The following is a 144,179-nucleotide window of genomic DNA, read 5'->3' as shown; positions in this document are numbered from 1 at the left end:
AACTTTTATTTAAAGGCAGTTACAAGTAACGCCGACAGCCTCATCCCTATTGAAAAAAATATGTATGAGAATTTCACGAGAACTTCTGTACGCTATTATTGCTCCGTAGACTCGACGACGTCGCACATCACATGTGTACGAGTGGACATCGTCAATGAACGAGATCGTTCTCGTGTGGGTATATTAAACGAGATTATTCTCGCATAGCTGTGCTTGACGAGATAGTTCTCGCACGGCGATGCGAAACGATATCGTTCTCGTTTGTGTATGCTACATGAAAATGTTCTCATTCAGCTATGCAAAATGACACCATTATTGTTTAGCTGCATTCTACAAGTGTTCGCATTTGTGTTGAATGAGTTCTTTTGTTCATGCAATATTTTTGGTGAAGTTCCACACAGTAACACATTCTGCCAACATTGCAGCGATTAATTTCGATCACGTGAGTCGGCCGATGTGCCAGCTCAGAGACAAAGAGGACACTTTTTAGGGCCCACAATTAACACAAACCATCTTTATTTTGTATTCCGAAGCATCGTGACCAGGTGCTTGTTCAGGTCCTTCAGCCTCCTTGCCTCCGTATCCACAGTGTTCGGCGTTTTTGAAACAGTGCTCGTATGCATCTGCACAAAAATGTAAACAAAGCAGCCGGCCCTGTTAGATTACAACAAGCCATTGGAACTGACATGCACAATAGGTAGCTCCACTGCATAACTGATTTGGCTGGTTCTTGTATGATATTGTGTGTAAAGCGTGAACATCTCACAGAGAAACAGGAAAAAGAGAACACGGAGGCTCATGAGTTTTTTACCTACGTAAATTGATATTTCAAGATTAACCACAGCAGTTGAAAGCAAGTGCTCGTCCTCGCATTGTCTTGTTCTCGTCTCTGTTAAATGTTCGTGTTTCACAAAGAATAGAAATGGCTGCAGAATTGCAATACAAGACCACTGAAATAGTCTAATACTTTTCCACAAGTATTTTACATTAAATGAACAAGTATAACCAGCACAATGCGTTGGTGGGCTAGTTGGTGCGAATCCATGAATACTTTGTTTAGCGCGAAACGACACACACAAGAAAGACGACAGGACAAGGCGCTACTCTGAACTGACAGCATTTTATTGCGTCACTCCTTTATAGACCGCTCAAACCAAAGGAACATGCGCAGTGAGCACCATGCGGTGGAGCCACCAACAACATCCGATCCAAAGAGCGCACTCATGCGACAGAATCCAAAAAACCAAATTCAGCGCTGTACAAAGTTAAGGAAAGCACACTACTGCACTGCGACTCCAATGACTTAATGAAAAATGCTTCCGATAACTCTCGGGCGGTGGTGTCACGGCTCTTTTTCAAGATCGTGGTATCAGAAAACATGGGTTTGCATTTGGACGTTTTACAATGCTGAGCCAAATGGGAACCTTTGCCTGTTGCTATGGATCATGTATGGCTTATGTTCTCTAAGGCGCTCGTTAACACAGCGGCCTGACTGCCCTACATACATTTTGCCGACAAGGGAATCTTATACAAACGACACCGACGCTGCATTCTACAAACTTCACATAGTTCTTTTCACAATTAGGTTTTTTACTTATATTAGAAATACGGCAGCACAACATTGACAGTTTCTGAGGAGCGGAAAACACTACCGGAATTTGGTATTTAGTGGCGACATTCTTTAGATTGTGAGCCACTCTGTGGCAATACGGCACAACTTCAGGCCTCTTCTTTTGTGTGATGCACTTACTTTTGTGCCGCTTCCCTTTCAGTTTCTGAAGCAATACTTCCGAGACTGATGTTACCACCACACTTGGGTAACCAGCAGTCTGCAGCCTATTTAACTGTGCAATGAAACTCGTTTGCTGGTTACCACACTTGGGTAACCAAGTGTGGTAACCACACTGGTTACCACACTTGGGTAATGAAACTCGTGCTGCTGGTTACCACACTTGGGTAACCAGCAGTCTGCAGCCTATTTAACTGTGCAATGAAACTCATGTTCGCAGAGTGATGACAAGATTGCATTAAGGAAGATTCTAAACACATCAAAGCAATGGCGCGTTTCACAGTCTTTGAGTGCGCAGACGCATAAGGTAAAAGTTCCTTACGTGCGCGTGGCGAGTACATCCGAAAGGCGTGGCCTGTTTGTAAGGATAGCTGCAAATCTAAAAACTGGAGTTTACCGTCCCTAGATAGCTCATGTGTGAAAGTTAAACCTTTGCCATTGTCATTGAAAAGTGTTAAAATATCAGCTACCGTCACGAAGCATTCGTTGTTGGTCTGTTTTATCACAACAAGAAAATCGTCAACATATCTAAAAATTTGAACCGAGTCATTGTTTAAGGCACTCTTAAGAGTGCGGTCGACAAAAGATAAAAAAATATTACAAAGAACAGGCGCCACACATGAACCAATACACACACCATTTTTCTGGATAAAAAGGTTATTTTCGAACAGGATAAAAGTTGCACTTAAATAAAATTCAAGAAGGGACATGAAACCTTCTGAAGACAACCCGGTGGCATTGCAAAAATCTACCTCGCCACTTTCTTCGATGCACGTCATCACACTGCGAAATAGCTCATCATGCGGTATTGAATAGTAAAGATCTTCGACATCAACAGAAAAAATGTCGGCTACTGAATGGTTGTCTTCCAGAAAGGAAACAACATCGAAAGAATCCTTTATGCCATAAGGATCATGAATAGTTAAATGCTTCAACTGTTTTTGCAAAAAGCGGCTAACCAAAACCTGCCAATAGTTGTTTTCACTGACTATTGTACGGAAAGGCACATCCGGTTTGTGTGTTCTTGCAGTGAAAAAAAAACATCTAAAGCAAGTACCTTACATTGTTTACCATCTTTCACAATCTTGGTGAGGCCTATATTTTCCAACAAAGAAATGGCTTTGCGTTTTACCTTCTGAGCTTTCTCATTTGCCAGAATGAAGTGTTTGTTGACAGCCTCAATGGCTTTTTTGTTGAAGACAGCAGACGGAGCTATCACAAACCCGCCCTCTTTGTCACTCAATAACAGCCGCAGTTCATTGTCTCTAAAGAAAGATACTGTCCTTTTGATCACAGCTGTCCAAGGTGGCGAGCTTCCAGTGGCGGTCCTACGAAGGTTGTCCACCCTATCGAGGAGGCACCGCTCCTGGTCCTCTAGTTCTGCTTTCCTTGCGATGCGCCTGTTCAAAGCCATGGCTCATGTGCAGGAATTCTTGGTTCCGTGCTGTACTTCGGCCCATTCTTTAGCAATGCAGCAACTTCGTCAGGAAGCCTGACGTCACCGAGTACCTGGAAACCAGCGGTGACCGGTTGCGTTTTTTCCTTTCTGCACGGTAGTCTGGACCGGAGGAGTAGCAGCAGCTGTGTCCACCAGAATTCTGTAGTCCAAGTTGATAGAAGTCTGTAGAAACGAAACTTCTAGGCCACAATAGGTGCATCGCGCGAGTAGCACACAGCTCTCAACCAGTCGTACAGAAGGCGTACCTGCCCCAAATTTCAGAACGAAGAATCCGACACATTCGCCGCACGTGACCGACGGAAGGCCTGACGTTCCCGAAGAGACTCGCCACATCTTGAGGAACATGTCCATTCTTCATGCAGAACGTAAGCATCCTTGCACGGCACACAGCAAAAGCTATGTGACTGACCAGAACAGCAGGATCAGGAGACAAATATCAGTGGGCCCTGATATTTGTGTGTCTGTGTCATAGGCCTCACCAAGATTGTGAAAGATGTAAAACAATGTAAGCTACTTGCTTTAGAGGTTTTTTCACTGCAAAAACGCACAAACCGGATGTGCCTTTCCGTACAATAGTCACTGAAAACAACTGTTGGCAGGTTTTGGTTAGCCGCTTTTTGCAAAAACAGTTTAATCATTTAACTATTGACGATCCTTATGGCATAAAGGATTCTTTCGATGTTGTTTCCTTTCTGGAAGACAACCATTCATTAGCCAACATTTTTTCTGTTGACGTCGAAGATCTTTACGATTCTATACCGCATGATGAGCTATTTCGCAGTGTGATGATGTGCATCGAAGAAAGTGGCGAGGTAGATTTTTGCAATGCTACCGGGTTATCTTCGGAAAGTTTCATGTCCCTTCTTGAATTTTATTTAAGTGCAACTTTTATCCTGTTCGAAAATAACCTTTTTATCCAGAAAAATGGTGTGTGTATTGGTTCATGTGTGGCGCCTGCTCTTTGTAATATTTTTTTATCTTTTGTCGACCGCGCTCTTAAGAGTGCCTTAAACAATGACTCGGTTCAAATTGTTAGATATGTTGACGATTTTCTTGTTGTGATAAAACAGACTAACAACGAATGCTCCGTGACGGTAGCTGATATTTTAACACATTTCAATGACAATGGCAAAGGTCTAACTTTCACACATGAGCTATCTAGGGACGGTAAACTCCAGTTTTTAGATTTGCAGCTATCCTTACAAACAGGCCACGCCTGTCAGATGTACTCGCCACGCGCACGTAAGGAACTTTTACCTTACGCGTCTGCGCACTCAAAGACTGTGAAACGCGCCATTGCTTTGATGTGTTTAGAATCTTCCTTAATGCAATCTTGTCATCACTCTGCGAACATGAGTTTCATTGCACAGTTAAATAGGCTGCAGGCTGCTGGTTACCCAAGTGTGGTGGTGACGTCAGTCTCGGAGGTATTGCTTCAGAAACTGAAAGGGAAGCGGCACAAAAGTAACTGCATCACACAAAAGAAGAGGCCTGAAGTTGTGCCGTATTGCCACAGAGTGGCTCACAATCTAAAGAATGTCGCCACTAAATACCAAATTCCGGTAGTGTTTTCCGCTCCTCAGAAACTGTCAATGTCGTGCAGCCGTATTTCTAAAACAAGTAAAAAACCTGATTGTGAAAAGAACCACGTGAAGTTTGTAGAATGCAGCGTCAGTGTCGTTTATAAGATTCCCTTGTCATGTGGCAAAGTGTATGTAGGGCAGCCAGGCCGCTGTGTTAACGAGCGCCTTAGAGAACATGAGCGATCCATACCAACAGGCACAGGTTCCCATTTGGCTCAGCATTGTAAAACATGCAAATGCAAACCCATGTTTCGTGATACCACGATTTTGAAAAAGAGCCGTGACACCACCGCCCGAGAGTTATCGGAAGCATTTTTCATTAAGTCACTGGAGTCACAGTGCATTAGTGTGCCTTCCTTAACCTAGTAAAGCACTGAATTTGGTTTTTTGGATTCTGTCACATGAGTGCGCTCTTTGGATCGGATGTTGGTGGTGGCTTCACCGCATTGTGCTCACTGCGCATGTTCCTCTGGTTTGAGCGGTCTATAAAGGAGTGACGCAATAAAATGATGTCAGTTGAGAGTAGCGCCTTGTCCTGTCGTCTTGTGTGTGTCGTTTTGCGCTAAACAAAGTATTCATGAAGCATAACCAGCTCATGCAAGTGAATACACAGATTTCACAGCTTTTTGCTACCGCACTGCGGAATATGCAGATGGAAAACACTGCATAGATGCCAGTGCAGAATTGTTTATAGGAAAGATTTATGCACCTTTAATACCACTATAGAAACTAAATGACAGTTTTTGTTAGCATGTTAGAGCACTCAATATGACCAGCTTCTATTACATAACATTTCAGCTGCTGTCTGGCCCTGCTCCCGATACTGCACTGGTCAAACATAGGTGCAACCACACTCTTCAATGGCTTTTTGTATTATTGCGTCAGCTTTTTAAGGCTAATTTTAGCCCCCCCCCCCCCCCCCCGTTATCTGGGAGCCGTTGCATCACAGTGACGACAGCTGAGACAAGGATCTGTTTGTACGACAAGGTTAATCTTCCTCTTTTGCTTACTTAAACCTCCCCTCACTTTACTAATTATGTGGCACAGCAACACAATTGTTATATGCCGCCTCTTTGAAAATGCCTAATTTATTGTACAGGCAGAAATAACTTCGCTAACCGCAGCACTACTCAATTTTCATTAAAAAGAATATCTTACTCCTGAAGCAGTGCAACAACTACAGCTACCAAACTGGTTGTTTGCTGGTGCAAAATATTAATAAGCTTACCGGCTAATGTAAAAACTACAATATTTTTATCGTCATATCAGCATTCATAGTAGCCATGCCATGTGTCGCATTCGCAGTTGTGCAAGCAACATGCATTGCCGATTTATCTGTTAGCATTGCCCTTTCGCTTCTCGCTTGATATTGCTGGGCAAGCAGTCAAACTGGATAGTTAGACACTGCCTGTCACCTCCTTACCTTCCTTATGAATTGTGCATTAAATGAGGATTTTTTCTTGGTGAAACAGTTCTAGTTTGAGGCCTAAACAAGCTCCAAGGGAGTTTGCATTTAAGGAGTGTAACCATCCTCTGAAAACATGTACATGAGGAACACTGCAGAAAGGGCACTTCAAAAAAAGAACACGAGTGTATTTATCCCCAAGGCCAAACCTCTTGTCTTCTTAAATATTTATCAAGTCAAACTCAAAATTGGTACTGAGGTGCAAGGTGTCCACAACATATTACCTTGTGAAAGCACAGTGGTGCCTGGATGTTGTGGGACCAGCTCGGACGTGGAGATCAGCACTGATCAGCAACACTGCAGTCTCCTTACAGCTTTTCTGCAGGCCCAGCCACACCTGCAATAAAACAAGTGAGCTTGGTGCCACAAAGTACTGTATTTACTCGCATAATGATCGCATTTTCTTGTAAAAAAAAATGGTCACAAATTCAGGTGTGTGATCATTATGCCGGTTAAATTTCCCGCAAAAAGAATTTTTTTCATCCCGCGTTTGCTGCGGGATGGCAATAGGTCAAGAAATAAGTGGCTGCCACTGTATGTAGTGCAGGACACCGAAACAAAAGTGGCGACCAGCATAGCAAGCTGAAAACACCAAATGCGCCGAACGCGATTTTTTTTTCTCTCGAGTACATTACTTGCATTGAAAGTTTCTTCCATATCAGTAATGAATAATATCGTTAATATCGGTAAGTTTGTGGCAATAACGTCGCCATGTCCACTATGAGGGTATGAGGGGGCAGAAACAGATGGGCACGCTTAGCTGCCAGTGACATAGAAAGACACGGCGGGCATGCTGCAGAAACTGCGGCATTTGTCTTCACTACTATCCTAATACAGCACGTTTGTGCTAAGGGTGGGCAAATATCTTAGCTGTGTTACAAGTGTCGGCGTATGGATAGGGTACACTTCTAACGTATCAGTGTAAACGTGGCTGCTATTGTTGCCGCTCGTGATTTGTTGCGTGCCCACGAGTGCAGATGAGAAGAATCGAAAGGCATCTTTTTTGTTGCTGTTGACCACAACCATTACAAAGCCTACACATAATAAAGGCAATTTTGGTTGTAGCTTTTTTGTCATGGAAGTGCGGAAAGTAATGAAAGGAATGAAAACGAGCATCTGCTTAAAAATGTTTGGTGCGTGCAGACCACTTGGTTTATCTTGAAGAGTTGTTCGCGTAGCATTCGACAGATGGTAAGCGCGATCATTAATAGCTAGACTTGGCACATGACATATCGCTGCAGCAAGTTAGGGGTGCAATCATTACACAGGAAATAAAAAAAATCGAATTTGGACGACAAAATTCAGGGCTGCGATCATTACGTGAGTGCGATCATTATGAGAGTAAATACGGTAAATATAGAAAGTGACACTGTGAACAAAGCAATACTTATTAGGTATGAAATGCTGATATTCGCCCATAGAAAGCTTTAAGTAACACAGCCTGCAAGATAAGAAAAATGCAATGTATGGGCCATCTGTACAAGAACATTAATCAAAGGTCCCTTCATTTTTTAGTCCCTTCTCCTCCTCATGCATAGATGGCAGTCAGGTTAAGTAAACTGGACCAGATTGCCACATAGTGTAAGCAAAGGTGGTCACTTTGTGGGCCAATTATGATACAATAGCACAACATGCATCCCTACAGTTGTTTTAATGTGTTCCGTAATGCTAGCCACCTTGTAGGCCCTACAGTGTCAAAGCATCCATAACTTTAACAGCGTTACCCAGTAGGGATAACCAATAAGTGTCCACAGCAGCACAACTCAGCATATCTATCAGGAGGCTTTCGTTACACTTTTACAATTCTCCTCTTATGGCTTCATCCCAATTTTTGTCAATACAAGCTTGAAGCCTCTGCACAATCTGAATGCACCAGGGCACTATAAAAAATACCACATCTTCCTACCCAATTCCATGTTTAATATAAGACTGGAAAGTTCACTATCATGTGCAGAACAAGCCAAATTGTTCTGGAATCAAGTAATCTTCCACTACCTGTGAAAAAAAAGCATGCAAGAAAGAGTACGTCGAGCACAGGGGTGTTGATGGATATTAAATACCACTGTCGTGCAGTAGACACCACGTCAACAAAACAGGCCAATGTATAAATGACTGGATCTGCAACCATGTCAACTGAATGCTCAGGTCATTTAGTGGTGCAAAGCTCACTTGCATTATTTTGTTTGAAAACTATGCAACTGTGGCAATGTGTTACGAGCATAGGGCTGGCAAGATTTGTGAGCCTTTCCTTACATGTGTTACAGAGAATCTGCGAGTTGGCTCGCCCTCCAGTGGATTATCAGATAGCAAGACTGCTTATTTATCATTGTAAAACAAGTGTCATAGTAGCCATGCTTCTTTTCGCAGTTGTGTGAGCAACATACATTGTCGATTTATCTGTTCTTGCCCTTTCACCTCTCACTTTATATTGCTCTGCAAGCAGTAAAATTGGATGGTTGTTAGACTGTTATGTCCTGTCACCTCCTCACCTTTCTTATGAATTGTGCATTAAATAAGGCTTTTTTCTTGGTGAAAGAGTGCTACTTTAAGGCATAAACAAGTTCCATGGCAGTTTGCATTTAAGCATCCCCTGAAAACATGTACATGAGGAACACTGCAAGAAGAACGCTTAAAAAAAAGAACACGAGTGTATTTATCACCAAGGCCAACCCTTGTGTCTTAGCATATTTCTCAAAACTGATACTGAGGTGCAAGGTGTCTATATCATATTACCTTGTCAATGAAGCAAAGCACAGTGGTGCCTGGATGTTGTGGGACCAGCTCGGACGTGGAGATCAGCACTGATCAGCAACACAGTAGTCTGCTTACTCTTTCTGCAGGCCCAGCCACACTTGCATTAAAACAAGTGAGCTTAGTCTCACAAAAGTATAATATAAAAAGTGACACTGTGAACTAAGTAATTCTTATTAGGTATAAATAGGAATGAAATGATATTCGCCCATAGAAAGCTTTGAGTTAACAAAGCATGCGAGATAAGAAAAGTGCAATGTATGAGCCATCTGTGCAAAAACATAAATCGAAGGTCCCTTTTTTCGCTTCTCTCCTCGTTTTCGTGCATAGATGGCAGACAGGTTAAGTAAACTGGACCAGACTGCCACGTAGCGTAAGCAAAGGTGGTCACTTCTTCGGGGAGCAGCCTGTAGGCTGCTTCTTGAAAGAGTATTAGAAAATGCTAATAATGCATATATGCATTATTCACAAGAGGCCTTGTTTCTCTCAGAATGCCACAGCCAATCACATATGTCAAACTGACCATTTTAAAATGCATGAAAAGTACAGCATAGCTTTGAGGGTACCCCAAACTACTGAAATTCACATCAGCCAAGTTCAGCAGACAACACCATAATCAAGCCTCTAGAAGTTGTGCATATTATTGCAAGTTGACAGAATAATGAGGAAGAGAAGGTGAGGGAGATGGTGCCACTATAGCATAGTTCAAACTCTATCCCACATCATGTGCAGAAGGGCAAAGAATGCGCAGCTTTCAGTTATACTCTCACCTGTGACAACTGCACCAGGTTTACTGACATGCGTAACAAGCAGTATGTGATACCACGTTATTGCATCCTGCAACTGATGTGACATCAGAGATCAGCTTCAAGCTTGACGCTAAGCTATACTAGGGACACATAATGAACTGGCTACATTAAAATCTAAAGCAAAAGTGTTGAACATTGTTTGCCAGCCTGTGCACTTCATATTTTACAAAAATTCTAGACAGAAATCCTGTGTTGGAAAGACAGCACGCACTTTCCTAAAGCTTTCTCTCAGCATCCACACTTTTCTATGCATACATTATTAACCATTATTTACCGTGACACACTGTACACAAGCAGCACACTTGGAAAAGCAGAAACTAACATGTTTTTAGATCAGTGAGTTTTTCTCAGTGCTTTTGTTGCTGCAAACTTAGCCTGCTTCTGGAACGTATCTTAATGAACTTACCTAAAGCAAGTGTCCCTTTGCTAATTTTATTAGGGATTTTTCATTGCTAGCAATTAAGAAAGCAAAGCGCCAGGACTATTTTTTACGTGCATTTTCGCAATCCTATGCCACCCCATTTCTCAGCAGCTTTAGAACATCTTCACTAATAAAACTTCGTTCTCATTACTTAATGGAACATTAGTAAAATTGTAGAATAGCAAGAATTTATAAATTGCATGAGAGACTCAGAAAAGTTGACAGGTGCCAAATACACGAACAGACCCTAGAACACATAAATGGCTGTGACCGTTTAGTACGTACCTTGTCAAAGCAGGCAGATGAGATGCTTTGTCGTGCTGTTCAAGCTGCATAGTGCCGCAGCCTATGTGGTGCAGAGATGCCTCCGTCTCAGGAAATTGTAACATCCCTAAACAATAAATGTTCAGTTTATTGTAATCACTGCTGAAACTGCAAACTTGTGATTTGACAACATCGCGTCAAATTGGGGAAAGCTCTCGTACAGCCAGCTACATGAAGCTGCATCCGCTTAGAGAAATTAAATATTTCATTCTTACATCACAGGCGGTTATTCAACGTGTCAAAGGCACGAAAACAAACAACACTAAACACAAGAAATACAGGTTGCCTTGGCGACAACCTATAAGCATCAAAGTTTGCATCCAAGCTAAAATCTTCTCACGAGTCAGATCATTTGGATGCCGTCGCGCGTTAACGTTAGCTGTGAAAACATTTGCGCAACACATCAACGTACTTCTAGAATTGTCTATACGATTTCTTGCTGAGAAATTACGTATAGAAGCAGTGACATTTCCTGCTTGAATTTTTTTGCCCGTTCAGACGAAGCGATGACCCGGCGCTAGCATACTTCATAACAAAAAGAAAATAAACAATAGATGAAGCACTTAGAACATTAACCTCGGGGTAATTTTCGTGAAACTTTTTGCTAAATGTGCACTCCGATATCGAACGAACATTAGGAAATCACTGTTATTGTTCTTGTAGCTGTACTAATCATCTTCTGCTGCGCATGACAAGGTACAGTGCTCACGGAATGAAACGCGACACGGAGCATTTAGTAAAGCCCTGCAAACGTGCAAAGTACGCGAGAGAACCATGTCATGTCGCAAGGAATTTGGTGACCAAAGGTGACGAGGACTCCGATGTACGTGTACGCACCAAAATTACGTCGATGTGACACGAACTACAGCCGGTGAAAACGAATATATGCGCATTACTAAGCCCTAAATTGACGCGTTTCATTCCGTGAGCACTGTACACTACATGAACCATAAGAATGCGCAAGGCGCCGGACTTACCGTCTGAGGCGAGCGCTCCTTCGTGTCCGTTCACGCCGCATAGACTGCAACAACAGTCCGTCCAGCGTAGTGTTGAATTGCGGTGAACTACAGCACGCGATAGCACAACTATCAACACATTCTTCCGTGCACTGTGACCCGATGCGGGAGCGGCGAGACAAAGAAGCGCGAATTGACCGCACTACGATAATCAACAACGGCGCACCGCAAGAAACATACAGCGAGCTAATAGCGTTGCACAGGCCCCAGGGCTTAGTGATCGTTAATTCACACAAAAAAAAGGAGCACATGTTCTCTAAGCACCGCGTAAATATGATCAAACGATCAGCACCACATCGGCCGCCCGCCGCAACAACGCCTATAGAGCGATGGCCTATAGTCCTCTTTAAGTATCCCAATTCCTCGGCTATGCGCACCATGCAGCCCGCTGCCGTTCCCGCCACCGCAGCACTGCCATCGACCTCCGCGCCAAGCATTCGAGCGTCGTCTGCTATAGACCAGAACACGCTAGTCTCGCACCCAGACTAACCGAACGCATACTCTCGCACCCGGGTTGCCCGCACGACCCGACTGGGCTGCCAAAGTGTGTTCGCCGGCGACCAGTAGACATGGCAAGCGCCAGCTCTAGGGCTCCAAAGTGCGGAAATGTGTCCGTTCACACGGATCCGAAGTACAAGAAGTCATCTGGGCATCATTGCGTCGTATTTGGATGCTAAAACAACCAGCGGAAAAGGAGCAGGTTGCTTAGCGCTGTTTGCCAACAGCACAACACACGTAGGGAATCGTGCCGGTGCGGTGTTTTCAGCCTGCACCGATTTCCATCCGCAACGAAGAATGCCAAGCTGCGCCACCGGTGGATAGCTGCAGTGAATAGGAATAACTACCAACCCAGTGAAAATGCACGAGTGAGTATTTGATCTGTGTATATTTTGGTGCCACGTTCAACTTTGCGCCCTACAAACGTAATACGTGTAACACGCAGGTTTGCTCCGAGCACTTTCTGGGCAACAAGCCTACAGAGCAGAATCCCGCGCCGGTGCTTCGCCTTGGCTATAACAAAAAGGCAAGCCTTTTCGTGTTTTCATTCAGGCAGAGCTCCCGACGGTTAAGCGGAACAGTTGAGTTTGCGGTTAGCGATAATTGCAGCTGGTGCACCTAATGACCATTAAGCGTGAACGACAAGTTGTAGGCCTTGCTGGTGAGCGTTATTGCTAATGGAAGTAAACCGAAGTCTGCTCGTCACGTAGCATGCGTCCACAAAAACGTAAACGACGACTACTCGTCGCCGAAGGTGTTCTTGCAGCGCACCTACCTTTACGAGCTGGTGTTGCAGGTGTCATTCGTAACGAATTCATTTGAGCCTCCTGAGCTGTAAACTGCGTGCGGGCTGTTATGCGGGGCAAAGCGCAAAATATTTCCGTTCATATGGCGAGGAAAATAAGGTGCTTAATTATTCTTGTATTTTGTAACAAAATTTTGATCGTTCTCACTAGTTTTTTTTTACCGTTTTTTTTTTCTAAGGGAGCGCCAACAATCCGATGGCCTCGCACTATCGAAACAGGTCTGGTACCAGGTAGCTGCAGTTGGTGGGGCTAATTTCTTGGAATGCAGGTGCGGTTGTTGTCTTGTACCAAAGGGGTCTTGATGATGCAGCTTTAAGTAGGGATTGTAATTTTACGTGCCCTATGGTTTGTGCAACTGTACAACACCTGCATCTGTCATGCTCGCCCTATTATACGGGCTTTGACTGGACATGTAGTTGAACATTATAACTACTGTAGTTCCTCATTTTCCAATGAGTGCAGGGTTAGCATCATATGCTGCTTGTTCGAGTGCTGTAGGCTTGTGTTCTGAATGTTGTGCTCTTAAGTGGTTGCACGATACAATTGGCCTAGTGTATTTTCTATTTCATTTTGAGAGGACTTTATATCTTCGCAACAGTGATGGCATGGGAAAGAACTACAGCCTTTATTACTATAACATCTATTTTGTTATCAATGTGCAGGTGGTGAAGGGCAGGCGTCTGCTAACCAGGCAGTCAAACGACCTCTCCAGTTGGTTGCCAAACGCGGCCAACCCAGTAGAGACCATGACAAACAAGACCAAACTGAAAGTGCAGATGACAGTGTTCTGCGTGCTTATGGCGCCAACACAGTGCTGTAAATTCCTTCACAGGTTACGTGCCAAAAAGCTCACACGTGTTCTAGCATATAGCGCGCGGTTTGTACAAACGTAATAGCGTACCTACACGATGTATTCGCTTCTGCAGTCTGCACAGCACTCAGTGTGGCTATTGCGGACTTGCATGAGGTCTTGAAGTTTGATTGAATCCAGACGGCGAAAATGACAGGTTAGAAAAAACGCGAAACACGCCTTCCGCCCAGCTAACAAGCCCAAGTTTCGCTTTCGCGCCGGGTCGCATCTCCCGGCGTGGCAGCCCAGGCCTGCTCCTTCGCGGCGCTTGGGATAGATGGCGCGACCGGCGCTCATCAATATGGCGGCGCCCTTTGAATTCACGGTGTTCTGGTGTATAGCCTGGCACAGTTATGGTTGTTAGTCGCGGCACTCGGCATTTACATGGTGCTCGCTGAATAAAGCAGCCGTTATTTCTTTCTGTTGTTGTTTAAGCTGAAGTATAATATTCTACAGACACCATACCTGAGAGTGCACGTCCGAAGAAAGTGAGATGGAAAAAAAGGTGGGCCTACAAACCAAAGTGCACACGCAATGTTAACGCTTGGTGACCCACACGTCGCCGGTACTGGCGTCTCCATGAGCGCAAAACTTGGACCGGACGCAAAAGACCTCGACCGCCAGCCACGTGCCCGAGGACAGTTACAAGGCACACGCAATGAGAAAATAAAATCGGCTACAGCACAAGAAGCGCAAACACCCGCAAGTAACGTGCACATGTCAGCAGAGCAGCGCCGCTCACTTGGTGCAGAGCTCGACCGCAGCGCCCTCACAGTCCCCGGAACAAGTCGCGCCCTGCTCGAAAGGAAGACTCGCGCAACTGAGAAACTACTTCGGGCCGAAATTAAGGGAAATGACGTCGTTTGTTTACTTCGCCGTCTGTGGTTCCGGTAACTGTGATCGCATGAGTAGCGTGGGTAGTAGAGGCGTATTATTTCCATGTTTTTGCGTGTTTTAGGCGGCCTTTTACAACTACTTTGCTGACATTGCTTTCAACAGTGAGGTCAGCCTGTGGAGCAGCCCTATCAACCGGACAGGGCCGTAAAATCTGTTTGAAGTTCGCAGCACATCGTCGTTTGGTTTGTGAATGTTAGAAGGTGTTCGTTTCTCAGCGGCGTCGAGTGGTGTGCGCTTTGTTCCGGCTTGTGCGCCGTTCTACGGATGTGTACTGTTAATGAGTGGTGCTGTTTGTGCATCGGGAAATGGTGCCACGCCGGTGGGATTTGCTTTTTTGTAAAAACATCCGTGCCGTCTTTGTCGAGTGCTTCCGGAAACTGCTCGCCTTTTGTGCGTGCGTGTGTGTGTGTGTGTATGTGTGTATGTGTGCGCGCGCGCGCGCGCTTCTGATATGCGTGGAACGCGTAGGAACGTCCGTACAGTCTTTCGCGAGTGCTTTCGGAAACTGCTCGCATTCTGTCTGTGTGCGCACGCGTGTGACATTCGTCGTTATTGCGATTTGCAAAGGTGTTTTTCATTTGGTGACTGCGTCTGCGAATGCCAGGATGTGATACACGTTCGTCATTTAGAGACGCTGCTTCAATGTAGGGTCACTTACATTTTGGTTGCTTGGAGGTCAGCTTTCAACGCATGGCAAGGCATTGCAGTGCGCTTAACCATCATTGGCACACGAACTGCTTTGTTATTTCTCCTTTAATTTCAAATTCAGTTTTGTGTAGTATGTAGGGAGATAATGGTCACCAAGATGCGACGCTCATCTCGTTTTTTGCCACTGCTGTGCACATATGAGGATTTTTTACTAGGTCAAGCCCTCTCAGCAAGTTGTGAAACACTTAGTGCAAATAATTTTTCACAGCAGTAACTGTGATCATTACCACAATTGATCACATGACATTTTTAGGGATTGTTATTTAATTACAATATTTTTAATTTATTTGTGACAAAGTGCGATGGATTTTGACTGCTATTTTGGCTATCTGTTCACCAACCTATTTATACTGTCTTGTGGTTCTGCTTTTTATTTTTATATGTGGGCATGCATGGCCAATCGCACGCTTGCCTTCTACAATTGGACATAAACAGGCACTAACATGCTCTTAGCAGATTTGTATTTGACAGTATTGTGATTGACGCACTTGGCTATTTGGAAAATATGCAGGTTCAAGTTCGCCCTTATACTACCTCTGACTGATATATCTGATGCAAGCAATATTATTAGGATGTGACAAAGTGCATACATAATTTATCACTGATCAAACTGCTTGCAATAAACTTTGCCAACTCGTCCTTGTTTGAAGCATCTCCTAAGTGCTATAATCACATTGCCAGATTATTTTATTGCGTGCACAAACAAACATGTAACATTTTATTATGAAACTTTTATGGTACCTGACTCCTATATTGCAATAAAATCTTAGGCAGATCTACTCTCTGTACTAGGGATTCAAACTCTGCTGATAGCTTTTGACAATATCATTGTGCTATCCAGTGCTTACTGGCTGGTCGAGGAATGCGTCATGCAAAGGCAGTAGTATCGCCATAAGTGTTCATCCGAGAATATGTCCCCAAGTGAAAATCATTGCATCAAAAGTACCGACACCAGCTTTGATGGGGATGAAATTCCAGAAGTTGAGCTCTGAACGTTTTATTTGCTCTGTAGTTTATGCTGGTATATATGTGTCATACAGCACATTGATCACACTCTTGCATTTACTACGAACAGCCAAATATATCTGACTGTCATTAATGAGCTTTTGTATGCACTACGACTTAAGTGCACACACTTTTTATACAATTCAGTCATCTTCAAAGATCAAGTTGCTCATACGACTACAGTGCGTACACATCACATGCCACCTCACACACGTCATACATAATCTCGTCAGGTCTACACAACTCATCGCACACATGTCACTCAAGCTCTATGCATTCATATCGCACATCGCATAAATCTCGTGCACTTCGTAAATGTCTGCGTAGCACATCACACAGATCTCGCCCGTTTTCTCTGCGAGTTCGTTCAATATGCATTTCATATCGTTCTTTTCTCGTCAAATCTGTGCGACATGCATCCATCTCGTTCTATTTCTCGTCAAATCTGTGCGACATGCATACATCTCGTTCTATTTCTCACACAAATTTTTCAATAGGTGCACTCATGACAAAACAACTTTCACTTGCTGTGTCCAGACACTTGGTTCCAGTTGCATGTAATGCTTCATCTCCAAGCTTTGCGTGGTTTCTTAAAGGCATTGTGAAATCTACATGGTGTTTTTATTTTACACCTCCTCATCTCACAGCACAAGATCTGAAATGCGTGATTAAGAAGAATCAGGCCAGCACATATTCACAGAAACGAACTCTTCACAGTGCAGTTGACAAGTGCAAAAATTACAGCAGAAACTGTCAGTCACATGATATGAGCAAAACATAACTGTTCTTTTTGCGGGAAAGCCTCAGTCCCATGCCGACATTAACCCATATGGTGGTCATCACTGGCAATGTTTGAAAGATTTTCATAAATTAGAGACTGAATGTCTGGAGTATTTATCATAAGGGAAGTAGAAACTCACACGTCTTCTAAACAGCACTTTGCAGTGCAAAATGTATGCTCGCTATTGATAGTAATAAATAGTATGACTGTTACAACTGTTAAACAAGACAAAAGCTCACAGGAATATGAAGGCTTGAAGTGATAAACAGTGTTTGGAGGGGGAATGTAGCTGTAATGAACCTTTTGACAAAGATTTGTCTTCGTCAGTGCTGCAATTAAGTTCTGCACAGCAATCTTTATGCACGCTTAGCTCACTTTCCCACACCATCAATGTAGGATGAAGAGGAGAATAAGATGGTGCGTAGAATGAAGTTGAAGTGTAGAAAAGAAATGGGGAGACAGTGAAAGAGAAGGTAGGAGCGTTGTTGTAGGTTATTCTTCCAAGGTTGCTCTTCCAAAAGAAAAAAAGAAAAATATTAAATGTGTAAGGAAGCATTGCCAATTATTATTCTGCCACCATAAGCACCATAAAGGATGCAATATAAAACTGATCTGATATGTAGAGTGGCCTAAAGCTTTCTGCATAGTCTTTACTATCATTATGACACTGTCTGCTGCAGCCAAATATGCAGAAGTTTTCATTGAGTGCTCATGACCAGAGCAACTTATCCAGACTGCACACAACACCACTGCATATACCCTCTATTTTGGTAATCTGAAAAATAAAAGTTTATTCAAATGGGCAATAAAGAACATCACATGGAACACAACATCTAGATAGAATTATGAGGCATGCCACAGTGCGGGACTCAGTATTATTTTGACCACCTTGGGTTCTGTGATGTGCACTTGAATTCAACTACATGCTTTTTTTTTTCACTTCACCACCACTGAAATGCAGCCACCTTTGCTGGGATTGAACCCGCAGGCTTGAGCTCAGCAGTGCAACATCATGACTACTGCACTACTGAGTGTTTACACAAATTTATAAGTAGCAAAACACATTGGAGGCTTTTGCACACTGAAACACTACAAACCGTCCAATGCGCTTCCTTACATCTATGTACAGACATACTTACCAGCGGCTCATATGACAAGCATGGAGGCGTGCTCGAACACACTACTATCCAACAGCTGCCACATACCAGAGATAACCACTGGGTCTGTACCTATTTTCACAGAACACTTAGCAGCAGCTCATACAACAAGCATGGAGGCATCTCTCGTGCTCTAACACACATACCATCCAGCTGTGACATATGGCTGCACACCACAGACAAAAACAGACGGGCTAATCATCAGAGACCACATGTCATGATTTGTTTATATGCGAGCCCTCAACCTGCTTCTATAAGGCATGACAGCACAGCACTACTGCACCACTTCTCTCTTCCTAACTGCACTGGAGGCTTGTTACCAGTAATCGTGCCCTGCTGACGTGGTTATCTCTTCAGTTTCTATGTTGCTGTCCCTAAGCTGTTATTTAAGGACTTCCTTTCGAGCTTCAGTGGGCCTTGAAAGGCTAGATGATGGCTGCGACAATCTAGGGGCTTTTGTAGAGTGAAATCTTAACAGGTGCACAACTTTTTTGTTGGCTGGTTCATTTGAATGGTCTGGCATCTTTCTTTTTGGGTCACTTTCACTTTCCACAAGCATGAAAACTGGCTCAAACAAATTGTTTGCCTTCTCAGCCACACCCTCAGAGACTTCACCATCTGATATTGCCTGTCTGACTGAGTCCATTTTTGCTCTTAAGAGTGTTGAGCTTGACACTGCTTTGGCTGCTTCCAGCTTTGTTATACTCTGTACAATGTGCAATGCCCGACTTGCCTCACATGCTTCTTTGGGTGAGCTCTCATGGGCCTTGTTGCTGCTAGTTGGATTAGTGATGACCACACAGTGACTGTGCTTGCACACACACTGCGCATTCCTTGCACCTCAAAGGACAGCAAGCACCATCTTTCACTTTTGACACTTTATATGAGAGCCCTTTAATAGACTGAAATGGCACAGTCCATATGCCATCTTCATTTATTTTGGCACAAGCTGCCATTTCACTGCCAGACCTGTGGTTCTTCTGAATTGTTCTCAGCTCCTTACCCTTTGCCCCTTTCATCATCTGGCTAGCCCTTTTCATTAAAAAATGATTTGTCAAGTCCATGAGGGCAGAAATTAGTTTGTCACCATGCTTATTCTGTTTTCTCTCCAGCATAGTATGCTTTAACGTTCTGTGCTTGCTCTCAAGGTGCATGTTAGTGTTGACAGCTGCTCTAGTCCTAAAGCGATAGGCCCACTCTTGCGGCCTAACTGCATAGTGGTCTTTGAAGTACTTGAGGAAGTCCCTCAGTTTTTCTTCCGGACTAGAAAGGAATTGCTTAAAATAATCTTCAAATGCCTTTTCCGCGAGGAACTCTAAGAGTAGCCACACACTATGGTAAACATGTGGCCTTAGCTGTTTCTCTACACACTCGAGTGTCTTCTTACGCCAGTTGTTATCCACATGCCAGGCACAGAGAAGTTTCTGTTTTGCGGCACCTATGACCCTGGACCATGCTTTGTAGAATTGCGAGGCATCATCAGATATCAATGTCTTAGCAGCCACTTTTTGGGCCATGGCCGACTCCAGAGATTTGAAGAATGCTGTCAAAGTTTGCTCGTTCATCTGGTTGCAGATGAAATAAGCTATAGCTACACCTGATCCTTTTTTATCTAGCACCAGAAGAGTGGTCAGCTCAAACTGGTGCTCTGTAGTTCCATGTGTGGAGTCAAGACACAGAGTCCCTGCAGGGCCCAATTTTTCTAGTAGCTCCTTCTGAGGCTCTGTCATCAGAACAAGAGCAAAGTCTGCTGAAGAAAATGTACCACTTGGGTCCACTGCACCTTGTGCCTTGTACAGGCGGACAAGTGCTTCACCTTTTTCTTTCATTACAAGCACCCACGTGTCTACACTGACAGCGTCATTAGTGTGACAACGTTCAGGAGCAGCAATGTTGAGCACTCTGCCAAGTGCACTGGCCTCAGCTTGGATGCCACAGATGTTCTTATTCGCTTTAGTATGGTTTTCATGGGCACACCCTTTTCTAGGTTATCTGCTACACTGGCCTTTTCCTTGTCACTCATTCTCAAGTGCTGAATTTCTGGTTTATGACCATAATGGTTTCTTTGATACCTGACTTTTATGGTGGTGCCTTCAGGTGTCGGACTCTGAGTGTTGTCCATCGTGACGGTAATAAATGAAAGACATATCTTACCAGACCTACAGCTCCCCTGACTTTTCTCCCGACGGTCACTATGACCTTCCTTTTTCCTTGCCTCGCCTGATCTATTACAGTAATAGTGGATCCTTGTCTCTCCACTGGCCAGCTTTTTGGAGTCCCTGGGCAAAATGAACCAGCAGTTTTTGCTACCCTCTTCTTCTGCTTTCCATTCATGAAATTCTGTTATAAAAGCACAAAATAGCATTAGATGGTGACAAGTACTTTGTGGAGAGAGATGCAAACAAAAATAATCACTTTGAAGGCTTTGTACACGGGTAATGTAGCATTTATTTTACTCCCTCACCTTCAACTCGACTGTGTCATGAGGTCACCCTTGATATTGCTCAAATTTCTGTTAAAATTGAATTTCAAATATGCAATGCGCCATGACTTCAAAAAATTTATCATATTAGTTTTGTTTTAATAAGAAACAAATATGAAACTTAAGCATGATCTATGCTCACTCCTTCCTCAATATTGAATCAGACTGTACATTCACAGCAATGCTGTTACGATAAGACAAAGACGAACTGAGAGCACGTGGTGCAAGCTACGCCCCAGAGCAGTGTGAATCCCTTCTCTCAGTTTCTTCTTGAAAAGCTCCTTCTTTTCAAGAAGAGCTTGATTTTTTTTACTGTAGATAGGGGCTTGGCGAGGGAGTGTTCCATCGTCACGCGGTTATGATCTGGCTTGGGCATGCGCCTGGTTCGAGGAGGCAGCATTATGTGTGATTTCAATAAACCAGTTGCTAGTCTGCGTTCGTCCCGTCTTCTTCGACATTGGTGTCTTTTGCCAAGCGCAGTTTAAGTTCACAAAAAGATGTCTTACCAAGTAGCCTCCTAACACACTCTTCTTAAAGAAAAAACGATTGCGCGTGCGTCAAATTTGGCTCTATTTTATGAAATCTACAACCAGAGTCCTTCAATTGAAGGACTGTGGTACTACTAAAGAATTTTCCCAAAGTACGCCGGGAGAGCAAGCCGCTGACAGCCGCAATTGCAAGTGTGGTCCTGGACATACGTCGTCTGCATTCGGACCTATTGCGGCCTGCACTGAGGCGAAGACTGCACCACACACGCAAGTAGCGCAGAGCAACGTACGTCAGAACGCAGAGCAAATCCCTCCTCTCGTTCAAGAAAAAAAAAAAAGAAGGGGGGGGGGGGTGCGCGAGCGTCACATTTCGCTCTATTCTATGAAATGTACTAATAAAGAGTTTGCCAACAATACGCTGGGAAACCATCCCGGCGACATCCGCAAATTCAAGTATGGTCCCGGTTCTGCGTCTCTGCCGCATTGCAAAGTGATTGAGGCGAAGACTAGGCCACGCACGCATGTGGCACAGAGCAACGTCAGAACGCAGAGCAGCTTACTCCTGTCGCTTAAAAAAAAGAAAAAAAGATGTACAAACGTCAAATTTCACTCCACTTGCTGTGCAGGAAAGCAGACCATGCCAAACGTACGTCATGTAGCGCATCGCTGGGAGCGCGCACACATGACCATACAAAACAAACAAATTATATTTAACGAGGATACAAAGTTCAACATACCCCAACGAAATAAATTGGGCACCTGCGCAAAAGCTGCTCTTCGCGAAACAGATGCAGAAAGAAAAAACAAAGGCCCGCAAGGTATAAACAACTAGCTGCTTTTGGAGGCACACTGCGCACAAGAAATTTAAAAAAGCCCGACATATAATATTGCGTTTAAACGTCATTTGCTCACGATGACTGAGAATAAACTTAATAAAACTGTTCCTCACCCTTATTGTTCCGGAACACAGGTGCACGTAGTCAGCCTCGAAGTTGTGCGCAGTGATCTGGTGCACCGAATACTTCTCCATTGTAAGCAGGGAAGTCCCACATACGTCGCATTTCATCAATTTCTTGACACCCACGGCCATTCTGTGAACGTTCCTGATGTGTTGCAGCATGTTCTTCCCCTGTATGAATAGTTTGCTGCAAAGTTCGCAGCGACGATCGTCATCGCCGATGGCAGCTCGATCACATACGTGCGCCATTCCGAAGCGGAGAGGCGGCATTTGGATGCACGTGGTTTTGCGTCATTGCACGCACTAGGGTTGTTGTATATTCCGGCAATAATACAGGGAAGAAACCTCCCCAATCACGTGACACACTAGGTATTCAGTGGCCCCATAGGGACAATTGGAAACCAACTTAGGGAACCAACATCCGGGAACGCAGGGTCACGTGGATGCTGCCTTCTATTGTTCACCGGCCTCAGCCGGCCTGCGGGGAAACGCATGTGTCAACACAAGCGCCGGGTAAGCGCCGGCGCTGCTGCGTTGTCGATGGCGACCGCTGCTGAGGCCCGTTTAGAAGTTTAACCAAATAACTAACTAAAAACACATAACCTACCTTTATTAAACAGTTTCAGCGCATTATTAGCAGGTTTAATTGATATTCTTTTCACTCTAACTCGAATTGTGACCAATAGGTGGAGCAGCAGAGCAAGTGACTCTACTCCGCTCGAAAAGACGGGCGATCCGCCCGGCTAAAACTATTTTCTCGCGCGCCTCTCCGCTGGTGTATCCGCTCGCCCGCTCCGCCCCGCTGGCCGTAAAAACGCTCAAGCTAAAACTCTCTAAAAAGTTGCAAGTGTTTTTCAAATCACATTATTTTTGTAACAAATATGCCCACGTGACCAACCGTTCGGTTGATTTGTGGGAGCGGCTCCAGGAACAGAAAATTTCTGTTCTTTTCAGGAACGTGTTTCTGTTAAGGGCGTAAAATAGATATTTTCTGTATGAGAACAGAAAATTTCTGTAAATATACCTGTTATTTTACACACATTTCTTACAGTGTAACGTACAACTTCCAGGAGCACTTGGATTTAAATTAGACCGAAGTATCAACCAGTCAGCAATTGCAGTAAGCCAGAGACGATTAGACTATTGGTGTATAAAAAGCAGGGAAGGGACTGATACAACCGCACCCATTACAGACATGCATAGGCAGCAGTACGGGGTAGATAGAGAAGATTAAAGGGATGTATACTAATCTTCTAGAATGTTCGAAGAAAAAGCATTAACAGCTTGCCTGAGTAACTAAAGCAGGCTAGGGGATGGTTTTTCTCTGGCCCTGTTCAGAGGGAAATCAGTAAATTATCATCATCACTGTAACCATCACCACCCATATGTGTTGCTTGGCTTTCGCTATCTACTTCCTAATCGGCCGGTTTCCCCTGAAACGCCTTAGACTGTACTGCTCGTCTTTATTTAACCGTTGTTCATGAAAATATTTATGCATCAACATCTTTTTACCTAAAAAGGAAGTAGAGAAAACGCCGCCGGAGATGAAGAAAAACTCCGTGTGCTTTGAATGACGCTCCTACACTGTAAACAGGTTTGACCCTTTTAGGGAGTTTTGGCCTCGTTGCATAACTCAAGCCCTTAAGGGAGGACAAGATCCTCCCTTCGAACGGAGTTTTTTTTCACCTCCTTGTGTTTGGTGGTTTTATGGGGAATTATGGGAGTTTTTGAATTATCCTTTAAACACCAACCCCTGAGCGGTTGCAGGAGTCTTTATGGGGAACGTTGGGAGTTTTTCATTCCTCTTTTGGACACCAGCACTATGGAACTTTTTGAGGAGCTTTGGGAGCTTTTACAAGTTGACATGGGTATTTTATTTTGCTGTTTATGGGAATTTATAGGAGAAACGATGGGAGTCCTTACGTACATTTTCGGAAACGTTTGGCTTCTTAAGGGAGTGTTGAAGGAGACCTGTTGGAAATTATTTTGCCTCCTTGTAGGAGTGCTTAGGTGTAAACATGGGAGCAACTGTTCCCATATTTTGGGAGCTTTGCTTAAGGGAGCAATTATGGTTAATTTTGAGAGTTGAATTTTTGCTTTTTATGGGAATATATAAGAGAATGTTCGGGAGTTAATTTTTACAGCTTTAGGGAGCTGTTTTATTAAGGGAGCTTTAAACAGATGTTTTGGGAGTGCATTTTAGCTCTTTATTAGAGCTTTTACAGGTAGGTCGGGAGTTTATTATGCACCTTTTGGGAATTTTACGAGGTTGAAGGGAGTTTTTTGTGTGTTTAGTAGATTGTGTCTAACAAGGTGCAAAAATTATGACAAAGCAATAAAATGTCTGGAAATTTATTACAGTTCCAGAATCAAATGTGCCAGCATAATATTACAATCAATGACTATTAGCATAATGAAAGTGAAATAATTCAATAAATTGGATACAAACAAGCAAACCAGTTTGGCAGGAAATTCAAGCATATTGCAAGCTTCAGTGATGTTGAAAATCCACAAGTGCAGCCAAGACTGAAATTGAGTGGCTCAAAACATCATGAGCTATTGGGCAGTCCTTGCAGGCATTAGAACAGGCCACATTTGTTTTTGCACGTAAACAAGCATGCTACAAAAAATGATGCAAAGGAGGCCAGACAGCACCAATGACCTAGAACATAATGAAAGTACTTTTGAATACCTATGCTATTTCTAATAGACATCTACATACAACTTATTCTCTCATGTAACACGCAGCTGCAAAGAAAAGCCGAGGTAGTACCACCCACTCTGAATCAATTTCCTTAGCACTGTGCAGTACCTGAAATTCAAGCTTGCCAGCTAGAGAACATGACAAGTTCACAGCAAAATGGGGCATAATGTGATAACAGTAGTCAAACAGGTGATATCTCAGGCTGAAGTAAATTCAACAAGGGGACTAGTCGTCAGGGAAAGAAAATCCAAGCAAACAATTTCAGCTCACTTACATGCATACACAGATGCCACTACGTAGGTTCTTGTTGTGATGCCCCATGACCTAAGTCAGCATCAAAGAGGTCCATTAAAGAGTGGCACACATGCAGTGGCACACACCCAGTGTACATACACAAGTTTGTGTCAAAAAAGTTCGTTGAAGAGCTGCATCTACCCAGTGGCCCCAAGTGATAACCAATGGCCACAGTGACAAACCCATGGTAGCCCCAGGGGGCACGTACTGAATTTCCACAGCTATAAGGAGCTTTTTCAAAGTTTCTTGCCTCAGAAGACGCCTCGCATTATATAACCGACATTGACACAAACAACAAGATCACTCATAGAAATCGGTGTCAGCAACCTCCCAAACTCCCCTACTTCTACACACCTTGCTATCCTAACTAAATCCCCATGTTGAGCATTTAAACTTGCCTCACCCTCCCTATGCACTCAGTCATTTTGCTGGATATCCATGAAGTGGAGAAAAGTGAACTATATAAATAATGCCAAGGAAAACAGTTGTTACCCTAACGAAGAAGTCCCCTGCTCAAAAAAATTTCTCCACCTGATATAACGCTTGTTCGACCTCTGCTGACCACCTTCGGCTGAATATTGCATATCACACAAAGCAACAATTCAACTATAATTTTTAGTTTTATAATGAAACAAAAATTTCCAATACAGGAATCCTGAACAGGAAACTGTAAGTAATAACAATAATACAGGAACCCTTAACAGTATCCATAAGTGTGAAATTTTTACACAGGCAAAGAGGCCAACATTTAGCCACTAGGGCACACACAAGGCATTATTACAAACATTTTCTCTGCAAAAAGCCCTAACACCCCGACGCCAGGTGGTGTCTTGCGTGGAGCCATGCACGCATTTAAAAAAATAGGCATTTTGTATTTTCTTCTTCAGCAAGATCAAGGCAGGCAGGCTGTGATGCTGTGCAAGCAGTGGTGGCATTCAAAATGGAAGGAATCCACACAAAAAGCCATGGTACTGTTGAGATGGCAGTGCATGATAGGGAGCATCCTGAAAAACCAAACGTAAATAGATTATGTACTATTGTATTGCAAACTGACACCACATGAATATTTAAACACAGCATCACGAATTATTCAACAGTGCTGGGCCATTCAATGCTATCACGCCAAGTGTATCTTGGCCACCTCAGATTTTAGGAAAAATTACAGCCCATTGTACCTTAGGACAGAAAGCTGATCTAGTTGCTAAGGATTCATTATGCAAAAAAAAGGTGAGGTGTGCAGACACAAGAGCAGAGAAGTGGACAACACGAACGCATTGTACAGTTGCAGACTGGATGAAGTCGAGAGTATGACAAAAGCCCATCTGGTCGGGATGATGCATACTAAAAGGAAGAGGTCCAGACACCGACCAATATGGCTTAAAATAGTTATTTACGTTTTGGCTCCATCACGGGAGCCTTGTGAACAAGACTCCCAGGGGGAGCCAAAATGCAAATAACTATTTTAAACTATTTTGGCCAGTGTTCAGACCTCTTCCTTTTATGTTGCAGAACGCACACACAGAATACTTTGTGAAAATTTCACATCGTGTGAGCATCGTTATCTTGTAGACTAAGGCTGAAACATTACGGCACTGACAAAGCTACAAACAAGTGTTTCTATGAATGACTACAAGGCTTTCCAGAATGTTTCATTAATTGAGATGGACCATTAATGTTACGTATCTGCAAAGAGTATCTTCTTATCTGACTTGATTAAATATAATAGACCTTCGAGCAGTTTCTGAAAAGTATTTTCATCCAGCTAGGGTGGTTTGTAGGTACGAATAACCAATTTAGGAACCACTATTTTGTATTGAAGAAAGAGCTTATCATTAAAAGAACCTATAGCTGCACGATTAAGTTTCTGAAATTTTGAATCAACTCTATATCTGCAGAAGCTCTTTAATTAGGTATTAGGATGCCTAGCAGTACTAACAATGAAAGTAAATGACAACACATTAAAAAACTAATAAAATGAATGTGTTCTTGATAATACAATGTGTTGTCTTATTATACACAGATAATACAAAACACCAGCAGTATTGCGCATATCTTCAGAGTGCACACAGTTTACCAACGTAATAAATACAGGTCAACATCATAAAGCGACACAGGTACTGGGGTTTTTCTTTCACATTGGCCTGAAAAACCAATCACTTGAGCATTCAGCCATATTACAAACAGCACCTGCGTGCATGAATTCAAGAAACTTTCAGATGTGCAAAATTGTTTAGGAGCTTTTAAGCAATGGGCATTACACTACTATTATGGGTAATTGGTTGCCTGTAAAAGTGGTAAATTAGGTGAACTGGTAGTTGTCCTTCTGGTGAAGGATATTGCAGAAAATGTGAGGACAAAAACATAGGAGCAATTTGGAACCTATGAATGCTAAGAAAAGACAATATGCAATGTTACCATGCTGACAGACAGTCAGATAAAAGATGATACAAAGAAAGTTAAATACAGATTACACAGATGCAAGCATTCTGCTTCTTTATTGCTGCAAAACTCGGCAGTTACAGAAGTGCTTCATCCCTTGAAAAATATTTTAGCAATACGTTCACTATGGAGTTCCATTGAGGATGCATCAGATTTGCATGCTTCAAGTGGTTTGGGCTACTCAGAGACAGACATCTGGCTTCTAAACGCAGGAGCATGACGAAATACTGCAAGTGTTCCAGAAAAATGCTTACATGGTAAGGGAAATGACAAAAACAAGAACGTGGATGAAAAGACCAAACTGCCCCAAAGTCAAATTTTAGCAATGTAAGGTTTTATGAATCATAATTACAGTTCTAAGACAAAACAAAATACCAACATGATGTGCAGAGAATGGGTGTGGGAAATGAAATGACCTCACTAAACAATGACTACATAAATAAAAACGACACATTTGCAGGAAATTTCACAATACACGACATATAAACTGTGATTCATGATGCACCCATGTCATACATCATATTGTTCAAGTAACCAACTTCTTTATTCAAGACCCCTGTAGAAGGTTTGTTAATGCAGTTATTGGTTTCTTGGATGGAAAAGGCCTAGTATGCAAATCTGCACTTCCCTGCCTTATATTTGCAAAGTGCATGTGTACAGTCAAATTTTGGCACAGTTTGGCATCTTTTGCAATGTTTTGCGAGATATCCACATACTGTTACCATCTACATCTGTGCACGATGCTCCTGCAGCCTGCCATTAACACAAATACTGGTTTATCCTACGTAACACTGTCCGCTGAAGGCATTAAATGCACTCAAAGGTGCCCCAAAGACAGGTTGAGCATTCTGCGCAGGTTAGCAAGGTCTGAAAAACTTGCAGGACATTGTAAAAGATGTCAATACATGGCAAAATACAACAGCACAAAATACTCAGAAGATATAAGGCTAAAAGTGTACACTGATATATAAGGGCCTTTCCAGACAAACCGATAAATGCAACAGCACACCTTCTATTGAAATCTCGAATAGAAAAATTGATTACTTGAAAAAGATGTATGGTACACGCAAAATAGAATGAGTGATGTATCTTATATGTCGCATATAGTCAACTCTTGCTGCAAATGTGAGCCTTTCATGCATGCATATAATCGCACTCATATACTAAAACAAGTTCATGTGCAATGCTCATCTTGTGCATTTCATGTGCTTCATCTTATAGTCAAGTAACTGTTTCCTAATGCCAATAACCAACTCTCCCAGCTTTCAGCAATAGTATGCAAGATTATTTATTCTTAGAAGTATGATAGCATGAAAAAACAAGGAGAAAGACCCATCAACCGGACCAGCACCAACTACAAGCTGATTTTGCTCTTGGATGGAAACGAGTATTACTAACCATAACCATTATCAGTGTTTCAATAAGGGAGTTGGTGAACCCAGAACTTGCATGAAGAATAACTACAGTAGCCATCTGGCTGCACATATGAGCCATGGGTGTTTCCCTATCTTCCAGCCAGCACATAAGGTTAGTTGCAAAGAGCCCTGACAGAGCTGAGAAGGACGTGATTGAGGTTTTCCACATTAGCAAACAAAGATCGACATGTGTCAAAAAATAATCACCATCTCTTGTCAGATTCGAGTAAATACGGTAGTCACCTAACGCAATGTGTAATGAATCGAGGGTAAATGCTTTATAAAAAATTACATGTTTTTGACGAGAGAGAGAGAGTAAAACATCTTTATTAATAATATTTGAATGGCGAGAGCAGTCCTCCCACACTGCTCTTGCCATTCAAATATTATTAATAAAGATGTTTTACTCTCTCTCTCTCATCAAAAACATGTAATTTTTTGTAAAGCATTTACCCTAGATTCATTACACACATTGCGTTAGGTGACTACCATATTTACTCGAATCTAGGCCGACCCCAATTCTAGCCGACCCCCTAAAGTTCGAAGCCAACAAAAAAATATACTACCTCGAATGTAGGCTGAACAAAAAAAGCGAGGACAGCATTCACAAAATGCAAACAGCATTTATTGAATCTGAACGTGCAGAGCTCATTGAACGTTGTCGTCGCTGCTAGACTTTTCGCTGTGTCCCTTGTCCCTGTCACCTTCAAACAGTGCACTATCTTCGGTACCGTCAGTGCATTAGATATGCTGCACTTTTTAAAGGCGTGCACGATCAATGTGCCTGGGATGTCATTCCAGGCTGAGCTACCCAGCCCACCAGTTGCGATAGCGATGCACGTTTGATGCGGCCGTTTCCATTAGCATGTGGTCTTCGTCAGTCCACCAGTCCGTGTAATATTTCAGCAGACGATCCTTGAAACGTTTGTTGATGCAGACATCAAGTGGCTGCAACTGGCCCATCATGTTGCCCCGTATGACAGCGAGGTCCGTGTTCGCTTGTGCGACTGCAGCCTTCACATTGTCGGTCAAGTGCCCACGGTAGGAGTCGACAACAAGGAGCGAGTTCTTTGTCAAAAGGGCTCCTGGACGCCATCGCCACACAATCTTAACCCACTCTTCCACAATAGCACCCGTCATCCATTCTTATTTACCTGCACAATGACATTACTTGGGAAAGTTTCTTGAGCAGGCATGGTCTTCCTTTTAAATATCATATAAGGAGGGAGTTTATGTCCATCAGCTGTGCAGCACAGCATCACAGTTGTGCACTGCTTGACGTAGCCCGCAGAGCACACCTTCACCTCCTTGGCACTCTTTTCATTCACTGTGTATGCCACTGGCATATCAAAATACACAGCCGCCTGGTGGGCGTTGCCGATTTGCCGAAGGTTGTGGCCTGCCACTTCTCTCTTTCGCAGCACGTAGCACTGGAAAGCTATCAGCTTTTCTTCGAAATCGCTTGGCAGCTTCTGGGTGATTGAAGTGCGACGTCGGAGGCTGAAGCCAAAGCGCTTCATGAATTTCTGAAGCTAGCTCCGGCTAGCTTTGAAATCCTTTGGCATTAGGCCTCGCTCCCTCGAAAGCTCCCTAGCTTTTGCATGGAGCACTTCTGTTGTCACTGGAAGGGCAGCTGCCTCTGCGTCCAGACAAAGTTGGCCAAAACTGTCTCCACTTCGTGGTAATGGCCTTTCTTTGGTCCGCTAAAAGCCATCCTCGTACCGGCGCACACAAAGAGCTGATGTCGTCCCCTCCAATGACGGACGTTTTTCTCGTCGACGCCGAAGTCCCGCTCGGCTTGAAGGTTTGACGATGCCTCTGCAGCTATCACAACTTTTCGCTTGAAAGCGGCACTGTGGTGTCACCTGCTTGGTGCCATAGCAATAACACCACGCCGCACACTGATACGGCCGACACAACACAGGTCAAAATGGCAACCTCACTTGTGTACGGCTGGCTACTGGCATGGCTAGTAGCGGCTGCGATACTGACTTTTCTAGATGGCGCTAGCTGTGTACCATATTTAGCAGTTTCAATGAAAAACTGAAGTGTTTTTTTTTCTCTTTAAATCCTTGAATCTAACCCGACCCTAGAGTTAAGAATATGATTATTTGAAAAAAAATAACTATCGGCCTAGATTCGAATAAATACGGTAATTTGTTTCGCTACTTTTCTTAGTGCCCCATACAAGATTAACCTTTTCCATGCCAATTTTATTTTCAGAAAACCAGCGAAATTTCCAAACTATTTTTATGAGCTATTCTTTGTGAAGAGTTTCCTTACTGCAATATTCGCAGTTTGTTTACAACTTTCTGCTGTCTTTTATTAGCTGACTTTCATGTTTTTAGGTTGCAAACAGACAAGGATGCAGAAACAGTCTACATGAAGCACATATTTTGGAAGAAAGTCAAGCGTACTTTTTTTTATCCTCCATGAAACATGTTCTTCCAGGAAGATAGGGGGTTAACCGAGGGCCCCGATTTTTATTAGTCATATCATAAAAAGGCAACAAGCACTAACACCAAGGACAACATAGGAGAAATTACTTGAGCTTAATAAATGAAATAACAAAATGATTAATTAATGGAAATGAAAGTGGATAAAAAAACAACTTGCCGAACGTGAGGAACGATCCCACAACCTTTGCATTTCACGTGCGATTCTCTACCAATAGAGAAGAAATAAATGAGAAGAAAGGGGGTTAATTGCGGGGCCCAATTTTGTTTAGTCATATCATAAGCCAACAAACACTGACACCAAGGACAACATAGGGGAAATTACTTGAGCTTAATAAATGAAATAACGATGCGATAAATCAATCGAAATGAAAGTGGATGAAAAAACAACTTGCCGCAGGTAGGGAACGATCCCATAAGTTGCGGCAAGTTCTTTTTTCATCCACTTTCATTTCCATTAATTTAGCCTTTCGTTATTTCATTTATTAAGCTCAAGTAATTCCCCATATGTTGTCCTTGGTGTCAGTGTTTGTTGGCTTATTATGATATGACTAATAAAGATTGGGCCCCCAGTTACACCCCTTTCTCCTCATTTATTACATAACGAGGGTCTCAAATCCGGCAACATTGATGCCATCAAGTAGTATGTGTGGGTTTCTTGACCGGTTGCTTTCACCCAAAAAAGATCACGTTCTCGTGACGCCTGCGGCAGAAAGTGTGTATCACGTCCACCGCCATGGTCTGTGAGTCGTGGCGCTGGATAACACTCGCAGGGTTCTACAAGGAAACATAAATACCCAAGAAAGTGGACGGGAAACGGCGCCACAGTAGCTCTATTGGTAGAGAATCGCACGCGACATGCGAAGGTTGTGGAATCGTTCCTCACCTGCGGCAAGTTGTCTTTTCATCCACTTTCATTTCTATTAATTTATTGTTTCGTTATTTCATTTAACCTGAAGTAAGCTCCCCTATGTTGTTCTTGGTGCAAGTGTTTGTTGGCTTCTTATATGTTATTGCAGGTGCGGCACGATAAGTAAACCGCAGAGAAGTAAGCAAAAAAAGTGTTTTTTTCTAAACAGGTCGCTAGGGGCTCAAATATTGCTCCCAATCATTAGTATTAAGTTGAAGCTTCAAACATGAGTTTTTAGCTTTCCAGCTTCTATTCTTTACTTCAGATGAACAAATACATGACATTTTGATATGATATGGGATTCTTGCACTGGACAGGCAACCTTTGTCACTGCAGCCACCTCACTTTGCACGGTCATTTTTAAAACCCATGGAAACCAACTTCTGCCCAATTTCTGCTCACTGCACCCTCAGATATCATTTTGTTCAGAAATTGACATCACTCACACCAAGCTGATGAAAACATTGCCGCTTGTACATGGCACTGAGTAGGTAAAATGAAATCACTGGACCAGTCAGACTCATCACTATCCCAAAAAGAGTGAATGTGGCTATAATTGCACTCCCTCCAAGAATAAAATCGGGTGGTACTTGGTGCGAGCACTTTCAATGTGTTTCTTTGTGCCCATTTCTGCACGCTATATGTCTACTAGTATGTCTGACTTAGTAGCTTAAGCAGAAGCTCTGCCATAATATATGTTGTCCACTGTAATGTTATTAGCCCAAACGATGCTGGTAATACAATGTGAGCTATATAACAGGGACATAAAAGTTCTTTGTATCTTTTATATATTTTATCTTTGTCGCATATAGCACACTTCTGCTGGTTCAGGTGGGTTACTAGAAGCGAAGGAAATAGTTTAGCTGAAAAGATGTGTTCTTTGCTCCAAAACAGCAATACTATAACTGATGAATGCCCGTGTAACTTGGCTTTGACTGTTCTGAAGACCAAAGCAATGAATATTGCACAGTGCCATGCAGCAGTATTTACACCATGTCTTGATTTCCCTTCAAGAGCATCTCTTCCGATCACCTGAGGGATGTTTTTAGCACACAAAGTGTCTCCTTGTTGGCTTTTGACTTTTAGCAGTTAGCAGAATGCACATAGAGAACTGGCAAGTGACCAGTCATAACATACCCGCTGTGGGGGCATAGTGGCTATGGTGCGGCGCTACTAAGCCCAAGGGCTTGAATCCCAGCCACAGCGCCTCCACATTTTAATGGGGGCAAAATGCAAAAATACCTGTGTACCGTGCATTGGGTACATGTTAAGGAACCCCAGATGGTCAAAATTAATCTGAAGTCCCACACTACAGCATGTCTTAAGATCAAATTGTAGTTATGGCATACAAAACCCTTGAATTTAATTTTTATTTCTAAGCCATGACGTGAGTAGCTAGGGATTTGCATTTTTTGTTTTGTGAGGTTGACTCCGGGAGTTCTCAATCAGAGCTTCTACAAGATGATGACATCATTTTGAAAAGTTGGCTGCCAGTATAGAAACATACTGCCCTGTGGTATCATCATGCATTAAAAAGAAGTGCGTAGTGGAGCCAACCCTATGAACAGCAAAGCAGAACTTTATGGTTTTACTTCTGATAGACCCAGTGCAGCCTTAGTTGTACAGGCACAAATTTAAATGACAAGCCTTGCTCATCCTCAGTAGGGAAATGGTTAAGTGCATTTCGCTTCCTAGTTTCAAGTTCTGCAACTAAAATATACAATTATGTTCACTTTCCTTTTTTGGGGTGGGGGCAAAAACTGAGCACAATTAACTAATCACTTATCTATCATGCAAGCGATGTTTGCCTTTCTCAGTAGTCTATCTAAAGACAGAAAACTAGGCTCAAGTGTTTTTATCTCTAAAAGAAGACAAGCTTTTATATGGCAACCTATCAACTTGAAGCCCACAGTAGTAGTTCAGCTTCTATGCCATCTAGCTGTTGAGCACGAGTCAAATAAAAATTAATGCAAAAGTATTAGTGTTCCATGCTTTTAATGCACGGTAAAGGGACACTAAAGGAAAATAATGAGTTAAGTTAGATTGAAGGTTAGCCTTTCATAATAATAAATTGATCATTTGTAGCAAGAACAGAGCTTTTCTAAGCAAGAAAATTAGAGAAATGGAAAATCAAAGAGCACCAACTAATAAATTGAACCAAATTCTGTAGTTTTATGTGCCAAAACCACAATATGATTATGAGGCATGAAGTACGAGGGAATCTGGATTAATTTTGACCCCCTTGGTTACTCTACTGTGCATACAATGAATGCACAGCACACATGCATTTAACACCTATCAAAATGCAGCTGACACACCTACAATTTGATCATTCACCCTCAGGCTTAGCAGTGCAACATCAAACAGCACAACTCAGAGCCCATGCTTGCAGGCAACCTTCTGCAGTGAGTGCGTCACTTGGTGCTCATGAGGCAGTACTTCCAGCTGCTTCAGCTGCTTTTAAGTGTGTGCACTGCTGGCTTTTGCTGCTTTAAAGCCCTTAAAGCCCAACTACAACAAAAGTTAGGGCTGCGTAAAAAATGATTCAAACAGTGTAAATACAAAACAGCCTTCTAGCATTCTTGATAGCGAGACTGAAATGAATGCCACAATTACCAGTAACTGGCAGTGAAGCATGACTCGGATTGCAGGGCTCCTTAGTTCGGCCTACGAGATAAGGGACCACCTGCAGCTGTCTGCAGTGTGATAAAAAACCTGGAGGCGATGTGGACTCTCAAAAAAAAAATTATGGGGTTTTACGTGCCAAAACCACTTTCTGATTATGAGGCACGCCGTAGTGGAGGACTCCGGAAATTTCGACCACCAGGGGTTCTTTAACGTGCACCTAAATTAGGTACACGGGTGTTTTCGTATTTCGCCCCCATCGAAATGCGGCCGCCGTGGCCGGGATTCGATCCTGCGACCTTGTGCTCAGCAGCCTAACACCATAGCCACTGAGCAACCACGGCGGGTGATGTGGACTCTCGTCATAGCCACTAACCACCAGGTTCATGCGTCATCTGCTAATACACTATTAAAAGAATACCAAAACGAAAATTAGACAGTTACCAGCCCCGCAGCTTTGCCAAGATCACTACAGTAGTATTTACTACTCATTTATTACCAATTTAGCAAAAGTGAAATTTCTTTGCATTTGGAATTTAAGCTTTTGCAGTAGGGGTATTGAGGTGTGATGATCACAATGCTCCTGTGCTTTGTGACATTACATCACTACATATTTGACAAGGCCATGGTTCTAAGTGTTTTTAGATACATCGATATCTTAATTCTTTTACAGCCTAACTCCAATATGACACATGAGAATACAGTAGATTACATTTGAAATCTTTTTAACGAGCATGGAAAAGCACTAACCTTTACACATGAGACACGCATGGCGAAAGCATTGTTAGCAAAGCTCCCACGTGCTTTAGATATTTTTTCACCTTGGTCAGTGTCAGTTCTGTTTTTTCCCTCAACTCTTCCTAACCGGACAAGACTTCGTCAGACTCAACTTCATTAAACCATTGACAATGCACTGCATATCTTAGATAAACATTTGATGGTCACCCTAAAGCATGTTTCCCGAAGTTACCAACCAAGAGCAAAGAATGGTTAGCTACTGTATGAACCAGCCTACACCCATGTTAAACCAACTATTGCCCCAATGTGCCTTGAATACGCTCTAAAAATGTGTATTCACACAATGCGCAATAGCTTTTGTGCTCAGGTTGGCAGGTTCATAGCAGCTGGCCTCCCTCACTCATCATCGGAATCTCAGAATCCCTACTGCAAAAACTTCAGGAGTTGAAAGCAGCAAAAGACAAAAGCGCGCAGTTTGAAGCAGCCAGAGGCACTGCCTCAGAGCACAGCAGTTGCACTGACTGAAGAAGTTTGATGACAAATATGGGGCACCAGTTGTGTCGCTGGTTCCGAAGAAGCCATCTAAGCTTTGTTCCCATGCTTGAGTGTAAAAATACAGCTGTTTTTAACAAAAGGCATGCAACACCGTTCATGAATTGTGCCACTTGAATGGTTTATCAAATAACCTCTTACTTCTGGTAAGCTCTACACAAGCAAAATTGGACGCTGTACTGATGAAAGGGCAAGAGAACATTTGCAGAATATAAAAACAAAGGAAGACCAATGTAGGTGAGCATTGTAACACATGCACTTGTCATCCCTCACTTGAAATATATTTTTGGGAGTAGAAACACGAATGCACAACTGATATCATAAGCTCTTAATATCAAAGAGTGGGAGTGACTGTGTAATGATTCATTTTCTTATTTTTTTTCTATTTCTCACAAGTATGTGTATGAATGTTTTTTTTGCTTTCGGTTTACACAGGTTGCTTCACCTCAATTTGTTTGACCCTGTTCCCTTCTTTGCAATCCTTCATCCCTCCCCCTCTTTTATGAACTTCCAGAGATTATATGAATAGGTCCTGCTTTCTTAGAAAACATGGCACACTGGATTGGCAGTGCCTACCACTGCATGTAAATTCTTTTGTGTTTCTGGTTTTTATCTCAACTCCTGAAAGAACCCAACATGAGTAGCCCCTTTCCTCTCCCCTTCTACCACAACTCAAAACCTCGCCTTGTCAATCCCTTGCATTTACAGTCTGCCTTTTTTTTTCCTTATTTGACATCCACTACTCTACACAACAAACTGGCTTATACGGATTTTTGCTCATTTTATGTCGCATTGATTTTTATTTTAAAAGATTTCTGTTCTCATATCTATTGAAGGATGAAGTGGCACAAGCATATCTAGAAATTTTGGACAATGCACCTTCCGCTATTGTCGGAAGCTATGTGTCGTGATCAAGTGACGAGCATACAACACTTTTTTTTAAGTGACAACTGTATAATAGGTTACATATGCAACGCATGCAAGGCTACATGCTGGCTTTGCTCGCATGGTCTGGGCCGCTCTCCCAGAGGCATCGTTCCACATCTCACATGATGGTGTACGTAGCGCCATCTTGTTGCGGTGGCGCACACATCTCCCTTGCTTTAGAGTGGCCTCAGCCATAAGTTGAGCAGACTTGGAGCTCTTACTTCTCACGTGCTCTTCGAACTCTTAGTCCACTTCTTGTGTATGCTCCAGGTTGCGATGGCTGCAAATGCTTACTTGTGCATCGAGTGAAACCACTAGCTGTGCTCACCGCATATGAACGTTAAGTGTGAGCTGGCCCAACTACTGTCCCTGTTGCAGCACCGGACAGGATATGGACGGCAGTCTGTGGTTGAATAGGGTCTTTTTCCAAAGTCCTGTGTTGCCACTCGTGTTACTTGCGCTGCTTGACCGTATATGCTTCATTTCTTTTCTTGAATGTCCTAGTGTTCCCCAGTGGCTTCAGCATTCTTGGTGCCACTGGAACATCGGTTCTGAGGCATTTTCCTATGAGTTCAGCAAGTGTGAGCCCTTCTTTGCCTGGAGGTCATGATGAGCAAGCAGAGCCTTTTGAATGTTGGACGACTTCTTGAGCAACTGCTTAGCCATCTGTACAGTTCTTTCTGCAGCACCGTTGCTCTGGTGTAAGTAGGTGCTACTGGTTACATCGCATAATTCCCATTGCTTGACGAACATGCTGAATTGTGCCAAAGCGAACTAAGGACCGTTGTCCTGTCATATAATAGCTGGTGTCTCAAAGTGAGCGAAGATCTGGCTCAGTGCTTGAGTTATGTTCTGTGTGGTAGTATGCCTTAACTTCATGTGTTCAAAGAAGCGCGAGTAATAGTCCACCACTACGAGGTAATCTCTCCATTCTCAAAGAGATCAATTCCAATCACTTCCCATGGGTGTTCTGAAAGTGGAGTGTGTATCACAGGCTGTGCCTGGTTTACAGTGCTATTGACAGACAGGACGTTTTGACACATAACTCTGGATGTGTTGGTTAATATCTGGCCACCAGACTGACTGAGTGGCTCAAGCCTTACATCTTCCAAGAACCTGACGACCAGTATGCAAGCGCTAAAGCACATCACTTTGCATATTCAGTGGGATGATAACGTAACTGCCTTTGAGTAAAATTTCATCCACCAGTGTCAGTTCATGGATAAATTCTGTGTACCTCTGCACTTCTGGCGGCAGCAACTTGTTTGGGCCATGACGTACAGTAGCCCCTGACCCTTGCTAAAACGGGATCATTCATTTGCATGGCCTTTATCCTCTCTAGCAAGTCTTGGGAGGCAGACGGCAGTTCCATTGTAAGAATTTCGTGTTCTATGATGGCCTCGCTGATGGTCCCTGGGCTGCTACTGCCTGTTTCTTTCTGCAGTTTCCTTGAGAGCACGTCAGCAGGGCATATTTCCTTGCCAAATATGTGGGAAATGGGGTAATCCAGCAGTCTCATTCGGACCCGCTGCAGATGTGGACTCGGTTCACCCAGGCAGTTTGATGACAGCAGAAGCACTAGCGGCTTATGGTCTCTTTCTACATGAAACTGCAGACTTACCAGGTAGCAGCGGAAATGCTTGCAGACCCATGTAACTGCCAGTGCTTCTTTCTCTATACAAGCATATTATGTCTCTATGTCAGAGAGGGACCTTGAGGCACAGTCAACTACAAGCCTACGATCTTCTGTCTCTTGTAGGACTGCCCCAAGACTGTAGGATGATGCATATGCAGACACAGTGAGAAGACTAATGGTTGTACTGGGTGAGCACCGGTATCGTCGTCAATGGCTTTTGATGGATTAAGCATCCCTGTGAAGCAGATCATGTAATGGTTTTGTGAGCTGTGAGAGCCTTGGAAAAAACAGACCAGGTGGCGGGCCATCCCAAGAAGGAACACACTTCTACATCCTTCGTCTGTTGGTTCTGCTACCTGACAGCACATTGACCTTTTCAGGGTCAGCAGTGATACCGTTTGCCAATACAATGTGTACAAGGAATTCCACAGACTGCTGGAGAATGAGAAGAAAGGGGGTTAACCAAGGGGCCCGATGTTTAGTAATCATATCGTAAGAAGCCAACGAAGACACCAAGGACAACACAGGGGTAATCACTTATACTTACTCAATGAAATAAATTATAAATTAATGGAATTGAAAGTGGACGAAAAAACAGCTTGTCGCAGGTGGGGAACGATTCCACAACCTTCGCATTTTGCGTGCGGTGCTCTACCAATTGAGGTACAGCAGCGCCGTCTTCTCATCCACTTCCTGGGGTATTTATGTGTTACTACTACAACTAACCCTAGGAGTGTTAGCCAGCACCACTGCTCACAAACCTTGGCGATGGATGTGGAACATCCTTTCTGCTGCAGGCGTCACAATTACGTGATCTTTTTGGGTGAAGGCAAGTGGTCAGTAAAGCCCCACATGCCAACTGAAGGTTTCAATGTTGCCGGATTCGAGACCCTTGTTATGTTATGAACAAGAAGAAAGCAGGTTAACCAAGGGGCCCGATTTTTATTAATCATATCATAAGACACCTACAAACAAAGATACCAAGGACAACACAGAGGAAATTACTTGTATTTACTAATTGAAATAAAAAATTATAAATTAATGAAATTGAAAGTGGATGAAGAAACAACTTCCCGCAGTTCGGGAACGATTCCACATCTTCATATTACGCGTGTGATGTTCTACCGATTGAGCTACCATGGCACCGTCTTCCCATCCATTTTCTGGGATATTTATGTTACTACTAGAACTAACCCTGGGATTGTTAGCCAGTGCCACGACTCACAAACCTTGGCGGGGGATGTATAGCATCCTTTCTGCCGCAGGCATCACGAGTATGCGATCTTTTTGGGGGAAGGCAACTGGTCAATAAACCCACACATGCTACCTGAAGGCACCAATGTCGCCAGATTCGAGAACCGCATTATGTAATGAAGAAGGGGGTTAACGAAGGGGCCCGATTTTTTTACTGCTGGTGTAGTACACACTCTCCTGTGTTTAGGGTGATGCCAGCTTCTTCCAGGCGCTGAAGTACTTTGTGCAGTCATGCATCATGTTCTGCCTTCGTGCGGTCAAACACTATTATGTAGTCTTGCAGACAGGCTTGGCCGTGCAGGCCTTCTAGCGGTCTTAGCATTTCCCTGTAGAAAACTTCAGTTGCTGTGTAAATTCCGAAGGGCAATCGGAGGAACTTAAATGGCCAATTGGCGTCAGGAAAGTGTTGTACCTCTAGGACACAGGTAACCAGTAACCAATAACCGGCCCTAGCGTCAATTTTGCTAAACCAGGCAGCTCCGGCGAGTTTGGCCAGGCAATCATCGACGGTGGGCACTAAGACTCGTTCTCACAGAACGTTCTATTTCAACCTTCCAAAGTCACTGCAGATTTGAAGCTTGCCTCCTTTATTTTTCGCAACTACCATAGGTGCACGCCACTCTGTGGTCTCTTTGACCATTATGATGATACCCAGACTTTCCATTCTCTCCAACTCGCATTGGACACTCGGCAACATGGGCAGAGGTACTCGCCTCGAGTACATAATAGCACACTGCTTGGCATCAAGGAGTAGCGATATTTTGTAATCGGTCTGTAGCCAGGTAGAGGTAGCGGCATAAAATGTTGGCTGAGTCACTGACCTTGCCTGCTGACTCTGCTACTTTTAGGAGACTTAGAGGACATTGAAGGACTTGATTGCGGGACGTCAAAAAGTGCGTCATGCAGCTAGTCTATTACATAAATTTCTTCTTGACACAACCAGCCATTTCAGCACAGGGTCGCAGTGAAGTCTAACCGTTGCTATTTTGGTTCAGTTGGGTCCGAGCAGCTGTTCATTTGCTTGCTTCATGTTGCCCATGACTTGTTCGTCGTAGAGGCTTGTTGGCATTAGTTACATTTGCACCAGTGTTTACCTTGAACTTCACTGGCAAGCCATTGACCATCACATTGATTTTCCATGGCCCAGGATCCTGTTGGTCAGTTAATTGTCCAAGTAAACCTCTTCCAAAACAGCTTGGTATGTGCTTTTTGTTCTGCTTTTTGGAAGCAGAAAAGCATACGGCAGCAGTGTTCCTTTTTACTGCAGGCACTGCATGTTTTGCCATTCGCTGGGCACATAGTGTGTGATGGTTAACCATAGGTGTTCTGTTGAACCGTACCACTTGCATGTCTGTGCACTTTGGTCACACTGGTTTTTTCGATAATTATTTGACTTTCCTTTGCTCTTTGAGAAGCTGTGCATGGTGTCGACAGCTTCAAGTTACTGTAGCTGTGGCCGTAGGTCCTTTTGCTGCTGTTTGATTGTCACCATGTTGTGAGCAGCATTGACAGCGGCTTCCAGAGTAAGCTCGGGGTTATGTTGCAGCTTCTCACTTACCTGTGCGTCTGTAGGACCGACCACGAGTCTATCACAGATCAGTTCCTCTTTCAGGGCACTGTACTCAGAGGCTTCAGCTATTCTGATGAGTTCAGTGATGAACATATCGGCTGTCTCATGCGCGTCTTGCTTCCGGCTGTTGAACTTTGCACACTCGTATAACACGTTCATCCGTGGCAGTAAATTTTTTATGAACACTTGCATTACTGTGTTGTAGTCGAGTTTCTCAGCATCACAGCGCCTGAGCAAGGCTAGGACGTCTTCTGCTTCACGACCCATGGCATAATGAGTGTGTTCACTTGCGTCTCGCCGTATTGCTTCTTTAGTCTGGAGATGGCTCTATAGCACTCCCATCTCATGAACCACTGTTTCCACTCCTCGGGTCGCCAAAAATCAAGTTTTTCCGGCAGTTCGATGATGAACGAGTTGAGCGAAGCTGCGTGCTGGGCTGTGGAAACTGTAGGCAAAGCCATGGGTAGCAAAGTTTCGTATTCACTGCACTGCGCTGCATGTGTAGACTTCTACTTGCGTGGTGCACTTCTCACAGCGTTGTCGAGTATCCCACCGCTGCCTCCATGTCGTGGCCGGATGACGAGCATACATAATTGACAAAACATAAGTGCTAACTGGGGACTGTTTACTAGGTCGCATATGCAAAACACGTACGGCTACATGCCGGCTCTGCTTACACAGTCTGGTCCACTCTCCCCGAGGCATTGTTCTGCATCTTACATGACCGTGTACGAAGCACCATCTCATTGCAGTAGCTCACACGACACAGTGTACCAGGGTAACTCAATGAGCAGCAACTTCAAAAGAAGTATACTTCGGAAGGCTGCTCAAGTTTAAACAACTCTCAGTTAACAATGTCGAGATGATTTGCCCTCTCATTAACATGCACATTTATGCCACTAGACCGTAACCTCTTTGCTACATTATAGCACAGTCTTGGTCCGAATTAAAACACTGATATAACACAGCAGAAAAGTTACGAATAAGAGCCATAAATACACAGAATATTAGAAAGGCGTGCACTCTCATTCTTGCTCACTGATCATTTGTTGAAATTCTGGCAGTCTTCTGAATTATAATTTTTAAATGGGCTGCCCATTGAGTTACGATAATGCATTGCAGTGAACCTTGATAGATGGCCGCAGGGCGAATTCAACTATTCAGTTTCAACCACAGCTAGTTACCCCTATGCTTTTCTTGGCTTCAGTGCCTTTATTATTTATCCCGCACTGCCCGGGGGCGTGCAAGCAGGGGGGTTACAACTTCGAAAAAAACACATCTTCATTCGCACAGCACACTTGGTCACAAGATAATCGATTCCACTCTGTTGCAGTTTGGGCAAAAAATGACAGCATAAAGGTCCGTTCTAGTTTGGTATTTTCGAATTTTAAAGTCATGATCTGTTCTCTTAGATACATGGTGCGGTGGTTTAAAATAGGTGTCTCTATTATTTCCGGTTTTGTTATTATATATGCTAAATAGCAATTTTAGTCGCAGTTTCCATGGGCGAGACGAGAGCGCTTCCCATCCGAGCTCACTTTTCATTGCAGTGCAGCTCTCCTCCCGCTTGTATCACCCACGAACGAACCTTCCCGCTCTGTTTTGTATTCTCTCGATTTGGTCGATCAAGGTTTTCTGATGAGGGTCCCAAACACAACACGCGTACTCCAAGATCGGATGAACGAATGAAATATAAGCAGTATTCTTTAGGGCAAAAGTTGAAGATTTCAAATTTCGCTCAATAAAATTTAGCGCTCTGGCAGCATTTGCAACTACATTACTCACATGTGCGTTCCAAGAACAATCACTTGAAAACATCACACCCATATATTGCTGGTCAATAATATCAGTGTTAAAAAAATAACGCGTTTCTATAATTTTCTTTTTTTCGTGAAAAACAGATGAACACATTTTTTTTATTTAGTTGGATTTTCCACTTCTCACACCATAAGAGAATGTTAGTAAGATCAACCTGCACATCGATGAAGTCCTGTTTATTTTTTATTTTTTTATACACTATACAGTCGTCGGCAAACCAGCGTAAACGCCAAGATATCCCGGCAGGAATATTGTTAATAGAAACTAAGAACAAAAGCGGCCCTAAAAAAAGACCCCTGAGGAACTCTCGATGTGACCTCGACACAAGGAGAAGTAGCACCGTTCAGTATTATGCATTGCCGATGCTGCGACAAGTAATTGGCAATCCAGTTACACACTCCTTAACATTTGCCTCATGAAGTTTTTGAAGGAGCAATGAGTGACAAACCATGACAATCGCCTTTCGAAAATCTAAGACACAATGACTTTGCCCGTTCTCATCCACCTGAGCGACTGAGTCGTGATAGAATTCAATTAGCTGTGTTGTACAGGACAGTCCTGTACAACAATTCTAATATAATAATCTATGTTCTATGTTGTAATAAATGTAACATTATTTCTTTGTACAAAATATGCTCTAATATTTTACAGGAAATGGATGTTAAAGAGATAGGCCTATAATTGTTTACATATTTTTTTGGACCACCCTTATGAACCGTAACTACATGTGCCATTTTCCAATCATCCGGCAGCACTCCAGTAGAAAGAGATCTAGTGTACATTAGGTATAGGTAAGATGCGATTGGCCAGGTACAGCACTTCAATATGCGGGGAGAAATACCATCTGGGCTGGGGGCATTAGTTTCATCTATACTTTGTAACAATGATTCGATACCACCAACACTGAATTCGACAGGTTGCATCATGGCTCAGCTCTCACATGAAATTTTCCAAAGGTTGTTGTGGGCAAGCAATGCAGAATAAAAAAATCATTAAAGCAAGCTACCTTAGCTGTATCATCGGATAGGACCTTATGATGGTGAACAATTTCATTTACTCCCGTTGAGTCAGATCCGCATCCTCTTACGTATTTCCAAAAAAGCTTTGGATTTGTTTTCATATTATCATTAAGTCGATTGAATACGGACCCTTCCCAATGTGAACTTTAGTTTTATATCCATTAGTTACTTTGACCTGCTTCTTAAACTGATAACTGCTTTGTGTTCTTTTGAATGCGTTATATACTCTTCTTTTCCTTATTAACCTCAGGATACTAGGCTTCACCCATGGTTTCTTAGTTTTTCAGCCCAACTGAATGGACACTCGGTACATACTTTTCCGTCAGTTCTGTAACTTGTTTTAAAAAGAGACTACATTTGTACAACATCAGAATTCTCACAAAGATAATTAAAAACAGATAAATGAGCGAATAATTCCTGTGAAATGGCAGAATAATCACCTTTATCAAAGAAAAGCCTGTTTGCTTTATATGGACGTGATTTTAAAAAAATGAAACCCATTTTCCTTCTCATTCATTCTTGCGGGGGTCTGAAACCTCATAGCCTTGATGCCTCAAGGTAGCATGCATGGGTTTATTAACCACATGCCTGCTCACTTCAGTTCAGGTGTTACACGACACCATCATGCAAAAAAGGATGTTCTACATCTGCCCACCACGGCTCTAAATGGCGCTGGCTAACACTCCCAGGGCCACGTATACCACACATAAATACCCAAGTCAGCACAATTGGTAGCGTATCACGTGTGTACTGCAAAGGTTCTGGGTTCAGTCACCACCAGAGACAAGGTCTTTTTGTCTGCTTTCATTACTTTCTTTCAATATTTTCTACATTTCAATTTTAACCACAGCTAATTACACCAATGCTTTTCTTGGTTTAATTGCCTGCGACCTTTATATAACCAGCAAAAATAAGGTAACAAGAAAATGAAAAGAAATATGTGGAGGACAGGGTCATCAGTGTTCAAAGAAGCACCTTCCTTTTTGTATCTTTAACCAACACTTGCGCCCAATAGGCAACTCCTCTGCCTGCACATCAAATGACAGTGCAAGAGATGCAGCTGGAACCCACACTCAAATATATGTACAGCATACCAATGCATCTTCTCCGAAGGTAGTGAAGAGCACAGGTGCCTGTGGAGCTGTGTGCCACGGTTCCTCTTGCCAACCCATGGAAAGGAGCATAAGTGATACTGTAGAGCTTGCCGCTTCAAGCATCGTTCAGGTAGCCATTCATTATCCTGCACGTAGTATCCAATGTATTGTAGATATCGAGGCAGCTTCAGTCCTGCAGCAAATAAAGTGATCAGTTCTAACCAAAATGTTGAGATGCAGGCACTTTGGCAGACGGATGCTAACATGTTGAAGTTTCTGGGATGCCAGTCATAATTTCGTTAAACATTATATGGGCCACTCATGCAGGGATGGAAGCAGTCAAAGAAGTTTTGGAGCAGCTCTGAGAGCAGCAAATTTGACACACTGGAGCATGAATTGCCCGTTTTGGAGCAGTAAATACATGTTTACATGAGTAGCTTGGTAAAGGTCAATGAGTGAAATACAGGCATATGAAGAAAAGGTGTTGCTTAGTTTACTTTACAGAGCACTATTTGATTATGGCAGATCAGTTCTGCGGAAGCCTGCAAGGCAAGTAAAATTCATGACAGGAAAAATTTTCACCCACCCTACTTTAGCATGAAGCTAAGAAGGAAACCTGTACATGTTTCTCGAAAACCACCATTAAATTACATACTGGATGTGACAACTAACTGTGGCCAAGAAAAAAATAAATGAGTGCTTTCCATGAACATCGCCCCCTCTATTTTGATAGACTTATGTTAGTGCTACTGAAGTTTCTTTTTTTTTTTCGTGGTGAACAAGCAGTTAATATGTAATTGTAACGAATGTTTATTTTCTTACTTATCCAACACGGTGCCAATGCAAAGATTGTGGAATACGCCGAGAAATGACCGATAACAGTGTTACAACGACCTAGGTCAAGTGTCGTCTTTCTTTTTTCCGACAAAAAAAATACAAAACACGCAAATTTTTCTTTAGTAATTCACGTGACAATGCGCCCCGCATCAGTAATGTAAGTGGTCTCAGACGGAAACATTGCCATCAGCATACTGCATATATTACCAATGTGCAAACCTGGGGCACAGTCTTGTAAAGGTTCACAAAGTAAACGGTTACCATGATTGCGCTACTTCGTGTTTGGTAGGGACTGTACTTGCACGCCAAAAACTACTGACATGTCGAGAAAAAACTGCAGCTGCTCATTCCCAGTGCCCCTATTTGGCAAAGTTTGCGGAGAGCTTGATGCAATATTTGGTGCGCTGAAGCGTTGTCATGGTCAGGACAGTTTATTTTCACCTTTTAGTTATTTCACGGGCTTTTTCTCGTTAAAGGAAGTCTTCACAAATCCTAGGCTGTTTTAAATGCTGTTACCGGCCATTTGTAACCACCATACAAAACTTTTTCGCTTCTCATCGATTAGGTAAATTTAAAAATTTAGCTAATGAAACATGTTCGTGCACACTGAACGAGAAATATTTGCAGTGGCTGCCATGAACAACACTCATCAAGGTGTCTATCAACACCATTCGAGTAGTGTCCTCTGGTAATTTTTAATTCTTGGCAACCTGCAGTTGAGATAGCAGAGTATCGCAGAATAAATGTCAAGTGACGTACTGGTCATTGCATGTTTGCCGGTATTTTACGCAACTTTTGACACACTGGTTGGAAAAAAGACATGAACGGGCATGCTGATTGCACTTGAGCTGTGGTATACAAGTTTCCCTTGTCGTGCAAGGCATCTACATTAGACAGACGGGAAGGGGTATCAATGATTGCTTGGGCAAGCATAGTTACAACCTTCATAAAAGTTATTGAAGTAGGTCCCTTGCCATGCATTGCAAGACTTGTGGATGCAAACTAGTTTTTTTAAAGAATGTGTCATCATAGGATGCAGTCGCATTCAAGTGATGCGCGAGATTATTGAGGCTAATGCCATTGCCAAATACATTAGGATGTGCGTGAGTACACCCTCCTATCTTTATCAGACAAGGAACTTTACTTTCTAAGTTGGTCGGCACATTTTCAATGAACTGCAGCCATATGCTTCTAGTAAGGTTGTTGTTTCAATCTTTTTCTCATGTGTGCTATGAGTGGCGCATATAATGTGCAGTAGGGTCATGGAATAACACCAGTTGAAATTTAGCACTCATCCTCCTGTCACCTGTACATTTTCTTTCATGCTCAAACTGAGTTATGCTAAAGCAAGACAAGAATCCATTCAGTCAATTTGTGCCTTCGAACCGGTTCAGTGTCCACAGTGCATGATGATGCTATTATAGAGGGATATTGAAAATATCGTTTATTTTCTTTGAATAAATAAAGTTTAGTATTAAGTTTCACACTGCATTTTGCAAGTTTTAATTACCCTAGTATAAATTTGTATTCTAGAATGTGAAGGATGAAAAAAAGCATTTCCAACCTTAGACATCTCCAATAACATCTAATCACTACAACTTAGAGGAAAGGCGCTACGATCTCAAACAGTCGCAGCTTCTATCCGCGGTTGTTGTATATAAATGCATTACGTACCGAGAGAATATGATCAAATCTTAAAGCTAAAACTAAGGTAAAGGCTTGTACCAACACGCTTAAACAAGGGAGACCATATCAAGACACATAGTGCGGATGTAAATAAAAATAAATCATGGAGTTTTACCTTTTAAAACCACGATCTGATTATGAGGCCCGCCATAGTGGGGGGACTCCGAAATAATTTTGACCACCTCGGGTTCTTTAACGTGCACCTAAATCAAAGTACACGGGTGTTTCCGCATTCCGCCCCCATCAAAATGCGGCCGCCGTGGCCGGGATTCGATCTTACGACCTCGCGCTTAGCAGCCCAGCACCACAGCCACTATAAGCAACCACGGTGGGTATAGTGAAGAGCTGTGAAAATTTTTCCTATACCAGAAATAAGTTTTTGGCCAGGGACTCAATAACCGGGGGAATCGCGCCCTGTCTGGCGTAAGGTCTGGCGCTGCTCACAGTGCCCCCTCAGCAAACCGGGACATTTGCACGCGAGAACGAGAGCACCAAGTCCGGCCATGGCTGGTAAACCATATGACGATACATTAACAAAATATACAGTAACTAAAACAAAAGGACGAGTAAAAACGAGACGTGTCGTTTTTATTTAACTGAAATATCTTCGCGCCTCTTCCCCCCTGTGCGACATAGAGGTTACACAGTTCTGCTTATTCCATATCAGTAGTATCGTCTTACATCATGCATGCGCACTGAGCACATGAATACGTTCTGGATATCGCAGAAGGCGTTGTTCACGACGCGAGACTCACGATAGCGAAGTCAAATGCGATCCTTTTAGAAATAAAGAAAAAAATTGTTTGCCTACGACAAACTTTGCAAACAAGAAATAAAATATAAGCTTACCAAAATGCTTCGTCCAGGTTGGTGGTGGAGTTCGTTGGCGTTCACCGTTGCGCATTACGCTGTGTTGTTAATCACGCCGCCTTCGCTTGTAGGCGTGAGAAGAGCATCAAAGTATTATTATTTTCTGTCAAATACTGCTGCCTCGTAAGTACAAACAGAAAATTTTGAGCTGTCTAGCCTACCCCAGCATACCGGCACACAGCAGCTTCCCGCGCTCAAATCTCGCTGTGGATTCGAATTCGCGCCGGGTGCATTTCGATGAGCTGTTGTGGCGCCACCTAGAAGAGCTTAAATATGGACGGAACGAAACAAAGTTCTAACATATGTCCGTCTAGATTTCTTTATATTTATTTATTTCAGTCTAGATTTCTTTATATTTATTTATTTATTTAAGATATAAGGCACATGCTGTTTAGAAAATACTCACGGCAAACAATGTTTTAGTCTAGTTTCTTTGGCCCCTCCGATTTATGTCCATTGTCAGCTGGCCTGCGGCCTTTAAACGATATTCCTTACATATTGTGGCTCAATATTGAGGGCACTGAACCTGGTTGAATGGGGTTTAAATAGAGGGACAATATTTCGTGATGGAGCGAGTATTAGGCTGCTTCTCGTCGGCAAAAAGAGCCGGACGAGTCACGAAATGCAAGAAAACGAACGGCTTGCATGATTACTAGTACAGTCTCGCTTGGGTGACCAGTGAGAAACAGCATAATTAACAACCTAACAATTACAATGGACAGCCGCCAAATCGTTGGTCAATTAGACATGTCAATGATGAGTCAGATTGGTGATTCTTTCGTGTTTGTCCGTTTGTAAACGTGTTGTGAAAAGCTTCGTTTATTCGATGTTGTGCCCCATTTTCACCAGAAAAAGAAAAGCGGCGTGTTTCTGTTGACGCCGCACGCGCACGGATTTACGGGCAAGCCGCGCGTGTCACGTTCACACATATCGCTCAATAAAGCACTTCAGCGGTATCGACATAACGGCCGCACCACTGGTGGTAACGGACGTGGTACCGGTAGTAAGAGGAGCCGAAAGGACCCAGAACCACAGGGCACTACAAGAATATATTTCATGGTTTCACACCTGCTTACTGCAAAAGTGTACAAAATACATGCATGGTAGCGCACTGTACTCGTAATGCAAAAATAAACGAATTAAAATTAATTTGTAAACTAAGAAACGAAGGTGAACCTTCAATAATTCACGAACAGGTATACAGGTTCACACTCAACTGACTCATGAAACAGTATGCTAGCTGTGTCAAGAATCTTAATTAGTCGAGCAATTAAGGGTGGTGATGTGCAATGCCTTGGGGAAATGCATGCAGAAGTAGGACAATATAGCTGTTGCCCTGTTTTTGCTCATTCCCTATCAGCTGATTAATCACTTATTCATTTATTTATTTTTATTTTCACATACTGTAGCCCAATTGGGCCATCACAGGAGTGGGTTTGTACACTGCATATAACAAAATATTCTTCTGCACAAATCAACTTCAGCAACTTAAGAAACATGTGATACCTTCAAAATAAAAGATACAATCAATATAAAAAACACAGCATGATTCAAGTTAACTTAACAAAAATTTCTCTAAAGGCAGTGAACAAGTTTCACCTGGGAGTAATTAAGTTCCATTTTTCAATTGTATGAGGAAAGAAGCTATATTTAAATAGGTTAATATGCGGTTGAAATGGTGAAAGGCTAAGTTAGTGGCTATTCCTAGTAGGTTTCAATTTATCAGGACACAGATAGTTGTTCTTTAATGAGTAGCGTGGGGTGTTAATTAGATTATGCAACAATTTAAGGCATTCATGATCACGCTGCTCAGACAGAGGTTGTAAACCGAGTTGTTATTTATTTAAGTCATTATTCCAAAAATTGGAGAGTTGGAATTTCCCCTCACAAGGCACTACTGGAAATAAAATCACTTTTAGTGCTTGTCGAATGGTTGCCGCAGTGTTACAGTTGACCTGCAAAGGCGGGTCAACTGTAATGAGTAGCGTGTAATGAGTAGCGAATTGGGCTATCACAGGAGTGGGTTTGTACACTGCATATAACAAAATATTCTTCTGCACAAATCAACTTCAGCAACTTAAGAAACATGATACCTTCAAAATAAAAGATACAATCAATATAAAAAAACACAGCATGAATCAAGTTAACTTAACAAAAATTTCTCTAAAGGCACTGACCAAGTTTCACCTGGGAGTAATGAAGTTCCATTTTTCAATTGTATGAGGAAAGAAGCTATACTTAAATAGGTTAATATGCGGTTGAAATGGTGAAAGGCTAAGTTTGTGGCTATTCCTAGTAGGTTTCAATTTATCAGGACACAGATAGTTGTTCTTTAATGAGTAGCGTGGGGTGTTAATTAGATTATGCAACAATTTAAGGCATTCATGATCACGCTGCTCAGACAGAGGTTGTAAACCGAGTTGTTATTTATTTAAGTCATTATTCCAAAAATTGGAGAATTGGAATTTCCCCTCAGAAGGCACTACTGGAAATAAAATCACTTTTAGTGCTTGTCGAATGGTTGCCGCAGTGTTACAGTTGACCTGCAAAGGCGGGGCCGAGCCGTTGCTCAGAAAATGGAAGAGAGGACGGACTCTCTCCAGGCCCGGGTAACTTTGAGCACTGACTGTGTTGATCAGTATACTATGTATTGTACTACCGCACAGTACAACGACATATAATAATGGTTAATACAGTAATAATATGTATATATAATTATGATAATAATTCAGATCTGCATCTCCTTCCTTCATGCCACAGAGAATGTCTATGGAATTCTTGCTGTCAAATCAATAAATATACTTCAGAGCATTGTCGCGTTGTCGTGACAGTGTAGAATAACACACTGGCAACATCACTTCAAAGCATTAACTCTTTATTGGTCAAACCTGTGCCCAAAAAAACATGTGCCACTTAAAGCACAACCTAGCGGTGAGCATGGTTTGTCAAGCGCGTCACATGACTTGTCAAAGGTCGTAACATAATCACTGGTGCTATATATATATATACCTTCCGCAAAGTACAACACTATTGTCATCTCGCGTTGACTGATATCTTTCAGTTGTTAGTAGGTGAAATGCAATCCACAGAAAAAGGACAAACAATTGTATGCATATGTGTCAGTATAATCACGCAGTATCAGGCTGGGCATCAACTGAACTAATTCTTAATATCTGTAACTGTGATGAGGAAAGCATATGCCGTCTTGAAGAAGACAAGCCCACTTGTTGAAATGTTGGCTCCTGCTTTCACCATGTTCTCGTTTTGCTCATCCTCTTGAATTTCCATCTCCCGCCTTCCCAATGTTTTCCCTTGGTTTGTATACATGGTATTTTAACACACAGCCTAAAAGATTGCAGATTCTTCTTCTATACGCATAGTTGGTATATAATTGTGAATCAGCAACACACTAAAAAAACGTTTTCTTCTAGCATAACACTGAAGCATACAGAGCTGAAAATTTATTGTGCCTACCTAGGCGTCATTTCACATATTTAAGAGGTGAATCATTTTCCTTTGTGTACATGTGGATTGGGTCAGCTCCCACATCGAACTATATGTCATCAATCTGCACAGTTGGCACAGTAGGAATTCACAAGACAAATTTTAGCACGGTGCCTTGTTTACACGTTTCTACATTTCTGTATGCAAGATTTCCACTTAAGATACTGTGCTTGTTGTGCAGGCCATGTTTTAATGCTAATGGATGGCACCTGTAAAAAGACTTTTGTGAATATATTGGCACAGCAGCACCTTCTGTTATTTTGTAGGTATATATCTGACCAGCAACACAACCAAGCAGAGGTATTTTGTATTGTAGGCGAAACAGGTGGCCACTTAGGTTTGGCAGCTCTAGATGGGCACATCGCACCTAGTCGTTCCTCACCCCACTTTAACATCTACATTTCACCAATGGTCAAAGGACAATGTTGGATTCCGTAAAATATCCAATTTCAAATGCAGTATGGTTGACTGACTTTTGAAATAACAATGACGTGATGCCTGGAAACCCATGCACCAACTTTCTTCCCATACTAGTTACCAATGCCTTACAATGTGCCTTAAAATTATTTGTATGATGCGCCTGAATTTGGTACTAGAGTGGAGAGGAGTGCAGTAGTTAACTTTACCTGGGGTGGCAAAATGCCTCACAACACTGCTACATCAAAGTAGCAATGCTGCAGTGCTCAATGGTGCCCTTAAAGGCATTCAGTTGAGCGCATTACATAACAAGGGAGGGAGGAGTACAAACATAAATGAGATTACAAAGTAATAGTTACAATAAATAATAGGACAAAGTACAGAACAAAAGTATGCTAACATTGCTTAGCTATTAAGAAACAGAGTGTAAGAAATCATAAGGAATTGCAAAACGAAAGTTATGCACACAGCACAATCAAATGTTGAAAATATGCATGCCCACATGGACTACGGTATTAATACAGGTATTTATTAGTAACTCACAAAAATAACTAAACAAGAATGTAATAAAAAAGGCAACTAATTAACAGTGCATAGCACGTCGTAAAATTTTAGTGTCAGATTCTGTGGCAATATCAGAGGGAAAGCAGTTCCATTCAGTGATGATGCAGGGTGTAAAAGAGCATGCATATTGTAACGTGTGACATGATGTGCACTTGAATTTGAGGTGGTGATCCCGGCATGAAAAGACGACAGGTGGTGACCGAAAGAAATTATTGTGAAGGGAAGTATGATTATAAAGTTTGTCAAGCAGGCAAAGACGCACTGATTTGTGGCGAAGGGATAGTGCTTGTAAATCGGTACGTGCTTTTAATGATGACACTCAAGTGTAAGATGAATAGTTCGAAAATATGAAGGTGAGCAGCCCAGTTTCGAACAAATGCAATCTCGTCAACAATGTATACCTGCCAGAGTACTATATTAGTGATGAGTATTCGAGCTTTGTGTGGATTAGTGTAGTGTAAGCAAGTTTATGTATGTTGACAAGAGCATGCTTTAGGTTTCATTTGATGATGCCAAGAGAGTGACCAACTGCTGCAAAGATGGAGTAAATGTGGTGGTTTGATGTTAAGTCGTAATGTAAATGAAAACCTGTGCTGGTAGTTGAATGTTCAACTGGGATCTTCGAAATAGTCGATGACTTGTGAAATAATAATGTGTTCCATAAGTTTGCAAATTGTGCTGGTTGATCTTCATTGGTAGTTAAGGGGTGAGAAACACTCGCCGGATTTATAGAATGGGATGACTTTAGCCACTCACTAGTCTTAGGAATGGACCCAGGGGGGTATGTCGAGACACTGTGACACATTCTTGAGTAGCTTGTTATTAAATTTGCTGTGACCTGATGTAAATGAATTTTTTTAATCTGTTTAGTAAGGTAAAAATGCCCGACTCATTAATAACAATTTCAGACATGTCAGATTGCATGGGGAAGTCAGGGCATGCAGTGATCTCTTCGCAGGTGGACACTCAACAAAACATGTCATTTAATGACTGCACACACTATAACTCGGGAACTACGTCACCACCAGAATTAGGATTATGTCAGGCTGTGAATAGGGGTTTACTACGTGCCATAATCACTGTTATTCATAATAAATCATAGCTGTAAACTTGCTGACGTGTGGATTTTAGTAGCAGCTGGCATTCTTTGTCACATAATATGCATCTTTGCCATGCCATGCTTTCTTTTTTGTTAAAGATAAGTCAAGCAGACCTACTATAACTGCATGATCAGACAGCCTGTCCAGGTGAGTAATGCCGGAACAGATTAGAGGATCGCTCGTCGAGATGAGGAGGAGGAATAAACATTTATTTTTGAAACAGTATCCGGGTTAAATCCCAGTTCTACTCTCGGTGGGAGGTCTCCTCATTCCAGGAACCCTCTGGCCTTTGCTGACTCCTTGGCCCTGGCGACGAGGTGTCATTGTTGTTCCAGGCCCTCGGAGACGACCTTGGCCTCCCACGTTTCAATGAGGTCTTCGCTTTCTTGTCTGGCATTATATTCTTTCGGTGAAGGCGATGCATCTGTATTTAGATGCCATGGACACTCGAGAATCAGGTGCGCCAAGGAGTCTGGTAAGTCGCACATTGGGCAGTGGTATCCTTGTAGCATTGGGTATAGTCTGTGCATGAGTATTCCGTGGGTGTAAGTGTTACTCTGTAGTCTTCCGAGTGTGGTACTTTTTTCTTTGGTGAGGTTTGGGTGAGGTGGTGGCTACATCCTGCATTCCACCCTGTGATGTTGAAGGATCTCTGAGTAGGTGACGGGTACGGTCTCTGCTCCTGCTGACGCAGACCGGGCATCTTGAGAGTAGGAAGGGTTGGGCCGGCAGGTGTGGCCTCGGGCCGCGGCATGTGCTGGTTCGTTCCCCTCCAGCCCGTCATGCCCAGGAACCCAGGTCACGCAGGTGTAGGGGATCAGAGTGCTGTTGTGCTTCAATATCTTTAGTGCTTCTGTCGACACGTGACCCTTAGCGTAGTTCATGACAGCTGCTTCAGAATAAGAAAAAACGATAGCTGCGTCCTTGCACGTGGTAGTTGCTAGTGTGATTGCAGTCTCTTCTGCAGTCTCAGGGTTTTGTGCATGGACCCGGCAGACGCTAGCTCTCTACCCTGAGAATCTACGACGTTCAGGGTGTAAGCATTTCATTGCGGGTATTTGGCTGCGTCGATGTATCTGGCGTCCGGATCTTGCTTGTGTCTTCGCCGCAGGGCATCCACTCGGGTTTGTCTTCTTGTCTTGTTGTACGTGAGGTGCATGTTGCGTGTGATTGGTGCTTTGCACAGGGATTTGCGGATGTTTGGAGGAATTCTTCCTTTTCGGTCCATGGTGGCTTATAAAGGTTTCACCGCAGCTCGGCCGTTGCAGCACTGATCTCCCGGTGGGCGTGAGGTTAAGTCATTCTAACTGACTGGCTTTATGAGCTTGCTAATTCTTGCCAAGGGTTGTGTACGCCCATCTTGAGAAGTCTCGTAGTCGAAGCCATAGATGGTAGGCCCAGGGCGATTTTGATGGCTTTGCATATTTGAATGTTAATTTGTCTACCTCTGATGAGATCTAGAATATTGGCCAATGTACATGATGAACAGGTTGGGAGAGTAATGAGTTGAGGTAATGGGAAGTGTAGACAGGAATGAAGGAAAACGTGCTATTGAGCATGAGCAGCTGCGACAGATTCTGTTGTCCAGTTAATAACGGAGAAATTAAAATTGCCATAAATGATCAGAGTAGAATGCCAAAATAGCATATGCACTTCATTTAGAATGTTTTGAAACTCGCTTGAAAATGCTTAATTTACATCTGGAGGGCAGTAGTATGTGCTTATGATAACATTCTGCTTGAGCATTGAAGTGAAATGAAAATGTGCTCTACGAATGAACGAACGCCAGTGAACTACAAGAAATTATTTTTTTAAAGCTATGAGCATGCCACCTTCTATGCAGTTGCATCATTCACAACAAAAAGTATTGTATGCAGATGTGGAAAGAAAAATTTTATTGGAGATGGTATCGTTTAGCCAAGTCTTGATTAGTACAAGAGATGATGATATGTGGTTTTTAATGGCGCAAGGGCCAGTTGTGGCCAAAGAACGCCATGACAAATGGTAATTTAAAGGATTTATTCTGAATGGGGTGGACAGTGAATTTATTATGGTAGGTGTGACATGGCTGTATAAGGGCCTAAAAACTTTCGCTGTAGATGACGTAATTATATAGCTAGTAAAACAATGACACTGATTAATTATGGACGTGAACGATGGCAGTTGTGTTTTGATAAAAAACATACGAAAACGAGACAACAGTTACATTAAATCATCAAGACGGCCCTCGAATGCAAGGGCTGGTAATCACGTGTTAAAATTTCCTGGCCAAATGATTTTCAGGATGTCAGTTTCGTCTAAAAAAGTGCAAGAGATGTCGCGCATGAATCAATGAGTGATGAAAGTGACATATATTTTGACATCACACTTCAACCATTTGTTTATAAGAATGACAGGTTTGTAGAAGTTTTATGGGTGTGTGGTTGCATAAACTGTTAGTTTCCACACTTGCAGAAGATGAAGGTTTGGCTTGTCATTCCAAAGAATGCCGAGACAGATGCACTGCACAGTTTACTTCAGAGTCCCAAACATACGTGTCGTCGTTGACCAAGAGCTTGTTATAAAGCAAGCAAGCTAAGTGTGATCTGTCTCATAACGAATACAAATTTTAAAAATAATAAGAAAATTAGTATATCTGTCCTGATTGCTGATTTGCTGTTCCTAAGTGATGGAGTAGTGCAAAAGTGACATAAATATTTTGTTTGTACATTGTACTCAACCCACCACAACAGTAAAAGAAAAGGAAAGAAAGGAAGGAAAATGTAATTATGTGAAATTATACAGATGGAGCATATTTTTTTTTCATGCTGAAGTAAACAATCAACATATGCACATGTGAATACGATTTATGTGCATGCATTAGAATAACTTTCACCAGTCACATTATGTCAGCAAGACTGCAAGGCGGGCGAATTGCTTAGGATTTATCTTAGTTTTGGTAACAGCTAGCGCAAAGGTCCGATGAGAAGAAAATGTTATTAAATACACGAGCAGGGCTGTTAATGCTTTGTGAACACCTTTCTGTAACGCTATGTGTCATATCCGCGACCGCAGCGACTAGGCCGGTATGGATAAGCGTAGGTTATGATCGAGCTATGCCTTGTCATTTCACGCGCTGATAACCACGACTTATTACAATACGGCAGTTTCTCGCCGTTTGCTAATCCGGCAATTGGGCAAAGCTTCCGTCGTTGTGTGCCGCCTCACGTCCGCCGTGCGCGATGCCGGCCGGGCAATAATAGATTGACTTTTGGATGGTATGCTCGCTGCGTGAGGGAAGCCCGCAGGTGAAGGGCATGGGAAAATAGCCCGTTATTATGACGCGGGGTTCGATATATGACCTGTGATTAGCCCGAGGGTTCTTAGCTAATTGCGTAGCTGTTGCGAGGCCCAATGCTTCGCGCTGCCCGATTGTAGACGGTGGACATTGTAAATATGTAGTCGCAATGAACATATTTGAATTTTGCTTGCGTTCCGCTCGCGCAAGAACTTTCAGCGACTCGCTGACTTCCCGGCTGTCGCCAGTGAATGTTCCCCGGCTAGACGCTCCTAGGTCCAAGCCCGGCCCGGGCCCGAGTAATTGCTTGCCCGCCCCGAGCGTCTTCGGACCGAGTTTGGCATATGCGGCTGACAACGCTTCCTGTGTGGCCAGCGCTAGTCGTAAAATCATGTTTTGTCAACAATTAAGTTAGCGTGTTGACGCTACGTGAAACGTCGGCCGCTTCCGTATCGCAGCTCTGTTAATTGGCATTCGCTTTGTTTTCCTTATTGTGTTACACAGTAGGTGCGATTGCGATCACTTTATTCCGACGGTTATGCTTAAAGCCAATATATATATATATATATATATATATATATATTTTACTGCGACGTCGTCGGCGATAGAGCAGGCAGGCCGGATCGAGGTGCCGTCCTTACGGTGCTGCGCGTACGCTATCATAGGTCGTTTATATGGACGGTAGGTAATAATAACAATGGTAACCCCGAGAGAGGAATCCATGTGATATACTGGCCCTGAATATATATGTTCGTGTATGGCGAATCGCGCCGTATGTATGTATGACTCGGTCGAATTGGCACGTACAGTTGAGAGGCTCTCATGAGATATATATTGCTCGCCGACGACATGCCGATGAAATGATGTTTAGTATTTTTCTCGCACACAACTATAAACGAACTTCCTATTAGCGCGTAGACGAATGATGAGCGCGGCATATATGTGCAGTACCGTACATATTGCATATGTGCAAAACATATGTGCATAAGGGACAGGAGTTGGCTCTGTCTGAAACCCACTGATGTCTCCATTATAAACGTAAGCAGCAGTGCTTGTGTTATGCCCTGCTGCTTAATTTCAAAGAGACAAAGAGATAAATGAAAGGCATAGATAGAAACATTGAGATGAGCATTATTTATGTTCTTTTGCAATATCATGCTGCAAATTACCACGAATTATAAACACTGCATTAAACACTGCAATAGTTGTCTCTAGCTTGCTCATTTTAATAACAGTTCCATTCACAATCTCAAGTGAACAGCGTTACACAACATATTAACTTAATTATTTTACTAAAGTCTGAAAGTGCCTTGGTTAGGCATGCATTTACGTATACTGGATGAGTGAGAGGCATATCAACACACTCAGTGCTGCTCTCCAACTGAGATTATTCGATCCATTGAGCAACCTGACTTTAGGCCTTCGCAGGTGAATGTCCAAGTCAATTAATGCATATACATTTGCCCACATCTACTGTTTGTTCTATATTGATTTCTCTCTTACAAGTAACGCGGTGGATTATATGGGATATTACAGTTTTAAACATTGAAGGCCACAATAATGAAAATAATATAGCCTTTGAAAACAAGAAGCATAGACAGGCCATCAAAATGACAGCAAAAATAAAGAATAAATTAATTGTTTGTTAAAAAAAAGCCTAATAAACTCGTAACCCAGCATGGAGGAGATACTACCTGTGGTGTCCACAATTTAGCTAGTGGGGAGGCCTGAATGGTCGGCTCAACAAAGAACGCCACTGGTCAGGCATTTTGGAGGCTATACTACACAAAACTACCACCTTTTCACAACTGTACTGACGATGAAATGCTTGTACACCGTTTTAATGTGACAATTCCATCTGACTGAGAAAATGCATGATTTAATCACCCATGACATGCCTCTTGGCTCTTGAAAGTTGAGCTCCAAGACTGGTATGCTCTGTATATCACCGACCGTAAGCACCAGACTAGCAATAGCAGAGTAACAGGGAAATCACCCACTGCAATCGCCTCTGAAAATTTAGTCAATGGAGTTAGAGAGCTCTTCTGAATCACCTTTCTAACAGCAGAGTAACACTGTACCATGTTGGAACAATACATTTGTTTCTCTGACATGACCCAAATACCTCAAATGGATCCCGGCACATAAGGGAGAAGTAACCCTGAATAGCCCTCCCATTCTCACGAGAAGGCCCATCGAGCCGCGCGAGAACTAACTCACTGCAGCTCGGACAGTGACAGCCCAACACCCCGCAGCCCCCAGGGAAATAGGAAGGACTGCGGGGAGGAGACGACAACAAAGTAGCAATACGAGACAACAGGGACAGACTGGTCAGGTACCACGACATACTGACACACTATACGAAACAAAGAGAAACATACCCACAACACCGCAAACAACTCGACAGGTCTCAAGAAACAGATTGGAGAAGGTTGCAAATCAGAACGTTCCAAAACCCAGTACATTTAAACAGATTAAATTCAACACAATACTCAGACACGAGCTGCAAGCTCTGCAAGCACGAACACGCTGACATGGCACACATCTTATGGAAGTGCACACAGATCAGATCAGTATATGTAGAGGACAAGATAGAACCAGGCCTTCTCGAGGAGCGATGGCTAAGTGCTCTGACTAGCTCGGAACTACACAACCAACTATGGGCTATCCAGTGGGCCCGGGCAGCGGTGGAAAGGCTATGCCTCACTGCACATAATGCCCGGGTGGCCCGAGTCCATTCTGGCAACCTTGCAGATGCTTCTCTCACTAAAGTTTTTTCCGCATGTCCCTCCCTGGTCAAAAAAATTTACCTTCCTAAACGCCAAGTGCATCTTTAGAGGCATGACTTATAGAGATACACTAGCAATTTAATCTCTCCACCATGGATGCTAAAAAGTCTCAAAAGGCAAAATTCTACTTGGTGATAGATGCTCCATTTCAAAGAACATTTCCCCTTTTTACACACAATGCTTTGTTTAAGGTCACATTCAGAGCAAGTGAAAAGCACAATTAGGCCTATAATTCCCTGCCTGTAATGATCCTTTGTACAAACTTGCTGTGAAACAGCATTGCATGAAGCTACACTGACTTTCTACAACTGCAGAAGATTACTCTCTTCATTCAGGCAGCAGTGACATTTCTTTCCATTCATAATAAGTCAGTCAAAATGCCTGCTCTCACATTATTAAAATTACGTATTTCCTGATGATAAATTGCAGTTAAGAATACTGTGTCCTTGACAGTGCTGGCAAAATTGATGCAGCAAAGGCTGTCGAATTTGAGTGTAAAAGCATGTGTCACATCAGAGCAAACTTTCCGGGGTAGAAAGACGGTAAGTGAGCCTGGCACAAGAGGTGCAGGTAGATACATGTCGTTGATGTTGTCGTGTGCTTTGTTATCTGCCATGGCATTGAAAAGGCCAGAGATGTGTCCCTGTACCTAGTGTAAGCAAGCATTAAAAGTGTGTAGTTGTGAAGCTTGTGTATCCTCTGACAAAGCTATGTGGCTTTACTGTCTTGCTTCAGCTGTTAAATGACACTCAAGGAATTGGTGTGTGTCTGTATTTGGGCGATGTTTGATAAAAATGAGGCTGCCTCATTGGTGTCATGTGTGACTATCGCGTACCAGCCCTACTCTGCAGACTCTTATCATGTATGGTATGAAGCTCAAGTAGAGTTGCAGACATCCATTGTATATTCCTTATTTTTATAAAGACGGTAGTACTCATACTATGCTTCCATCTCCTGTAATAGCAGCGTCTGTACAAAATACATTGGTCCAAAGGAACATCAGTGTACAGCCGTGCCATAGCCTTAAGTCTGTTCTTGCACCCATGCAATCAGAAGTGACTGCAACATGCAACCTCTTTAATTCACATGCTCATTCCCATTGAATCAGCAACACTGCCATGGTGTTCACCTGGGCATGTTCTTGAGTGAACAGAGGGAGAGCAGCTATTGCCCTCATCCCATTCTGAATAATGATCTCAATCTGGTCCTTCTGCTTCGGTGAGAGCCAGTAAAACTGAGCCTGATAAATAATACGTGGCTGGAGTGCAGACCAAACAGCATTACTGGCTACTTCGGTACATGCCCCTCCATATTTTGAAGCAATCCTTCATATCAGCTGGAAGGTTGACATTGGTGTCTTCTTTATTTTGCCTAGCCAATTTTATCGTGTTCCAGATTGGCGAACATCGAGAGCAAGGATCTGTACTTCTATTTCTTGTAACAAGGACCAGTGCCATAGCCAGGAATATTTTTGTACATGTGTAGGGGGGGCGAGGAAGGCAGGGGGCAGGTGAGGATTGTCTGCACATCATCTTATGCCAGGTAAACTGAAATTTTGGGTTTGGGGGCAAGAAGTTACGTTCCCTGTGTCGAGCATGCTGCAAGGCAATGCCGGTCTAGTCTGGTGTGGTTGGAAATGCCTCTCTCAAACTAATTGCCAAGAATTGTTAGAAAGCTATACTGTGGCTCCTTTTCCTTGCAGCAAGGTGTGTATTGTCCAAAATGAGTGATGCACGAATGATGGATGTCGCTGCACCTATTGCTGCCTGCAAACGTGAGCCACCATTCAGGAGCACAGCAGTACTGGGTGGTAATGCTAGTAAATTGACATAAGTAGCAAGGCTTCATTATGCATGCACTGGAGTTAAATGTATTTTTGATTAAAATGGCTGTGACATATGAGTAGGCTTTGTTTTTTGTGGCTATTATCTGGCTTTCATGCACCCCCTGCATGGGCTGTATTATTCTTGCATCCCTCTGACAATAAACATTTGCTTGTGAGTACTTCTTGCTACCTTCATTATCGATTTTTTTTCTTGATACTCAGATCCCCGTCTTTGCAATGTGGCCTCTGGCTGTTTAAGTTCTTAGGAATGCAGACTTGTATGATGTTAACATACCTGAAAAGAAGCAGTATACACACTGAATACTAGAATTATAGAAAGCCACTGCTGTAAAATTAATGGTTAGTCTTGAAAAGGGTCAGCTGAATTTGCCACAATGAACAATTTACTGAAGCTATAAAAGCTGCTTGCCTGAATAAATTTTCCAAGACAAATACAGCAATATGTGTGTCATGTTTGAATAGAATTCACAATTACCTGAAACATATTTGCTTTGAGAATTTGTCCCAGGTGCCAGAAGCACACTTATTGCAGAAGCTTAAAAGCAATACAATGACAGCCACACACCTCTACCACGTGGAATAAAAAAAACCCAGACGGTAGCACACTACTCAGCGAGATAAAAAAACAAACTCATGTTGTCATTTATTGAAACTGCTCTTTATTTTTAAAAGTTCAATTCAGAACAAGTTGCTGCAGAGTGTATTAATGATTACGTCGGTTTCCATATTACATGCCCTTCTGTGGCAAAAAAATGTTGCACATAAACAATCAATCATGCATGCCCTCCAACAAAGAGTGCATTTTCTGGATGGAAACTGAGTGAATCAAGTGACATGTGGCTCATATGTAATTGCACGTAAACTTGATGGCTGATAGCACTAAGGGCAAGTAGTAGTAGTATAAACTTTATTTCTCTTAGTGGTTTGGGCGGTCGGTGCGTCCCTCAGTCCAGGGCTCCACCGGTCTCTGTGGTTTGCTGGGCTTGATCAAGAAGAGCTCTCTGCATCTTCACTAGCAAGCCAAACATTCCATTGTCTGTTACTTGGCACTTTCGTCGTAAGGGGCGAATTGGAATTTGGAGACTGTACTTTATACATTCATGTTACGTGGGCAAGAGTTGCCAGCTCCCCGCACCAAGAACACATACTTTCATAGAATGCAGAGTGTATCTTACTGAGTATTTGTAGGCGTAGATATGTGTTAGTCTCCAGAAGAGGGTTACAGCGCCGAAAAAACACAACACACAGCAGCGTCTCGCTTGCTGTGTGTTGTGTTTTTTCGGCACTGTAACCCTCTTCTGGAAACATGCACCAACTAGCCCCCCAACAAGTATGTGTTAGTCTGTACACAGCACTAATCCCTGGCCTGTTCTCCCATAAGGTTGGGGTGCGGACGCCTGTATTTTTGTCTCTCTTTTTCCTGGTTTTCGAAGGTGTCACGTGGGTCAATGGGGGGTTCCTTGAAAGGACCGACTAGTGCTTGGATGCTTATTGCCCGAGCAGTCGGTCTGCCCTCTCATTTCCCTCGAGTCCAGAATGCGCCGGGCACCAAATTACCACCTGGTTCAATTCTGTGAGTTTTGCGTGGGAGGGTACCCGTCATTAACGAACAGCATGCTGCCTTAGAGGTACACCATAGCCAATGCAGATTGTTTCTTTTGGGAGCTCTGTCATCCGGAGCTCAGAATATGCACGTCAAACTTAGGCTACCCACTATATGGCGTGCCCAGCTCCACTTATTTTACTTAATGACAATTAGAATATCGGCTGTCCTCGTTTTCTCTCTAATCCATACCGCTATCTTCCTGTCTCTTAACGTTCAGAATATGCACGTCAAACTTAGGCTGTCCAGAGAGCCCACGATGCGGCAGTTAGGCTCGGCCTAACAGTCCCCACGTGGGAGCAGCCCGCAGCTCTGCCCTAGGGCAAAGCTTCTCAGGACCTTGTCATTAAAGTTCTTTGTCTGTCTGTCTGTCTGTCTGTCTGTCTGCACCTCGAAAGGCCAGTGCTATGGCTGCTGCATCCATGGTACAGGTTGAAGGGTTACGAATGGAGGTTGTTATCACTGTGAACCGATTGAAGGCCACTATTGTGAATTTGTCTGCTGCCACTCTACATGCATTTGTGTAGTATATGTCTGGATTTCTTTCATACTTCTTTAGTAAAGCCTTTGATTGCGCTTTCCTGCTTTGGTGGTGTTCCGTGCTCATATTCTTTGGGATTGGTGAAACTATAATTTTCTCTCTTGTTTGTCTGGGTAGCGAAACTGTTTTTTCCCAGCCATACTGCGCTCTCAGGGGATATCCCACCTTTTTCAATAGGGCCTTTCCTTGTTTTGTCGAATTCAGACGTTCTGTCTGAGGCGTGACCACTGCTGTGGCATGTTCTTCATATGTGTTGTGAATACCAAGAGCCTCCAGATTTTTGGCACTTGTGTTTTTGGGAGCCCTAACTGCCCTGATGATGGAGCTCACTTTAGACATGTTCTGCAGACTTTAGTTCTGCTGAACTACTACGTCAAACACTTGTCTTTGCTTCGTGTGTTGTCGACAAATTCGACTTCGCCCTGCCATCTGCTAGCCGCCTGGTTAGCTCAGATGGTAGAGCGGCTGCCCCGGAAAGGTGGTGGTCCCCGGTTCGAGTCCCGGACCAGGACGAATTTTTCTTCAACTCTGAGGCTTTTCTTTCGAGGAACCCGTATGGGCTTCCTTTGTAGCAATTGCTATGAACGGGTGGATGTCTGATTTTCCCTTTATTAATTAAGAAAAAGAAATTGTATGCTGTAACTGCCTGAAATTTATTTCTAATGCACAGACTTCTGTGCATAGACAATTTGGTACAAGAAAGTGCTGGTACAGATTTTCCAGTGAAAATGCATGCATGCAGTTTTAGGCTTATTTCACAAAACTGATAAAATGAACATAATTGTGTGCATACACTGCACACTGCATGCCTCCATTTAACACAGAAACAGGCTGGCTGTTTGCATTGTTCATGCTGCATAACAGTAATTTGCCGCCTTAGAAATAATGTTGCTGTGACACAAATCGCTGTCACAACCTATATCGACACTTAGGGAATGGTTATCAAACACACCTCATGACGAAAATACAACACTCTTTGACCCGCCGTGGTTGCTATGTGTCCTTGGCGTTGTGCTTAGTATTAAGCACGAGGTCGCAGGATCATATCCTGGCCACGGCGGCCGCACTTCGATGCGGTGGCGTGCAAGAACGCCCGCGTGCCGTGGCTGAGCACGGTAAAGAACCCCAGGAGATCAATATTAATCCGAAGTCCCCAACTGCATGCGGCGTGCCTCGTAATCAGATCGTGGTTCCGGCACGTAAAACGGGAGAAATTGAAAGGAACAAAACAATGTCTCTTTTTCGTGCGGCACTAGCTCCTTGAGTTTTCTTCAGCGGACCGACGGGTCTCCACACCGCAGCATAAAAGGTGTGAGCATTATGTGCATTACGCAATGGGTCCGCGCCGTACTCGCCACTGCAGCTGAATATATAAGGCCGCGTGAAACATAAGGCAACTGGGCAAGCGGTAATCCGAAACGCGCCGTTTCCAAAGCTGTCCACACCGTACGCGCTCCGATTTTGTGAGGACTGTGGGCGAGGTTTCACTAGCCGCTTTCATATCGTGGCGCAGTAATGCCCGAGCACGGCCGCGCGAACCACAAAAGTGTATTGTAGTACACAGATCACAAGGCGATGGCTACGCGGTGGCCGATCACCGCCGTGCTGCGCAGGGGGCAGGTATTCTTGTGAGGTTCCACATATTACACGCAACACTCTCCGACGGTCGTAAGAACGCACATAGACACACGCGCAGAACTACGAAGAGCAAAACAGGTGCCGTCACCGGCGCCGACGACAGTGGCGCTTCGAGGGCTTTGCCTTCAGTTTCACTTTTAGTTGATGGGAAAACAAACAGAAGCGAGGACATTCTACGGCCGAAGCCGTCGAAGTTTTGCATGGTCGCGCTTCCGAAGTCAGGTCGTCAGGTGCCGACCGGTGGTTCTGGCAGCGCGACAGGACATTGTGATCAACGAGACGAACAAATCGTCTTTTATATCGCCCTAAATAAGCTGGCTTGCACTCTGGAAATGTATAAATTGGCAGAATTAAAAGAAAGAAAAGCAACCACTTGGACAATATATCTCTCCTTTCTCGTCTCCTTCTCACAGATGTGTATACTAAAATAAAATAACGCATAAAATAAGAAACAGAGAACTCCGTTTACGCGAAAGGGAGGCCTCTATCTTCGAAACTCCCTCTTAATAAGGATGTAGAATTGAGGTTCCTTCTCCTTCTTTCATCCCCATTTTGCGAGGGAGCGAAATGGAGGACGCTGAACATTTCTGCACCACAGTAAGGGAGCACGGTTTTCAGGCACGTAGTCTCAAGGGAGGTGACATCCCTTAATATGCCCTTTTCGGCTCATTTGCGTTTACAGTGTACAGTTTTCAGTCGAACCGCCTGACGTAGCCACTTCTCTTTTGTGCTTATGTGGGTGTTTTTATAACCTTCCGTGGTGGGCGCAGCAGGTCTAGAACCGCAGAGTCCTGCGCTCTACGCGGTTGTACGGAACTGGCAGCCACGCATCGTTACGTAACTTCCCCAAATAACAATACGAGTTGGTTTTGGCACATGGTAGAGCAGTAAACGAGGGATCCAAAAGAACAGTGATTGTTCCGCAAACATATATTTTTCTATATAATTCTTCCAGAGATAATTTAAAAAAAAAAACGCTACGTATATAGTCGGATACAACCTAAGTCTACATTGAAGCCTCGCCCATGCCCTCATACCCGCCAGCCGCTGTTCCTCCGCGAGGCTGCAAAGAATTCGTACTTAACACTTTTCTTGTTACCCAAATAAGGCGGTAACCACTAAAATGAAATTATTAGCGCGTAATTTTATGCGTTTTTGTTCGCCTCTTACAGTAAAATGGCGAAAGCCTAATTCTTTATTGAACTGAAATGAAATGGTCGCTTCGCTGCAACTATTTATTGTGAAGTTTCACTTCAGTTGGCAGTGAAGTGTCATGAGTAAAACGGGCTAAGCAGTTAAATTAATTGTACCGCAGACTTTTGAAGAAAGAAATGCTCCTGACTCGATACACTTTGTCCATTTCTGTTGTACACTTCATTGTTTACGCCGATGAAAAGACTCTTGAAGAACTGCGGACGCTCTGAAGCTATCATGTACTTCGGCATTTTGAAAAGGCCGCACGACGATGACTTTGTTTGCTTCTGTGATTGGCTGGTGGAGTGACGGGGTCCGTGTGCCTTGGTTGCTAACTGCTGTTTTCTTTTTTTTAAGTTGCATTCTATAGTCGGATACAACTTTAGAAAAAAGGGGGCGTTTACTCCTCCGAGGCAGATGCACACGAGCATCCACCAATGGGCGCGCACTCTGGATCGACGTCATGCGCCGCACGGCCGGTGACTTCGCCGCTTCGGTCATCTGGGCGGGGCCTCCCCTTTTTTCTAAAGTTGTATCCGACTATACTATAGAAATCTTTATTTTACACTTTCGCTTGTTTACTTGTTCCTGGCAGTGCTTTTCCTGCACTTCTTTCCTGCGCGAGTCCATTTGATGTGGTTCCTTGTTTGCCTAGTAAAGGAGAGGTGTATCTCGCAGGCTGTGAGCTACACCTTAATTCATTACTCTTTTGCGGGTTTACGCGTCTTTATGGTGAGTGGTGGACGTTATTCATATTTGTACTAGTAAAGGTACCCCCCGTCTCATTTGCATAGAGAACTTACCTTAGGTTGCCCTCCCCGAAAGAAAGTATCCTGGGTACGTGCCTGTACAGGAGATAAAAGGGATCCCATAAAGGAGCTATCATGCAGTCTATAAAACTATAGCTTCTGATATGACGTTCACAAAGGACCCAGAGAAGGTGTACACAAGTGATATCCTGATCGCTATTTTAGGTTCTCTGAAGCATGAAGAGGCATGATACCATGGGCCAGCTGGTCATGATAACCACGAGCCAGTTCTAGAGCTAATTAATTTGAAACCTCTAGAGTTTTACACACGGCTTCCTAGGAGAAATATTGAACCTGCCTTCGGGGCTTTCCCTTAAGCCTGTTTCCTATTTACGGCGAAATCAATCGCGTTCGAGTAATCGCGCCAATAGAAAGAGGGTCACACAACACAAATGGGGGCAAATCGGCGAGCCATTAAAGCCCACAGAGGCGCGTCATACAGCTTACGTGCCCCTATCACGGATCGAGTGCCCTCCGAACATTTGTGTTCTACAGGAGGAGGCGCAGAATCGTCGTTAAGAGGGCGCGCAACCTTTCCTTTTCTTTCTTCCTTTCTTTTTTTTTTTTTTTGCTCATGTCTTTGTACGGGTGTAGGCGTTTTTAAACGAACCCGGTAGAGTGGATGGAGAAGCGAGCTTGCGAGACTGCGGGACCAGCCCACGGGTCGGGTTCGAGCGGGCCGGGCAAGTGTGCACCTGGCCGGGTAGGCAGGGCGTGACACGCCACCGCGAGCGCTTCCTAGCGCGCCGCCGCCGACGTCAGTGGCGCGCGGTCGGGGAGGGCGGTGCCTCGGCCGAAGAAGGCGGTCCGCTGCCCGGGAACGGCCCCGGTTTCGCGCGTCTACCGCGGGCCGCCGCCGCAGAAGCGGCGTTGGCCAGACAGCGTGGTGGTGAGGTGCGAGCGAGAGCGTGAGCGAGGCCTCGCCAGTTCGGCAGTTCTGAGCCCAGCGTGAACCGGCGTCGTTGGCCATGCGAGGAATGGAGCCGTTGCCGCTGAGCCGCGCGCCCCCGCCGCCGCCCCCGAAGCACCACCGCGGGCTCGGCTTCTCGATCGAGGCGCTGATGAGCTCGCCCGCCGTGCCGGCGACGCCGGCGAGCCTGCTTTGCATGTGGCCCGCCGAGTGGATGATGCGCGCCGCCCTGCAACCGCCGCACGGATTCTTTCCCGCGGCCGCGCCCCGCTGCGAGCCCAGGAGCGAGCCGGCAACAGGTAAGGCGCGTTCGACTGTGCGTGGCGAACGAGTCGTGCGCTACATTAGAGCGTCGCCCGTAATGGACCGGCAAGCCGTGCGCGGAAAACGCGTGTTTTCGCGAGTGTCGTCCGCGATCGACCCTTGCCGGTGTGAACGCCTCTTTCTGACCGCTGTGTCGTTATCGTTAGTGGCGGGACGCCGGAGCTTACTGCCAATAAGGAAACGCTCTAACGCTTTCCGAGAAGCTTTTCGAATCCGGCTCCAGGTGCTTATGGTGAAGTACTTATTTGTACATACGTTCGATACCTGCTATGCTTGTTGATACCTGCTATGCTTGTTGGCAAGGAGATGTATTTCACGAGAAAAAAAGATGAAAACATGGATTTGCGCACCCTTCGATAGAGAAATCCAATCTCTTGTGCACTGTACGAAAGAGAGAGAGAGAGATAATGAAAACTAAAAAGCGCCATCATAAGAAAGGATTTCACATTTACCTCTTTATCCAGTATTCGCGAGGATCGGCTTGCATGCAACTCTTCATCTATTGCAGTTTCGAAATAACAAGACTTATGAGAAATTTTCAATGTAAGCTGTTCTCTGCAGACTTCAGGTTTCGCCTAATTTAGTGCTTCCTTGCTGTCACACATGCAACCGAAACCACCTGCGTAAAGGGCCACCCCTCTCATACGAACAATTCGGCGCAAGGCATATAAGAAATACAAACGCGCCAATGTGCGAAGCGCAACAATTACAGTATATTGTCTCTGACAGCTCGTCTCTCACCCTACAGCGGTAGTTCTTTGGTACATCCGGTTTCATGATCTGACGTTTGTTCGCTATGTTCAATAGGTTACATGGTTCGACAAGTAAGCGAGATGATATTCATGCAAGAACCATCAAAAGTGACATTAAAGCCGAATACCTTTGATGCCGGTGCTCATTATTCGTAGGATTATTATTATTATTATTATTATTATTATTATTATTAGTAGTAGTAGTAGTAGTAGTAGTAGTAGTAGTAGTAGTAGTAGTAGCAGAAGTAGGGAAACCGCTTTAGTCTGCTGTTTCTCTGTGCGTATGCGAGCGCATTTTTATCCGATGTATCTGGATGGATTTTATATTTTTGGCATTGTTTGTGACATGCCAAAACCTGCATTCATGAGTCAGTTTGCACGGAATCACAGGTTGCTTAGGAGAGTGAGGAGAAGCTGGTAAAGAAGAAAGGAAAGACAGGGAGGGTCAACCAAACGCACGTCCGGGTTGCTGTCTTGTATACAGACGGGAGGGGGAAATAAGGGATGGAACAAAATACAAAGGAGAAGGGGAGGGTGGAAGGTAGTAGCAATGCAAACACGTGCGGTTGTTCATCACGCCTACGATTTGTCGCTGAAGCCAGTCGATCTTATAAACGGTAGCCCGCGTCGCTTCGTATATAAGTGTGCGAAGCATGGGGCCACAGTCCCTATGAGAATCTTTGTGGCTGAAAGCGGCGTATTATCTAGTCTTTTTAACTTACGCAATCACATCGCGCTCCATGTCATCACAATCATAAAAACACAACACGTGTTCGATTGTCTCTTTACAGTTACATGAGCAGTTCGGTCTGGAGAGGACTTCAATAACCAACAGTTTGGTCAAATATGTCGCTGTCCATTCGTGAAGGCAGGGTACAGGCCCTCACATATAGTTCTTATGAGAAACAATGAGAAAGTGTAGGTATATCGCGCATGTGGAATTATATATTAACCTAAACTTCAGAGGCGCTTAAATTAAATGTCGTACAACTACAATATTGTCCATTTTAGTCCTGTACAACGTGTGATCTCATGCAATGTTTATGCAAAGCAGTTCGCATCAAAGGTTTAGCAAGTTTAGCCCCATACTTAACAGCGCGATAGTCTTGGCATGTACTTCAATCTACATACATCAGTTACGCAGGGATGAAAAAGGGACGTTTTGAATGGACTGATCGAGAGACCTCGTTTAGAGGAAATGTTAAGCCTCGTAACCCATGATATGCGTACCGTCGTCCTTTCATTTCTTGATAATTTTCACAGTGTTGAGGCCTCTCTTAAGCTTTTAAGTTAATCTCTCTGGTGGTCTCGCATGACATATACCGCCACCAAGTCGAATTCTCGGGCTCCAAGCTTTAAGCTGTCAGCTCCTATACATTTGAGGGTTGCTGCTCAGAGGCGTCTCAAGCGTGCGTGGTCGTGTGAGACGGTGGTGGGGGTTGGGATTGGTGATTTCCACTGGATGCCGCAGCTACCATGTCCGACCGCTCGGGGGTGGGCTACCGCCCGCTCCAGCCATATATCCGTAAATGTAATTCCTTCACCTGTGATGCGTGCTCATTCAGCGCCGCAGTTGCCACCCTTTAAAAAAAGCAATTCCTTCCTATTTCGACTGTGATCTGCTACACAAAAACACTTATTTCCTTTAAACGCACAAGGTTCTGCTACAGAGACACCTAACGCTGTAATGGGTTTGGTTGTATCGTTCGAACTCTATAGGAACAATACCCCGTTGCTCCACTTATGATCCAATGTAGCCGAATATAAAAACAAATTATCTATACCTCATGGTCATTTCGTCTCCGGTTACAAACCGCATCGTGAATGTCGAGCCGGCTTCACAATCACTTAACCTGTAATCCCATACTGGGTCGTACGCTGTCTTTCAATTCATCTGCAAGCGCTTCCTCGTGCTATCCGCCTACGGCGTAACCCTCCCGGCGAAATGGCTTCACTTCCCGATCTAGTGGCCTTTCGGCAAGTGCAGCGGCAGCATATATCTCCCAAATATGTATAATAATTGCCGCTGATTTGTACTTCTGTTGTATACGCGTCAGTTGTCCTGTCTTTTTTTTATCTATCTAATGTAATGATGGCTGCCTATTTCTTGTTCTTCAGTGTATTCATCGGTGATCCATGTTCTATAATTAGCAGTCGTATATTTTAATGTGTTTATAAGTTGCTGTATTGCTTTTCTGCTTTAAAACCGCTCTCTGTAACCCCCCCCCCCCTTACTAAGTACTCCCTCCGCGGCGCCTGTAAGGTATTGTGAACAAACAAACAAATACATTGCATGGTATTATAAGCGAACATACGGGCTCTCCTACAATATTCCAAATGAAGATAAGATTATCTCTGTGCAGTATGCAAGGTATATGGAACTCGCCGCGGTTCTTTAGTGGCTATGGTGCTGGGCTGCTAAGCACGAGATGCCAGGATCGAATCCCAGCCATGGCGACCGCATTTTCATGAGAGCGAAAACACCTGCGCACTTAGATTTAGCTGCACGTTAGAGAACCGCAGGTGGTCCAGATTTCCCCAGTCCCTCCCTACGGCGTGTCTCACAATCAGATCGTTGTTCTGGCACGTAAAACCCCTTAATTTATTTTAATTTAATTTTTAGGGTGTATGAATTATTTAGTAATAGGTAAGCTTAATTCTTTCGGGCTGTATATGAGGCTACATGCACACATATTGAATAAAATCTATATTGAGGTTAAACTGAATAGTAGATTTAGATTAGCAACAGCGCAAGCTAGCTCACCCGTTACTGGCGTGCCGCACGAAATTTCATTCAGTTTTGCGGCCAAAACCTTTCAAGCACAGCCACCGCCGACACATTGCCGAACTGGCCTGTCGACATTATCCCCGGTGCAAAACACTTCTCCTAAGCTTTACAACGAAACTGATAGGTTATTTAACCTGGCGCATTCACCGACGCGCTTAATTTATGGCTTTAATAACTACATATTTCAAAGAGATAAAAATTCAGTCGTTTTTTTTTTTCGTGCGTACAAACAAGCAAACAATCCTGTGTTCTTTAACGAAGTATAACTTGCAAGCACGTGCACAGATGTAGTAGATTTGACGAGATAAAAGGCGCAATATACACGTGAGTATTATTTCTTAGTTCTTCATAAGAGACGGAATAATTATCAAGAGGTTAAGTATAACTTGCAGATGTTATCTACGCTCCGTGGATGCGCTGACCAAGTGGTACACTTAAAGTACAACATGAAAGAAACAGTAGAAAACAGAAAGAACCCTGTGTAAACGGCCACTGAAAGAGAGGATCGCATCAAAGCGTGGCTGGTCTTCGTGCATAAGAGGTGTATAAGGACAAGAGATTGGCACGAAAGCATGCAAAAGTTATTCAATGTAACACACTACTTCAGAAATGCTACTGCCAGTTTTTAGGCGCACGCTATTACTCTGCAGGGGTATGAGAGTACTTTAATATATTAATACGAATCGAATGACCTTTGTTTCTTTAATAATAACGCGGTTCATTCGTTTTCTTTACTTTTTTTCTAAATTTCTGTATAATAAAGTGAAGCTTTCGTTGCGAACTGTCCTGGAATTACCTCACTGTGCAAGGCTGCTTGCTGGCTGGGTGCTGCTGTACTACAGAAAAGCTCATATCTTGGGTCACTATAAGTAATCCATGTCCGAAAGTTTAGACCGTCGGGCTGCTGTGCTGAAAGAATAGGGTTCAGAAGTAACAGTGGGAGCAACCTGCGTCACTCATCATCATCATCATCAACCTGGTTACGCCCACTGCAGGGCAAAGGCCTCTCCCATACTTCTCCAACAACCCTGGTCATGTACTAATTGTGGCCATGCCGTCCCTGCAAACTTCTTAATCTCATCCGCCCACCTAACTTTCTGCCGCCCCCTGCTGCGCTTCCCTTCCCTTGGGATCCAGTCCGTAACCCTTAATGACCATCGGTTATCCTCCCTCCTCATCACATGTCCTGCCCATGCCCATTTTTTTTTCTCGATTTCAACTAAGATGTCATTAACTCGCGTTTGTTCCCTCACCCAATCTGCTCTTTTCTTATCCCTTAACGTTACACCTACCATTCTTCTTTCCATAGCTCGTTGCGTCGTCCTCAATTTGAGTAGAACCCTTTTCGTAAGCCTCCATGTTTCTGCCCGGTAGGTGAGTACTGGTAAGACGCAGCTATTATACACTTTTTTATACATTTATACACCTGCGTCACTGGGTATAAGTAAAAGGAAGAAAATTAATTACGTGCCCGAGGCAAGGCTTGAATCTCTGTGCCCCGGCACACTAGTCCGATGCTCTAACTATAAGGCCGCAATCCACCCCCCCCCCCTCTTTTTTTCTCCCTCTTTATTACATAGAGGACCACAGATGAGAATAACAGAAGAATAAATTGAAAAACATTGCGTCGAACACAAAACATCTAAAAAATCACGTGAGCATACGTGTGCATTCAGCATCACCATCCAATTTTGCGGTTGCTCCTGAGCAGCATGGACATTACGTAGGGCTGCAGACACCCGGAAAAAAGGCTCCAGCAGATTTTGGGCTTTCAGCATGCAAATCCTACATCCTGCTTCGCCAGAGGCCACGCAAACCGATGGGGCGCAATCCTATCGTATGGGAGGCCGGCGAAATTTCTAAATGGCAAGCTGCAAATAGCGAATTGTATAACCAATCGCACGGATACACACGTCTGCCGTGCCCAACGCCAACTCGCTCTTTGAGACGATCGCAGCGCGTTGATGATTATGATGACTATAATTTCCATACTGTGGCACGTACCCCCAACGGAGGATTGGTCAAGAAGTGGGCGGTACGTGTCGTGACAACTGCCAACTTGCTCTTCGCGACGATCGCCACGTCTTCTTGATGATGGCGATTTCGAAACTATATGGCACGTGCGCGCAACGAATGATTGGCCAACAGGTGGGTGGTACATTTAAAATAAAGACGAAGGAATGAATAAATACGAGGCATTATAAGAGAGCTGACACATTGCGTAGCATGGCTGCGCGAGATTACGCCAAAGGCGCAGGAATGAAATGGACCATTTTATAGCATTTCATTAACCACTTCACATAAGCTTCGCTTCAAATAGATTCCAAAATGTGTGTTGGATCTGCATATTCTTTTTTTCTGTCTGTGACTTAACAGCATAGGTGGTAAGAATAATTTTAGTGCTTACGGCATGAAAACTTAAAAGAGAAAGAAACGAAAGACAGAAACAAAGAAATTGGAGAGCATCTTTTGTTTTTGTTTTCTGGGGCAGTAGCAATGACCAGGAGTTTCAGACATGATGGAAGAAATACCACTTTTGGCTTGAGGCTCTTGAAACGATATTTTGCAGTTCTTTACCACATATGGCTGATGTTGTTTTTTTTTCCTGAAGCTCTGTGTAGATTTTAACACCATGCTAATTAAGTAAAATATTCAGTACTGAACATCACTATGTGAGGGGATCTGCGTTATTAAAACAAAATCATCGCTACTCAATTCAATAGTCGAAGCCAAAATGTTCCAAACAACCCTAATCGGAGGGGTTCGAAAATTTCATTATTTGATCCTCCTAATGATTACGTATTGAATGGTTTTCTTATCGGGTAAAGTAAGCTTTGTTGTGTAAGTTTCAGATGCGCTTATTTCGTCAAGCTTTTCAAGCGCGTTAGAATGCCGCCGAAAAACTTGTCGACAGCGGAGTAATAAATCACAGCTATATGAAGCGTGTAAGTCAGTGCAGCTATCACCATTGTTAAACCGCCTTTTTTGATCAATGCACGAGAGGCACTTCACGGGAGATACAGAAAACGAATATGCAGAGGCCAGCGTTTGCTGGTGCTATAAACTCATTTACTGTGACAGCAGTTACTAATGCGACACATTAACAGCGCGAGTGCAGGACAAGAACCCCGAAAACGATAGGAACATCGCAGCTTGCATTTTTTTCTTTTTGCTTCTTGTTACCTTATACTCTTTTCCAGAGCCACCTGAAGTGTTGCATAAAGAAATATTAATTACAAGAATAAAAGTAATGAAACATAACGGAACCATAAAACAAGCGTGACATGTTGACTAGATCGTTCCCATGAAGGTGTAGCCCGTATAGTATATATAGTCTTGTTGCACAGGCTGCTGGGGAACTTTGCAACAGTTGAACAACATAAATGATAAACACTGTCGACCAAGGAATGTCGTTGAAACCAGCGTTTCCACCAAGGGAAGTTTCGTCGTCAAGGCAGCAACTGCCCTGACGGAGACATTTCCCTTTGTGGAAACGTCGGTTTCAGCGACATTTGCTTGTTTTACTAGGGTGAACCACTTCAAGCCTCCATCTCTATTTTTGATGAGTGAACATGAGGAGCCTCAACGTGGAAAAAAAGTGCGTGTGTGTGTGTGAAATGTGGAAATATGGCCGCGTGGCATATATGTATATATATATATATATATATATATATATATATATATATATATATATATATATATATATATATATATATATATATATATATATATATATATATATATATTGGCACGTGGACTTTCTTACCTTTTTTCGGGTGAGCGCTGTTCCCCGCCTGACAAGTGTTCTCGCTGAGCGCGGAACGCGCCCGCATGTATCGGAAGTTTCTCGAATGTTATCGATGTTTCCGTTTTCACCAAAGCTTGTGTAATTAGATTGCATGTGCGACGCGAATTCTGTAGAACTTTGTGGAAGACACGCGGGCAACACCGATTACTCTGGAACCTTCGGTGACTCGTGTATAAAAACCTACGCGCTTGACCGGCAGATCAGATCTTCGACGGTCGCCGACTTTGTTCGCCCCTGTCGTTGTTCCTTGAGTGTAGCCTATTTTTGAGGGCGCAGGTTCATCCAATAAAATACAGAAAGGACGGTTCCTTCGGAGACGTGCCGTAAGCGGTGGCGACCATATATGGTGACGGGTGATATGTGTTAATTAGTCGCTAATTTTAAAAAATTCCCCGATTACCTTTTAAGCTTCTAGTTTCCGCGGGCTCATCGTAATTAGGAAATTGAAGTGAGCTCGCCGTACAAGCCATATATCAACTTTTGAATATGTAGAAACTGCGATTACCCGCAGGACGGTGGCACCATGAAATTGAAATATATCAGAGCGCGGAAAACCAAAACTGGGGAGCTGCGACGAACGCAGTCACCGCGCGCTTCTTAAGGCAACGTTCAGCAGACACAACCGATCAGATGGACAGCCAGTGCGATGCGACAACGAAGGAGCACGGAGGGGCATCGCATCGATAGGCTCGCATCGTTTCGCTATAATAGCTCATTAAGTTTCGCGACCACAACACGGTGGTGCACAGATGTGCACAAGCTCGCGGGTTGTCATCGTTTCACGTTTTCATGTAAAAAAAATGAACAATAACTTTTTACACAAAATGAACAATTTGTACGGGAGCCATGGCGCACGTTGCTCTTATTCGAAAATGTAAGAAGAGACGGCCTGTATACTGATGCGCCTGACATTTATTAAAGCTAAGCTTTCTTTGCGAACTCTCCCGATGACGGTGACGGCTGGGTGCTTCTCTCTCATAGCTGATTTCACTTTAGCAAGGCTGATTTTATTGTTATAATAGACAACTCCAAGCCATGTTCGACCCCTAGTATCATTATTAATAAGTGAGCTGAATATTATTGCAGAACGTATTAAGCCGAATTTCTTTAAGCGTATACTAAAACGTGTGCCACACGTTTGAGTAACTCTATTTATCTTTGTGTAGTGGCGGTTTTGTTTTCTTTCATTTTTAACTTCTGCCACTTTTGGCTTGTTTTGCGTTCAACATGCTGTACTCGTGACATGACCAAAATAATGTGTAATTCTTTACTGATAACATTTGTTGAAATTTTCCTTAAGCGATTGTTTCGTTTCCGCGTCCATGTTTCTATCATAAGTGTCGAAAACTGCCTTCTAAATGAAATAAAGAAAAGGAATTTGTTGTCTTTGGGACCACATCCTAGCAGAGCTAACCTTGTAGAACTGCCCTGTGGCTTTGATCTCATTGATGTAATCAGTGAGGCACTTGTCATGCAAGGAAGCCACTTGCCATTCCCGCCTGTAGACCGAATATATGTGCCCAGCAACGTCGAAGACGGAAATGCAGCATACGACGTCATCCCTGTTGCTTTTTCATATTATGGTTTTGCGAGAACCAAAATTTCGTGTACAAAGCAGCCAAATGTCCCATCACGTACCTGTAAGAAGTGGAAACTCAACGACAGCCTGCTACACGATGAAGGCATTATTCTGCCAAAATTTAGGCTAAAATCTAAGATGTCGCAAAGAACGAAACAGTCCCGGCTGTGAAATGGGAAAACGGATAGAAAATGGAAGATTGAAGTTACTGCTTTGCGCCGTGGAAAAAAGGAAGTTTCCCTTTGTCATCTGTTCCTTTCTCTACAGTGCACTTTATATTACACGCTACTTTATGATATTTCCATACATGACTTTTAAGTGATATCATTTGATCCGTGTTAAATATAACTAAACCACGTATATAGCAAGACGATTCTTGTCCTTTCACAACAGGAGTGACCTAAGGATGTCATTGTAATGGAAGTGCTCTTTGTAAACAATAGAAGCTCCGCAAACATAATTGGCTAGGAAAAACCACTTACTACCTCTGCTATATATAGTCGTATATGAATGAACCAGTGCCTTTGGGTAGTAAACGCGATTACCTGTGCCGTTACTACCTACGGTTACTAGGATCTTAGCGAACTTTGTGACAAGCCGTCACTACACCTTTTAGCTAGTAAGTTGGAGGACCTTGTTTTCAAAAACCGTGTTCACTAAGATTATGAGGGAAACAGGAATTTGCAGTTTACTTTAAATCATTTATTGAGTGGTCGGCCGGTAATTTCGCCTGTCGCATTCGCTATCGCTGGTTTAAAGCCACCAGTGCATTGTTGTGCGCAGACTGTATTTTTCAATGTATAAGTGTGCGCCTCCTAGTCCTGTTTCGAGTAAGTCCCGAAGGAATTTACTGCTGCAGGGCACTAACAGAAACCCACCCGTCAGCCCGCCGATGTGAGTCTCTCCGCATTTAATTCAGCATTTAGTTGGCTTAAGTTCAAGAGCATTTAATTTCTTCTAAGCCCCGTTCCTAACTCCGCATTTGAAAAGTATTATTGTAGGGTAAAATATCCAGAGTGTTTCATTCACATTTTCTCAAAATTATGCAGGACACAATTAAGCCGGAAATACGAAGCGGCTTCCTATATTATTGACGAACATCATCGAGACCTCTCCCAGCGATTCCCATTTACCATTGCATTTTCCAATTACCCACATACCTGCAAGTTAACTAACTAATCAAGTTACCACCCAGATGTCCGGCGTCCACGACGTCCTGCTTTCACTGCCCTTGGCGCCCGTTCTGTTGCATACCTATATAGTACCCCACCGGTTGCCTCATCTATACAGAATCACCTGAATAACTATACGCTCCTTTTTATACTCAGCTTACATATATATATATATATATATATATATATATATATATATATATATATATATATATATATATATACGCACACACACACTAGGAATTTTGTGTCTTCGTTATCATCTCATACACCAGCGCTGGTAGCGTTCGCCAACTGTATCATTTTCTTTTCAAGGGTGAACGCAAGCTGCACCGTTCATGACGCTATAGAAACATCCCGTTCGCAATTCTGTATTAATATATCCCACGTCTAACACAGTGACCAAGGATTGAATTAGTGCAGAAGCGGCGCGCATACAGTCCCCGTAACGGCCTGTGTGGGGCGCACGCACTGTCCCACACCCTTCATTTCGTTTTCGCGCAGTTTGAGATAATTATACTGTCCTTGTGCTTTTAGTGTTAGCGGCAGTTCAACAGAATAGCGAAGTGCGCCTGTCTATGCTACCCTTTTCAACGGTCGATCGTCAAAGTCATCAGCCTCGAGAGCAGCTTGGAAAGTATTGTGATCATTGAGTGCTATCAGTACTTCGCGTACAACAGCCCGCTCAGTTGCGGAATACAACAGCTTGGGCGCTGCATCATGCCCAGCTGAAAGCGGGTCTCCCGCATGCAGACACAACAGGCCCGTGTAGCCCGATGTAAATAAGCACGTGTGCAAAAGCAACGACACATCAGTGCCGTATATCATTGGAACAGACAGGAAAACTAGCATCACGAGAATGCACGCCGTGCCGGATAAATATGCGCGTCCAAACCGCGCCGATGGACAACACAGAAGTTGAGCGCGCGCCCTTCTCTCCGGACTGGTTGTTTCCGCAGGGAGGACGGGGGGGGGGGGGGGGGGGAGGGGGGCTCTCGAAAAAGGCATCCCGGCGTTCACGTTTGAGCAGGATCGGGTTCTTGTCTTCGGTTCGGCCGTCCGATCGGGCCGAGGCAATAATTGCGGATAATTGACGCGAAACCGCGGCGGCGGTGGCGGCGCGCGTGGACAAGCTTCCGCTTCACGCGTGCGCGCGCGCGCTTGTGCATACACGTTTCGGTAAGTCGTGATTTCGCGGTCGTGCTCGCGGCCACGCCGCCTTTAATTGGGCGGAATAACTCTTTGCCCCGGGGCCGACAAAACGGCGCTCTTTACGCAGCCTTTGTCGCACGCTTGCTCACCGCACGCTTCCTGCAAGCACGGACGGTGTGAGTTGGAGAGAGAGAGAGAGAGATAAGCCTGCAATGAGAGTCGCCGATATCAGTCTTGTGAGGAACTTCGCTTGCTACTTCAAATATAGGAATGCCCAAGCACGGCGTTTATCGACGCACAAAGGGGGCTGACGCGATTTCGATCCTCTCGTTGGTAAGCAGCCTTGTAGGGTGTTTCGATGCTTGAGCGACAAAGCGCCGGGAGATTGTGGAAACGTAGAGGAACGTTTGATGTAGAACGAGGTTGAGTCGCGAGATTTGGCCGTTACCATCGCAGCGGGCAGCCGAGAATATGGAGCGAATACGGCGGCTGACGATCTTCCGGGGGACTGAATGAGCAATTCCAAAACGATAAGCAATATAGGTTGACCCGACTTCGCAACGGAGCAAAAGCGCATAATTCGTTCGCAGGTTCTGACCAGGAGACACAGATCACTGCAAAACGATGATGTGACTTCATTCCACCGGCAGCCACATCGTTACCAACCCTAATTGATTTGTTCTTCAAATGTTATTTTTGTTTTTAATCAAAATATGTTAATAACTGCAAATCACAGTTCTCGTTTCAAATATTTTTTTTTGCTTTTGCTTTCCTCTTGCACTCCTCCTTTATCTATTGGTAGTTTCCACTTTCCTTAGTTTCCCACTACTGTTATTAATATGCCAATTATTAACGATAGAAATCTTGTTCTGTGATGAATTCGTTTCGTATTTATTTCTTTCGAAAACGCCTTCCCTTCTGTTAATTGTTGCATTCGTATTATGGTACGTCATTTTGGTTATTTCTCGTCACCCCCCCCCCCCGCCCCTAATGCAATGCCTCTTAAATGGCCCTTAAAGGTAAAATGAATGAATGAAGAAGAAGAAGAAAAAGAAGAAGAAGAAGAAGAAGAAGAAGAAGATGATGATGATGGTGATGATGATGATGATGATGATGATGACGTTGTGCAATGGCAAAGAAGAGCACGAAATTGAAGCGTGTGTTATCTTCTCTCCTGTTAATCGATTCAACTTTAGAACAATTTAAAAAGTTGTTGACGGCACTATTACCCTTTCCGTGAATGTAAACAGTACAGGCTGTCCTTTTTTAAACCATACAGGCTAAAAAATATCGCTTGTGGCAGATGGCGTAATTTTAGTACTTGATCTGGATTACTCGGAAGGCGGAGGTTACTCAGGTAATAACAAAATTTCACTAAGTATCTTTCTTTTTTAATTACCTTGCGGCGCAAATCGCAATTTACGAATTGTAGCTGCTGAACTTACAAGGCATATCCACTTTTACGGATCGCACTGGTTTCGAAATAGGCGCCTGTGAAACACGCGGCGAAATTCATTGCCATTCCACTTACTTATTTGACAAACCGTCGTTTTATGCTTCGAAGCACAAAAGTGACCGGAACGCCCATAGACTAGGGGAATGGAAATAAATATCTTTGGAAATGAATATCCAGAAACTGGTGTCATCCTGAAAATGTGTTCCAAGTGGTTACTTGCGAACTCATCGGCTACAATTAGTGAGTTGCAATAGGTGCCCTAAAGTCATTCATCAAAGAGGTAAGTAGCGAGGTTTTTAGTTAGTCAGTTATGCATTACGCATTTGGATTCCTCGTGCGTTTCCACCTAATTGTGTAATCCAGCCCAATGACTAAAATTATGCTATCTGCCGCAGGCAATGTTTAAAAAATTCGATGTGTCCAAAAGAAATACACACCCGGTATAATAATTTCATTACGCAAATACTCTCGCGAAATTAGCAAAACGAAATCAAACGCGAGAACGCAGAAAAAAAACATAAATGCAAGCTCCAACTCGTCCACCATGCACGAGCTAACAAACGACTTCGCTCATTGCAGATAGGGAATGCATTGATCGCTCGCGAGGAGTGTCCCGCGCTTCACGGATAGTTTCTGCTTGTTCGAGGCAAACTTCATCGAGAGTACATGCGACCATATAGCTTCCTTGCCTAAACACCCAGCGTATCTTTATGGTTATCATTCTTTACCCATTATAACTCGCAAACTCGATACAAGCTTGCACAAATGCACTCAGTGCAGGCGCGTGAATTCAACGTGTCACGACACATTCGGCTCTTTATTCGAAAGCAACGGACCCGTACGTAACCTTATACTGGAGACAACGTAATGGCAACCTAGTTGCAGCATAACCTTATACTGGAGCAATATTTCATCTGCCGTATCTTTACCTTTGCTTAGAATTGGTGTGGATATATATTCACAGCAACAAAGCTGCATATGGTATGTTAGAAGACATTAAATCCTGCTATAAAAGGGGCTGACTGAAGTTTCAAAAATACGCGGTTGCGAACAGGGATGCATATAAGCTGCACGAAGACATTCACATGCATGCGCGGATTGAATTAAATTGAGTGCGCAGTCGTTAACTTCCATTTCCCAGGCGTGAGCACCTTCGATTGCGGCTTTTGTCCTTTAATTTAATTTGGTTGGGCATGGCATTGCGCTGTCTATGAGCGAGGCCTCCATCTCGGGGTTTTGGTCAAACAAATGCGTTTTTTTGGTTCAAATAATTCAGAACAGGATGTGTACGTTCTACAACCTTTACTGCGATTATACATGCTTGTTAGCGCACTGCGATATTAATGTCTACTGCCTTGGGAAACCCAATATAACACTTTTGTGTCGGCTGTCTTCCATTTCCAGCAGGATCTAACTTTTCAGTATGTATTTGTGCAAAAAGAAGAACTCTATAAATAAAAAGCTACACGCATTTGATATGGCACGACAATCAACACCCTGTTCATTTTCTTGTACAAAAAGATATAGTGCCGTTAATGTCGTATTTGGCACCAGTTTGTGTTATTGTGTCTGGTGCTTGGTTGCAAGTCATTTAAGATAAAATGTGGCCACACATCACACATCAACATTGTCTCATTACTGCGAAAATGTGACAATAGATCAGTGAATAAATAACAAATATTATAGCATGCGGAGGCTTCTCGTCTTTAGTTGAGTGTTCGCGAAACCTCCCTGCGAATATCCCGCGAAAGAGAAAGTGGACCGGTGGGGGTGCAAGGTAGTTGACGCCAAAAATAACGTACAGCGCGAAGGACAAGGACAGCGACAGACGACATACACAGCGCTGTGTATGTCGTCTATCGCTGTCCTTGTCCTTCGCGTTGTACGTTATTTTGGATCATGAATTACCAACTAGCCCAAGCAACCACCCTAGTAGTTGACACATTCATGCAAAAACCTGTGCACACCTATGGAGCCAGTACGTGTAAAGCCAAAATGTGACGATTATTTTAAAATTCATTTTCTTTTTCGCACATGGTCACCGGTTGTAACAACACATCTCGTGCGTTATTACCGGGATTAGCTGATCCAGCGCGATGGATGCAAAATCAATCGTTTAACACCTCTGCATTTTATCGCCTCAAAAGTTTGATCGAAGATATTAGATCATTCGATGTTCTTGTATGCGGAGGAAGTTGTGCGCAGAGTTGTCACTATTCTTCGACAGTTTGCATCGGTTTCTGACGCGGACAAAGTGCTTGCACTTGAGGTGAAAGCGAGAAACACTGTTGCATCGACTGTGCTCTTGATGGCAATGGTCTCCTCTCTCTTCCCTATACCGAGCGCGTAACATGCAAAATACTGTCTAATGTTCTGACTGAGGCTTGGTGCGATGATGTGGATGATGTCGGGGCATAGTCTGAAGCAGCCTGCAGGCCACTTAAGGGCCTCAATAACACTGCGTCTGCAGCACAATAGAAAGCTGAAGGCGTGGGGCAAAATGACTCGTAATAAGACCCGCTTCCCCGTGATGAAAGCTTTCCCTTCAGGCGCTGCGATGGCAGTGAGCTGACGAGCACAGCATGTGCCAATGACTCACTTTAAGCGCGCCTTACTTCACTCCAAGAACAAAAACAAGCTATCCAATAACCACAGACAAGTAACAGCTAGCGGGCCACTCCATGTGCCAGCCCAATCGTTTCACGCTCGATGGCCAAGTGCGGAACCGTCAAAAAAGCCTCCTGACACGAAATCGTCTGCGGCACGATATATATAAGTGAAGCCGTCACCGCTTGCATAAAGAAGCAAAAGTCTTCCGACAATGTTTCGAAGTTGACCGAAGTGTCGTAGGATATACCCGTCTGCGCGCGTGAGTTAGTTGTTCGTGTATAGGGTAAACGCATGCATTCGTACGAAATGATGACATTCGAACGCGGCGAATGCCAACCTCGCTTATCGGCGAGACGAGTGCGAAGATGGTGATGGACGCATGTAACGCAACGCGCTGCTTACTCACGCCTCTTTGCGTGACACGGCTCATTAGGCGCCGTCGCATCGAGTATACACGCCACTAATGGCGCTGTCTCGGAGAGCCGCTTTTACGCTGGGGCAAAATGTCCGCTCGCGTTTATGGCCCGGCTACTTAAAATCTGCGGAAATCCATATATGCTAAAGTGCAGGTGTGCCTTCGCCCGAATGTGGAGCTTTTGTCTCCGTGCTTACTTAATTAGGCTGTACAGGCTAAACACATTAGTTATTATAGTGGTGCACATTTTCACGTTCTATTATGTAACCGGCCGGTCTGCATGCATATTCTATACTCAGCGAGGACCATTGGTAGCTCGATTCGCGCCCTGGATATTGGCGCAGTCGCCGCTATACTGGCTGGCTGGCTAACACTGCCTGTATAGCAGCCGCCACAACCACCACCACCAATTAACTCAACCACCATCAAGGTGCTTTGCGCTGACGACGACAATGTTGTGTGTCGGTGTGACGTCGTGCGCACTTGAATATCTACCGCCGTCACATAGATGGGCTATAGTCCCGCCTCCAAAATATAATTTCAGGATATTCTATCACCTTGATCTCTACATCTAAAACAGCTGGAGGGACCAGGTGCCCGCGCCGGACTGTGTGCGCATGCGCATATACAACGTGCCCGCGCTGAAAGCGTATCACGCTGTTCGAAAGCATTTGTCGGCTATTGGCTTGTTGACAACTGTACGCCGGGAGGTTAGCGAGAAGATTAATTTACGTAGATACAGTGTACCACCAGTGTCCGTAAATATAGCTCGTATGTCTTGACTACGCGGTGAGTGTGCTCACAAGGTTACCAGTTCTTGCCGGTATACCGCGACGTCTCTACTAGTGCTCTGACTAAACTAAGCTTTAAGCGACAAGCGACGAAACCGTGCCGTTCATGTAAAATCAATACGTTTCTGCAATTTCCGACCACAATTTCGACAACATGGATGATTACGCTACCTCTTAAAATCGTGAATTTGTTTTGCCATAATATGGGAGAATCACGTGTATAAATAAATAAATAAATAAATAAATAAATAAATAAATGTACATACAGTGCGGGAATATGAGGCTACCATTTACACTGTTCCTAATTGCAAACTTTATCCATAGTAGCGCAGATAATGCGACAGAAAGAAACTTCTACAGCACACATCGAGCCTAGAGCGATATCCTCGGCATGCCAACGTTGACCCGTATACAACCTCATCAGGCCCTCAACCGGAACCTTATCAGCGCCACCTTTGACAAATGCCAGTTTGGAAGAGCGCATGCAGTGTCGCCTTATCTGCCGCTAAGGAGCCCATGGTGATGAAAAGCGCCAAGTTCAGTAGTACTTCGGGAGAGGTATTGCCGAATGAAAATGGTGGAAATGCATACGGCACACATCTCGAGCCGCGTACGGAAACTGATGGTCTATTACACAGTAACTGAATGGCTTCAAGGCAAGGCAACTGCCGTCGAGCAACAACGGAGAATTCAGTCGTGAGCTGAGAGTGGAAAATTTGCGTGTGCACGTGAAACTGGTTCGAACGATGGATGGTTCAGTTAAATGTAGATCGCTGGGAGACAGATTCATTTCGCAATGCCAAAAAGTGAGATCATGATAAAGATTATGATGATTGGTGAGAGAGGAATAAGTGCAAGAGTCAACCTACCTACGCAGCTCACTGCACACACACAAACAAAGGACAATCCGGAGGAGAACCAATGAAAATATCAGAAAAACAAACGTCTCAACACCAGCCTGGTTTACTTCAGAACAGCAACAGTAAAGGAACATTTCCAACAACTATAACAGTTGAACTGTGACACAAGTAAAATGCACTATATCCTTGCGGCATAACACCAATGTTTAACGGGTGGACGCTGGGGCGTATAATCCCAGATTAGCGCCGGAATATCACCGCGAATTAGCAGTCGTGGCGCTGGACACATCGAGATGCAGATGGGGCACGTGTCTAAGATGGAGCAGTTTCAGCGGGCAGACTTATGGTTGCATATCTGGGCCCTGTGATATTTTTTTTTTTTCGTTAAAAGTACTTCCCTGCATTCATACCGTTGTTCTCGGCTTCATGCAGTCTCGGCCGAGAGCAGAAAGCTCTCCGATTTCCGGGAATCACTTAACTCCATTGTTGGCGGCATATATATTTCTCAAGAGAAATTACACCCTTTGGGTCGTATTTTGCCACACAACGATAATCGTCATCTGTCTTGCTTGCGTTTCCTTTCTTGAAAACGCTGCGCTCGCTACTTTCCTGGCTCTACCGAGCTGATAACGCGCATGCCGTTCGTGACTTGGAAGTACCGGGCTCGCAGCGTCAAAGAAAGGAAATGGGGACAAGACAGATGACGATTATCGTTGTGCGGCACACTCTACACTCTAAGAAAATTTTACGCCCTCTGGAGTGCCCCTTCTGCCACACAACGATGATCGTCACCTGCCTTGATGCGCTTCCTTTCTTTAACGCTGCGAGCCCGGTGCTTCCCAGTCACGAACGGCGTGCGCGTTATCAGTGTGACGCAGCATTCTCGACAGGAAAGTAGCGAGCGCCGAGTTTTCAGGAAAGGAAACGCAAGCAAGGCAGATGACGATTGTTGTTGTGGGACAAATATACACCCCAAAGGGTGCAACCGTTTTAAGAGTGTAAGATGCGATCCAAAGGGTGTAATTGGGCTTACGGATGTATAGATGAACCTCGTATGCAGCGGCGGTCAAAGAAAGTCGCTGGGTAGCCACACGCAGGCCGAATACCCACACGACGTCAAAAATAAAGTATCGCACGCTGATCTACGTATCGCATTAAAAAAAAAAAAAAGCTGACATCTGGCGAAAGTCTGTCTTTCATCATCACACACGAGTGACGACGTTCCCACGACGTGGGAAGCCAGCCCGCTCAGTCGGGCCAGTCCCTCGCGATATCGGGAGGACCAATCGCCGAGTCCGCCACTTACCTGCATTATCTCGGCGGCGACATCTTCATTACTATCCGCCGGAACATGCGCTTGCGTCGTTTTTATTGTCGCGGCGCCATGCGACGTTAGGAAGCGCCGCTCCGGTCGGGGCGGCGCGCTGGGCGCGTGACGCGAGGCGACCCATTGGCTGTCGCCGAGCTCGAGCCCACGCCCTCCGACGGCGACACAACGGACGCCGCCGCAGCGCTCGTCGACTCGTTCCGACGTTGCGTGTCGCTTCGAGGCGGCCTCAAGCACGCTCGGCTGCGCCGCGCGACCGTGGGACACGCCAGCCCGAGTTCCCTGTGCTCGCTAATGGACCCGGCCGCGCCAAGTGAAGCCGTGCTGGCTTGCTTCTTTCTTTCTTTTCTGTGCGGGAGGAGCGCCGTGCGTGCGCTCCTGCCTCCCTTCGGAGGCGCGCTGTAAAGTCGACAATCGCACGCCAGCCTTGAAGTGTGGGGGGCAGCTCACTCCGGAGCCGGGCGCGGGGCTGAAGGCCTGCCGGCCATTAGGGATGCTCTCAGCCGTGCGCCGGTGAGCTGGGGGCCGATGTTTTCGGGCTCGTTATACAGGGGGCGCCTCCTCTCTTTTTTTATTACGCGCCCCGTGAAATGCTTCTTGCAAAGTAAATTATATCGAAGGGAAGGGTTCTTTCGCCCCTTCCCCCCATCATCCTCTCGCCGCGCCTTTCCGCTTCTCCGTGTGCGGTGAACCAACGGGGCCTGGGTGACTGGCCACAAGAGTGGCGCGGCGCTTATCTCGCGCCGTGGCAGTGACCACGGCGCGAGGGTGGTCACGTGCTGCCGTGTGGTAGCCAGCTCGGTCGCGCGCACGTACGCGATTCTTGGCGAGCAGCGGAAGTCATGAATGCGCACGTCCGAGAAGGCCGGCATAATTTGCCATTGAAGAGACCTTGCCCTTTTCGTCTCGGAAACTTCACCCCGACGAAGGGGCTGAAATCACGCTTGCTGGCAACGCAGCTTCCGGTAGCCGACTCTCGTTGTTGTTACACAAGGCGTGCGCGTAATGTGATAATGCAAATGACACTGCGCCAAGGTTACCCAACTAACCAATGGACGTGGCGTAGGTAGGCAGGGTTAATTGGGCTCTAACTAGACAGTTTCAATATAGAGATAGGAGAAGTTAGTTTACAGCTACTCTATTTCACTTCTATGTAAAAAAATATAATGAATGATCTTTATAAATAAATAAATATGAAACTTGATAATACCAATGGAAATTTGCCACGCGCTAGCGCCCACACAAGCAAAAAGAAAACGTCGATCGACAATGAACGCCAGTCACTGCATAAAAGTGTTCCTCATATCTCGAGCACATGGCCGTACTTATAAAACAAGCATTTCAGTTCAGTGAAACTTGTTCATCGAAGTCCACTAAGTGGGCATAGTCCAAGGATTGTCCAAAGATGCGCGACAGGTGTAGCAACGCCGTAGCACTTGTCACAAGGTAAATACACCTGGAGATGCAGCGGTGGCGTAGAGGTAGAACACCAGCCTCGCGTGCAAGAGGTCCGTGGTTTGAATCCCGGTGCCACGCAATTTTCCACAGGATTAAAAAAAAAATCCGCGTGTTGATGAAATTGCATAAACACGCCTGGAGTGCGCCCTGATCCCGGTGACCAGAACAGGTAACGCACTCTCTCACCAGAGCAGGATTGGCAACCCTGGTGCAGTACTTGGCCACAACCTCCTATATGAACACAAAAATCAAACCCCGGCCCTCGGTCCCCAGCAGCTGCGAAGCAACTGACCACGGCGGCGGTCAGAACTGCGACGCGGCAGAGGGTGCTAAGAATCCCTGGATTCGGACAGGCCGCCATTGGAATATGAACCTGTCAACGTTTAACGCTAGAACGGCATCTAGTGAGGCGAGTCTAGCAGTGCTATTGGAAGAATTAGAGGGCAGTAAATGGGATATAATAGGGCTCAGTGAAGTTAGAAGGCCAAAAGAAGCATATACAGTGCTAAAAAGTAGACAGTTCAAAGTAGACCATGGATCAACATCAACTGCCGCAGAACTTGTTGCTATCCGGAAGGCACTTCGATTTCTCTCCGAGGAGCCTCCTCACACATGGACGACATTCTGCGATTGCAAGTCAGCTGTTCAAACGATTGACTGGGTCCTCATCGGGGCCCGTATTATTTCATGGCTATAGAAAGTCCGTTAGACAAGATACCAGTAAGCTATCGCAGGAGACGAAAGATCTGATCAAGAAACGCCAATGTATAAAAGCCTCTAACCCTACAGCTAGAAGAGAACTGGCAGAACCTTCGAAGTTCACCAACAAGCGTAAGACAGCTAACATAAGGAAGTATAATATGGATAGAATTGAACATGCTCTCAGGAACGGAGGAAGCCTAAAAGCAGTGAAGAAGAAACTAGGAATTGGCAAGAATCAGATGTATGCGTTAAGGACAAAGCCGGCAATATCATTACTAATATGAATAAGATAGTTCAAGTGGCTGAGGAGTTCTATAGAGATTTATACAGTACCAGTATCACCCACGACGATAATGGAAGAGAGAATAGTCTAGAGGAATTCGAAATCCCACAGGTAACGCCGGAAGAAGTAAAGAAAGCCTTGGGAGCTATGCAAAAGGGGAAGGCAGCTGAGGAGGATCAGGTAACAGCAGATTTGTTGAAGGATGGTGGGCAGATTGTTCTAGAGAAACTGGCCACCCTGGTCACGCAATGCCTCATGACTTCGAGCGTACCCGAATCTTGGAAAAACGCTAACATAATCCTAATCCATAAGAAAGGGGACGCCAAAGACTTGAAAAATTATAGACCGATCAGTTTACTGTCCGTTGCCTACAAAGTATTTACTAAGGTAATTGCAAATAGAATCAGGAACACCTTAGACTTCCGTCAACCAAAGGACCAGGCAGGATTCCGTAAAGGCTACTCAACAATAGACCATATTCACACTATCAATCAGGTGATAGAAAAATGTGCGGAATATAACCATCCTTTATATATAGCTTTCATTGATTACGAGAAAGCGTTTGATTCTGTCGAAACCTCAGCAGTCATGGAGGCATTGCGGAATCAGGGTGTAGACGAGCCGTATGTAAAAATACTGAAAGATATCTATAGCGGCTCCACAGCCACCGTATTCCTCCATAAAGAAAGCAACAAAATCTCAATAAAGAAAGGCGTCAGGCAGGGAGATACGATCTCTCCAATGCTATTCCCAGCGTGTTTACAGGAGGTATTCAGAGACCTGGATTGGGAAGATTTTGGAATAAGAGTTAATGGAGAATACCTTAGTAACTTGCGATTCGCTGATGATAATCCCTTGCTTAGTAACTTAGGGGACCAACTGTAATGCATGCTCACTGACCTGGAGAGGCAAAGCCGATGGGTGGGTCTAAAAATTAATCTTCAGAAAACTAAAGTAATGTTTAACAGTCTCGGAAGAGAACAGCAGTTTACAATAGGCAATGAGGTACTGGAAGTGGTAAGGGAATACATCTACTTAGGACAGGTAGTGATTGCGGATCCGGATCATGAGACTGAAATAATCAGAAGAATAAGAATGGGCTGGGGTGCGTTTGGCAGGCATTCTCAGATCATGAATAGTAGGCTGCCATTATCCCTCAAGAGAAAAGTTTATAACAGCTGTGTCTTACCAGCACTCACGTACGGGGCAAAAACCTGGACGCTTACGAAAATGGTTCTACTTAAGTTGACGACGACGCAACGAGCTATGGAAAGAAGAGTGATACGTGTAACGTTAAGGGATAAGAAAAGAGCAGATTGAGTGAGGGAACAAACGCGAGTTAATGATATCTTAGTTGAAATCAAGAAAAAGAAATGGGCATGGGCAGGACACGTAATGAGGAGGGAAGATAACCGATGGTCATTAAGAGTTACGACATGGATTCCAAGGGAAGGGAAGCGTAGCAGGGGGCGGCAGAAAGTTAGGTGGCGGAGGAGATTAAGAAGTTTGCAGGGACAACATGGCCACAATTAGTACATGACCGGGGTAGTTGGAGAATTATGGGAGAGGCCTTTGCTCTGCAGTGGGCATAACCAGGCTGATGATGATGATGATGATGATGATGATGATGATGATGATGATGATGATGATGATGATGATGAAGATGAAATACACCTGGTAGTGAAGCTTCCATAGGAGCCCATACGTTCAAAACACGGCGGTGCATCGGCGGTTCATGGGGCTTAGCGCCATCTGTATGTGATGGGAACACTTCCGGCGGAAGAAAAAGTAATGTGACGCCATGTCTGTTAAAAGCAGAAGTGACGTCATTTTGTTTTCGAAGGCGCGAAATTTGTTTTGTTTGCCTGCTTTTGGAGCTATTTATTCAAATGCCCCGCCATTCGACATGATGGGCGTTGCAGGAAAAGCCAGCCATACGGTTGTCGAAATCGCACCCCTGCACAGAATATATTTTCTTTGAAGGCCGACGAATGCTTTAGGTGTAGAGTGCTGATCCTATCGTCGGACGCCAAGCTCGTCGGCCGGCTCAGTCGCATCAAAACAACTATACAATTATCTGGCGGTCGTAACTCACTACTTTTGACTGAACAGATTAAGAAGCGATGAAGCTACCCGCGTCACCAAATTCAGACAAACTTCGACAAGCAAGAAAACACAAACTGTGACGGGGGCGTATTTCAACAGGTGAACTTTACGAGTGCGCCTTTCTGCCCAATTTAAGACGTGCATTGCATTGCGAATGATAGTGGCATCAACGCCCTCTGTAACAATGGGCGCCGAAAACAAATGCATTTATTATTAATAATAATATTGAATAAACTTGTATTTTCTTAACTCGTAACGAATATATAAAATTGACCAGGAATATTATTTTTGTTGAATGAATCTAACTGTGTCTCGCTTGAATTAAAAAGCGCTTTTTTCTTTCGCAATGTTTGTTCCCTCCAAACATAGTCGCGTTTCAATCGGCGCTCCCGTAAACCCCCTTGCTGATGTCGGTGACAATCTGTACTGAACTGCTTTTCGCCCGAAGCTTCACGACCTATTTGGATCGACCTTGCTTGTCATCTGAACACATGGAGGCAAGTTACGTTGTACGATTATTTAGCATATACGTACGGCTAACACGGTTCTTGACGGGGGGCGTCTCTTGCGCATGCGCAAATGCTCAGAGTGCGTGCATGCGACAATACGCGCTTTCTTTCGCGGGACATCATGGAGGTTTACCTGCTTAATCCAGAATCTCCCCACTGGACAATGCGTCGCAACTGAACGGTGTCGATGACGACGATAATGACCAATGCATGAGCAACCCAACTGAGACAGGTTAAAGGTACACGCCTTCAAGCCTCGAAAGCCAGTGAAATAAATAAGACTTTCGGGATGGTCAGTGTGTTATTGGCTTATTTAGTGATTTTGCATATTTTTTCTAAAAGGAAGTAAAAACTTCATATATATATATATATATATATATATATATATATATGGATAAACGTTGAGCTTCGACAAGGTGGATTGTGATCGTGAAAGCGATGCATGTCGTATACGGGCCATGCACGTAGTCGAGGCTGATTACGTGAACCACTTCGCGCAGGCGACACGTCTCCGGTGTCCAGCTGCCCGCCATCACCTCTGGCCTGGTGTCACACCGCGGGCGACTCCGCCGCAGCCTCGGACAGCGACGGCGACTGCGGCCCTCCGCACGAAGGGAGCCCGCGACCGCCGAGCCTCGTCGGTGGGGACGAAGCGCGCCTGCTCGGACGTCCCGAGTGCGCCGACAAGCGCAGCGGCCACGCGGCCCACCACCAGGCGCAACACGGCCAAAGCCAGTCCCAGCACCACCACCACCAGCAGCAGCAGCAACACCACCACCAGCAGCAGCAGTGCCGGCGCCGGCGCACGGCATTTACCAGCGAGCAGCTGCTGGAGCTGGAGAAGGAGTTCCACTCCAAGAAGTACCTGTCCCTGACGGAGCGGTCGCAGATAGCGCACGCGCTGCAGCTCACCGAGGTGCAGGTGAAGATATGGTTCCAGAACCGGCGCGCCAAGTGGAAGCGCGTCAAGGCGGGCCTCACCGCAGGCCGCGGGCCTCAGCAGCACTCCGACGCGCCGCGCATCGTGGTGCCCATTCCGGTGCACGTGAACAGGGTGGCGCTGCGCAACCAGCAACAGCAGCAACAGGCCGAGCCAAAGGGACCGGGGTGAGCGGTGTGGCCTTTATTCTACTCCCTTGTCAGCATGAGCGCTGTGGCATTTATTCTACTCGCTTGGTAGTGTGAGCGGTGAAACGTTTATGCTACTACCTTGGCAGTGTGATCGCTGTGGCGTTTATGCTATATACTCCCTTGACAGTGTGAGCGGTGTAACGTTTATTCTACTCCCCCGGCATTGTGCGCGACCGAGTTTATTTGGATTTCTCGATGCCGCAAATTTTACTGCTTGATTGTCAATCAGTTTTGTTTCGCTATAGACGAATGTACTATGCATGGTGTGCGCCGAGAACAAGCATGTCTTACAGGCTTCTCAATATAGTTCTCGTGTCGCCATAGTTTCGATTTATATATCTTCAGACATCGATGAGGACAACGGTTATTGTCCAGCGTTGGAGAAAACAATGCGTTGGAGAATGGAGAACAAGATTACGTCAATGGGTGTATCCGATTGCATTTAAAAAGGAAGGAATGTCACAATCGTGTAGCGGTGCCGGTTGGGCTGGAAATCTTCTAAGCACGTACGCGTCTATTTGGATGTCTTTCGGCAACTTCGGTGAGTTCCTATTTGCAACACCTATGTTTTGCCAATGAGAGAAAGAGAAAAAAAGACAAGTCTGCAAGCTTCAACAGGAAAAGTCTGATTCGTTACCCTGTATAGGTAAAAATAGAAAAGGGATTTGAAGGGACAGATAGCGAGAATGATGGCTAGCAAGAGTGACTTTAGTGCACAAAAGTCTGAGGTGCCACACGTCAGCCTATTACAGTTTATCGATATCAGTCCCGTATACCACAGGAAGCAAACTGACAGTGAAGAGGGGGATATTGTTTTAATTGTAGCGTACTATGCACTTTGAAAGCACTGGCTGTCTATACCACATATATATATACGTCCGTTCTGACGGCTGTCTATGTATTATCTCTTGAGCAGACAGTACCCGGCTTGTCGGGGTCTCTAACGCTGTACACAGCACCTGGCTATGCGCAATACAACTTGTGCAAATAACGGCTGTCGGCCCATCCAATTAAAGAAGTAAATGACTTGGTAAATGCAGCATGTCTCTATAGCCGGTACAACAGGTTTTATTCACATCTTGGTAGCCCAGGTGGTAGGCAGATCAAGTCAGAACCCGCCGTGGTTGCTCAGTGGCTATGGTGTTGGGCTGCTGAGCACGAGGTCGCGGGATCGAATCCCGGCCACGGCGGCCGCATTTCGATGGGGGCGAAATGCGAAAACACCCGTGTGCTTAGATTTAGGTGCACGTTAAAGAACCCCAGGTGGTCAAAATTTCCGGAGTCCTCCACTACGGCGTGCCTCATAATCAGAATGTGGTTTTGGCACGTAAAACCCCAAATATTATTATTATTAGATCAAGTCAGAAGTATGTGAGTATAGGCGATGGTTCGTGGAACTCGTTGAGTTTCACGAAGCCAACCGAAGTGCGCAGCTGCTGCGTCTGTTTCTGCAAGAGGAACTGAAACAAACCTGTCAATGTTGTGCACAGAATGGCCGGGTTCATCAGCGCGATCGCGTCTAATACTGACACGACAGTGTACTGGCAGCCGCTGATAAAGTGCTTAGTGTCCCTGTTCTGTTACTCGATGGTGTAGCCGTTTTATTTGGGACACAAGTTGGTCATGAGATCAACAGCGCGTTGAACTTTGGATGCTTTGGAAGGCTTCATTCGAGCTGAAAGAAAGAGAGAAAAAGATCCAGCGATAAAGCGGCTTTTGAAGAGTAAGTTCGAAAGCCACTTGAAGTGCGGAAAGCTCCGATTCGTCGCACTTATCATACAGGATGTCTTGATCTGGATTTCAACAGACTTCGTTGCAATGACAACATCGTACCTTGCCGCGCCTGCCGTACAATTAGATCTAACAAAACCGTCAGTGTAAACATTGAGGCAGATGCTGTGTGTATAGAAACTGTAGCGTTGCTTGTTTAAACAATGCTCATGGCACTGGAACTGTACTTTTGTCGCCAGGAATATGGCAGGTGTATACCTAACTATTCCGATTTGCAACTGTTGCACTATCTTGCAAACACTGAATCGTTACGGCTGTACGGGCAAAAAAGTCGTTTTACTAGTGCTATACAGCCAAAACAAGCTGATCACACAAGTGCGTGACCGAAAAAAATGCGTATAGATATGCGCGTTTAAGTGTAAACAAAAAAGAGCACATTTGTATAAAAGACGATATGTAAACGTACGAAATAAAAAATTGACTGTCTAAACTTGCATCTTCAAGAAAAGTAAACAAAAGTAATCGATAACCTTCTAATAAGTTGGATAATTTAATTCATATGCAACTGAAAAGAGACCTAACATCGGCACACAAGTCAGCCAAATCGCTTGAAGAATGCTTCCATGTGAAATTGCAGCCGCGAAGGAAATTGAAATACATGCATAGAAAAGTAAAGGCTTGGCGTTAAGATAATGATTGCAGAGAAATACGTTACCTTCATTTCCTTTTGCTCTGTGTTTTGCTTTGAGATAAACAGCATAACGTCTTGTCAGCGACACAGACTAAAACATGAAAGCGTGCCTGACAATGCCACAAATTGCTGCTCCGCACATTTAGCCTCTGTTTAGCCAACAGGTGGTTTAAGCCGAATCAAGGAGCGACGCAGTCGCACCTCCACAACTGTCCCGGTCTCTGCGATGGTTGTATCGTCTCCAGCACTAAGCCGTACACGAGGTATACTTATATCAGACTAAACGACGTCTTTGCGCCAATTTTACATAATCTCGCAGACGCTCGGAAATATTTCACGCCACGAGACGAGCGTTACGGACCACCTCGTTACCAAGACAAATGTGCGCTATAAAGGAAGAAAAACATACAGAAACGCAGGAATCAATGCTTTGCGAACAGTGCAATTTGGCGTCCTTGGAAGCGCTTCCCTCGGCCCTCATTTACACGTCCGAGATCGCGTCCAAGGCGTCGACGTAATCGTTTGCTTATTAGCGGACGGGGCGAGGAAGCCAGCGGAAGTGGAGAGCACTAGGTGCGGAGTGCACCCACGGCAGCGTATACGCTGTACCACGGCCCAACTGCCCGAAAGCGCGCGCCTAGTCCAGTCCGGCCGTGGCGGCTACGCTAGACAGCTCGCATTATATACACGCCACAGTAGAATCCGCCTCACCACGCGCATACAGGCGCTGCTTGTCCAACAGGTATACGCCACGCACCTAAGTACCTCTAGCAGCGCGGATTATTATTCCAGCACCGGACGTGTTCGCCCGCCGCGCCGATTAGCGAATATATGACCGCGGCATCGGGCGGCGTGTCGTCCTGTTCGGGGCCGTCCCCGAAACCGGCCGATGTACACCGGACCCGCTCTCGGGGCGGCAGGCGAACGGCCCAAAGCGGTCTGGGTGGGGTGAAGTGGGAAGGGGGGGGGTCGCAGCAAGGGGTGGGCGCCTTGTAATTTGGCCGCGCGGCCGAGAGGCATTTAACACTCGGCCCGACAGCGGCCGTTTCTCTTTCCGGACCGGCAGCGAGGCTGTCGGCGCCTGTTTGCTTTCGGGCCAACAACACGCCCGAACCATTACCGGCGCTCGTCGCCCCGGGCGCTGCTGTCGAAGGAAACGAGCTGGCTGAGAAGTGGCGGGCCGCGCCGCGCGGCACCTCGTTGCCGGGCCATCACCCGAGACGTGATCCGAGCGGCCTTCTTCGTCTTGCTCGCCTCCCCCCTCGTCTCGTTGCCTTCTCGCTTTGGCATCTATGCGGGCGCGCTCGCTCGCTTCGAAGGCACTTCGTCGAGGTGACTGAATATACTGGAGCGCCAGTCTGCGGTAATGGGCCCTCTCTTCACGCCTCCCTTCCGCGTGCTCTTTGGCTTTACGCTGTTTGTGCCTCGTCGTTACATTCCGGTGTATACCTGGGGGAAAAAATAATGTTTACTCAGTATGTACATGCGGTGGTCTATATTGTTAGACGAGCGGGCGAACGAAAGAAATTTCTTTCGGTGAAGGTTCGCTTGCCCACTGCAGCACGGAGTAATATATGAACAAAAGAAATGTTCAATTCACCGTTTAGTGCGAGGTGGTGCGCAGGCATGGTACCGTATTGAAACTACGTAGGAACTAAGCGCGATTAATTTGTCTCTTATCTTTTTTTTTCTTTCGAGACATGTCATGAGCATTATGAACAGTTTCACGGTGGGGAGAGCCCGGGGAAAGTCGGGACCCCGCTTAATTTTCGCATGGTCAAGTCTTTGTCGGCTACCTTCGCAATAACTTAATATCAGTCTACACTTCTTCTCCTGGTGCTTTCTGCAGTCAGCCGCGAGTCTCATGTCAATCTCACGTTGCACTCACAGCCATGCGCACGGCTGCACAACTAATGCGCTATCTAGCACGGGTGCTGAAAAATGACAGCCTTCGTGGAACGCGCACTGAGTGTAACAGGAGTGAAGGATGGCTTCTATTGTCAAAGCCAGTGGGCGACATCCATCTGGCTGCACTGCAACATGCACTCCCACGCAAGGCGGAGCATGCAAATGCACCACCCACGACGCAGTCTGTTGAAGTCATGAAGCTAGCACCCGGCTTTAAATCTCTTCCACTGCTCCTCCCACGCCCTCTCCAGACGGAAATAAAAATCGTGGCACCGACATCAGCTCGTCTTGAGCGCGATGACGCTAAACCGCCACAGCCAGCGGCAACCTGTCAAGGGCACCATTAAATATAAGTACATGGATCAATCTTGGAGAGAGCAGAAGCTTGATGTGGGGAAGATGGTGTAACATACGTGAAGAAAAAACAGCGCGAAAAAGACGGGACTAAAAGAAGAGCATGTACAACGGACAGGCGCGAACTTATAAACAAAATTAAAGTTTAGTTCGAAGTTAGCGCCTCTCCGTTGTACATAATCTCGCTTTACTCCGCGTCTCTTTAGAACTGTTTTCTCTTCAAGTAGGAGACAGCGTAATATGCGACCAACCGGCGGCAACTTTCATTGCCTAAAATACTATGCTTATCAACATTCTGTAGCTGTGTTATAGAGTATAAATCGGTAATCTTTCGTGTTTACGAATTCTTCCTATGGGTATCTGTTACGGAAACAGCATGTTGTGTCTGCAGCGTCTCTTCGTGTTACGTGTACACTCACGCCACGATACTGCGATGAATGTCTTCTATATTGGCTCGCACACTATAGTGGCAAGGAATTCGGCAAAGCGCCCAAACGAAATGAATCTGGCTCGGCCGAAAACGTGTATGAGAAACAAACATGCCGGCCGCGAAGAAGCCAATTTCACCCACTGGCGTCCCGTGACTCGTCGCCGCATGCACGGAACACAGCGCGGGGTGCCCCCACAGCGCAAGCCACGACCGCGCGAGCTAGAAAAGACACGTGTAAGGCCATTGCGCTAACAACGCACGCTCGACATTCTACACGAACGTTCCCAACACCGCGTCCGAGCGGTGCAACCGCGGCCGAGCTATTTATTTATTTGCGCATTTTTTTTCACAGGCACGCTGCGCGCGGGGCAAGCTACCCGTGCGGCGGCGGCGACAGCCACCGCCGAGCCGACAGCGAAGCCGGCGGCGGCTAGGCCTAATCGGGCGGTCACGCGTGGACGCCTCCGGCTCGTTGCGAACACGCACGGCGGGTCATTTAGAAGCCGACAACGAGGTAGCGGGCCACCGCCTATCCGAAGGCGCGCGCGAAACGTTTTACTTTGCCGGCTGGGTGTGAGCGCGACGCGATTTTCGCGCTCCGGCATTGCTCGCTCGCCGCGTACCCCGCTGGACGCGGCCTACGCGAGCCGCACCGCTGATGGCCCATTGTGTGCGCGTCAGCGGCAGGCCGCAAAAAAAGGCGGCGACGACGACACCTCGCTCGGAGCTTGTATGCACCGCCGTGCACGAGCGCCGCTTTCCCATGAACTCGGCTGCTCGCTGCTTGCACCTCGCGTATATACAAACTGGCGACTTGCCGCTGCAGACGTGCGCGTTCGTCTCTCGCTGCCATTCCAGACCTGTGAGAACGAGGCGGTGGCGATGGCGTATTGATTTCGGCCGGCGACACCGATGGCCACTTGTAAAAGCATTTTGCTGAAGAGGCGCCGATCGGCGTAGCCGTTGACGCTGATGATGACTCATTCGCGGCGGGGCATAACGGAAGCAACGGCGCTGGTCGGCCGCCTTTATCGAGATCACACCGTTCCCACCGGTGCTTCTTTTATGGCTGACGAAGCCGGCGACCCCTGGCATGTGATGGATTTCGGGGCGGGCGTAACTGCCGAAGCGGTTAAATGGCATTCGGCAGTTCGTCCGAGCATGTGTAGGAGGCGATTCCCACGACATGGCGAAAGGGCCTTTTATAGAGCGTACAAGGAAGTATCACCGAACTTGCCACTACTATTTAAGGATGCGACTAAATCCTGCTGATTCCAGCTGCTTGTTCTTCGACGCAACTAAAGTCACATTGCTAACGGGTTATAAAGGAGTGCTCTTTCCTTGGTGCTCGCGGTCTACAGCCGCTATGGGATACCAGAGTGACATACGTGCTTAGGACTTCTGCGTGCTTACATTCGTGTTATCATTGATATAATACAGAACGGAACGCCCTTCGGAAACCCAGAACGATTGTTTCTCCATGCATGGATCTGCTTGTATTGGCCGCGAGATCGAGTGGAGTCGCCACCTGGCGGACACCGGCTGAAGCGTCATAGTGTAGATGGCGCGTCGCGCCGTCTGCTACTAAATTCTGCTAGCCGCTATTTCTTTACATGTGCGTGCGCGGCACACACATCCTTTAAATTCTGTTTGTTCTGTGGTTGTAGTTCTGTCATAAATGGTGGTATGTATTTTAATGCGATAGCGTTAAGAGCCCCTTGTCACAGAAAATCCGGCTTAGGTGTCCTGCGTGGCCGTCGCTCCGGCAAAGAGATTTTCGAACCACCCACACCCAGGCCCTCCGTGCGGTGCAAGGAAGGTACTGCACTAATTAAATTTCTCAAGCCAAAATGCGTAGAAAAATCGCAAAATACGACTTACACACTACCTGCAGACACGATAGCGTGGGATTATATTTTGACTATACGAGAAACGTAATTCTGTTACGCCGAAACTCAAAGAAACCCCAATTTCCGGCGTTTCTGCAAGTCATAGACGGGCCACGGCGTCCGCAATTCGCACGCACCGGCGCGCGAGTATCTCGGGGGCCACGGAGCGGCGCGCCAGGTTCCTTGTAATACCTCGGCCCCTTGCGTAGGCCGCATCGCGGCCCACGCAAGGGGCCGCGTTTCTATCAGAAAGCCTGCCTTCGTGCAAGCGTTCGCGGCTATCGTTTCCTGCTAAACATTAGGGTTACATATACTCCAGATGTCGGGAAGCGTGAGAAGCAGTCAGGGATCTTTGAATGCTATCGCGTTCCACTCTTTTTTTTTTACTTCCTTAGAGATGTCGGTGACAGTGGCCTAGCTTTAACAAAATAATAATAAATAATGATAAAATAATAAAGGCGAAGCTTAAGCGTCCTCCATTTTTTTTTGTTGACAATGTCGAGACTCATTTGGCTTGCGCTGAGTCTTTACGCTGCAATAATATCGCTTGGCAAACAGCATTTGGCGTGGCTTTAACCAAAGGAAGTGCTCGCTGCGATACCTGAGCGCAGCGCGCTAGCGATTCTTTGCACCGATGTGTTTAGCAATCTTTGTGATACCACGAAGTATCAACGAGGTTGCGTGAGATCACTTGGCAGTCATCATCATCATCATCAGCCTGGTTACGCCCACTGCAGGGCAAAGGCCTCTCCCATACTTCTCCAACAACCCCGGTCATGTAGTAATTGTGGTTGTGTCGTCCCTGCAAACTTCTTAATCTCATCCGCCCACCTAACTTTCTGCCGCCCCCTGCTACGCTTCCCTTCCCTGGGAATCCAGTCCGTAACCCTTAATGACCATTGGTTATCTTCCTTCCTAATTACATGTCCTGCCCATGCCCATTTCTTTTTCTTGATTTCAACTAAGCTGTCATTAACTCGCATTTGTTCCCTCACCCAATCTGCTCTTTTCTTATCCCTTAACGTTACACCCATCATTCTTCTTTCCATAGCTCGTTGCGTCGTCTTCAATTTAAGTAGAACCCTTTTCGTAAGCCTCCAGGTTTCTGCCCCGTAGGTGAGTACTGGCAGTAGGAAAATATATCTCAAGGGTCCATATGATGCCGAAGTAGACGATTGCATGACTGTGATTGTTATTGTCGTTAGCGGTTACACAACTAGTCTTAGTTGTTTCTGATGTGCTCTTTTATTACGTGGATATTGACACGTGTACTTGTCTTTATCGGGCGACACGTTTCACCGCCTAACAAATGTTATCGCACAGCGCAGGACGCGCCTGCATCTATCGGAAGTTTCTGGAATCTTATCGATGCTTCCATCCGCTGTCTGTGACCGAACCTTGCGTGATCTGATTGCATGTGTGCGCGACGCGAATAATGTAGAACTTTGTAGAAGGCACGCGGCTACCAGTGATTACTCTGGAACATTCGACGACTGATGTACAAAAGCCGACGCGCCTTTGACCCGCTCATAAGATTTTCGACGATCGCCGACCGTGTTCGCCGCTATTGTTGTGCTATAAGTGTAGCCTGCTTTTGTGGGCACAGGTTCGCCCAATAAAAGATAGTTTTGTCTTTCCCGCTATTGCTACTGTGTTCTTCAACGTCTCCACCACGTGACAATATGCTACTACGCAGAAATAATTCCGCCTCGGAAGTCAGTTGTCGCATTTTGGCACTTTTAGTATCTGCTACAATAGAGAAGCGGAAAGAAAGTATCGCAAGAGGATCGTGTGTAACATTGCAGTCGTTAGACACAACACGTCGTAAAGCTCAGTTGCTGGCGGTTAATGTAATGCGCTCTTTAGCTTGGTGTTATTAGCTTGACGGGAGGGTGCAGCCATTATTTTCACAAACAAGAAAACAACTCAATATGGTTGGCTCCTAAAATGATATAAAATTATTCGCACCATTCTTATGAATGTGAGGGTACGTGAATAGTGCCCTCGCACAATTATCATCCTTCGATGTAATCTTGAAAGACACCCTCGTGATAAAATGCTGTTCTTCCTGCTACCACGCAATAAACAAAACAAAAAAGAAACAAGAAGATACCGCTTGTAAAACTACACGGCAATCTTGCCACTGCGCCGTCACTCATAGTGCCGTGCCTTGTTTTACTGAAGTTAGTAACTATCTTTATTTGACAGCCAATCCAAAAAGAAGTAAAATGCACTTACGTATGCATACAAGCGGTGAAGTAAATTTCACGAGCTGCTTTAACTTCACCGTACAGGAAATCGCGCATTTTTATAACCAGTGCGATAATACTAGAAGCTTGAGTTTCCCAACAGCTACAGTGCAAACAGAATAGGATGAACGGTAGCTCAATTCAATTATAGGGTTTTGCGTGCCGAAACCACGATCTGATTATGATGCACGCCGTAGAGGGAGACTCCTGAAATTTGGAGTACCTGGGGTTCCTTAACGTGCACCTAAATCTAAGTACACGGGTGTTTTCGCATTTTGCCCCCATCAAAATCTGTCCACCGTAGCCGATGAACGGAAGGTGAACAGCAACGAAAAGCACGATGCATGTACCGGGACTGAAACTGCGTTGTGCGCTCCTTTGGTTTGTAGTAGAAATGTTCCGTAACAGTTCACTGCAGCCAGCGCGTTTCATTACCAAACAGTTGGCCGTAATCGCTCACAGCGACGCGTCGCCATGTACGTTTCAATCCCTGTCGCCGACCGCCCATCCACGCTAACGACGGTGCTGCCACCTATAGCCCGATTTCGCGGCCAACACGTGGCACCCATCGACAGGCGGCGTTGCGAAAGCGCAGCGCTGATTCGCTGATATGGCTCAGTCGAGTGTCGCACCATATACGGCCAGCCATTACTACGCAAGAGCGTTTGCATTCTTTACCATTTCATTAATGGACTGGGGTGGCGTTGTTTGCGCCAATAAGTGGTGTTAATCACTGATTTTCACCTAAAATGAATTACCCTAATCGTAAGAATAGAAAAATAAAATAATGCAAGTTCATAAACATATAGCTGGAAGTGACAAGCACTTGACACAATGCAGTCAAACGATTTCATAACGACGCGCTCGGGGCCCCAAATAGCGTCGTTGTACAGGTCACTTCGTCCGCGCGCCGTACCGCTCCCATTATATATATAGCAGGCTGAGCACGTCCAGCAAAATAAAACATTCATTAAACATTCATTTGAGAGATGCACAAGACACCCCCATCATCATAGTGACAGACTCGCAGGCTGCCTGCCGGGCCTTCGCGCAAGGACTCGTGACTGCACACACACATCGAATTCTCTCCTCTGTCCCCCCTCCCAGTTTGCACAGGGTGCGTATCGTCTGGACTCCTGGACACGCCTCTCTCCATGGTAATGAACGCGTTAATGCGGTAGCCCGAGGTCTGACAGGCCGGGCACCATCGGAAGAGCTGTCCAACCCAGACGACGCACCGCCAGAGCCCCTACAGTACACTGACACGCTCGAGTACTACCGACAAAGTCGCCATAACTATCCCCCTTCTCATCCTTCGCTTAATAGAGCAGATGCCGCTGTCTGGCGGCAACTGCAGACCAATTCATTTCCTTGTCTCCACATGCTACATATCTTTCATCCCACCCTGTACCCTTCCTATTGTCCCCACTATGGGGCCAAACCCACGGTGTATCACTCCATATGGGAATGCCCTAACCCTTCAGGTGTTCCTCCTATACCCAACCCTACCCTTTCCTCTTGGGAGTCTGCGCTGCTCATCACAAGCCAGCAGGAACCGCAACGGCTGATCCAGCGGGCTCGCGAAGTCGCGCATGGCAATAGAGCCCTGGACTGAGGGTCCCACTCATCGAGGAAATTTTCTACTCGCTTTATGAAATAAATGTTTATTCTCTTTTCTCTTAGTGAAAGAAGTCGACAATCTTCTTTTGCACAATTCACCCGACAGAACGTGCGAGGTCGGCCATTATTATGGCATCAATGGATTAAGGTTGATTCTAGACACACCGAATGAACGGTGCCAGGTCACAACACGTACGTAAAAGTAAAAATTAATAGCGGAAAACAACAGCGTCACTTTGAGAGAAAATTTTGCCTTACCCGTGGGTCATCATCGATTCTACCGTGAAAAAAGAAACGAACAGATGTGCGAAAATTTGATGATGGTCCTAAAGGCCGCTTACGTTACGTGGCGTGGTTGTCATTGCGCTATCGACAGGGATTTTCGTCGCTCGGCGACGGTCACAGCTGAGCGACTGGGTTGCGCCAAGTTGGTCGCGCCGTCACGGACAGTCGCATGCGAACGGCATGATTTTCGGTGGGCTGTCAACAAATGCCAGTGTATACACTGGGGGAATTTTCTACCGATGTTAACTTTTACGCGTTGTGTCGGCGTCTCCGTAGATGCACTCTAAGCAGTTGCCATGGTGCAACTCTCTTACAAAGCCCAAAACATCCTACCTACTTCTTTAAATATATAGCAAGAATGCAGGTATTCGACAAGTTTGCGTGTTGGTTAATTGTTTGTTAGGCTTGGGTCACACGCAGCAAACTTGGCGCGACAGATGGAGACGCGGCGGCGCGATGATAATGTTCGCTTGCTGCTCGCTGCACAGGAAGCGAACAAAAGACCCGATTAAGATGGAAAATTGTGTGCCAATTGGTGAAGCTCCATGGTAGCTACCCCGCGACAGACGCGGAGAAGACGCAAAGAAGGGGATACAGTACGGCACTGTTGTGTCCGTATTGTGGCCCCTTCTTTTCCACTTGTCCGCGTCTGTCACGCTAGCTGTATACCTATCCATAAAGCGGCGGACTTCGGCGGATGTTGGTCGCGTTGCTGCAAGCGTATATACAATGAACGAACTACCAAGTAGCCTGGTGGGGTATTATTTCATTTTGATAATAGACTGATAACATGTGTAACTTATATCTAACATGTATGAGCAAAACGAGAACAAGGCAAAAGCAGGAGCCAACGTTTCGACAAGTGTACTTGTCTTTTTCAAACATGTATATGCGTTAATGATTTTTTCTATGTTACGCTCGGAAGATTTTTTCGTATCCGTAGGCGATACAAGCAGGCGCTGCCGCAGCTATGCTATAAAGCTGCGACTTACTTGTGAGTGTTATGAAATTAGTATGTTTCCTGCACCCTAGAATGAAAAAAAAAAGATCTTAAAAAATTATGCAGATCCCACGCACTATGGGAACCGATGTAAGCGAAGCTTTCTGTGCTGGGTGCTTTGACTGTCGATAATTAGTGGTGATGTTGACGGCTAAAGCTTAATTTCTTCAACGTTTAGGCTAATACGAGAGTGGGGAGTGGATGTTAGACGTTACGTTGCGTGCACCACTGCTGTTCGTCTCCGTAGTACACAGAACACACAGGGAGAGGGGTTCGCTTGAGGCGTTGTTGTGCGCCATATTTTATAACCTCTGAGAGAGTTGAGCGTTGTCATTGCCTCACATGGTACATCTCATTGTGACAGAAGTAATAAACTTGAATTGGATTATGGGGCTGTACGTGCCAAAACCACACTCGGATTAAGAGGCACGCCGTTGTGGCGGACTCCGGATCAATTCGGCACCGTGATGTCCTTTAACGTGTCCCAAAAGCTAAGTGCACGTGCGTTTTATATTCGCCCCCGTCTAAACGCGGCTGCCGCGATTGGGATCAAATACATGACCTCTAGCAATGCCATAGCCGCAAAGCTGACGCGGCGGGCACAGAAGTGTTGATTTGGCGGTAGACCACTCCCGTAGTGTCTCCTGGAACCCGCGGTGCGCTTTAATTATTGCGGCTCTGCTACTGCGCGCCCTGCATAAGTTGCCGGGTTGACATGTTTGCATGGCGTTTATTTTTCAGAAATAGCAGCAATGTACTTACCGAACCTAGAACTTAAGCTTATCCTATGTCCCCGCAACCGCTGTTGTATAGCAGTGGGGTTTCCTTGACTTCTCACGTCACCTCCCCGCTCTGTTGTATGGGAACTGCCTCTTCTCCTCACTCTCTTTATTCTCCTCTTCTCCTCTCCACAGTTCTATCTATGGCCTCGCACGTTGGTAGAAAGCAAAGCGCTGCAGTTTCTGCAATGCTTCTGAGAGGAGTCACAGCTGTCCAGCGGCTAATGTGGCGACGGCCACATTAGTCGCATAGAGCTCCAGAGCGTATTGTGCACATTCGACGTGGTGGGGTGAAAACGAGTTTCTGCCGTGGCCTTTCCTCTCTTACTCGCGGCTGTCATCTATAGACCGTCTTTTTCATTGGCGCCACCATATTGCTACGCAGTGATGCCATCTGTGGGCAGTCGGCATGCTGGCTTCGGCGTCTAACTCAAGACGGCGGATTTCTGATGGCAGTTTTGACTCTTAAGGCACGTTCAATTGCATGCGCAACGCTTTTCCTGGGGATCTCTGTTTGCTACGATATTTCTGCGCTACCATTCTTGGCAAATCCTACGCAAGAACATGGCTCTCTGATGCACGCTGAACCTGCGGCTGCCCCGTATGATGAGCACCTTCCTTTGAAAAAAAAAAAAAAACTGCGGGTCATCTCTGTGCTGGCCAAAGGCGTTGGCGTAGTAGGCGGGTGATGTCGCTGCACTTTCTGAATGCACGTACATTGCAGTACGAGCGTAATACATACAGCGCTGGCAGCAATCGTGGTCCTGTCGCCAGAGAAGACATCGCTGCACCTATTTTCATCGAGGATCCCGCCACACCCGTCGGTTGCGTGGTCACATCTGTAGCAGACGATTGGCATTCTCAGGCAAAATATTGGTTTGATTGGTTTGAAAAAGAAAAAGAAAAAAATCCTGTGCGTTTATTGCATTTCCGTTTTTATTTATAAGGTTACGAAATTTATAAAGCGTACGTATGATATTAAAAAATGGGTTTGTTAAGGCCACATTTTTCCAGCAGTCCCGATGACGTTGCGAGTGTAGCCAACCGGATCGCTCGCCCAACTGACATCGCTCAACCACGCTATGTAGCTTGGGAAGGGCCGCATATCTCCCCCAATTTCTCTCGCTAAATGTACAAGGCTGTGGAGGTGCCCTCGCACGAGAAGCAGTAACGGCGCTGCACTTTTCTCATTTTCCACTAAAATAACTATGCACAATTTACCGAAAAAAAAAACGGTTATCGTCGTCCTTCTCGAAAAAGAAAGAGAAAGCGCGTTAACACCGCGGTGCGACCTTGCATAGTCACGCCGCACGTTTATAGATATATAAACGTTGATGTCGCATGCATGGACCATGCGCTAGACCCTGTGGAAGACCGCCCGAGGCTTGCGTTGGCGGTTACGCAAATTTGACGTCAGGAGATTGGAATAAAAACATATTGGAATAGTTTTACGTTATACGGCCCCTGTCATGAGAAACGGAGCGCTTGCCCAAGCCAGCATGCCGACTGCCCATAGATGGCGCCACTGCGTAGCAATATGGTGGCGCCCATGAAGAAACGGTCTGTATCCCCGGAACACTCTCTGAGCAGCACGAAGGCGCGTCTTCTCGCGTATCTGTCATTTATTATTTACCCGCGCACTATAAACGTTCCTCCGCTTTTCACACATCGTACCTATGACAGACAGACAGAGACGGACACACAGACAGACAGACAGACAGATAGATAGATAGATAGATAGATAGATAGATAGATAGATAGATAGATAGATAGATAGATAGATAGATAGATAGATAGATAGATAGATAGATAGATAGATAGATAGATAGATAGATAGATGATACCCCATTGTATAGAGATACGACGTTTTGTTGGTCGAAGGGTGTGTGTTTAACGGGTTCGGGGGGCAGGGGAGAGGAGAGCTGAGAGCGGTTGCGAATCGCGATAAAATAAAATTTGTGTCGTGCAGTATTTCTTCGTGCACTAAGAGATTTGTTTGGTCACCCCTCTCTACAAGTACGAACCGCTGCCCTGCCTCGCCCGGACCTCTCTTGATTAACTACAACTTTTAGGTAGTAATCTCCTCCTCGTGGCGGCTAACTCGGAATGTCTCTGAGATATATGTGCTTTATTTGTCCGCTTACAGTTTATTTAGGCCATTACACATTACTAATCCGCGCTCAATCATTTCTTCTTAATTTGGGTAAAGCAGCAGCAAATATGTGATTTGGCAAACTTGCACTGTTAGCGGGAACACGAGAGTCTGTGGCAGCGCTCCGCAAAGCGCCACCACAGGCGCCCTGTGAAGTCTTGGCAAACGACTCACGATAGCAGACGACTTGCTGGGCTTCTCGTCAATAGCTTTGATTACGCCTGCACCGCAAGTGTTCATAAGGCGCCCGTGATGGGGCACTCTGCGGAGCGATTGCCTTCTGCTTCGCGTTCCCACTAGCAGTGGCCGCACCTGTACTTCAAAAAAAAAAAAAAAAAGAAGAAGAAGTTCAGGGCAGCTCCATCCCTCGGCGGAAGTGGTTACAACGGTTGAACGGCACACTGTAGTAAATATTGAATGAAAATTTTGTAACCAATTCACTGTCAGTGTCTATATCGAAAGAAATAACGGAGGAGCACTGTTTAAGCGCAATTAGTTCTTTAGACTAAGGGTGGCGCGCGGCTCCGCTTGAGTCGATGAACAGTTAGAACGGAGTCGATGAAGGCAGTCGACGACCGAGCGCACGCGTTCTTGGTCGCCCGATAGCATTCGATAGACGCGAATGTAAAACGTCAAAGTAGTTGCGCAATGATTTTTTGTACTGCTGAAGCTTAGCTTCGATGTACACTAAACACCTTTATAGTGCGTCTGTGAATATGTGCAGGGAATCGAATAACCAAGCTGTTTACGGTGTCATGATTGAATAAACTTGATTAGCAGGCCAACAACTAAAAAAAAAGCTGCACAGAATGTGAAAAATACCTATTGTCCCTAGAGGACTTCCCATCCGCTTTCTTTCTAGTGTCCCACTGCATACAAATAACGATGAATTCGCATCAGCCAGGCCGAAAGTATGGTGCATTTGACATACAACAATTAATTGTATCTCACATTACTCTACTAATGACAAAGGGATGACCGGCGTCGCCGTTCCACCCTATTGCGTGCATGAAAAGGACCGGCGAAAAAAAGTCACAATCGCGGTGGTTTATTGTACCGCCCAAATTTATAGGGACAGGGAGAGCGTTCGCGCACGGATCCCCATTCGCTGGCGCACGAATTTCGCGAGCTGCTCTGCCTTCGAACACGCGCGGCGCACCTCAGAGGTGTTGCCCATCATCTCGGCTTTCGCGTAGGTGCGCGCGACGACCGACAGCCTCGCGTGCCTCGCATGTAATGCGGGGCAAACAGCGCCTGATGCATGCATACGAGCGAGGCAGGCAGAACGCCAGCGGCGCACGCACGTCGGCGTCTTTCTCTCTCTATTTCTCTCTCTCGCCCGCCGCACTTCTTCCCCCTTGCCTCTCCCCTCCCCCCCAGGTGCTCTTTCTCTCCCCCTACTTTCATTCCCTACCCCCTGTGCAGCGCGGTTGAGGTGTCCTCTGCTGAAAGACAGTTACTGCGCTGCACTTTACCCCAACCTTTCCTTCCCATCAAGAATCTCCTTCTCTCTCTCTCTCCCCCCCGCCTCCTTTCCCAGGTGCGCGCCCACTCTTCGTCCCCCCCTAGCCCGGGGCGGCATGGGGGCCAACCCCAACGGTTGTCATTACAAAAAAATCTCTCCGGATCTGCACTTTGCGAGCGCCGAGCTGGCCGCGTGCATGCTGGCGGTCATTCAGCGTCGTGCGCCGGCGTGCTCGGCGCGATCGGCCCGCCTGATAAGACGGGGCAAAGCGGCGGCCGATCGTTTTTTCCATAGAGAGCGGCGAGGCGCGTTGCGCGAGAGCGTGAACGTGCTCCTAAGTGTAGCGCCTCGTCGGGGCGGCGTGTCTCTCTTCAAAGGCCGCCTTTTGCACAACTTCCATCACCGCCTCGGCCCTTGTAGCTGATCGCCCTTCTCCTCCTTCCACTGCTGGCCCTCCTCGTTGCTGCCATGTGGACGTCTTTTTGGCTGTTTAGTTGCGGAGCTCGAAGACTCGCAGCTGCGAGATCGTCGGCGCCTTTCCGGTCACCCCGCGCACCGAAAGGCAGCGCGATTACCGCAGAAATCGTAAAGGCTGTTTCAATTTTCCATCGGCGTGCACAACGTACCTTGCAAACGGGGCGAGGTATGCATCCGTGCGAAAAAAAGAAAAAAAGAACTCGAGGTGGGGCGGTATTCTGGTATGTCTCACTTTCGGAGGTACTAAATTTTCAATGCGACTTGATTAGCTCCCATCCGGCGGAAAGGATGTGACGAAGGGAGTGGCCCGCCTGTACGCCCTAAACGTCCCATTCGCAGCGCCGGGTTCTCGAATGCACTGAAATGGTTAACGCATAGTTTCACTGTGGTGTTACGCTGGTCGCTAAACGTCATGCAAAATTGAAAGTACCCTCGAATAAAATTGGGGCAGCTTCGCACTACTGGCGCGAAGACTGGGCAAACAGCGAAGCTGGCGGCCCCACCTAGGTTATTCTTGGTTCGGCTAAGTTTATGCTGTAGGGGTTGGAGGTCGGGACGTCGGGATGAAAACCCAAACTTGGGAGGGATTTATTCTACATTTTGTACAGGGAGGTGAGCGTCAATTAACAGACGTACAGTCATTACGGGCCGACAGCAACTCGGACGCTGCGGCCCGCGGCAAGAAGTTCGAGAGAGGTGAATCAGGGAATCAGGGCATGTCCCAGAATGCTCAGGTCTCTCTGGAAGGCTTCTTATAAACCCTTCGAGCACTGCAAGTCACGTCATGTTTGACCATTGGGAGAGTCCACTCCAATGACGCCACTTTCAGCCAATGGTAGGCGCCCGTGTCGTGGTGTCACACCTGGCGGCTTGCTGCGGTCTTGCCTCGCAGACTGGCAATGCACTTCGAACGAGGAGAAGGGGAGGGCTGCACCTGCTCCATTGTCGGATGCCCACCTGCTAATCCCGGCGGCGCACGAACTTGTTGGCTTAAACTTGTTTGCTCGGCCGCTTCTCTGGAATGCACTTTCCTGCTTCTGCATTCCTCAATTAGCTGTGCTGCCATCCGATGTGGTCTGGGGAACTCGAAGTAATCGCAGGAAACAGGTCCATATCTAACAGCTCGTCCTCGCCCCGGTAGTTCTGAATGGCCGGTGAACTCAATTCGCTGGCCATGAGGAACGCTGATAGAAGCTTCGGGTACTGGGGTCGAGCCTCGTTTGACAACCCTCGGGATCCTGGGCCCTGGAAAACAAACGTCAAACAAACCAAACAACACAGCGCTGCCCCACGTGTAAGCGCAGGCTCTTCACCCCCGACTCGCCAGGCTATTACTGACTCAAAATGAACCCTGATCTTTTAGTTCCCCAATTTTGACAACAGTTCCAACCACCCTTCCAAACAGCTATCCATTTCTCCTCGATTGCCGACAAGACCAGAGTACTATTGTTGTTGCAAAACAAAAGGGTCGCTGACGATGCAAACAACAAATGAAAACAGCCGAACATAACTTAAGTGGCCTAACTACACGAACAGCATGTTTCCAATCTATCGCAGTGGCGTACTTATCGCACGTATTGGTGCCACTGAACAATCTGGTCAACCTCACAAGTACGTAATCACAAGTGCACCAGCCTTGTGGTCACTAAACAGAACGCGTACTTGCATTGTAGGCAAACTCTTCATTACGCTTACTCACGTTTCTTTCCTGAAAGTCCTGCAGGACACGTGACGTAAACGAACAATTAAACTTGCGGGACTTACACACTCCGCAGAACCCTTAAAATGATGCGTCTTCTACTAACTCTTTCCACGCACGTTCACTAAAGAAGTCAGAATACGGCTGCCCTCAACACACACTAGCAACCCAGTCACAAATCTGCTTCCTTCCGTCCACACAGGACACGCGCGAACTGGAACTAAGAACGCTTCTCCGTGCAAATCATGCACTCACTGAAAATCTACGCGCTTAACCTTAGAAAATTCAAAAACACTTAAAAAGAACGAAGGTTAAATAACACACACGCGCGTTACGATAGGCCTCTCAACAATAACCTTGACCCTCAGGTTACTCACACACACAAAAAAAAGCCTATCTACTTATTAATGAGCATCTCGCGAGACTACATGTTTACACAAACGCGTCTTTCAAATCTCGGAGCTTTCTCAAACCAAAACATAAACAAAGCTCAAACTTTACACATTGAAAGAAACTCTAGTCTCAAATCGCGAAATTTTCCGATGCTCAAAATAAAAAACAACATAACACATTCCATTTCTACGGAAGGGCTCTTCGCCTCCCTTTCCAAACGCTTATGTCTGACTCATACTCTGAGCCGTCCTCGCGGTGGTCGCGGCTTGAAAGCTACTCTGGCTGCCGAGAGACAACAAAAGGGCTGACTAACTATCAGCTCCCCCAAGACGTTACGGTCTCCTGCCAATTTGCGTCCTCGCGCCCCGCTTTCAACACAAACTCGATTGACCGCGTCGCTACTCCCCACCTGGTCTCGTCCTGCCACCTTGCGTTTCTTCGAACTGCACGCTGAGCTATGAAAAGAACTACGGAACGACGAGGAGATTAACAGCCTCGTGCCCTTTGTCCGCGTCCGTGCAGAGCATTCTTCGCGGTGCCCCTTTGACCGGTGGCTCGACCATTTTGGATGCGTCAACATCGTCCTAGACGACCGCACCTTCTTCCTCGCGCCCTGCCCTTTTGGGTTTCTCGCCATCTTTGGCGGCGCTACATTAATTACCGACTTTCGGTCTTTACCGCGCTTCTTTTTACGGCGCTTTCTCCTTGCACTCGCCTTCATGTCGCCTTCTCGTGCCTCGTGCTGGCCGGTACACATTTCGTCGGCCCGGATCGGTCTCTTACCCGCACAGTCTGAGTGATTCTCACTTAAATCTACTCTCTCTCTGCCTCGACTGGCGGACAGCTCAACCGACTCTGGCACAATGCAGCAGGCTTTACTCGAGTAAGACAACTCGCACTCTTGCGAACTGCCCTCTACTACATTGCCCAGCTCACGCTGTGCATCGGCACACAGCCCGTCGGTATCGATCGCTGTCTCACGCGCACAGTCCGAATGATTAACAACTGAATCATCCCTATCTAGGCCATCTAGACTGGCGGAGAGCCGCACCGATCCCTGAACAATGCAGTTGTATTCTCTTGAGCTACTCAGCTCGCAATCCTGAGAATTACCCTCAACTGCATCGCTCAGCTCGCACTTCACTTCTGCACGCACATCTGGCTCTACATGGGTGCTCGCTTCTGTCGGGTCAGAAGTACCTGTTCTGTGCGCGTCGCGAATGCATGGCCAGACTTTTCTTTCAAGAGGGAAGCGGGCCTCCCTTACCTTTATGGCTTTCTCTTTCACTGGCCCCCCGCGGACTCCAAGCTGTGCGCGAGAGAAAGGACCCCGCTCCCTCCGTTCGGTTCCTGAAAGAAACCCAGTGACGACGCTTCGGGGTGGTCGGCTGTTGTTTTCCGTGCCTGGGGGCGGCGACGGGGATGGAAACCACAGTTGGAAAAGCGCGGGACGGGCAGACTCGCCCCACCAGCCCTAGAGACCGGACCACTTTTTTACGGGGCTAAAACTGAACGTTTTGTGTATTTTTAACTTGCTTTTTTGACCTTCTCAGTGTAATTAAAGTTTGTTTTAAATGTTCAACTGCGTTCGACCCGTTATCTAGCTGGACAGCGGACGCTTTGATCCCGTCAAGTGCGATCCGCGAGGCCAGCATAGTAAAAAAGTGAAGTCGACTGCCATCGGCCGCCAACTCAACATCCGCTGCAGTGGAATACGTCGCACGGCAAGACCTCCGGTTTGACCATGACATCCGCCTACTGCAAGGACACGGCATCGCCTACAAGTTGAGCAGCTGACGGCACACAGGGCAACGACAAGGTGGGCTCGTTTCAAATTTCATCGCGCAGCTTAGCAGGCTTCACGGCATACGTCCGCTTTGAGTGAGATACGTCGTGAAGCACGCACGCCAAAATGGATCAGGACAAGCTGACGCCTGAAACGTCTCAAATTATCACAGCAGAGCATGAAGCTTCCACGGCAAATATTCGACCACAACGAGCAACTACGTTTTCCATGAAAGGTAAAGAAACGTATGAAACGAGTCGCGAAGAGCACTGCCGGAGAATGGACGCTGCCTGGAAGAACGTGGAGACAGCTATTTTCAAAGTGTCATGTGCAAAAGAGGAAGACGTTAACAACGCCGCAACGCAGCTTCGCGCAAGCTATGAGCGCTACGAGCACGTCGCCGCCAGATACGCTACCTTCCTCGCCAAAACAAGCAGATCTGAAGCCCAGCAGGAATTAGAACTTCAAAAAGCAATCGACGCAGATCGTTATGTGACTGTAAGCGACAAATTACGTGAGGCTACAGAACGAGAACGCGACCGCTTACAAGAGGTAATGTCGCAGCACTCTCTATCGGCCCACTCAAGCGTTTCTTCGAGGTCACGACGATCGGGCTCGTCAACAATCAGCCTAGCCGCCGTACAAGCACGCGCACAAGCTGAAGCCGTCCGGGCCAGAGCAGAGTTTGGTCGCAGAGAGGCCGCGATGCGTATTGAGAAGGCAAGGATAGAGGCTGAATTGGATATTTTGCAGCATGAAAAAGAAGCGGCAGCTGCAAACGCACAGGCGAATGCGCTCGAGGCAGCCGTGGAGCAGGATGGCGGGGAGCGCATGCGCACGCTCCCTCCTGTGGACCGAACGCTGCAGACTAGGAGTTATATCGATGAACAGCAAGCCCTACGCAACTCTGCGCTCGTGTTTACTGAGGAGGCCGTTACCAACTCAAGCGACGACGTAAACAATGCTCGCACGTCGCCGAGGGCCAACACAGCTGCGAATAATTCGATGTGTCTGCGAGCTGATGAACGTCCACCTGACTACGATGCTGCGCCTAACAACCCAAGTTGTAAGCATGCTGGAGCCACGAGTCGTCTTATGAACTTACGAGTTGGTCCGCAGCCGCTTGTGCACGCCACGACACACAACAGTTCAAGCTCAGAGCTAGCCGATGTCCTCAAATTCCTGTGCCGCAAAGACCTTGTTTCAAGCGGTCTTATCAAGTTTGATGATCGACCTGAGAACTTTCGCGCTTGGAAATCATCGTTCAAAGGTGTCGTCAGAGATCTAGGTCTTTCTGCCCAAGAAGAGCTGGACCTTCTCATCAAATGGCTCGGCCCTGAATCGTCAAATCAGGCTCGGAGATTGAAATCGGTGCACGTGAATGACTTTTCAACGGGCTTAAACGTTGTGTGGAAACGGCTCGACGACGTCTTCGGGTGCCCTGAGGCAATTGAGGATGCACTACTGAAGCGGCTGGAAGACTTCCCGAAGATAGCTTACCGGGAAAATACCAGACTCCAGGAACTTGGCGACCTCCTGCTAGAACTCGAGGCTGCGAAAACTGACCCGTATCTCGCCGGTCTTGGCTATTTGGATACCGCAAGAGGGGTCAACAAAATTGTCTCGAAGTTGCCATCTGGACTTCAAGAAAATTGGATGTCGGTGGGGTCGAAATACAAAAAAGATCATGACACTGCATTTCCACCCTTTTCTTTCTTTTGCAAATTTGTTAGAGATCAGGCCAGCATGAGGAACGACCCGAGTTTCATCTTGCGTGCACAAAATGCGCCGTCTGAATTCAATCAGAGGAAGCAAGACAATGCTACCAAGACCACGCGGCAAAGATCATCTGTGTCAGCGAGGAAAACAGAAGTGGATCCTGCTTTTGCCAAGATTAATCAAGATGCCACTGCTAACGAACAGCAACCGGAATCGAGGGACTTTAAAAGGTGGTGTCCATATCACAAGAAACCTCACCCTTTGGAAAGGTGTCGCGCCTTCCGTGAGAAAACCTTGGAAGAGCGGCAATCTTTCATCAAGAAGCAAGGGATCTGCCTACGATGCTGCTCATCCAAGAACCACATGCAGTGGCAATGTCAGGCAGTTGTGAGATGCCTCATATGCGACAGCGCAGACCACGCCACAGCGCTTCACCCAGCACCGCCAACCTCAGAGCCGTCAAGGGCTAGTGGGTCTGATGACAGTACCACAGATGCCTCAGAAAGAAGAGTCACATCTAGGCGTACTGAAGTGGCAAACGCTGGCAACAGCACAAAGTCGTGTGCTAAAATCTGCCTCGTAGAGGTGACCCATGAGACTCAGCCTGAGAAGACAGTCAGAGCGTACGCGATTCTTGACGACCAGAGTAATCGCTCGTTGGTTAGGCCAGAACTCCTCAACGATTTCGGAGTGAAGGGGACGCCTACGCAATACACGCTCCGCACTTGCTCCGGCAGTACTGAAGTGGTTGGAAGAGTCGCTCATGGTTTTTTCGTGCAGAGCATGTCAGGCGAAGTCAAGTTTACTCTTCCACCTCTCCTCGAGTGCAAGGCAATTCCAGAAAACAGAGAGGAAATTCCGACACCTGACGCTGCAAGGCACTACCCGCACTTGAAGTCAGTAGCAAATCACATTCCGCCTCTTGAGGAGGCTGGAATACTGCTCCTCCTTGGCCGGGACATCCTAAGAGCTCACAAGGTTCGTCAGACAATCAACGGACCCCACGACGCGCCGTATGCTCAGAAGCTCGACCTCGGATGGGTCATTGTCGGCGATGTTTGCGTTGGTCGAACGCGGAAAACGGGCAGCGTCAACGTGTTCAAGACCCATGTGCTGGACAGTGGGCGACCATCACTTTTCGAGCCGTGCCCAAGACATTTCTTTGTTAGGGAGGCGCCGATTCTCTACTCTGCGGATAAGGTCTCAAAAGATTTGCGATTGGCAGCAACATTGGATGACAACCTGGCCCCGAATCTTTTCGAGACAACAGAACTTGACAACCAGCCTGCTCTCTCCATGGAAGACAAGACATTCCTCAAGATAATGAATAGTGAATTCACCCAAGACAAATTAAATAATTGGGTCGCCCCTCTCCCCTTTCGCACACCGAGAAGTCGGCTTCCGAACAACAGAGAACAAGCTCTGTCTCGTCTGCTCTCGCTACGGCGTACCCTACGAAAAAATCCTGAAACAAGGGAACGTTTCGTGAACTTCATGAACGAGCTCTTCATCAAGGGTCATGCGGAGGAAGCTCCACCGCTTCACGTGGACGAAGAATGTTGGTATCTGCCCATATTCGGCGTTCACCACCCCCAGAAGCCTGATCAAATCCGAGTCGTATTTGACTCCAGCGCTCAGTATGAAGGGGTATCTCTGAACAACGTTCTCCTGACCGGCCCTGACCTGACGAATAACCTCGTGGGGATTTTGATACGCTTCCGGCAAGAACCAGTTGCGGTTACAGCGGACGTCCAGCAAATGTTCTACAGTTTCATGGTTCGCGAGGACCATCAGAACTACCTGAGGTTCCTCTGGTTTAAGGGCAACGATATCTCCAGAGAAATCATAGAGTGCCGAATGAAGGTTCACGTTTTCGGCAACAGCCCATCGCCAGCTGTTTCAACGTATGGCCTTCGACGGACTGCCCAACAAGCTGCCCCACGATTTGGTGAAGATGCCAGGAAGTTCGTTGAAAGAGATTTCTACGTCGATGATGGGCTTAAGTCTCTTCCGAGCGAAGAAGATGCCATTAGTCTGCTGCAAAGAACGCAGAAAATGCTTGCAACAGCTAACATAAGGCTGCACAAGATAGCTTCGAATAGGCAGAATGTGCTGAATGCATTTCCTCGAGAGGACCACGCCCAGGGACTGAAGAACCTCGACTTCGGCACAGACGCGTCGCTTACGCAAAGAAGTCTCGGTCTACTGTGGGACATACGCGACGACAGCTTCGTCTTCAGGGCTCCTCGTCAGGACAGGCCATATACGCGGCGAGGAGTGCTGTCGACCGTCAACAGCCTTTACGATCCACTAGGGTTTGTGGCTCCAATAACGGTTCAAGGCAAGTACCTTCTCCGTGACCTCGTGACGAAGGGTTATGACTGGGACACACCGCTTTCGGACGAGAAAAAGCAGAGATGGGACGAGTGGAAGAACTCTCTCCAGACACTACAACACCTTCACGTGCGAAGAACGTATGCGCCAGTCTCGACGCTTGAAGCCGAAAGCAGGGACATTCATGTATTTTCAGACGCGTCCACAAGGGCCGTCGCAGCTGTGGCATATCTACGCGTGACTGACAAGCAAGGAAACAGACACGTCGGATTTGTCATGGGAAAGGCCAAGCTTACTCCACAACCAGAACACACCATCCCAAGGCTTGAGTTGTGTGCAGCAGTGCTTGCTGTAGAGATGACCGATTCTATACTGCGAGAATTCGACTTCCAGCCGAACTCGGTCACGTTCTACACGGATAGCAAAGTGGTCTTGGGTTACATATACAACGAAACAAGAAGGTTCTACGTGTATGTGGCCAACAGGGTGCAGCGGATACGTAGCAGCACGCAACCTGAACAATGGAAATACGTTCACACAGACGAAAATCCAGCAGACCACGCCACTAGAGCGATTCCAGCGGCACAGCTTAAGGGCACGAACTGGTTGTGCGGACCTGATTTTCTCTCACGACGAGAAGAGGAAGCACGGTCGTCGAGCTTCATCCTCTTAAATCCTGACGAAGACAAAGAAATACGCCCTGAAGTCTGCACTCTGGCGACGGAGGTGAACAAACGACAGCGACTCGGAGCTGAACGCTTTCATAGACTCTCGAACTGGAAATCTCTCACTCGTGCTGTAGCAAGTCTGATCCAGGTTGCCCATCGCGCAAAGAACGCATCACAAGGAGAGGTAGCTCCCGTTGAGGCGCTCTCCAAAGCCAGGCTCGTCATCATTCGCGCAGTACAGCAGGACGCATTTTATGAAGAGATATGCTGTATCCAGAGAGGAGAGCAGGTTCACAAGACAAGCTCGCTTCGAAAGCTTGACCCATTCTTAGACGCCAACGGCTTGATCCGCGTCGGCGGCCGCTTGAACAGAAGCGACCTTCCAGACGATGAGAAACACCCTCTCTTATTGCCAGGTCGGCACCATGTGGCGACGCTTCTCGTGCGCCACCACCATGAATGCGTGCAACACCAGGGCCGACACTTCACAGAAGGAGCCGTACGAGCTGCTGGGTATTGGATCGTCGGAGGTAAAAGGTGCATCTCATCCGTGCTGCAAGCATGCATTTCATGCAAGAAGCTGCGAGGGCGCTTTCACGACCAGAAGATGGCTGACCTTTCGGCAGATCGAATCAGCACAGATCCTCCTTTCACGAATGTTGGAATCGATGTTTTCGGTCCCTGGACGATTGCCTCTCGCCGAACGAGAGGTGGTGTTGCAAACAGCAAGCGCTGGGCAGTCATGTTCACTTGCTTAAGCATTCGCGCAGTGCACATTGAGCTGATCGAATCAATGGATACGTCGAGTTTCATTAATGCCTTCCGAAGGTTCCTAGCAGTGCGAGGGCCCGTCAAGATTATACGCTCTGACTGCGGGACCAATTTTATCGGAGCTTGCAGAGAACTTGGGATCAGCGCAGAGGGCATTCATCGCTCACAAATAGGCAAGTTCCTCAGCGGAAACGGCTGCAAATGGATATTCAATCCACCGCACGCGTCCCATATGGGCGGTGCGTGGGAGCGGATGATCGGCATTGCACGTCGCATTCTTGACTCAATGCTCATGCAGTCACGTCATCAACGACTCACGCATGACATTCTTGCAACCTTTTTGGCAGAAGTTGCGGCCATCATTAATGCCAGGCCCATAACTCCTACTTCGTCTGACCCCGAAGATCCCACAATCCTAACTCCGGCGACACTCTTAACCCAAAAACACGGAAGCGCATCTGTAACAACTGGGCAGTTAGATACAAGCAACCTCTACAAACGGCATTGGCGTCTCGTGCAAAACCTGGCTGACGAGTTCTGGAAGCGCTGGCGCACAACGTATGTCACTACTTTGCAACAACGCCGAAAATGGCAAGCAACAAAACCCGACCTCAAAGAAGGCGACGTCGTTCTACTCAGGGATAAAGAAGCAACCCGCAACGACTGGCCCGTCGGAGTGATTACACGAAGCCTGCCCAGCGCAGATGGAAGGGTGCGCAAGGTCGAGCTGAAAACAGCCAAAGACGGGGTTGTGAAAACATTCTTCCGGCCAACAACAGAAGTTGTGCGTTTGCTGTGACCGTGATATAGTGGTGGCGTCTTAACAACGGAAGACACCAGACGGGGAGTGTTCTGTGCGCGTCGCGAATGCATGGCCAGACTTTTCTTTCAAGAGGGAAGCGGGCCTCCCTTACCTTTATGGCTTTCTCTTTCACTGGCCCCCCGCGGACTCCAAGCTGTGCGCGAGAGAAAGGACCCCGCTCCCTCCGTTCGGTTCCTGAAAGAAACCCAGTGACGACGCTTCGGGGTGGTCGGCTGTTGTTTTCCGTGCCTGGGGGCGGCGACGGGGATGGAAACCACAGTTGGAAAAGCGCGGGACGGGCAGACTCGCCCCACCAGCCCTAGAGACCGGACCACTTTTTTACGGGGCTAAAACTGAACGTTTTGTGTATTTTTAACTTGCTTTTTTGACCTTCTCAGTGTAATTAAAGTTTGTTTTAAATGTTCAACTGCGTTCGACCCGTTATCTAGCTGGACAGCGGACGCTTTGATCCCGTCAAGTGCGATCCGCGAGGCCAGCATAGTACCCTTTTCTTCGCTAGCAACCTCGCTAACATTACCAGCGACGAACACACGTGGTGACTGTGCCAAATTGTTCGCAGCTGGCCTAGCTGTCTCTACAGTCATCTGTTGGCACAGCACCTCGTCGCTCTCCTTGCGGCCTTTAACGGCCTCTGTTGCCACTAAGGCATCGTTAGCAGCTAGCCTTTTCCCTTCACTTATCAATCGGCAGCCAATCTCACAGGCACTACTCTTTTCGTCGGCTTCTGGCGAAAATCTGCTAGATGCTTCCTCATTCTTTCGCTCTGTACTATCTACAGAATTCTCAGACAGCCGTTGTCTCTGTGCCATTAACTGATCACAATACTGTATTTCTTTGATCAGTGCTGCCTTCTCTCTCTCATACTTTTCCTGTCGCTCACGTTCGCGTTCATTCTCACGTCCGTGACGCTCCCACCTAAGAGTAAGTTCTTGAAGCTCCTGCTTCCGTTCGTTCTCGCGTTTTTCACGCTGACGCTCACTCCTAAGCTCACGACGCTCTCGCAAACGTACACGACGCTCTCGCTCCCGTGGCTCCTGTATCACCTCCCAAGCAAGCTCAATGCTTTTGTCATCATTGCCACTATCGTTAATCGCCTTTATGATAGCTGGCGTTTCCATCCGTTCGTCCGCCTCAACTCCCAAATCGTCGCACACCAACAACAAGTCTAACCTCGTCAACCTTCTAAGATCCATGGCAGCTGCCCCGACAGGTGGTTAAAACTGTTTTCCTTAATTAATTTGTGCAAACACACAATGCAAAAAATTCCCGATTCCCAGAACTATCAAAATTGAACACACAACCTTTGAGTCTGGCGAATCATAAGGAAAAAAACCACGCGCTCACTTACGGTTAAAGCACCCTGCCATCCGGTTCATTCGTCCGCTGTTCCGGTTCCTCCGGACTCCCTGGGTCGAAGGCTCGCTCCTTCGCAACTCCCAGTCTCTTCGGACCTCTTTCGACGAAGGCTCTCTCTTCTTCGCTCTTCCCGGTTCCTTAGGATCTCTCTTGACGAAGGTTTATCCGTAGCGCTGCCACCAGCTGATGCATTCGGAGGCGATCCCACCGCTGCCACCAGATGTAGGGGTTGGAGGTCGGGACGTCGGGATGAAAACCCAAACTTGGGAGGGATTTATTCTACATTTTGTACAGGGAGGTGAGCGTCAATTAACAGACGTACAGTCATTACGGGCCGACAGCAACTCGGACGCTGCGGCCCGCGGCAAGAAGTTCGAGAGAGGTGAATCAGGGAATCAGGGCATGTCCCAGAATGCTCAGGTCTCTCTGGAAGGCTTCTTATAAACCCTTCGAGCACTGCAAGTCACGTCATGTTTGACCATTGGGAGAGTCCACTCCAATGACGCCACTTTCAGCCAATGGTAGGCGCCCGTGTCGTGGTGTCACACCTGGCGGCTTGCTGCGGTCTTGCCTCGCAGACTGGCAATGCACTTCGAACGAGGAGAAGGGGAGGGCTGCACCTGCTCCATTGTCGGATGCCCACCTGCTAATCCCGGCGGCGCACGAACTTGTTGGCTTAAACTTGTTTGCTCGGCCGCTTCTCTGGAATGCACTTTCCTGCTTCTGCATTCCTCAATTAGCTGTGCTGCCATCCGATGTGGTCTGGGGAACTCGAAGTAATCGCAGGAAACAGGTCCATATCTAACAATGCGTGGTAGTTCTTGGAGGCTCGGCCGAGTTTTCTGCGTGCTTATGCTTCGAGGCTCGGTCAAGTTTTCTGCGTGCTGTCTTCGTTATCCCCCAAAGAGCAATGAACACTCGGTCATTAAAGTATGTACAATGTGTTGTCTTATTTACAGTACCAGTCATTTCGTTCGTCGTCGTCGTCCGATGGCACAACTACATAAGGCAAATCTTCGTCCAGCGCGTCTTCACCCCAGTAAACCTCGACCTCTTCTTCATCTGTTCCAGTTGAAACCTGTGCGTTACCATGGACTACCTCGGTTGACTTGTGCTCTACTCTGTGTTCTGCAAACCTGTCACACGAGTCTATCGCAAGCTCGCTGTTTTTTCGCAGCCGCTTCATCGGCGCCATATTCGGGATTGGAGCGAAGTCGTCGCATCCGTTATCGAGTAGCGGAGCGGCGGCTTTCGCTCCGCGCTTGCGATTCTTCTATCGCCCTATCGCCCGCTTCGTCGGAGACTCGGCAGTTCTGCCGGCGCGGCGCAGGAGCGGAACTGCTTTTATACCCCCGTGGTGACGTCACGGCTTAGATCCGCACCTGCGCATTCGTGACCACCGTACGGCGCGGCGGGGCAAAGCTACGGTGAAACGATGCGGCGCGCGCGATGACGTCATTGCTCGGCGAGGTTTTTCTGCGCACGTTCGCCGGCCCGACCACCAGCCTAAACAGCATCGCTGTTAAAAGATTGATGGAGAATATGGGCCCATTTTTTCTAGGGTAATCAGTTCTAGATGCGCGCGCTGTTGACAGCGCAGTTGGTATAGACTGCGTTCTTTGAAACTGCAGTGGAGGTAACGCGGCTGGGTTGCAGTGTACGTTGGCATGAAGATTTTGTTAGTCTTCTTGTACATGGTGAGATGAGAGTGCATCTGAGAGCCTCGTTGCAGCGAGTTTACAGCAAGATTTCTGGGTCACTCATTAACCATAATATTACTGGCACGTGTTGGGACAAATGTGACACATGTGTCAACGACTCGAGTGCTGGGCCTTTAAGTTACTGCACGTAGGTTGGATCTACTCCATCCGTGATCGACAGCTTAGCTATAGAGTTGCAAGCACATGCCTGTCAACCTGTAAACTTCAGAACTCGTAAAAATTCCATGATCACTGTATAAGGTGGCACTATATATACGCACTATATATATTTTTTAAAGCTCGCGCGGCGCGCAGGTGTCTCGTGGCAAGCATGCGCAACGTATAACCAACGTATTAACAACGCTTGGTACACAAGCAGCAGCAAGCTTTACGCAGCACGAACTGAGAAGACACTGCGACTTTTTTTCGCTCTGTTGCTGTTGCCGATTTAGCCTCCTTCAGGAACTTGTGCGAATAATTTTACTCGAAGGAATCACCTCGCGCTGGTGTCCTTTCACCGCCAAGAGACTAATAGCGACATATATGGTTGGACACCGATGGGGGAAACTTTTTTGGGAACACAATTTATTTTTCGTAAAACTTGAAACAATGGAATAATCGCAGAACGAGGACCAACTTGGAAACATTACGGAAAATTCGGGAGAGTTGGTAGGTGCACAAATAGAGCCTGTGGTTTTTTGAAAACAGCAGCACTAGACGCACACAGGCCGAAGAAACAAAAAGTACATTTATGAGGCACAGTGTCCGTGCGCTTTCTCTCTATAGCGCTGCCGTCTTCAAGGTGGAGTCTCAACAAGACTGCCAATCAGCTTTGCTGAAGCGTCCATAACACGTGTAGTGGAATTTTCCGCCAAGCACTCGGTTTCAAAGCTAAAGCGTTTTTCCGAACCCCGCTGAGGGTGTGTAAGTTTCACGAGATACACACACAAGAAAATCATTCATCCACACGAAAGCGCTAGTGCACACGCACGAACATTTCTAATACGTATACTTTATAAAAAAAAGTATTGCAATCAGAAAAAAATTGTCATTTTTTTTTCAGTTTTTACCGTCTCCGATATACCATTGATTATGTGTAATTATGTAAGGAAAATGTGCAGTTCTTCGTACGTGTACTTCGTGTGATATCGAGACTTTTATTGTGAAAAATTACCTGACTCAGGTATGCTAAAGAGCGTAAGAACCCAGCCAAGTCGCTCTACATCGGCTCTTTTTTCACACCTCATTAAAGGAGGGGGCACGCCTGGAACGTACCCCCCCCCCCACCCGCTTTCTCTCCCTCCTCCTCCTTGATCGTCGACTGCTCCATCCCCGATCAACGCACTAGTCTTAGAACACGCTCCTGATGGCTAAAGCAGGCCCCAAAGCTTGAGCCGACCACCAGGAGAAATCAATGGAAACTTCAAAACGCAGTCACGCAAGCGCACATCCAGCCGATATTACGCCCCCCCCCCCCCCCGTTATCTTCAGATATCGCCAGCGCAGTCCTGAGCACGTGGCATTGCGCGTTCTAGAGAAGTCTGTTGGCCTCTGTACGTGCATGCACTTGCACATAGTGCATATGCACATATTACGTGCACGTATGCACATAGTACGTGCATGTACTGCAGCAAGAAAGGCGGATACTTTCTCTCGCGCATGCACTGGTTGGCTGAGTGAACGGCCTAAACACGGCACCTCACGCCGCGAGAAATTGATTCATCCTCCGCACCGGCAGGGCTTTCTCTCGGGCTCGCTAGTCGTCTGCGAACGCGCGGACTCTTGATGGAACACGTGCCCCGAGGAACGAGGAACAAACTCCGCGAAAGCACAGCCCTCCACCACAGACGTGATTCTCTTCATCAGTGCTGCTCACGGACGCGCGAGTTGCCATTGTGTGCGACAAGCCTTTGATCCTTTTGTGCTGTTCTGTGGACGAATGCTCCTATTTGCTCCCATCCGAGACAATAGGTCCTAAACGAGAAAGGAAGAGAGAGAGAGAGCTACCGGGCGAACCAACGACGGAGACTCCTTTTCCGGGCCTGCATTACGGCACGGGGATCGTAATTTGCGAAAGTGCTAAGTGGGCTGCGTGCACGAGGCATAGAAATGCGGCGGTGAGGATGTGCGGCCCCCAGTCGCCGTAATACATAAATTTCGTGCCCGCGGAGGCGCAGCACGAAGTTGCGTTTCTTTTTCAGGCCTATAGCTGCCACTCGGCTACGGCCGTGAAAACACCGCTCTGGTTATTACGCTTCGCGGCAAATGCCTCCGCTCCGGTGGTCTCGGAAGATGCGTCAGCCAGACGCGGCGGCGAAACCTTGGTCTCTCCCTTGTAGGTATACATAAAATGCTGCGCGCAGCAGGGAGGGGGGGAGGGGGGGTCGCGTTGGGCGGGGCTGCCACTGAGCCTTGAGTAATGAACGTTCTCGTCGGCTGCGATGCGTGCTTTCGTGATGAGAGACCCTAACGAGGCGGCGAAAGTGACACCCAGATGGCATGAGATTCGCCGCCAATGATAAACGTAAATAATTTGCTGAGACGATGTACTTATATATGTATTCGAGGTAGCCGTGAAGATGCCCGCCCCCCTCCCCCCCTGCCCCTCTCCCTAACGAAGGCATCGAATAAAGGAGAGGAGCTGTCAATCCAACAATGTTGCTTGCATATTGAATGCATGCGCGGTCATGAATTACGTAAGATTGCGTACGATATAGTTGAAAACAGTCACGCAAAACAACCCAAAGCACAGAAACGTGCCACAATTATATATATCTACGAGAGAAACAAAACACAGTAAACCCTCACAAAGTGTACACATGTTGTTTACTATATATTTAACCTCAGAAAAATATTGAAATTGCGGCTTCTCTCTCAAAAGAATAAACCTCTCAAAAGAATAAACAAGAAAGCGTGGGTTTATGCCTTGATGACTGACCCATAACCACAAACTTAGTAGTCTCGCCCTATCAATCGTTGAAGATATCTTCTTGTGGCTTGGGCTCCTCCTTTGGTTAAAAATAAAAAAAAGAAGGGCTTGAACTCAACCTGTAGTAAATGCTTCTTTTTTTCTTTAATTTGTTGCGTTCATTGTCTTTTGCACGTACTACGCGTACGATCAGTAATAAAGCAATGAAAGCAGCGATCAATTAGTGCATTTCCTCCGAGCTAGCTATGTGGAACGCGCGTCTCTATAGTTGGTTGTCTATCAGGCTTTATCATGTTCATGGATTGTCCCGCAGCACTCATTTAATTATTGGGCATGCTTAAAAATGGTTCGCTTTTTTTTCTTCTGTAATTGACGCATGCCTGCTCCTTCATCCCACCCTCTCCCCCAATTTTCAGTAACAATAACTTTACCGTCCTCGTTATGTTCGTTATAGGCAAAAGGTAGAAAATTAAGGCAGTCCTTACCGAGCGCTCAATCACAGCATCTAAAGACATTCAACCTGCGCCGAAGTTCTCGGGCGAGAGCACGCGCTTTTCTGGCGATGATGATGATGATGATGGAAAACTTTATTTATGCCTCTTTAAAGGGAAGGGGGCAATGGAATAGAGGGTGTGGGGAGGAGCTACTTGAAGTAGGCCTCCTTTATCCTCTCAGCCCATTCCAGGATGGCCTCCTGAAGATCGGGCCAGGAGCTGCGCAAGGCAGCCTCCCACTGCTCCCCACTAGATATTAATTGCTTGAGGAGAGCTATTTAACGGTAGGAATCCGGCCAGTAATGGGCCGAGTAACTAGGCTGCGCGAAAGCACGTGGTTAGCGCATCCGGCGCTCTTGCATCGGTGGTGACAGGCCGACAACTACAAGGAAGGGCGAAAGAGCCAAAGAGAGTTAGTTATTGGCTTTAAAAGAAATGCTGCGGGGGAGAGCAATGTACGTTGTCGCGTCATGTAGCTATGGCGCCTGGTCTCAACACCGCGGTCGTCCACATCCGCGTGCTATCACTTTTGCGTCTTCTTTTTTCCCTCGAACAGCCAACGACTGGAATGGCCTTGCGCACAACATCGTTTCTATACCCAGCTCATCTGCATTCATACAAGAAATTGCCTCGCATTAAGCCTTGTAACGTCTTGGTATTCTCGGTTTCTCATATTCTTTGTATTCGAAGGCGGCGGTGCTCCTCTCTGATGGCGTGCGGTAGCAAGCAAAAGGCTTTTGTTTCTGGGTGACGCCCGCATTGCGCGGATACTCGTCGTTGTGCGCAGCATTGCTATGCGCAACATTATAACCCAACCCTTACTTAATACACTTATGTAATTTCCCTTATGTTTTACCCTTATGTAATTTACCCTTATGTAATACCCTTATGTAATTACCCTTATGTAACCCTTATGTCTTTAAGGAAATAAAGTGAAAGTGAAAGTCTGTGAAGAGCACAGGCCCATGACACTTGTGACCTCGTCGCGGTAGCTCGGCCACCGCGCGTAAGGAACGATGGGACCGAAAGAGTTTGAACTATACAGCGTATTGGCTCACGCAAAACCCACAGCAATAAGCTGGGTGGCCGTATACATCACATCCTCGCCTAATGGCTACTGATTGAAGGCAGCAGTGACACTTAAGATGCCTTTCGGTCTCCAAGCATGTGTCGTCATTGTCAATAAATCGAACGTGTGCATTTATGCAACGTGAAAGCCTGCAGCTGCGACACAAAGCCACCCGACGAATCGTGAACGGTGTGCTCTGGTACGGCGACAAGCATGCATGCTGCTTTGACTGTTTGTTAAAAGAGCATTCGAAAATGTGGTGTAGAAGTCCATCTGATTTCAGAAGATGGTTTCGGAACGCGGCGAACGTCACATGTCGTTCTAGTTCGTGAAGGCCATGACACTTAAACACTCAAAACGATCTGCGATATTTTCCTCGTTGCTGTTTTGCCCACGACGGGCGGCTCTCGAATTTCCTACCAAGTATACGTGACATGCACGTGTTCAGGTTATCAAGAAAAGCAACTGAAGATAAACGTCCGCGCATGTGGTCGCAAGAGAAATGACGCGCAGCAGCCAGAGCCGCCACACACGAGTGCATGACACAGGTCACATTACTGTGACGGTGCAAGATCAGACTGGGGAAAGTGGTGACCAGGAAGGGTTAATGAGGCTCTCTGGGGGAAGTGCGTTTTCCTTCAACGTCAGTGGCTTGTCCTGTAAGTGATAGCAGTGTCGTGCGTCCTTCTCATGTTTGCCCGTGATTTTGGAGTTAATACATCCCTTAGAACGAATGCTTACATTTGGCACTTCGTAAGAATTTATCTATAGGTCTCAGGACGGGTTACGACATCGGCAAAGGTGGGACAAATCACAATACCACCAGGTACAGTTTCTTCACAAATTATGTGAAAGAGGGAAAGAGAGGAGATAGGAAACGCAAGGTGGGCAACCAGACGCATCTCCGGTGTGCTACGCTCCACGGGAGCAAGAACATAAAGGGACGAAAAAAAGAAAAGAAAGGGAGGCAAACAAAGAACAGAAAAGAAGACTGGCGACTCCGTGTCTTAGCGTACCGAAGCTATCAGAAGCCGATTCCGACAAGGCAGATAAGGAACGCAGCTTTAGGAGGTCACCAACGCTAACTTCGGACCAACTTCAGAGATTGGCGGGAGAGAGGCTAGAGCAGTTGCTTTTGCTTGTCGTTAATCTTAATCATCACTATACAATCAGCTGGATTGTAGTCCACTGACCGTATACAGATGCTGCTGGAACACTGTCATTACATTGCCCGAGAAGGCTTCCTATGCTTATAGCTAACCAAAATTGGTCCCCTTGATTCTCCTTCTTCACGTCCAGAAGAAAGCGAAGGCATACTAGTGGCTTCTGAAAGTGACTGGCCAGTGCGAGCGCTTTTTAGCGCATGGTGCTTTGAGATCGCGTGTACGGATTAACTGCCTTCCTTCCTTACTAACGCTTTTCCTGCCCCACCGTAGGTTATCCAACCGGACGGCTTTCTTGCTAACATCCCTGCCTTCTCACTTTCGTTTTTTCAGTCTCTCTCTTTTTGGTACTGTGATATACAGACTGAGAAAGCTGAATGAGGCACAGGACGGGCTTTTTTTTCCCTATACGGGCTATTCCTTACGAAAGGACTAAGGAAAATCCTCTGGCGAAGCGAGTAGTTATATAAGTCTGAACGAGAGAAGGAAGGACGGAAGCGCGAATATGTGCACGCGAATAGAGGGCGTGTACGAGTGAGCAATCCCATTATCTCGCCTCACAACTGTTAAGCTAACTGAAGTGGCACCTTCTGCCGGGACTCGCACAGATGTCATAGCGATTTCACTGTTTTGGGCGTAAGTTTACTTCCTGTACAACGCAACCAGCGTGGAAGCTCGTCCAGTCAGTGACGGTTCTTTGTCTACAAGGTCTTGACAAAGCCTTCTGAACAGCTTTGGGGTGTGTGTGCGCCTCTTTAGTTTATATGCTGTTTGTGTATTTATCGCGATGTGTATACGGGAATAATCGCTAAGCATTTACCGCTTCTCCTGGACCTTCCAAATACTTTGAGAGCTCGATTCGTGATGTTCGCTTCCCGAGCGCCTTAATCGTTTTGTGTCAAATTTCTCGCGAACAACGCGTACGAGCCTGCATATATTCGGATTGAGTTTGAGAATTGAAGTGCCCTTGAGAATAGAGGCTGTTTGTTTTCAACTGTTACGGCAATAGGTAAGATTCTCGGCTGGCGCAGCAGTGGGACACCGATATTGGTACCGTCCTTACACTTACGTAGTTTTTTGACGAGGCTAAACTGTATATCTTTGTCCGTTCTGCATGCGTCTCCTATATTGTATAATGGAGATTGGTGTATTTGCCAAGCGTAGTTTGTAATGGCGCTTTCGCGCATGGTCGATTTGATCGATGAAATTAACAAAGTTTGCAAAGGGTTCATCATGTACTGGGAAAAGTGCTCTAGCGTCCGTTATTACTCTACATGGATGACTGGACAGCCATAAACAAAGACAACGCTGGTACTCTTGTTTGAAGATTTATGTACGACAACGGCATCGGCACGCGCGTCTGATGTTCCTCATTTAAAGGCAATCGTATGGATATACTGGTCCCGCAAACTTTAATGCTTTGGACTATACTGCAGAAAATTTACTGCGAAGTGCTCTGTAAGATGACAGACGTAATTCCTATTAATTTATTAAGGTCACAACAGCGCGACTTAGGGCCAGAATGTCCAGCTATGTCCGTTTCTTGGTAATGCTGGAATAATAATTACGCGTGCAGAAATCTCCTTCTTCGGTGGCGGTGACCTTCGCGCTATTTTATTGGCTTAAAAATGAAATGGTGGAAAAATATAAAGTGATTTCCGTTGCATAACCAACGTCATGTGCTGGGGCGATGCAGATCTATATAACTGCCATGTAAATTCGATTGCATCGAACGTTAACCTGTTTGAGGCGGAAGTCCGACGAAAGAACTGTATGTTGTCATGTGTCTTTGTCGCTAGCTGAACGACAGCAGCCACGCATCCACCACATGATTTTTCACGGTATAGCCAGTAAATTAGCTCAGGAATAAATTTAAACGTGCTCGCAGGCATCTGGGAAATCTTAATGGCGATGTATGTTATGGGCTCACTGCCCCAGTCGTTCTGATATCCGTCGCTGGCGCCGTTGTCCGCCAGCGTCTGTCGTAGGAAGCCCAAAGGGCTGGCAAGTTTGTAGAGAAAAAAAAAAAAAAACGTTTGCAGTGTTCTGAGCGGATGTGAACTCCGCTCCCACCGAGCAGCAGTTTCGTATTACGACAGAACGATATACAGATGTAATTGCGGCGGTCGATCGCTTATCTGTGAAAGTGGGTTCTCGTATGCTAACACCAACCGTGGTGCGTTGCGTCGTGCAATTATTCATATTTTTCGCGGTGTGTTACTCCAGTAATGAACAAATAAATGGCACGCAGAAGAAAAGAACACGTCAAGTTGCGTCACAATCTCAGAAAGTACGTGTCTTTCTGCTGTATATCCTACCGTCTGAGTGCGATGCAATATTATCAGGACTTCGTGCGGCCCACCCTTATAACGCTGTTAAAAAAACAAAGCTGGAAAGAAAAATTATCCGCTCTTATATGACAAGCGACTGCGAACAACGGTTTCCGCTGCATGTCAGGTTCAGGGGATGTGGGCCTCAGTGCTTTTAATAATTTGCACATTCGTTCGAACGCTCTTCATACCACGACTGATATGGCTTTGATTTACGATACAACGGAAGCCGCGTGTCAAGCAAACGCTAATCTTAAACAAAGATGCTGCGAATAAGCAGCATTTTTCTTGCGCATTTAAGAACTGAATAGCAAGTTAAGTAGCCGTTCGTATCTACCGGGGGCTTCATGCAAGGCGCAGACAATTGAACACTCCATTGAGTAGCAAGCAAAGATCTGGGGCATGGATGCGCTAGCAGCGGTGATGTGTGAACGCTGATTTCATTGCTTTTGCAGCCGAAGAAATGAAGTATTTCTGTTGGACGCTAGCCGACTATAATAAAAACGAGAAAGCAGCCTACGGAGATAAAAAAAAAAAGGTTTGAGAGCATGTGAATAGTATTTGGTAATAGCCACTGCACAATACAAGTTTTGGCTTGAACAGTGTCATTTTGACATATATAGTATACGACGGAAAGAGCGAGGTGTAAAAGCATATAGTCGAGTCCGCGGTATACGAAAAAAAAAAAAGAAAGCAGTGGTGTAGGCTGTGTGCACTGTGACGTCTGACAGTCGGCTGTCGTGGTAGCGCGCATACACGGCCAAAATTGGCGTTCAGGGCTTTGCGCAGTTACACGGGCACGCTAAAGTTACATCGCAGCGCGGTTGAAAAACGCATGAATGTCATTGCCATTCTTCGGGAACTTCGCGCGCTGTCCGATATTAAACCGTGCCTCTAACCATTTTCTCGCATCACTGTTTCTCTCTCCATAGGTGCATACCTGTGCCGTCAGGTCGCATGCTCGCGTCGTGTGGAGGCGTCGCTGCAATAGCACTGCCGCCGTGCCGAGAAAATGAAAATGGCGTTGCTTTCCAGACTGCGGAGGACGCAGTCCGCCTAAGCAACGCGACCCCCATGTGCCCGTTAGAGCCTCCGTTGAACCGCTGGCAGGGCAGGTCGTTGTCGCCCCTATCGTATACTCTCGACGCCGGACGACGACGACAACAGTGCGGCCTTTGTAGAGCTTCGCGTGGAGCTTCATCCACTTGGGGATAATTACGGCTCAATGGCAGATGTTGCAGTCAGGCGACGGTCGACGGGTTTGTCAGTATGTTCTTTAGCGGAGAAGATAGTGCTCGAGATGATTCCGAAGTCGCAAGCAAACCTCGTTCCACGACGTCTGCCATGCCTCGCGAGAACATAATTTCTAACCCGCCGACGAATTAGGATAAGGCAAGCGGCGGCGAGCCGAAGCCGCTTGCCGCTGCTACATACGGCGAAGACGACGGAGGCCCATTCCGCTGAGCTGGTGCAAATGAGGGGAGCGCAAGCGCCAGCTCCGTCCCGTGGAAACGGACCATCCGTGCACTGTGCCGTGAGGTTGAATACGTCACACACTACGTCACTCTCTCTCTCGTTAGTTTCGCCGTCATAAGAATCCCCCATCGCGTATCGCTGCAGCAGGCTAGACGACTTTTTGTCATCGCCCCGTTTCGAATGGCATGCCGATGAACAACGACATGCATCGAAGTGCGCGGGAGGAGGGCCTTCTGCATACACACATCATATGCATCGCGCGTTTCGCCGTTGGCAATACGGCGTGCCGATGTATTGCTTCGAGTGCATGTCGCATTAACGTCGACAGTCATTCTGAGATTAGTTCTGTCCAGTATTTTTTTTAAAGAGTGTATTACTGTCATTGTATAGCAAAAGCAGCGGAAGAATTCTATACTGCCTGTACATTACTCAGAGGACTAAGGATAACTCCATTTGAAAGAATAATGAACAGGATACAGAAACTCCTCCTATGACTAGCGATGATGTCAGAAGGGCCTCGCAAGACATGAAACTGTGAAGAGCGCCAGGAGAAGATGGAATAACAGTCGATTTAATCAAAGATGGAGGAGACATAGTGCTTAGAAAACTGGCGACTCTCTATACGAAGTGTCTATCGACTGCAAGGGTCCTAGAAAACTTTAAGAATGCAGACTTTATATAATCCACAAAAAGGGACACGTTAAAGGATTCAAAAATTATAGGCCAATTAGCTTACTCCCAGTATTATATAAAATATTGACAAAGATAATCTCCAATAGAATAAGGACAACACTGGACTTTAGTCAACCAAGGGAACAGGTAGCTTTCAGGAAGGGATACTCTACAATGAATAACATCCATGTCATCAATCAGGTAATCGAGAAATCCGCAGAGTACAATCAGTCTCTATATATGGTTTTCATAGCTTACGAAAAGGCATTTGATTCAGTAGAGATACGAGTAGTCATAGAAGCATTACGTAATCAAGGAGTACAGACCGCTTACGTAAATATCTTGGAAAATACCTACAGAGGTTTAACGGCTAACTTAATTCTCTGCAGGGAAAGTAGAAAGATACCTATAAGGAAAGGGATCAGACAAGGAGACAAAGTCTCTCCAATGCTATTCACTGCGTGCTTGAAAGAAATATTCAAGCTACTAAACTGGGAAGGCTTAGGAGTAAGGATCGACGGCGAATACGTCAGCAGCCTTCGGTTTACCAATGACATTGTTCTATTCAGCAACACTGCATACGAGTTAGAACAAATGATTGAGCACCTTAACAGAAAGAGTGTAAGAGAAGGGTTGAAGATTAATATGCAGAAGATAAAGATAATGGTGAAAACCGGGCAAAGGAACAAGAGTTCAGAATCGTCAGTCTGCCTCTAGAGTCTGTGAAGGAGTGCGTTTAGTTAGGTCGATTAATCACAGGGGACCCTGGTCATGAGAAGGAAATCCATAGAAGAATAAAAACGGGTTCGATCGCATACGGCAGACATTGTCAGCTTCTGACTGGAAACTTCCCATTATCACTGAAAAAAAAAAGTGTATAATCATTGCATTTTACCGGTGCAGACATATGGGGCCGGGACTTGGAGACTTACAAAGAAGCTTGAGAACAAGTTCTGAGAACAAGAGCGATAACGAAGAGTGCTAGGCATAGCCTTGAGAGACAGAAATACAGCGATTTGGATTAGAGAGCAAACGGCTATAGCCGATATTCTCATTGACATTAAGAGAGAAAAATGGCGCTGGGCAGGACATATAATGCGTAGGTTAGATAACCGTTGGACCCAAAGGCTTACAGAATGTGCACAAAGAGAAGGGAAGCGCAGTAGAGGAAGTCAGACGAGTAGGTCGTGCGATGAAATGAGGAAGTTCGCGGGTGCAAGTTGGAATCGGTTGACGCAGGACAGGGGTAATCGGAGATTGAAGGGAGAGGCCTTCGCCCTGCAGTGGACATAAAATAGGATTATGATGATGATGATGATGTTCACTACTGTATGTACGATATAAACCGATCAGACGTGACACGCTGTCTCTTGTGAATCGGAGCAAGCGGATTGCAATTCCCATTGCTGCCAGGCGCGAAGCAATGCATTCTAAGTGGCGTCTTGACCGTTATAGCTTGTCATCGAGCAGTCATGACCGCGACACTTTAGAGGGGGAGTTTAATGTCCATCGTGCTCGGGCGATCGTGCTTCCCTATGTTGTGACGCTACAAAGTATTTGCACAATTTGCTTGGAAGTAACATTTACTTTTACTGAAGCATGAGCTGCAGTGCTAATTACGTTCCACCGGCAGCATAGCAATTCACGAATACGCATTTTATTACGACCATTCGGAAACAATAATTTGCTTCGCGTTTTCTTGCGGTACATCCCTTTCGTAATAACAGTGCAAGGAAGACTCCCGCCGCATATTTGACTGAAACTGTGCGGAAACACTGCCACAGGAAAACTTCCTACTTGCTCGAGGCATCATTTTAGTTGCTTCCGTTATTGCTTTGCTCGTTGGCTTCCTCGAGCACATCACGGTCATCGTGTCGCCCTAAATTACTCGGGCGTAATTACGTCAGCGCAGTGTCAACGCTGTCAGTCACAAAAAGAAAAAAAAGAAGGAAAGAAAAATGCGACCGCTAACGACAGGATGCAACTGCGCGGCCATCCACTGCGCCTCTTTCGCGGAATACGGGATCCCGCCACCCGTAATGCCCTGTTTGTCGCCCCCTCTAGTAGGAGGTTGCGGCGACTCGCGAGACAAAAGAAACCAAAGCCCATCGCGCGTTCTTCAGGCAGCATTTCCCCGACATTCGTTTTGAAGGACAGGTGCACATCGTGAGAGACGGGGCGACCCTGGGAGAGGGGGGGGGGGAAGGGGGCATCCCATTTTTTCCTAGTGCCGTAAAATGCAGACCTACTTTTCTTTTGTCCGCTCAATAAACGGGATGACAACAAAGAAGACGAGATGTAGAGTAGGAACAAGCTGGAGCGGTCACGGGGATGTGCGGACTACTATAGAGGGCAAAGCAGGAAACGAAGTGTTGGCATATGTAACTGCTGGTTACTCCGAACTCCGCACCTCCTCCTCGAACCTCTGCAATGCTTCGCGGCGTAATGGCGACGTATGCGCGCTCCTTGTTGTTCGAAGCAGCCGGCAGCCGCTGCCGCCGCTAATCAGCTGGCGTGCCGGACAAATCGGACCCACCGCGCCCGCCCCGAGGGAAGAGGCAGTGCCCGGCACTCGGCACCTTGTTATCTCTCCTCTAATGTGCGTCGCTAGTCGCCGCGCGGAGAGAGTCGAGTTACACCTCTGCCCCGGCGAGGTGAAGTGGGAACGGAAGCCGCGGAAGCAGCGCCCCCCCTCCTCCGCGTGGCTACCGGGCGCAGCGCCGCGGAGGGATTCCTCGACGCGTTCTGGCGGCGGCGGCGGGCTGGACGAGTCGGCCGGCGCGTCGATTCCGCCCTGAAGCACCGAAAAGTGGACTCCCCCCTCCTCTTTGCGAGCCGTGGGGGTGACCATCTGTCGGCAGGTCGTTATACGGTGTCTGTAATTGCTGGGTTGAACGGCCAACGGGGCGCCGCGGGCGACAACTCAAGGACCCCTGGCTACCGCCGCCAGCAGCGGTCCATCTTACGCCTTGGTCAAAGGAAGGGGAGGAGGGTGGCCTGGAGCAGGCCCGTAATCGCGCCCTGAGCGCCGTCCAATTGAGCCTCTCGCTCGCTAATAAAGCTTTTGCCACCTCGGGCGAGAAGTAGACGACTTGGTTGGAAAGAAGACAAACCGAAAGATGGGGGGGCGGAGGGGGGGGGGCAACAAGAGGTGGCGCCGCGGTTGCTACTAGGACAAGCTTACAAGGTGGCAGCAGGCGTGAGTTTGGCTTCTAGCACCTGCTGCGAACTCGACTGTGAACGCAAGCCGCTCAGATATGGGCATAGTATGCGTGGAGCCGCATGCTGCATACCAAGGGCGTTGTTGGAAGGACCGTGGTTGGAAAGGTCTCAGAGAGTGTATGCCATAAGGATGACTGAGGCTCCTGGGAGATGAGGAAGATCCGTCCGAAAGCGAGGAAAACTGATGGCCTTTTGTCTTCAACTTGTAGGAAGGTGTTGGCCAGGAAAGTGCTCCTGGACGCCTAATAAAGAATAAAAGTGGGCGGAAAATTACCTTGCACGACTACACGGTCTACAAAAAAGACCTTGGCTGGAAGTGCGGGCCTTTTGGGGTGTGTAGTGAAGCCGTCAAAAAAATTGTGCATCCTAGCCACCACTTTCAACAGCATCACCAGTGTAATAAATGGCCAGAGAGCTGGGCTGGCTGACGGATCTGGGCCCTCAATGCCACTCTATTGTTCATTTAGCTCCAGTCAAATCTTGCATCATGCGTCTAAACGTAAATTGCTGTTAAAGCTGTCACATATTGAAACCTTTCCTCCAGCTACTTTTAACGTTCATAACCTCAAGTTCTTTGGTGTAATGTGTCCAGATATTGCAGTAATGTGAAGCAGACCAGTTCGCGTGTACTGAGAGTGAGGGACTTGCTGATCGTGGCTATTGCATGCGTAACCATTGTGGAACAGGAGATTGTTCTCTTTGGCTAAAGCCCATTCATACTCTGAATAAGAATCAAAGTTTTGAGTACAAGTATCTGCAGATTTTGGTGCGAGAAAGCTCTTTTAGTACAGTGTCCTCCCTTGTACAGTTACTCGCATTCTTATTATACCAAGCTGGAAATATAATTTCACCACTCTTGGGTGGGGGTTATTCTGCAAAGTACTTGGAATAGCTGTTTGGCTGATTCCTATTAATAAAAAAAGTTACGAAAAAGAATTTACTACACGCACCATGCCATCGGAGGAACGAGCTTCTGCACAGACATGGAACGGTGTTGCTGTTTCTTGGTAACAGAGATGGACGAGCAAGGCGTGCAAAATATCAGGCGTTTTAGTGAACAATATGTGCTTAAAGAGAGAACATTTGCAGTGACATTTGAATGAGAACCAAGCAGTGGCTTGCGCCAACTGCTAAAGCCATTGAAGCAAATATGCACGTCATTGCATTAGTAGTCTGTAGCCTACCAAGCACACGCTATCTTCGTGGTGCAACATTGTGTTCCGTCAGAAGGGAAAAATACTCTCGCGGGGCGCCCAACTCTTCTCTCTTCAGGGTGACAAGACAAGCCGCATCCCTTATTGCCGGTCGCCTACTCAGCTCCGAAGAGCTCCGAAGTGGAACACGCGCGTCTGAGCTCAGTGGGCGGTGTCGGGATCGAGCTCGTCTCGCGTATCCAGCGCCGGCCTGGGGAAGGGTCGGGGACGTCGTCCAGGCGCGACGCGTAGCGCGATAGACACGCGGGCGTCATCCGGCACCGAAGGCTCAATTACGGCGCCGACCCGAAATGGGAGGACTCAAGGGGTGCGCCGGCGCATGCAAATGGTAAGAGCGCGCGTGCTCCTGACCAGACACCACGTGCAGGCGTCACTGTCGACGCGTCAGGAAAAAGAAAAAAAAATCGGTAGAGAAGAAGAGAAGGGGCATTTTTTTTTCTCCTTATACAAGCTATGGTATAAGCGTCTGACACTGGCTTGCGCAGATCGTGCCCGGCATTGCGTTCGCCGAAGCGCTGCTGGATTTCAATTGGAGCAGTGGTAGAAGAGTTGGTGCTAACGGACCTGCCCCTGCCGAAGTTGGCATCCGTCGAGCCCACATGCATGCTTTCGCTGAGCTTCGGACCCTGTTTCGGTTCCTTCGTTCCCGTTTACTGATTCAGGAGACTACAAGCGGGACCCCTGAAGGCTGTTTTTTTTTGTTTTCCGGGAGAGCCGTGGCTTCAACACGTCAGCAACGAAATTTACATGTCCCTAGAAAACAGATTGTGTGCGCGCCTGGTGGAAAGCGGATTACGCACAAAGGGTACGGCCTTTTCTTTTTTTTTTTCCGGCTGAAGACCTGCTCTTGATTGCTTTCGAAGTTCGAAGCTCGAGGGGCTGAAGGACACTCGCGAAGGTCAGAGGTATGCAATACACAGCAATGAAACAGCAGCTAAAGCGTGTCGTGACGTTTACTGGTGCAAACTATAGTCTGATAAATAATTCAGTCAAGGCGAGTGTGTGCCAACGTTTCTGGTTTCTGTGGGTCGTGTTGGTGGTGCCGGAACTGTGGAAGTTTATCTTGCGCAAGGAGTTCCCGGTGCACAATTTTGTCGCGTCCTGCATATATGAAGATGGTCGCTAAACAAGACCAACGTTTCTCATAAACACCGGAGATAGACTAGCTCCGTCAGCATAATGTTACACATGGAGGAACAATGCTAAGGAAACTATCACACACAACTCTTATTGTTTCCTTTTTTTTTGTGGATCGTGTGTAAGGTTATGCTGGTCGAACCATGCAGTCGATATGAACTGGCATAGAAAAATACTGTGTAACAGAAAGCTTCGCATAAATATATTCTTAAAGCACGTGGAATGCACAAAATTTTACTCACAGTTTCAATGTTCTGTTAGCCAATTGGGTTACATGCTTGCCTACTTCTGGGGGAAATTTCAAAAATTTCTGCGAAAGGTACGGTCGCGCAAAACACCGATCAACTTGAATAGGAGACGTGGCAGAGGTCACTGTCGCGCCCGTCCTTCGCTTGCCAGTGGGACAGTTATGCCATCAGGGTTCCAAGGGGCACGATTTTAGTGCAGCTATATTGAAACAGCTGATAATGAACCCAGGGAATTCATAAGGACATCGGCTGAACTTTTCTCTTTTGAATTAACTGCCGATAATGCAAACTTGCTGTACATTTCCTATTCTCAATAAAGAAACATTTCAAGAAAAGTGCAAGAAAATACAATTGTATTTTGTTGCGCTCTCAGACTTTCGACTAAGGCCCACTGATTTGCAAGAATCTTATTCAGATAATAAGAAGAATTAGTGCTATGTGCATTTTATTTGAAATAATTGATTGTTGTAGTTTCTTGAAAACCTTCTGCTACTGACAGCACGCGTGCACACGGCGTCACATACACAATATTGTACAATAATTGCATTTCTTAATGAGAGCGATCGCCTATTATGAACATCTTGCATTTTTGTATTGCACCGATGCCTTGCGCATGGCATTTCTCGTTTACGGATGATTTCTGTCGAATTTATGAACGGTGTCCGTTTCTTTTTTTTCTTCCACACGCAGGGCGCTGGCTGCCCCCGTCGCTGGACTCACGGCCGGCTTGACACCGACGAGGTTACCTGGGCGCCTTGCACCGTCGCAAGGCACAGCGTTCAGTGCTCCAGAACCAGTATGAACAGTATGAACAGCGTGTGCTGGAAGTGAAGAGAATCATCGTCCTTGCCTGAAACCCCATCGACAAGCGCCTTCAATATTCCAGTGAGGCCGGCGCAAAGCATGCTGCGGCAACTCACGCAATGGCGTCGAAACTTATTTCAGTGGCTGTCCCAGAGGTGCACACTTATTCGTAAGCGCGCGTCTAGCAGTGTGTGCCAGCAAAGTTGAACTGGCCTCACGCAAGCAACCTTGCACGTGAACACCGCTTTACAAGTGCTACATCAGCACACAAAAGCTTTCATCAAGGCGAGCAGTGCTGAATGGGAGGATCAGTGATACCGGAATGCAGACAGGCCTAAAAAATGTTGGATTTGAGACTCCTGCGCAACCGGAATTTCATGTCCACCGCATCACTGTCGCGGAGGAAAAACAGTACAGTTGAACACCGATGGATAAAGATGTCACCGTGGAGACAGGCCCTGGAAACGTTACCAGCGATCCAAGGAAAACATGATGCGTGAACTGGAGAACTTGTGACGTGTGGATGGATACGCGTGGAATGAATGACGGCGTCAGTGAAGTGATAACGTGTGTGGAACTTTCTTGAACTTGTGATCTTTGAGTAGTGGGCTGTGTATGTAACTGTGTGCGCACACAGGCGCTTGAGTCGATGCCACTGCGCAGCAACCGGACTCATTGTGGCAGAGCATCCTACGAACCGCTTAATGTAAGCAACTGTGCTGCGCTTGCGTTCTGTGTACACTATACGAGAGAGAATATATTAAAGAAACTATCACCAAATGAACTTGAAGCTTGCAGTGTCTTAGAACAAAAGTTTTGACAACACATACGGATGTCTGAAATGTATCTAGAACTGACAAGCTCTATAGCACTGTATTATTTATGTTGAACGCTTTGGCTGCCACTTCAATCAATTCCGTATACTGCCTTTACTGAGTACTTTTATTAGACGACTATATTCAAAGAAAACTTTTTATATAGACGCATACACTAGTCAGTGCACGTGAATAAGCACAATGGCGTTGTGTCCTTATTTGAAAGCCTCAAGTAGTTATTATGAACTGGAACCAGATTTATATTTCGGGTTTGTTAGGTAAGTAAAAAGGCATATATACAGTTGCTTGAACTTTGTTGTCTATTTTCTTAGATGTCTCGAACTTACTTGTTTGTAATGCATTGTATAAAGAATCACGTCGAAAAAAAAAAGAATTCTGTGAATGGGCTTACCAAGAATGAATTTAGGCAAGCGATGGAGTGGTAAAACCCATTCAGGTCAATCGCAGAATTTAATTTTAATGTCATCCGGTTTCTGTTTGACACGCCAACTTAAAAGCACCATGCAAAAAAAAATGTTTTTAGTAAAACACTGCCTCATGAAAATCATATGAAAAGTGCAACAGTATCACATTGATATAGCGCGAAATTCTTGTAGGCGGGAAAAGTTGTAGATCGTGTAAGTAGTTGCATGGTTACGGCGCCGTTGAATGGCAATGCAGCGAATGACTGAGTGAGTGACGTAGGGAGGGAGGGAGTGTATGGGTCAGTGAGCATTAAATCGTTATCATTCTTTGATTTTTTCCATATGAATTTTCTTCGATTTATGTTTTATCGGGTGACTAACCGACGAGGGTGAATCAGAAAGACTTTTCCCCTATTTTTCTTAGCCAAATTACAGCTGCAAATGCGAAATCAACATATCCATTCCCAGCGGTGGACCTTTCTTGGACCGGCCCGCTGAAGATGGCGGTTGTGCTTCACACGTCCATGGCGTACGAGCAACGAAGTGTGATTCGTTTTCTATGGAGCAAGGGACGAACGGCCATCGAATTTCGCAGGGTAATGCAGCCCATGTATGAGGAAAGGTGTCTCGGTTTGAGAAGTGGTGTGAGTTCGAAAAAGGGCGTGAAGACTTGCATGACAATAAACGTTCGGGGAGGAAGTGTGCGTCGCTGACTGACGACAGGAGCATCTCAAATTTAGTGATACGATGGAACAAATGTGTGAATCGGTGTTGCGAATTACGCGAAAAAATAGTGTAAGGTACGTAGAATAGTGCGTATATGTAATTACCTGTATGTACCTTACTTTCGCTAATAAAACCTAGGTGCAGCAACTTTACAATTGGCCCTCGCAATAGGAAGCAAAATGAAGCTATATATATCGCTATTGTCGAGCTTTACTTGTATCGCGTGACAGAACAGTGCACGGCTTTCCTTTCGCAGTTGCTTCGGAACAAGTGTTCTGTGTTAGAGCCATGCGCTAGATTTCCTTGAATTAAGGATTGCCGGACACGATGATGCCAATACAGTTAGCAAGCAGTGTCATGAAAGTAAAGATAACCTTCTACAGTGCTCGAATTGTTTATTACAATGAAAGTAACGATAGTCTTGGTCACCTCAGAGTGGTGAGTGCTACTCCTTGACCTTCACGGACACTCAGAAAAGAAAAGAAAGCTGAATACATAAAAAGTACAACAAAATTAAAATGTCATTTTTGGGTCCTACGTGACCTGATTACGTAGCACGCTGTTGTGGAGCATTTATGACTAATGTTAGCAACCTGGGGTGATTTAACGTGCACCCAGCCATGGTGCACGTCTGTTTTTGCATACCACGCCCATCAAAATGCAGCCGCCG

General features: G+C 46.0%; 2 protein-coding genes and 2 long non-coding RNA genes across 5 annotated transcripts; 1 reads left to right on the top strand and 3 right to left on the bottom strand.

The window, feature by feature from the left end:
* Positions 1-499: 499 nt before the first annotated feature.
* Positions 500-11,940, bottom strand: LOC135906002 (uncharacterized). 2 transcript variants are annotated; one of them, XR_011513845.1, is made up of 5 exons: positions 11,579-11,940; positions 10,563-10,668; positions 9,030-9,147; positions 6,521-6,633; positions 500-623 (listed from the first exon to the last, which is right to left on the bottom strand). It is a non-coding gene; the product is annotated as an uncharacterized lncRNA (long non-coding RNA). The 2 variants fall into 2 exon arrangements; XR_011513844.1 differs by lacking the exons at positions 10,563-10,668; positions 11,579-11,940 and having other exon boundaries at positions 9,030-10,556.
* Positions 11,941-16,942: 5,002 nt separating this feature from the next.
* On the bottom strand, positions 16,943-22,725 carry LOC139059055 (uncharacterized). Its single transcript, XM_070536888.1, has 2 exons — positions 22,239-22,725; positions 16,943-20,659 (listed from the first exon to the last, which is right to left on the bottom strand). The coding sequence occupies exon 2, from the start codon at positions 20,146-20,148 to the stop codon at positions 19,105-19,107; it is 1,044 nt and encodes a 347-aa protein (XP_070392989.1). The 5' UTR covers positions 20,149-20,659; positions 22,239-22,725; the 3' UTR covers positions 16,943-19,104.
* Positions 22,726-25,966: 3,241 nt separating this feature from the next.
* On the bottom strand, positions 25,967-49,223 carry LOC139059625 (uncharacterized). Its single transcript, XR_011514251.1, has 3 exons — positions 49,071-49,223; positions 45,699-45,891; positions 25,967-26,249 (listed from the first exon to the last, which is right to left on the bottom strand). It is a non-coding gene; the product is annotated as an uncharacterized lncRNA (long non-coding RNA).
* A 19,930-nt stretch (positions 49,224-69,153) lies between these two features.
* Positions 69,154-142,321, top strand: unpg (homeobox protein unplugged). Its single transcript, XM_070536889.1, has 3 exons — positions 69,154-69,582; positions 93,876-94,482; positions 141,430-142,321. The coding sequence occupies exons 1-3, from the start codon at positions 69,342-69,344 to the stop codon at positions 141,539-141,541; spliced, it is 960 nt and encodes a 319-aa protein (XP_070392990.1). The 5' UTR covers positions 69,154-69,341; the 3' UTR covers positions 141,542-142,321.
* Positions 142,322-144,179: the final 1,858 nt, after the last annotated feature.

This window comes from Dermacentor albipictus, chromosome 4 (assembly GCF_038994185.2).
Source record: "Dermacentor albipictus isolate Rhodes 1998 colony chromosome 4, USDA_Dalb.pri_finalv2, whole genome shotgun sequence".
Classification (NCBI taxonomy): Eukaryota; Metazoa; Arthropoda; class Arachnida; order Ixodida; family Ixodidae; genus Dermacentor; species Dermacentor albipictus.
The sequence above is the reverse complement of the archived record's forward strand: the minus strand, read 5'-3'. Positions and strand labels throughout refer to the sequence as shown.

Bases quoted from the DNA above. Each gene is read 5' to 3' on its own strand.
- unpg (XM_070536889.1), top strand. From the start codon at position 69,342: ATGCGAGGAATGGAGCCGTTGCCGCTGAGCCGCGCGCCCCCGCCGCCG. The intron at 69,583-93,875 runs GTAAGGCGCGTT...CACTTCGCGCAG, and splicing joins CAGGAGCGAGCCGGCAACAG to GCGACACGTCTCCGGTGTCC. The intron at 94,483-141,429 runs GTGAGCGGTGTG...TTCCACACGCAG, and splicing joins GCCGAGCCAAAGGGACCGGG to GGCGCTGGCTGCCCCCGTCG.
- LOC139059055 (XM_070536888.1), bottom strand. From the start codon at position 20,148: ATGAAAGAAAAAGGTGAAGCACTTGTCCGCCTGTACAAGGCACAAGGT.